A 138,749-nucleotide genomic window follows, 5' to 3' on the forward strand; every position below is an offset into this window, starting at 1 on the left:
TGAGAGTGGCTTCCTCCTAGGTATGGACTTTGTTGCCCAACAGAAAATGAGAACTCAAACAGAGGAGCTACACTACAAATACACTGTGTGTGATAAAAGCTTCCACCAGAGCTCAGCCCTTCTTCAACATCAGACAGTACACACTGGTGAAAAACCATTTATCTGTAATGTGAGTGAAAAAGGTCTTGAGCTTAGCCCTCCCCATGCATCAGAAGCCTCACAGATGTCTTGACCAGGCAAGAAGCTGTAATACCAATCTTAAAAATTATTTACGTATCAGAGAACTCATTAAGATGAAGACAAATCTCAGACTTTGCTCAGAGCTCAGAATTCAGTGGAGACCAGAGAGCCTGCAATTGGAAGTAGGAGAAATTCTTTGCCCAGAGAGCTGCCCTCACAGAACACCTCATCCTCACTCCAATGAGAAAACTTCAGATGCCCAGAGTTTTTGAAAACTTTCTGTCTGAGCTCAAATTTGATCCCTCACAAGAGGATTCATACAAGTGGGAAACCTTACAAATGCACTGAGTGTGAGAGAGCTTTCTAGCAATGCTCAGCCCTTCTCGTTACAAGAGAATTCACACCGGAGAACAACTTTTTAAATGCCTTCAGTGTCAGTCGTGCTGCAGACAGTATGAACATCTCATTGGATCTCAGAAAACCCACCCTGGGGAGAAGCCCCAGCAAGTGTGGAAAAAGCTTCTAACAGAACTCTGACTTACCCATCAGAGAAGCCATACTGGTGAAAAATTGTATATTTGTCTTAAGTATGGCAAAAACATTCATTGGAGAGCCTTACTTGGGTTTGCACTCCCAAAAAAAACCCAGTCTGAGGAAAGACTACAAGTGTCTGAATGAAGAGTGCTTGTTAGTGATCAACTCTTGTGGTACATCAGGGAACTCACATAAGTGAAAAAACCCATACTTACCTTGAGTCTGAAAAAACCTTTGGTAGAAGCTCCTGTCTTATTGGGCCCCCAAAAACCTGTTCTGCAGTGAGAGATTTACTTGTGGGTGAGAATCTATATACATATAATATGTATGAGAAGAACTGTTCTCATAGTTGACTCATGTGATAGAGAGGACTTTACATGAAATCAGTATGAAAATAGTTTTTTAGATACCCAGAATCTTGTTCTGGGAGAAGCTAGGGCGGGTCAGAGTAGACCTGATGGTTAACTCAGGTAAAGATGCTTTTCTTTTATCTGAACCACTTAATGATTGCTTTACTTTTACTTTTTAAAAATTTCAGAAATCCAATAAAGGAAAGGACTGTAACCTTATGATAGAAGGTGTGGCATGTGTTACTGTTGGGGGAAAGGAGTATATTGACTTTGCCTTGGTTGATATTTTTATGCTTGTCTAGGACGGAACTAGAGTGTTGATAGTAACATGGCAGCCTTTTGGTGGCAGTGAAATGAACTAAGCAGCTAGGGAGTAGCTATCCTAGATCAAAACTCTCCCAATAGTTTTCCCTTTGCAGGACCAATCTTATAAAGAGAGACATACTCAGCTTTTTACTTAGTGTCAGTTGAGGCATACTCTCAAAAGTTTTTTCCCCTAAAATATCTTTCAAGTTTTTGCTGGTATTTGAAATTTCAAGTTTAGAAATTCATTTCTTTTTAACTCAAAGTGCAAATTTCATATAATGGTTATGATGGTTTTAGTGTCCATATTTTTGTGACTTCACTTATCATCTCTTTCAGCAATAGATACCCACAGTCAACTCCTAGTAAAATGGCTACAGGAAGACTGAAAGAAAAGTTTAAGCCTCAGTAGGCATAGAGTAAAAAATCACATAATGATGCATTATTAATATAAGAGTAAGGCTTTTTTTTTTATTTTGAGTGTCCTAACTCCAAACCTAGTGTTCTTTTCACTCCACTTTCCTGCTGTTTATAGCAAATCAAGACCCATAATGATACATCTTTCATTTATTTCAGTTCTGCCAAGGAAAGAGAAAATACCTTTTAATCCCAGGGAAAGGATTGCAATCACCACATTATAAGGTATATATTTGGCGTGGAATGCAGAATTCTAAATACTAGAAGGGAAAAGTAGTTGGCGGATTCATCAGAGGCTTAAGGATAAGTACTTGTTTCCAATTTAAAAGTATAATTAGGATTGTCTTTAATGATCTCCAGAAATACTATAATTAATCCAGAGATCTATCAATGGTCACATCTCAGTTTTTTTCTTCCCTCAGATTCAAAGACGTGTAATACCAATACTTCAGATTCCTGTAGTATTTGGGACTTTGTAGACTAGTGAATAGATATTTTGTTACTAGTCCAAATCCTCTGATTTTGGTTTGATTTGTCCTAGCAGATCCCTGAGCTTCAGAGAGTATTGCCATTTGGATTCTTGGAGTTGGCGAACTGCTACACTGCTACCTTGTGTATGACTCTAAGCTTTGATCCTAATGGCTGGTTGATGATCATGATAATATTAGGACCAGTGAATATAGCTTATAGTGATAATAAGGATTCTAGGGTATTTTTCTTTCTTTTAGAAAAAGATCCTGGAAGTTTATTTGATCTGACATGTTTTCGTAATTTTTAGAAATAGCTCTTGTACCATGAAAAATGCCCAGTATGGTAAGACACACAAGATGTATGTTTTTCTCTTTGGTGAAAATCATGCCTATCACTAGTATGTGTTTGACATTTGTAATATACTTAAAATAGTATTGGGTGTGAGGCATGGTGGTGATGAAAAGTAGCCTTATGGCTACTTGTTAGTCATTAGAGAGAACATGGAGAAGGGGTTAAAGTTGGTATCATTAACAGGGCAATGACTTGACCCTCTTTCACTGATCTTACTGGTAGTTGTCTCTAGTTTTTAAGTAAATTAATGATGGACCATCCCTCAAACAGAGAACTTTGGGAGTATGAAACAAGACTGAGGGCTTTTAACCATGGGAGAAAAAAGGTTTTGGTATTATTCATATAGCATAACCTGAGGTTGGAGAGGACCACTTGGGAGCCTGTAACCAAAACTAGATGGTAACTTCTGGGATGGATGGAGGTTCCCTTGAAGCAGTGCCAACCTAAATCTACCTCAGGTAAGTAGTTAGATTAACTTTTTCAAGATTTCAGACCAAACAAGACAACTTGTATTCGGTTGATGTATTCCTATGCTTTAATGTTTTTGTTTGCCCTTAATTCTTAAATAAACATTTGTTCTGAAAAACTCCATTTCTGTCTGCACTGTACTGAGAGAAACAGCATTTCCTCTACACTTGCATTAGAATAAAGTGGTTAATAATGTGATACTTAGACCTGGAGGTAGAGATAACCATTGGACCATCTCGTAATTCCAGCAATTTTGGATGCTGAGGCAGAGAGGAACAGAAGGAATATTGTCTATGCTCTGCTGTGGACATTGGATCCTGTTGGAACCTCTGCACTGTATTCCATAAATGGGGCTAATAGTTTGAACTGACCATGTTTGGGGCCCTACTGAAATTCATTAGCAGCAAAACCATCTATGGTTTTTTTGTATGAGTAACACCCTCAAAATTAGGGAAAATTTTAAATTTATAATTCCCAGTGAGATCCACATTTGGTTCCAATTCTTCCTTCTTTGTCTTATCGCTTGTTGAATTAGAGTGGGATGGAGATGGTATAAAAATAGTTGCTCTGATTTACCCACCATTATAAAGTTTGTCTTAGTTTATGTCTGCTCTACCAACAGAATAGATCCCAGAGTTTTAAGTGGCTTTCATTGTGAGAGGAGGATAAGAAGGAGGTATGATGTGGATGAAACAGGGAAGGGAAAAGGTACAGCTTTAAGTTTGGTTTTTCCTCCTGAGATTCATATAGAGTTGTGTAGGTAGAACAAGACTTGCAGCCTTCATGCTTATTTTTCTAACTTAAAGTGATATTACTCCCAACATTGAAGTGGACTGTTGTGAGAAATATTTCTGGGAAAAATAATAACCGTGACCCCCAGAAGTAACTGAAAGAGAAATGTGTCTCTGGTGAAGTAGAAAGGGAAAAGTACTATCCAGCACACACACCACAAGTGTTTCCTGAAATAGTCTTTACGTTGTTTATTGAGAAAAGAAACTCATAGTGCAATTGAAGCTTCTTTCTCCCTGAAACATCAGCTTGTGTCGTCACTTTACCCAGGCAGGGATTTGGATTTTAAATGAGTGAGAGAGGCTGAAAGCAGTTAACACTTGCAGAGGGAATCTTTCCATCTGGCAAAGGAAACTTAAAAAGTTGGGGTAGGCCAGGTGCGATGGCTCATGCCTGTAATCCCAGCACTTTGGAGGCCTTGGTGGGTGGATCATGAGGTCAAGAGATGGAGACCATCCTGGCCAACACCTTATTATTCTTTGAAAAAGCTACTTAAAAAGATAGTCCCCTAGAGAGGAAAGTTAATAGAAAATAACAAAAAGATAATGCAGAGAATCAATAAAACCAACACCTTACTATTCTTTGAAAAAGCTAATTAAAAAGATAGTCCCCTAGACAGGACAGTTAATAGGAAAAGCAGGAAAAAATAATTAAGATTTTTAAGTGGGTACATTTATGTATCTGAGACACTTGATGCAAACACGTAGATAGACTCAAGCAGAATGAAGCCAAACACGGTGATTCACACCTGTATGTAACCCAGCACTTTGGGAATTGGAGGCAGGCAGATCGCTTGAGCTCAGGAGTTTGAGACCAGGCTGGGTAACGTGGCAAGACCTTGTCTACAAAAATTAGCCAGGCATGATGGTTCCCACCTGTAGTCCCAGCTACTCTGGAGGCTGAGGTGGCAGGATCACTTGTTCCCAGGAGGTAGAGGCTGCAGAAAGCTGAGATTGTGCCGCTGCACCAGCCTGGGTGACAGAGCCAGACCCTGTCTCCAAAAAAAAAACCTCAAGCCAAATGGCATAAAGATTGAGCTGTATGATTGTTTTCCCTTAAGAGTACTGACTGTGGTCCCTTCATTGCTGTAATAGGTTCTGCTTCTGAAACTCAAGAGCTTCAAAACAAAACAAAACAAAACAAAAAACAGTACCCATTTTGCTACTTTCTGCTATCTACTTTCCCAGATGCAAGAACACAGATCAGTCTAAGAGCATGACAAATGGATTTAGGAAATGGAGGTGGGTTGCAAATGCTGTTAAATAATACAAATGCCATTGCAACATACACACTTAGCTCAGTTCCAACTGAACTCAAATGCATGAGACTCCAAAGTGACAAAAACCTAGAAGTTAACCAGCAGAGTCAGTTTGGAAAGTAAGTCACAATATATAGGGTTAAATAAATCCCATCTGATGAGAATTTATGATTTTCAGGGCAAGACTCTCCAAACCCCTTAGATAGGACTTTAGGCAGGATAAAAAATTGGAGTTTAGTCCTCACAGGTAATAACCACTAAACTGCAGAATTTTTAAAAAGCAATTATGCAACTTAAAAAGTGTTGGAATGATTTCAACACATGGCATCCTGGGAATTGTTTTACTTATTTTATTTATTTTATTTATTTTTTTTGAGACAAGGTGTGTCTCTGTTGCCCAGGCTGGAGTACAGTGGTGCAGTACTCCACCTCTGTGCTCTCTCTGCTTACTGCAACTTTTATCTCCCAGGCTGCAGCCATTCTCCCACCTCAGCCTCCTGAGTAGCTGGAACTACAGGGACGAGTCACCATGCCCAGCTAATTTTTGTAGAGACAGGGTTTTTGCTGTGTTGTCCAGCTGGACTTGAACTCCTGAGCCCAAGCTGAAGTGATCCACCCACCTCCGCCTTCCAAAGTGCTGGGATTACAGGACTAAGCCACTGCACCTGGCCGCTTTTCTTTTTTAAGCTAGACTTGATGCCATGGGGAATGCCATTCTCTTTGTGAGCTATGCTCATATTTTCATTGTGAGTCTCAAGCAGAGGCCCATATGTCTACTAATAACCCATTTCTCCTTGGTCCACATGTTAGTGGCTTGTATTATAGGAATCCCTAAGGATTCTTAAGCTGTGGTCCTGAGAACTCTCATAAATTATGTTATTTTTAAGACAAATAGCTACACAGTGTCACGTGACCTTTCCATCTGTTAGACAAGCCACTTAAGCATTCTTTATGCCATCATCATTGGCCTTTGTAACCCCTATTGATCAGTGTTCAAAACCAGAAAACCATTGTGTGACCTTTACTCCTTTTTCTTTGAATTCTTAATTTACTCATATTTTCTAACTTAATTTTATCTCAATTACAGCCCTCAAGAATGAGACTCTATCCAGATACATTGTGAAATCTTGCTCTGTTTTGCTAACGGATAATTTTATTAGGTGGTTCTTTCTCACGTTCATGGCATTTCACATTCATGACATTTCCCCTCCTGGGTTTTATGTGCTGGATGAGTGGGTATATGATGCTTCCCCTCTGCAGACATCACAAGCAAATACAGCACCTTCACAGGTCAGGCCCCTAATTCAAAATGAACCCTGGGGCTGGGCACAGTGGCTCATGCCTGTAATCCCAGCACTTTGGGAGTCTAAGGCAGGCGGATCACCTGAGGTTGGGAGTTCGAGACCAACCTGACCAACATGGAGAAACCCCATCTCTACTGAAAATACAAAATTAGCCGAGTGTGGTGGCGCATGCCTGTATCCCAGCTACTCGGGAGGCTGAGGCAGGATAATCACCTGAACCCGGGAGGCAGAGATTGCAGTGAGCCGAAATCGCACCATTGCACTCCAGCCTGGGCAACAGGAGTGAAACTCCTTCCCCCAGAAAAAAAGCCCTGTGATAAAAGCAACTAAACAGACCATCATTTTGACCCTGTGCTTCATTTTTTCCTGTGGGCTCAATATGATTGTTTCCTTCAGTCTAGGTTATTTTTCAAAAACTGAACCTGTGTTTTTGAATACCAAGAAGTTCATAGGGGTGAACTTTACCTCATTAAGCCCTGTGGTACTTCTTTGCAATGACAACCACCTCCACAGATTTTGGGCATCTGCTTTGAGAAAATGAGAAATCAACAACCAAAAAGAATGCAGCCCAATAATCATAATTAATTCAATTAAAAATACAATTATCTCAACTGATAAAGAATAAAACCTGATCATCCAGGCCAGATGCAGTGGTGCAAACCTGTAATCCCAGCACTTTGAGACCCCGAGGTGGGCGAATCACCTGAGGTCAGGAATTCGAGGCCAGCCTGACCAACATGGAGAAACCCCGTCTCCACTAAGAATATAAAAGTGGGTGGATGTGGTGGCACATGCCTGTAATCCCAGCTACTTGGGCGGCTGAGGCAGGAGAATCGCTTGAACCTGGGAGGCAGAGGTTGTGGTGAGCTGAGATCACTCCGTTGTACTCCAGCCTGGGCAACAAGAGTGAAACTCCATCTCAAACAAAAAAAAACCCTGATCATCCATATTGTCTTGTCCTTAGAAAAATGAATCATAACTCCTCAAGCAGGAAAATAATGTCTACTGGTAAGAAAATTAAAATAATTATTCTGAGTGAAAAAAAATCCAATACTAAAGGTTATATACTGTATGATTCCATTTATAACATTCTTAAAATGATAAATTATAGAAATGGAGAACAGCTTAGTGGTTGTCGTGTATAAGGGTTGGGGAGTGAGGTGGGTGTAATTATCCAAGGGTACATGATGGATCCATGTGATAGAAATGTTCTGTAGCTTGGCTGTGTCATTGTCAATATCCAGGTTGTATGATTGTACTAGTTTTGCAAAATACTAGTTACCACTGGAAGAAACTGGGATTTCTCTGTATGCTTTCTTACAACTGCATGTGAATCCACATTTATCTCAACATATAAAGGTTAAAAATTTTGAAACATTACATTTAAAAACGTCTCTTTTGCCGGGCGCGGTGGCTCAAGCATGTAATCCCAGCACTTTGTAATCCCGAGGTGGGTGGATCACGAGGGCAGGAGATCGAGACCATCCTGGCTAACACGGTGAAAGCCCATCTCTACTAAAAAAAAAAAAAAAAAAAAAAAAAAAAAAATTAACCGGGCGTGGTGGTGGGCGCCTGTAGTCCCAGCTACTCGGGAGGCTGAGGCAGGAGAATGGCATGAACCCGGGAGGCGGAGCTTGCAGTGAGCCGAGATCGTGCCACTGCTCTCCAGCCCTGGCGACACAGCGAGACTCCGTCTCAAAAAAAAAAAGTCTCTTGGCCGGGCGCGGTGGCTCAAGCCTGTAATCCCAGCACTTTGGGAGGCCGAGACGGGCGGATCACGAGGTCAGAAGATCGAGACCATCCTGGTTAACACGGTGAAACCTCGTCTCTACTAAAAAAAATACAAAAAACTAGCCGGGCGAGGTGGCGGGCGCCTGTAGTCCCAGCTACTCGGGAGGCTGAGGCAGGAGAATGGCGTAAACCCGGGAGGCGGAGCTTGCAGTGAGCTGAGATCCGGCCACTGCACTCCAGCCTGGGCGACAGAACGAGACTCCGTCTCAAAAAAAAAAAAAAAAAAAAAGTCTCTTTTGATCATCCTTACTTAAATCTAGTCACTTAATTCCTTTCCAAAGACAGTGTTATCACATTGTCATGTGTCCTTCCACAGACATTTGATATATATGCACATAAAAATATTAAGTAATATTTGGTAAGATGTAAAAATACAGTTGCACAATCTCAGTTTGCACTTATATATATGTTTCCAAGAAAGAAAAATGCTGAAATGATGAGGAGAGATGGTATCACTAGGTAGGTGTATATTAACAAATATACAGTATATGAAACAATAATGGTAAGTGATTTACACAGAGTGAACAGCCTATTGAACAATAATATCACAAAATTTGAGACGAAAGTTATAAAAGTGTTCTAGTGTCATTCTATTGTTGGGAGAATTATAAACGTTGATTAATTTTGATTGTTTAATTATGGATGCTAAAGTTTTATGACAAATGCAAAAAGTAATATATATAGGATATAGAGCTTCTAAACAAATGGGACACAAAAATTGATTTTGAAGAAAAAAAAAAGTACAGCCATCTCTCAGTATGCACAGCAAATTGTTTCCAGGACCCTATGGTATACCGACATCTGGACTTACTCAAGTCCAGCAGTCAGCCCTGCAGAACCACAGAGTCTAAAAGTCAGCCCTCCCTGTTGGCAGGTTTCACATCCCACAAATACTATATTTTCTATTTGCGTTTAGTAGCGAAAAAGTCACGGAACAATGGACCTTGGTAATTCAAACCAGTGTGGTTCAAAGGTCAACTGTATTGCCATAAAAGACAAGAACAAATGAATCAGATAATATTTTACATTAAAAAATATTTTATATTGAAAAGAGAAAACTTGAGTTTTAAGTTTGCAGTGGGGAAAGCTAAAAATCAACCTAAGTTACACCACAGAATTTTCTAAAGATTCAGAAATTTGTGACCATAGGTACTTCTGGATCTGAGGGATAATTGGTGAAGGGCTAAAATAAGGAAGAATGTATTAAAGCTCTCTGTCTTTCCAACCGTGGCAGAAAGAGGATGAAACAGTATCTTGAATGAAGGACGCAAGGCACAGATGATGTGATGGGTAGCATGGAGTGGGAAGATTGAAATAGAATTATCACACAAATTTATTCATGCTAGCTACAAAATCTTGGCAGTCTTATCTAACTCTACTGCCAGATTTCAGGCTAGGCGGTCCTTACCTTCCAGGCATGTCATTGAAAGAGTTCTACTTGGTAAATCTGACCAAGTGAAGAGGAGAGATGTAAAGAAAATGAACATCATCAGTGCTGAAAACATAGCCCTGCCACATTATCTTCTAGTGAAGATCACTGTCAACAAGCCCCCACTACATTTTAAATGTTGCTGGTTTTTGTTTTGTTTTGTTTGAGATGGAGTCTCGCTCTGTCGTCCTGGCTGGAGTACAGTGGCATGATCTCTGCTCACTGCAACCTCCGCCTACTGGGCTCAAGCAGTTCTCCTGCGTCAGCCTCCGAGACTAGCTGGGATTTCAGGGCTGCGCTATCATGCCTGGCTAATTTTTGTATTCTTAGTAGAGACGAGGTTTCCCCATATTGGCCAGGCTGGTCGTGAACTCCCGACCTCAAGTGATCCACCCGCCTCGGCCTCCCAAAGATCTAGAATTACAGGACAGGCATGAGCCACCATGCCTGGCCTGCTGCCAGTTTTTAGCCTATGATTTTTAAACATGGATAGATCAGATAAGAAACACCAGGCAGCTGAAAAAAAAATCTGAAATAAATGAATCGGAGAGAGAACCATAGATGACAGAATATTAAGGAGAAAGTTATCAGTATGCACACAACAATTAATAAAAGTTATGCATAAGTGAAACAAGGAAAAGATGTTGATATTAAAAATGATAGCAAAAATGAAAAATTCAGTAAATGTTTGGAAAATAAAAATGAGGTTTCAGACGAAAAGAATTTTGATAATAAGAGAAAAAAAGAATGTTATTCTTTTTTTCAGTAAAATCTATTTCAGTAAAATATAGATATACACACATATACATATATACATATATATATATATTTTATTTTTCTGACAGAGTTTCTCTCTTGTGGCCCAGACTAGAGTACAATGGCACAATCTGGGCTCACTGCAACCTCTACCTCCCGAGTTCAAGTGAATCCCGTGCCTCAGCCTCCCAAGTAGCTGGGATTAGAGGCATGTGCCACCACGCCCAGCTAATTTTTTGTATTTGTAGTAGAGACGGGGTTTCACCATTTTGGCCAGGCTCGTCTTGAACTCCTGACCTAAGGTGATCCACCCGCCTCGGCCTCCCAATTTGATGGGATTACAGGAGTGAGCCACTGCGCCTGGCCAAGAAAAATATTGAGTGATATGATCCATTGAATTGAGTGAGGAAACCAAACCACAAGAAGATATGAGAGAGGGAAAAGGAGATTTGATACTGCAGAAGTACAAAAGAAATATCCAAAATAATGATAGGAGAGTTACTGGAGGGGAATGAAATCTAGACACAGACCTTACAACTTTCACAAAATTTAAGTCAAAATGGATTATAGGCCTAATCTGTAAAACACAAAACTATAAAACTTCTGCAAGATGATGTAGGAGAAAGTCTAGGGACCCTTGATTTTATGAATTTTTTTTTTTTTTTTTTTTTAGGAGTTTTGCTCTTGTTGCCCAGGCTGGGACCTCGGTTCCACCTGGTGGAATGGTGCCACCTCGACTCACTGCAACCTCTGCCTCCCAGGTTCAAGCAGTTCTCCTGCCTCAGCCTCCTGAGTAGCTGGGATTACAGGCATGTGCCACCATGCACGGCTAATTTTGTATTTTTAGTAGAGATGGGATTTCACCATGTTGGTCAGGCTGGTCTCAAACTCCTGACCTCAGGTGATCCACTTCCCTCAGCCTCCCAAAGTGCTGGGATTAGAGGTGTGAGCCACCACACCCGGGCAATGGTGATTGTTTTAGATACAACACCAAAAGCACAATCCATGAAAGACATAACTGGTAAGTTGAACTCCCTGAAAACTTCTCTGTGAAAGATCATGTTAGAAGAATGAAAAGACAAGTGAGAGAAAATACTGGCAAACCATGTATCAATAAAGAACTTGTATTCAAAATACAAAGAAGGCTTTAGAAACTCACTAAGAGAACAACCCAATTTTTTAAATGGCAAAAGATCTAAACAGACACCTCACCAAAAAGATATACAGATGACAAATTACCATATGAAAAGATACTCAACATTGTATGCCCTTAGGGAACTGAAAATTAAACCAACAATGAAATAGCATTACACACTATTAGAATGTCAAAAATCCAAAACATTGACACCACCAAATGCTGGCCAAGATATGCAACAGTAGAAATTCTCATTCATTGCTGATGGGAAAAAGCCATCTGATACAGCCACTTTGGAAGACATTTTTGCAGTTTCTTCTAAAGCTAAACATAACATATGATGCAGCCATCCTGTTCCTTAATATTTACCCAAATGAGTTAAAAACATGTCCACACAATAACCTACACACAGATGTTTATAGCAGCTTTATTGATAATTGTCAAAACTTGGAAGTAACCAAGAAGTCTTTCACTAGGCAAATGGATAAACTGTGGTACATCTATACAATGGAATATTATTCAGCAATAAAAAGGAATGAGCTATCAATTCACAAAAAAGACATGGAGGAACCTTAAAAGCATTCTTCTAAGTGAATGAAGCCAATCTTAAGGGGCTACATACTATATACTTTCAACCATATGACATTCTGAAAAGGATAAAACTATTAGAAGACAGTAAAAAGATCAATGTTTTCCAGAATGGGGGTGAGCTGGGGGAGGGACCAATAGATAGAGCACTGGGAATTTTTAGGTCAGTGAAACTATTTTTATGATACTGTAATGGTAGATATATTACATTATACATTTGTTAAAACCCCTATAATGTACAACACAAAGACTGAACCCTAATGGGAACTATGGGCTTCAGTTAAATAATGATGTATCAATCTTGGCTCATCAGTTGTAATAAATATATCACACAAATGTAATATATTAATAGAAGAAACTGTGGGGGTGGTGTGGGGGCATATAGAATCTCTCTGTACTTTCTGCACAAGTTTTCTATAAACCTAAAAGTACTTTAAAGAAATTAAGTCTATTGGCAAGGATTACTCCTGTAATCCCAGCACTTTGGGAGGCTGAGGCAGGCAGATCACCTGAGGTTGGGAGTTTGAGACCAACCTGACCAACATGGAGAAACCCCGTCTCTACTGAAAATACAAAATTAGCTGGACGTGGTGGCACATGCCTGTGATCCCAGCTACTGGGGAGGCTGAGGCAGGAGAATCGCTTGAACCCGGGAGGCGGAGGTTGTGGTAAGCCGAGATCACACCATTGCACTCCAGCCTGGTCAAAAAGAGTGAAACACCATCTCAAAAAAAAAAAAAAAAAAAAAAGGAAAAAATAAAGTCTATTAATTAACATTTTTAAATTTTATTTAAAAATGAAGTCAAAATATAATATTTTAATGGTTGCTGAAACAGTTGTATCCTTAAAAATACTGATTTTCAGATATAAAGAATGACACAATAACTGTCAACAAATTGATTGCAAAAAAGATTTTGTCTCTGGCCTTAAATACCTTCATCATTAAGTGGTATTCATATTATACTCTGAGAAAAATTAAAGACTCTGAAGATGTTATGCCTTTCCTATCTGTTTCATCTTTACATGTCCACTATTCATCTTTATAATACCCTTAATCTAGTAACACTTCCCCTTATCTGATTTCCCCTTCCTTCCTTCCTTCTTCCCTTCCCCTTCTTTTCTTTCCTTCCTTCCTTCCTTTCTTCTTTCCTTCTTTTCTTTCCTTCCTTCCTTCCTTCCCTCCCTCCTTCCTTTCTTCCTTCCTTCCTTCCTTCTTTCCTTCTTTCCTTGCCTGCCTTCCTTCCTTCCTTCCTTCCTTCCTTCCTTTCTTTCTTTCCTCGTTTCTTTTTTATTAAACAAAGTCCCTATCTTTTGCCCAGACTGGAGTGCAGTGGTATGAATATGGCTCACCGTAGCCTCTGCCTCCAGGGTTCAAGTGATCCTCAGCCTCCTGAGTAGCTGGACCTACAGGCATGCGCCACCACACCTGGCTCAATTTTTTTTTTGTTTTAATTTTTTGTAGAGATGGGGTTTCGCCATGTTGCCCAGACTGGTCTCGAACTCCTAGGCTCGAGCCATCCACCTGCTTCAGCCTCCCAAAGTGCTGGGATTACAGACATGAGCCACTGCTCCAGGCCCACACAATATTTTAACTTACGTTTGTGAACTACCCATTCCCCTTATAGTTCTCTTGGAAACTCCTTTGGATAACCTTGATTTAATTTTATTTGTTCAAGGTTCATACCTGAAAATAAAAGCTAAAACTATCGAGCAAGCTAAGCCAAAACTGACATATTCATTGGTATTTGAACCTCTTCCAGAAGCTAAATCAGCAAACAGCTAAATCAGTGTTTTCAACTGGAGGTGAAGACAGCAAGTACTGGCCAAACTCTATTTTTCTAAAAAAAATGAACTTCCCATCTCTTCCTTACTGATTTCTGCAGGTTCCTCTGGGGTGCATTCTGGTTTACCACAGGAAGCTAAATAAACCTAATTTTGTTTAATTGTAAGTGTGCTTCCTGCTGGCCTTTCGTTGGTGGGCTTTTGAATTAAGTGTAATACTCTTTAAGTAAAATTATTAAACTTGTGAAAAAAAAAATAACAGAAGAAAAACGTTGAGATCTAGTGCTAAACTAAGAGTTCTTAGACTTGATACCAAAAGTACAATCCATAAAAGTAACAATTAGTAAATTTGCCAGACCTCTTGGTGTAATGATTAGTACTCTGGACTTTGAATCCAGGATCCACTGGGACCTGATCATCTTCATTCCTACAGTTTTGAGGAATGAAGATGATCAGGTCCCAGTGGATCCTGGATTCAGGGCATCAAAACTAAAAATATGTGTATGAGAAACTGGCATAGCCAAGAGGATCCTAAGGAGATATGACAACTAAATGTGGTACCTTGGATTGGATCCTGGAACATAAAAAAGACATTAGGTAAATAAGGAAATATGAATGCTACATATATTAGTTAATAATAATGTGATAACTAATCGATTCATCGATTGTAACAAATGATTATACTAATATAATATGTTAATAATAGAAGAAATTATAAGAAGAAGAAACAAAAGGCATCCAAATTGGAAAGGAAAAGGTAAAAACCATCTCTATTCACAGATAACAGAATCCTCTATGAAGAAAATCTCAAAAAATCCACAAAAGGCTACTCAAGCTACTAAACTAATTTAGCAAAGTTTCAGTTTTCAAGATCAACACACACAAATCAGTTGTGTTAATACAGAACAGCAGTGAATAATCAGAAAGGGGAAATTAACAACCAAGTCCATTTATAATAACATCTAAAAAAATTAACTGCTTAGGAATAAATCTAACCAAGAAGCTGAAGGACAGGTATACTGAAAACTACAAAATGTTGCTGAAAAAAATTAAAAACCTAAATAAATGGAAAGACATCCCACATTCATGGATAGGAATACTTAATATTCCACTACTAATACTACCCAAACTGATCTACAGATTTAATGCAATCTCTACTAAAAATCCAACAGCCCTTTTCACCTAAATGGAAAAGCAAATTCTCAAGTGCATGTGGAATTGCAAGGAGCCATTAATAGCCAAACCAATATTGAAAAATAAGAATAAAATTAGAGGATTCAAACTTCCTGACCTGACTGAAACTATGACACTCCAGTAATTAAAACTGGATAGTACTGACATATGAAGATATAGGTCCATGGAACAGAATAGTGTCCAGAAATAAATCCTCAGATACATGACTCATTTTTGATAGGATGGCAAGACAATTCAATGGGGGAGAGGAGAGCCTTTTCCGAAATGATGCTAGAGACCCACATATTGTGAACAAAAGTTCTCTGAAAAGAAATTTACAGGAAAATGACTTTTGTCCAGTGAAAAGTTTGCAAACGGGGAGAAGCCTTCAAAAACAAAGGTGTGTTCCAGAGGACAAAGAGAGGGTTTTATAGCAGACGTTCCCACTGAGGTTCCCAATTAGTCCCTTTATGCAAATTAAAGATTGAAATTTGCTTTAATTCCCATGGGTTGATGCAGCTGAGTTCTGATTCATCAATACAGCTGAGCCCTGATTGGTTGGTACCGGTGAGCTCTGATTGTTGACTCAGATGAGCTCTGAAAGTTCCTAAGTTAAACAGAGAGAGCGTTTTCAAGGAATCTCAGCGTACTGGTGTGACCTCTAGTCAATAAAATGCCACTTGGCTCTATTTTAAATCTAGGCCCAATTAGCCACTTAAGGTCCATCTTAAAGGTTGGCTCTTTCAGGTTCACATTTGTTCACAATGTGAAAGATTCAGGTTAGACCCTTACTTTGTATCATACACAAAAATTAAACTCAAGAGCTAAAACTATGAAACTTTTAGAAAAAGAATTGGGGGAAATCTTTATGACATTGGATTTGACAATGATTTCATAAATATGACAGACACCAAAAGTACAGGTAACAAAATAAATAAATAAATTGGACTTCATCAAAATTAATAACTTTTGTGTATCACAGTACACTATCATAGAAAGTAAAAGACAACCTACAGAATGGTAGAAGATATTTGCAAATCATATCTCTGATAAGAGATTAATATCCAAAATGTATAAAGAACTCCTACAACTCAGTAGCAAAAACAACTAATTTTAAAATGGGCAATAGACTTGAATAAACATTCCTCCAAAGAAATGTTAGGCCAGTCTTAGTATCTAATATCTAAGAAGTCTTTGCCTAATGTCAGGTCACAAAATTCTTCTCATGCTTTCTTCTAAAAGTTTTAATAGCTAATTTAGATTTTACATTTAGGTCTATGATCCATATTAAGTGAAATTTTGTATACAGCATGAAATTTTGGTGGAGTCTTGTTATTTTTACATACGGATGCTGAATTCTTTCAACAGCACTTGTTAAAAATACTTTATGTGAGGTGCAGTGGTTCATGCCTGTGATCCCAACACTTTGGGAGACGAAGGCAGGAGGGTGCTTGAGCTCAGGAGTTTGAAACTAGCCTGGACAACATAATGAGACCCCATCTTTACAAAAAGTGAAAATTAGCCCGGCATGGTGCTGCACATCTGTAAGTCCTAGCTACTTGGGAGGCTGAGGTGGGAGGATCACTTGAGTCCAGGATATGGAGGCTGCAGTGAGCCATGATCATGCCACTGCACTCCAGGCTGAGTGAGAGAATGTGACCCTGTCTCAATAAAACAAACAACAACAACAAAATACTTTATTTTTTCTCCATTGAATTTCCTTTGCACCTTTATCAAAAATCAATTGCCCACATTGACATAACAGTGTATGTTCAAAAAGACCCTTTCAAGTTTCACTGAAGATGCTGCATTCAGAGTTTCATCCCTGAACTGTTTGTGATCTGTACTGTTTTCCAGTGTCATCTGTTTACCCACTGCTACCTCTTTGACTGTAAACGGCCTGTGATTCAGTTAGTATGTTTAAAAAAAAAAAAGTGATCTTCAATAAAAATGCATATCTGAATCAGGAATTATGGCTGTAGAGTCTGCTAAAAGACAAAGCTGCTAATGAGCAAGTGTCTTCTGAATCTGTGACTTTGTATTTCTTTGCTTGTTGTCTTTTCTATGGCAAAAAGTTATATTTTACTATTTTTTGGTCCATTTTCTTTTTAAAGAATAGAAAAATCCAGATTCCTTGAAAACCAGGAGAAATAAGGCCAGGTACATGCTCTCTGTTGTTCATCTTTGAACTGAGCATTAAACATCTGCACAACGTGTATAATTTTGAAAGCATCCTTTTTTTGTTTTTTTGTTTTTTTGTTTTTTTTTGTTTTGTTTTGTTTTGTTTTTTTGAAACAGAGTCTTGCTCTGTCACCCAGGCTGGAATGCAGTGGCACGATCATGGCTCACTGCAACCTCCACCTCCCAGGTTCAAGCGATCCTTCTGCCTCAGTCTCCCGAGTAGCTGAGACTACAGGCGCACACCACCACGCCCAGCTAATTTTTGCATTTTTAGTAGAGACGGGGTGTCACCATATTGGCCAGGCTGGTTTCGAACTCCTGACCTCCTGATCCGCCCGCTTTGGGATCCAAGGTGCTGGGATCCCAGCACTTTGAGAGGGCAAGACGGGTGGATCACCTAAGGTTGGGAGCTCAAGACCAGCCTGACCAACATGGAGAAACCCCCGTCTCTACTAAAAATACAAAATTAGCTAGACATGGTGGCACATGCCTGTAATCCCAGCTACTCGGGAGGCTGAGGCAGGAGAATCGCTTGAACCCCGGAGGCAGAGGTGGTGGTGAGCCGAGATCACATCATTGCACTCCAGCCTGGGCAACAAGAGTAAAATCTGTCTCAAAAATAACTGAATAAAAAAATAAATAAAATTATAATTATGTTCACTGTTTTGTTACTGGAAAGATATAATACAAGTAGAAAATTTGAAACAATATACCACTATAACATTGCCATTCCTGCCAATCCAGTCCCACACCAGAGTTAATCACTTTATTACAGTTCAGTCTATATCCTTTCAATTGATTTTTATGCCTTTGTAAACACATCTCTCTATATATATCAATAGCTAATTCAAAATATAAATAGAAGTATGATTTACATAATATACTGTGTATCAGGAACAAGATACATGACACTCACACACACAGTCTATCTTGTCTGTTTTCCCATCACATGTCTTTATCTGAATTAATTAGACAGTCCAATTTTTTTGGATATTTCCATTGTTTCCATTTTCCACTCTCCACTCTAATAAAGAAGCCCACTGTGAACACACCCCAGATCTGTGCTGAGGTCTTGGTGCCTCATCCAGACGTCCAGCACTGAGGTGTCTCCTGCCAGACCTCCATCAAGCCTGGTGTTGATGGCCTGCTGCTAGATCCTTCCTCACCCCCTGCTGCTCCCTGGGGCCTGTGAGTTGGGAATATCCCTATTAGCTTTAGTGAGAACTCATTTTGTACCCAAAGGTTGAGGAGCCCTTGAGAAAACAATTTTTTATCCTTGGGCAGTATAAAGGTAGGTTTGATGTCCCGTGTAGGATGAGTTGGAGTTTGGAGAGGCTGGAGATGCAGATCCTATGGGAGGTCATTGCCAGAAGCAAGAGCAAAAGCAGTTCCACACCCGACTCTTGAGAAGCACAGGACCAAGATCCCATGGTTTGTCTTCAGAATCACCACCTCCCCAGTGAATTCTAAATATAATCTTGTCCTTTCCTGATAACTTCCCTCCCATCCTTGGTGCACAATCTGAAGTTGTCGTAGGTGAGAGAGAGAGGAAGAAAGAGGGACCCCGGAAGATTCACCCACTGAAAAGTCTCTAAAGACCTGTGGGGCAAAAACCCTGGAAACTTGAATTTTCCTGCGAGAGAATTTGCCATTTGGCCCTTTCCTCCCGAGATCGCCAGAGATGGGCAGTTGGCAGGAAAAACCAGAGCCCCCAGAGACTTAGAATGAAGGCACCTTCCGCACCATCTGCCTGCTGTGTCCCAGGCTCCCTGCGACCCTCAGTCCCTGAGGTCTCAAGCTCCAGAAGAGGGGCCGCCGCAGGAACTCAGGGAATGAGAGGGACCGAGGGCGTCTCCCCGCCCGTTCCTTCCTCTCCCGAGGGGCAGTTCCCTGGAAGGCCGCTACCACGCCGCTGTCTGGCGCTCACAGTCAGAATTTCTCGGGTAGTCTCGGAAGGGCCGCGCCCAGCGTTTGACCTGAAGAGGGGCGCTCGGAATTCGGGAAAGGGAAGTAGTGCCGCCTGCGAAGTCAGAGAAAGAGGAATGGGAGGCGGTCAGCCCTCCCACGCTTCTTCCCGATCCCTCCCAGCAAATTCTCAGCCCGTGGCCTTCGACCCGCACCAGGGCCCGGAGTGGGTGGAAAGGTAAACAGACTCTCTTCAAACTGACCCTTCAAGCCGGGATCAGACAACGCGAGCCCCCTGGACCCAAACTCTGTCCGCCCCGAGGGACCACTGCCCCACAGTTCCCAGACGGCGCGGCGCTCCTGGGCTGGCGCGCTGCGATTCCCAAAGAGCCAATGTCTGTCACCCGCAGCTGCAGGAAGAGGGACTAGAGCCCTGTCGCCGGGTCCTCAAACTAGAGAGTAAAAACTAAGCACCGATTAAACACACCGCCCGGGGGCACGAAAACACGTCAGGCAGTCTGGATCTTGGCACCACACTGGAAGGGTGAGGTCCCGCGGCCCTGCGCAGGTGAATGAGAAGATTCTTGGACTGGCAACCCGGCTACCCGGAGGCCCGCTGTTCGTTAAGGAACCTTCCCCGGGAACTTGCCTTTAGGGTCCGGACAGGGCGGAGGGAGGGGTCCCGTGTGCCCGGGAACCCAAAGCTGAGATCTCCAGCAGTTAAGCAGTAGCGGGAGATAAGGCTGCCGGGTGGACCTATCAGTCCTGATGCCCAGGCTCATTCCAGGATGTATTTTCCTTTGGTGTCTCCCAAGCCCTCGCTAAGGCAAGTGATAAATGAAGTGGCTGGACGAGAAACTGGAGGGGTCGGCGGTGGCAGAACTGGGGCTGGGGAAGCTCTTTGGGGCTGTCGCTATACTTCGGTGGTCCCTAGTGCCCATGTGCTGGGCGCTGGCTCGCCAGGTTAGGGAATCAGCTGTCTAGAAGGGCTCCAGGGCCCCGGACGACCCGTGCACATCATTCGTCCCTGACGGCCACCTGTCACCAGAACACTGCGCTTTGCGCGGGGTCTCATCGGCAGCCAACTAAACTCCTTGGAGGCAGTACCCAGCTCGAAAGCCCAGGTCCAGCCACATCACTCACTAAAGGTAGTTATACGCGGAAAAGGCTGATCCCTCGCCGCCGCCTTCCTAGGGGGACCAGGAGCTTTTGGAGAAGCCCTCCAGACGCCGGCTCTTTCAGACCTTGCAGTGTTCAATACATTGATGTGTTTCGCCCCATTCCTTTCCACAGATTAGCCAGCAGGTCACCCTGAAAGAGTCTGGTGACCATCAAGATTGCTTCCCCCGACCTCATCCAAGTGAGCCAGTTTCCAGTACCAAAGCCCACTTTGAGCTAAGCACCCTTAAAGCTTCCACACCCTTGTGGCACAGAGATCAAACCGAGGCCCTCGGAGAATGCAAAAAAAAAAGAAAGTGGAAGACCCAATATTCTCTGAGCCAGGACAGGAAAACAAATCTCCAGGAGACCAGATATTTGGTGTTCAACTGTGATGGCCAATGGAGTCTCCGTTTATTTGGTGCCTGAGTCCCTTGAAGACAAACCTCCATTCCCAGAGTTCAGATGACCACTGCAGTAAGAAGTCTCATCATCCGTCCAAGAACCCTTTGACCGGTATATTCACAAGTGGTCCCCTCAGCTCCAACAGAAATGACATTGGCAGCTCCTACAGCTCTACTGGAAACTTCAAAGGCAGGGAAGAGAGGAGGTCCCAGTTTGCAGTTTGCCATCCCTCCTGATCTGCTCCTGATGTCTAAAGTACTCAGTATCTTCTTCCCCTAAAAAAGGCACAGAAGAGCTTGAACACGGGAGGCTGAGGTTGCAGTGAGATGATATCGTGCCACTGTACTCCAGACTGGCGTCAGAGCAAGACTCCCTCTGAAAGAAAAAAAAAGAGCACAGAAAAACAGCTGTCCACATTTTGCTGTATGGGGATTAAACAATGAGGTTCAGGCTGAAGAGACTCCCTCACAGAAGAAAACAAAACAAAACTCAAGGAATACATCAACCACATCTGTTAGTTCTGGGCCCCATGAAGGCAAAACTTTGCTACTGCCTTCTAAGCCATAGGGGGAGCTTATCCTGTCCTCAAAGCCCCAACTTGGTTATGCAGTCACTGCAGAAAACTTGGACAAGAAAGCTGCACTCTGGTAGATCAACAAAGTCATAAAGGAGCAGACTGAGGCCACCAATGACTGTCCCTGAGATTGTGCCTGCCACTCAACCCATCCTTTCTGTCACCCTACTTGCTGCTGGGACTGCTCCATTTCCAACTACCCTTCCATTTGTGAGCACTAATCCAAGCTGGAGAGCTTGAAAGTGATGCAGAATATCCCAGGCCCACTGGCCTTCCTATAATCCACTGGAGGGATAACCTGTGTGGCTGCTTTGCCTTAGGAAACATCCAACTTGCTGACCCCTTTGGTGTCCTGGAACTCAGAGACACTTCCAGGCATCTCTTCAGACTTGAGGCCAACAGTCACTTACTCCTGGTTGACTCCTGCTTCTACCACATTACCCATCACTGACCCCACCAAGCCACCTCTGACCCCTCAGACTGACAGGACTGCCAAGCCCCCAACCATACCTGCTCTAAACCAATTCCTGTAAGCATCCCAACCCTTAGTTCTCTTACACACACAGATCCTTTTGGATCTTCTGATCCACCTATATTTAGACTAGTATAGAAGCCCAGTCTGAAAGAAAGAAGGCCACTTGGGACCTGCCAAACAGTCACCTGACAGTGAGGCCAGTGGCTCAGCATTTGGTAGCACAGTCCCATGAGCCTTCCTTTTGGAGAAATGCCAATCCTAAGGCACTGGTGCTCTAGGATAGGTCTGTCTAGCTCAGTCAGGAATTCCGTTTCTGAAACATTCATCTTTGAAGCAGGCCCTAGTAGGACCACTGGTGCTGTCAGCCCTTTGGGGTATATTTGGTCCTGAACACCCAGGATCCTTTATTCAGGGCACATGATTTCCCTTCAAAGGAGACAGCACCACAGAGTAAGTCTGGGTTTCAAAACCTCTTCACTTCCCCCGAGCGCGGTGGCTCACGCCTGTAATCCCAGCACTTTAGGAGGCTGAGGCAGGCGAATTATGAGATCAGGAGATCGAGACCATCCTGGCTAACACAGTGAAACCCCGTCTCTACTAAAGAATACAAAAAATTAGCCGGGCATAGTGGCGAGCGCCTATAGTCCCAGCTATTCGGGCGGCTGAGGCAGGAGAATGGCCTGAACCCAGGAGGCGGAGGTTGCAGTGAGCCGAGATTGCGCCACTGCACTCCAGCCTGGGTGACAGAGCAAGACTCCGTCTCAAAAAACAAAAACAAAAAAACAAAACAAAACAAAACCTCTTAACTGCTGCCTCAGTCAGAGTGTCCTGCTTAGAGTGGGCCTGTTAAGCAGCAGAAGTGCCCCTAGGGAGTCAATGCTCCCTAACTAGGGTTCAGTGGGAGAAGAACCCGTCAGAGCATCATCACCTTCATTTTCCATCAGTTTGGGATATAAGACAAGAGCTCAGCAACTGCAAGCCCAGAAGCAACAACCTTTGGAAAATTTCCACAACTTTTCTGCCCATGCTATTGACATTTCTCTTTTTATTTTATTTTTTTATCTTTATTTGTCTTTTATTTTTTGAGACAGCATCCCTCTGCCACTCAGGTTGGAGTGCAGTGGTGCAATCTCAGCTCACTGCAGTCTCTGCCTCCCAGGTTCAAGTGATTCTCCTGCCTCAGTCTCCCAAATAGCTGGGACTACAAGCACCCGCCACCACACCCGGCTAATTTTGTATTTTTAGTAGAGAGGAATTTCACTATGTTTGCCAGGCTGGTCTCAAACTCCTGACCTCAAGTGATCTGCCCAGCTCAGCTTCCCAAAGTGCTGGGATTACAGGCGTGAGCCACCGCACCTGGCCAACATTTCTCTTTTCAATATGTGAGCTCAGATAGGAGTCTTACCTTCCTGCTTTTCCCTAGGAATATGCTTGCCTGAAAAATAAGGAAGATAGTCTTTCTTCATTTGCATCTTGGGGATGGGAAACTGCATTTGCCTTTAATATTTCCCTTCCTTGGTCTGGCTGTAAAGTGTGGTTTTCTTCCTCTGGCTTTTTTTGATGGGGTTTTGCCAGATTGGCCAGGCTGGTCTCAAACTCCTGGCCTCAAGTGATCCGCCCACCTTGGCCTCCCAAAGTGCAGGGATTACAAGTGTGAGCCACCAGGCATGGCCCTCTCTTGCTTCATAGGGAGCCTGTTTGTTCACTTTTCATCAGTTGTTCATACACAGTCCTTGGAGGAGCTCTTTCTAAGAAAATCTTGAATCTAGTTTATCCTTGGGAAATACTGATCATCCCCTGAGAGACACCGTGGATGCTGCTTCTGCTGAATCACTTCCTCCCACCAAGTCTGCACTGTCCCTTAGAAAGATGATGCTCAGGCTGAGCGCGGTGGTTCACCCTGTAATCCCAACACTTTGGGGGGCTGAGGTGGGTGGATCACCTGAGGTCGGGAGTTTGAGACCAGCCTCACCAACATGGAGAAACCCTGTCTCCACTAAAAATGCAAAATTAGGTGGACGTGGTGGCACATGCCTGTAATCCCAGCTACCCAGGAGGCCAAGGCAGGAGAATCGCTTGAACCCGGGATGCAGAGAGTGAGCCGAGATCGCGCCATTGCACTCCAGCCTGGGCAACAAGAGAGAAACTCCATCTCAAAAAATAAAAAAAAAAAAAGAAAAGAAAAATGATGTTCCATCCCCATCCTCTCTCTGCCCATTTAGCCCTAAACACCTAGAGGTTTAAGACTGTTAGCCTGGAAAACATCAGTCAGATTCCTTGCTCCTTGAGAAAGAACCTCTTAGGCAGTTTTCCTACAATGTTGGAGTGGGCTGAATGCCCATTGCTACTTACAGCTGTCATCTCCCCTTCCTTCCCCATTTGTTTTACTAGACTAATCTCTGTCTCCCCTGGTTTGCTTATGAAAAGCCTTTCTCTTGTGCCTTTGTCTGACATTTGTGTATATTTGCTCTTTGAGTTGGAGGAGGAATTGATTTGCATGAAAGATGATAAATTAGTTTTACTCTGCCTCCATAATAAATCACCTCAAGCTCGGCAGCTTAAAACACCACCCATTTCTTATTTCACAGTACTTTGAGCCAGGAGTCTGGGCACAGAGTGTTCCAACTGCTCAGGACCTCATGAGGCCAAAGTCAAGGTGTTGGCTGGGCTGGACTCTTATTTGGAGGCTTGTAAAAAAATTTTGCTTCCAAGATCATTCAGATTGCTTGCATTTTTCAGTTTCTAGTGTTCTTAGAACTAAGATCCTTGACTCATGGACTCCTTTATCTTAAAGCCAGCAATGGCTTGTCAAGTCTTTTTCTTGTTTCAAATATCTGGTTTCTCTTCCTTCTGCATCTTTCTGAATTCAGAGAAAGTTCTCCGCTTATAAGGGTTCATGTGATTAGGCCCACCCAGAAATCCAAGATGATCTTCCTATTATAAGATTCACAATGTTAGTTACATTTGCAATGTCTATTTTGCCACGAAATGCAGCATATTCACAAGTTACAGGGATTAAGATTTAGATATCTTTGAGGGGGTCATTCTGTCTACCAAAGATGGTATGTTGGTAAGAACTGAACTTTACTGCTTAACATATTCTGGGGCCAAGTTTTCAGGATAAAGAAAGCAGCACCATTTTATGTCTTCAAATACTAATTTCTGAACTGTCAAACCACGCATTCATTTTCATCAGTGAGGACTTAGGAAACAGAGGAAACAGGGAAGGAATAGGGGCATGGCTGACCCTTGCTTCTTTCTTCTCTTGGTTCTTGTCCATCTTTTTGACCTCAGTACAGTCTATGTCACCCCTAGTGTGTGTTAAGAATTCTGAATTAATGAACATACTTTGGAATAATTGTCTTTTGTTTTGTTTTGTTTTGAGATAGAGTCTTGATCTGTTGCCCAGGCTGGAGTGCAGTGGCGCAATCTCGGCTCATTCTGCCTCCCAGGTTCAAGTGATTCTCCTGCCTCAGTCTCCTGAGTAGCTGGGATTACAGGCATGTGCCACCATGCCTTGCTATTTTTTATTGTTTGTTTTTTGTATTTTTAGTAGAGATGGGGTTTCACCATGTTGGCCAGGCTGGTTTTGAACTCCTGACCTCAAGCGATCTGCCCGCCTTGGCCTCACAAAGTGCTGGGATTACAGGTGTTTGCCACCATGATCAGCCTAATTGTCTTTTTAACGCTTAAAGACCTTTCTCCTAATGTAGAATTATCCCCCATGCCCATACTCTCCCAAATAGGACAGGCTTGTTAGCTAGGTGGCAGCTTCCTGGATCATCTCAGCTCTGTAACCAATGAAAATTCTAAGTTTGGATGGGGCATATTTATTTTCACTTTTACCATTTTGATTTTCAAAAAAAACACGAAAAACATCCCAAGAACATTGAGGTTTGTTCTCTGTCCCTGAAGAGCATATATGCTAGTTAATAACAAAATACCATGTCTTCAATATGACTATAAAAACCTAGAAGTCTGTAATAAAGCATAAATACTAAAATAACTACCCAGAGGTCTATAACTGAGGTGTGCATGATATAATGTAGTCATTTGGAGGACCTGGAGATTCATCCAGTCTGCAAAGAGAAAAACCGTGGGGAAAGACTTGGGCCTGAAAGGGTGGGCGGGCAAGATTCGGATAGACATCAAGGAGAAATAAATTAGTCAGCAATTCAAAAACCACGTGAGGCATTTCACCATGAAGTTCATACAGGAAATTGTTTGCTCAGGTTTTAGAAATCTAAAACACGAAAAGGTAACACAGAGTTGAAAACTGCAGCAAACAGCTCCCACCCACTATGGTGGGGAATAAAGGAAAGGAGTTGGTATCAGAAACTGGAAAGTGAGAAGAGAGATCCCGGCATGGGGGCTTAGAGCTCTGAAGAGAAAGTGCATCCTAGCTGCTGTCAGTACCTCAGGAGCTCCTAGGACTGGGGTCTTGTGGAGCTGAGACTCAGTATCTGAGAAGGAGGCACTTCCTAGATGACGCTGGCACCGCTGAAGGTGCAATGAGCCTAGGTCTGCAGGCACTTTTCAAAATCTGGAAAGTGGAACAAACTGTTCTATCACTGCCAGGGTGAAGGGCTGTTGCCCTGTAATAAAGTAACAGAGAACCAACAGGCTCCTGGGGCCCTCTAGTGTCAGAATCTAACAGGGAACCGCAAGCAAAAGAGAAAATGTTTTGCAGAGCCCAAGCCCCGCATCTCAAAGCCTGGAGTACTTGAGGGTGAATTCAGGGCTGGGACACAATCGTTTGATAACTGGCACATACGATAACTGGCATCATTTTTATATTGAATTTGTGTGTTTATGTGAGTTTCTGTACTACAAGTTACCCCACTGCAAGAAGTTTTAAGTGTTATTATTTCCAGACCTATTGCAGAGGTAAAATTATACCTTTACATGTTTGTTGCAAAGTAAATTGAATAGAAATTAGGAAATGATTTAAAATTTCTTATAAAATTCCTTTTTCCCTGTGCTTAAGATCCAAATCTGAACGTCAGAAAACCTGGACTCTAGATCTGCCTCAGTTACTGGAATATGTAGTGCTCATGTAAATATATATCTTATTCCCTCACACAGCCCTAAAACCAGCAACACACTTAACCCCATGGTCCTCAATGTTTCTTCCCGTATCCCAAATTATCATGCTAATTTTGACAATATACAGATAATTTTTTTTAAAAAATTAAATTGTATTAGTAAACAAGTTATTTTAACATTTGTCTAAGAATTACAATAAACACAATTTATGACATAGAAAAATGGCCTTTGCACTTCCAAATTTCTCCAAATGCTAAACTGCTCATGTCAGACTTCCACTCAAGTTTTTGTTATAGAAGACTAGGTAATAACAATTACTATACTTATACTATCTTTTCTAGGATATAGTGGAAGCACTAAGATTTAAAATTCTATCAGGCTTCCATTTGATCCAATTTTGTAACTACTTAACTAAGATTATTTGCATTAAATAACAGATAATTCAGAATTAGTTGACACAAGGGACTGAAGAATTCCTTACTATGGTTTCAGATCTTTGGATTGAGTTTTATATGAAAGCTCAACTAACCCTACGTGCGGGTCACATCTACCTTCAGGGTTTTCAAATGGGAGTGGAGGGGAGGAATACAGCAATTAGGAGAGAATAACTTGACATTGTAAATGGAGAGTGTGTTAGGTCCTGGAAATCACTTAAGAGAACAAGCACTTGGGGAACATCCGTATATACTCTCCAAAGAAGGGCGAGCAAATGGAAGTCTTTGGAATGTGAAATGCCCCTGGAGTTCATAAGAATGTTTGGGACTCTGACTGTGAGATGGCAGAACTATGCTTGAGCCAGCTGTTCCACTTTCAGGTGGTGGAGACAAGTCACTTGTTCTCATCAGGTACATCTTTGTAGTATTTCTATTGGACTTCATTTCCATTTAAGGTGTACTGAAACTTCTGAAGTCTTCAGATTCAGCAAGTCTATCAAAGTCAAAAGGCTTTTTGGAGCAAGATCTGGATCAGAATGGAATTGTTCTAGGGAAATAATTTGTCTTTTATCCTAAGTTTCTTCAGGTCCTCACAGGATAACTATGGATCCTAGATTTCTGAGCCCACCTAGCTTAACCTTCCTTGGTGATCTGATATTCCAGGGAAACCTATTGTCCTGGGCCTTTCCGAAGTGGCCCTGTTAGAACAGGAGCATATGGATCCTCTTCCCAAAAGCCGCATATGATCTTGGCTTCCATATACTTTGTTTGCTGTATGCATTTTATTTTCCTTTATATATAAGATATAAAACAAATATAAAATGCATACAACAAATTTTTCATTTTTTAAAAAATAGAGATGAGGTCTCACTATGTTGGCCAGGATGGTTCTGAACTCCTGCTTCAAGCAATCCTCCCACCTTAGCCTCCCCAAGTGCTGGGATTACAGGCATGAGCAACCGTGCCTGGCTCATTTTATTTTCTTATGTAGCTAAGTTTTTCTCAGCAAGCAGAGTCGATGACCTCCAGTTATCATAATTTTTCCTCATGGGAACTCATCTGGCTTTGTGAAGAACAAACAGCACTTTCAGGATTTTCTGTAAGATATTTGGCCCATTTTCTGTAGAAATGCAACTTTCATGTGCATGGCTCAGATCATCATCTATGTTGGGAAGTTTTTCTTCTCCATATTAAGTGGAGCCAACGTTGTCCAGACTTTCATTTCATTCTGTTGTCATGCCTCTAACTCGGCTGAAGACTAAAAGTCACTTCAAATTGGGTGTTTTCTGTGTGCATAGATTATTTCCAGTTTGTATATATTAATGTGATCTGAAAGTGCTTCTTCTATATTTTTTCAGCCAATTCAGCATATTTAATTTCTTTTTCCTTCAACAGGTTTTCAAGAAACACTTGAGGTAGCATGATAAATCAGTTTCTTCAATGATTCTTTTGATGAATCATGAAAGAATGTCCATTTCCAAAAAAAAAAAAAAAAGGAAAAAAAAACTGTCCATATTCTAACTTATTACTTATATACAATTCTAATTTACACCATCCATATTATCCTCTCCAAGTATAGTGGCGAGATTGCTCAGCTTTAGCCACTCTTGAGAAACTTGATCTAATATTACTTATCAGTAGCATTTCTTGCACATGCACCATTGAATCCTTAGCCAAGAGACCCATTGGCATGGAATATAGTGATCCATAGAAAAGGGCATCCAGAGATCCCTCTACCCAAATCTCTGAAAATGGCCAACACATAATTCATGGTTGTAAAATAGATTAGGAGGTTTGTCTATTCCTAAATAATAGGCATTTACATCCTTCCTAACTGGTATCTTTATCCAATCCCAGGGAGCACCTCCTCTCAAAACTCCTCATAATTGCTATTGAAAGATCTATCCAGTCTCTTTTGTCTGTTTCAGCCTAGATTCTCAGAGAGACATCTTTTAAAGACAAAGATGGATATATCAAAACTCCAACAAGCCATTCCAAAACATCATAAACAAAGAGGCCACCCTAACTTGCCTGTTTAATATTGCAAACCACATACCTCCCACTCCCTGGTCCCCTTACCCTGCTTGACTCTTTCTTTGCTCCATAGAACTTATTATCTTCAAATATATACAATTTACTTTTTTGTGTTTATTGTGTGTTTCTCCCCAGCTTGAAAAGTCCACCCTAGTCTCTGCTGCATACTGTTGATGTATTCAAATGCCTAGAACTGTGCCTAGCTTTTAGCAGACACTCAATAACTGTTAGTTGGGAGACTAAATGAATAGAGGACATCCAAGAATCAACAGTTCCAAGTTGAGGAAATCATCCTAATGTAATCTGACTCCTGGGCTTAAATGTCACTGAAAGGACTAGAAAGACAAATAGGGTAGTGAATATCACCACATTCACCCATCTCCTACCCATCATCGTACTTCCAAGGTCAACCCACATATGCTTAAGAAAATGAGAAAAACAGGCACAAATTTAGAAAATCATAATATTCAGAATAAAACCCAGAAGAAAATTATTAGAAGGTATACATACTGGAGAATTAGACGAAGGCAGAAAGAAAAAGAGGAAGCAGGAAGACAGGCAGAAAAGAAATGAAATAAAATCTGTCACCAACTTACTCTTTAAAAAACAAATACAAGGTATGATTGCAATTTCAGGCTCGCAGTTTGGTGGCCAAGCACAAATGTACAGCAGTTTCTGGTTTCGTGCCCTGGGGTTTGGCCCCTTAAATTACTGTACTATCCCTTAATATTTGTATCAGATTTCGCATTAAATGATTTTCCCCTCTGCTCTTGCTGGTGTCTTTCTCATTTAATATATTTTCTTCCATGCAACAGCCTTCCAGTGGCTTCTCTCTCAACTGAACTATCAGTGAAAACTTCCTTATTGAACTGAAAATAAATTGAGTCTGATGTCTCTCCTTTGATTCTACTCATACTTATTTTGAAAAACGCAGCTATCCGGCGTCCTGCTCTCCACCCAATTAACCCTTTGATGTTCCTCTCTAAAAATAATATCTGTATTATTACAAACCTCTGTGTTTTGTTGTTGTTGTTGTTGTTGTTTGAGATGGAGTCTTGCTCTGTCACCCAGGCTAGAGTACAGTGGTGTGATCTCAGCTCACTGCAACCTCTGCTTCCCGGGTTCAAGCAATTCTCCTGCCTCAGCCTCCCAAGTAGCTGGGGTTACAGGTGCCCGCCACCATGCCCAGCTAATTTTTGTATTTTTAGTAGAGACAGATTTCACCATGTTGGCCAGGCTGGTCTGGAACTCCTGACCTCGTGATCCACCCGCCTCAGACTTCCACAGTGCTGGGATTACAGCGTGAGCCACCGTGCCAAGCCTATAAACCTCTGTTTTTAAAATACATTAACATAGGAACAATGAAAATCAAAAAATGGGAAAACATTTTTCCAATGCACAGAGAAGAAGCCTCCTTTCTAACGTATTGTTTAGACTGAAAAAAAGTAAAATAACCTTGTTGGAATGGAGATCTTCCACCATATTCATTTCTGTGGCACAATTGGTTAGTGCGTTCAGCTGTTAACCGTAGGGTTGGTGGTTTGAACCTCTGGTGCCGGAATTTCGTGAGAAATGGTATTTTCTTACTTCAGGGATTGTGTCTGGCAAATTAAATGAAAATCCAACCATTATTCTTCCCCTGATGTTCCTTGGGTATCTTCATTTCCTTGTTTCTTGATTAAATTTACCAAGCTCCTTCTAAATGCCAGTAGATCTGAAAGAAATCCCATTGTTCTGAACCACTTATTTTGTTTCCAAACTCCATCTCTCTCAATGTGCTAGTCTATCCAGTAGAGTCCCCACAGCAAAAAGCAGCAGAAGTCACTCGGCCAAGGTCTTGCAGAGCTGGCCCTCTACACTGAGCTGGTGTTGCCTCTACCTGAATCAGTTCCTTGGGTCAGGCTTTGGACGTCACAATAGACCACGAATGAAAGGGGTGGAGACCTCTAGCTAGGATATCTACAGGCTTCCTGTGACTGGTATTTTCCTAAATTACCAGACTCTCTATTTTTTTCTTGCTAACAAAATGAATACCAAAGATGGTCTCTCTTAGACTCTGCAATTTCGCTTCTGACAATTTTTATACAATAGGTATATTTGTACAACTAAAATTGACTCATGTCAGCATTATTCTTTTAAACACTTAAAAGAAAAAAAGATTAGAAGAAGCTGCACATCCATCCATAAAGTCCTGATTAAATAATCAATGATAATTGACACATTGGAATTGGAGGCAAAGGTGAAAAACAAAAAGAAGTTCTCTGAATTCATTTACAGCCACCGTGCTGGGGGACCTCATTGGAGTGTGCTAACCCTGATAGCCCAGGTCAGCCACAGACTGGCCACTACAATAATTGCTGAAGGTGGCTGGACACACACCACGCAGCTACAAAAGACATTGCCAGGTTTCTGATGGTCTCTCCCCTCAGCCCGCCTTCGTGTCTCCAGTTAACAAGGGGTGCGAAAAAAGTGTGGTTTCAATGGCCCTGGTGACAGAAGATTGATTTTTAATCTCGACTCACTGAAACTTCTGCCTCCTGGGTTCAAGCAGCGATTCTCCTGCCTTAGGCTCCCGCGCAGCTGCGATTACAGGCACCCACCATTACACTCGGCTAATTTTTGTATTTTTAGTAGAAACAGCATTTCACCATGTTGCCCACGCTGGTCTTGAACTCCTGACCTCAAGTGATCCACCCGGCTCGGCCTCCCAAAGTGTTGGGATTACAGGCGTGAGCCACCACACCCAGCCAATTTTCATTTTCTTTAATATTCTGTCAGGTAGTGATTTCAAGATGGGCGCTGAGCGCTGTAGCTGTAATCTCAGCACTTTGGGAGGCCAAGGTGGGTGGATCGCTTGAGAACAGGAGTTCGAGAGTAGCCTGGGCAACACAGTGAGACCTCATCTCTAGAAAAAATATTTTAAAAATTAGCTGGGCATGATGGTGCATGCCTGTGGTCCCAACTACTCAGGAAACTGAGGTGGGAGGATCGCTTGAGGCCAGAAGATGGAGGCTGCAGTTAGCCAGGATCGTGCCACTACACTCCAACCTGGGTGACAAAGTGAGACCCTGTCTCAAAAAATAAAAGGGGGGTGGGTGGGGAACAGCAGATCTAATATTGGATCTTAAGCAATTCGCTAAAATTCATATAAAGCCTCCTGGGGAGCTGAGCGTGTCCCTAGACTTCCACCAAAGGATTTTCCCCTCATAATTCTACTGTGATGTAACAAGACAAATTTCAGGGAGAAAGGTTTTATAAGGAATCACAAGAAAAGTAATTTGAGAGTAGCTCTACGTATGACTTTTGAACGTTTTTAGGGCAGGGCATGGTGGCTCATGCCTGTAATCCCAGCACTTTGGGAGGCCGAGGAGGGAGGATCGCTTGAGCCCAGGAGCTCAAGACCAGCCTGAGCAACATAGAGAGACCCTGCTTCTGGAAAAAAAAAAAAAAAAAAAGGCAGTTTTTAGGCACCCAGACATACCCTATTAAAGCCCTCTTATTCTACCAGGAGTCCCACCTCAACTTATTTGGAAAGAAATCAGCCCACTCCATTGCCATCAAATGCAGAGTCCCAGCTTCTCAGACAGGAATGAAACTAAGTTGAATCAGAGTATACACTGCAACCACAGAATCATGACTGAGAATTATTACTCCGTTTGCTACTCTTGGTCTTAGATAAAATAAGTCCACTCATATTTGCAGGTACACTTCATTCTCTAGTTTATGACGTGCATTTCTCATGAGTTTCATGTAATAAGCATTCACTATATGCACACTGGGAAAAGCTGGGGAAAAGGTGGGGAACAAAGGATAAAATATTAAGAGGCAAATTGAGTCATATCTCTGAGCTCAGTTTTAATGGGGGGGATAACTATTATATAGTTGTGGATTAAATGAGTTACTTCATATAAAAAAAACAAAGTGCTGTTTAAAAAGAAAGAAAATTGTGGATGTAAAAAAATTATTTTCCTACCCTCAATAGGCTTAAAGTCAAGGTGAAAGACCCTAGGATATTTTATTCCACCCACTTATTCTCAGTCCTCACTCCACCTGTGACTTAATCAGCTTGCCTGGCCGCAGGTGTGAGCTCTTTGTACCGAACTGTTTTGGAGATGAAGCCTGAAATACCAACCCTTGAACATACTGTTATCTAATGCTGTCTGTCCACCCTGGGAATGCAATTTCTTTCTTCATTCAAGAAAGTCTTAAATAAAACCCCAGTATGTCTACTGTACTTTCTAAGCTGTTAGCAACTGGAAGGAAAGTTTCTTCTTCACATTGGTATCTCTTTATCTAGCAGAAGTAGCAATGGGCACTTGGAATTCTGAATAAATATGCCAGCCTGTCAAATTCAGATTCTGGATTTTTCTGTTTCACTTGAAGACATTAATGACCTGAGGAAACAATTCACATGAAACAAACCCATAAGAAATAAAAAGAGAAACAAGATGAAAGTTTCTAAGTGGAAATGTAGTTTTTGTGCCAAGTATAAGAGGTATGTGGGTTGTGAGAAATGTTATACCAAGCTTTACTGTGTGGTCCTTTTTACTCTACCCAGTAAAGTGCACCTATCAAGATCATAACGTGGTTAGGATATTTTACAGCCAAAGGTAGACAAATCCACTCTACCCCATAAAACACCGATCATCACATTGACAGACAAAAAACAAAAACAAACAGCACAAGCAAAATACTAATCATAATCATCTACCACTTCCTGAAACAGTCTGGAAAATGATCAGAATTTTTGTCTACATGAAACTGTGTAGACTGTTTATTGTGACACCTAGGTTTTCAGTTCCTCTTAGTAGCTTACACTGATTCTTTGAAGCCTACAGGGCTCCTTTGCCTCAGCCCCACTATATACAAGTGCACCTGAGGCACACTGGTTCTCTACTAGGCTTTGCCCACCTTTACAATGGTTCCAACTCAACACTCCACCCAGGAAGCATTGTTTGCAATTGTGGGAGCACTCCAGACTCTTTCAAACTTCTTATTATTCTTACAGTTATTTTGTAGGAATGACCTGGAAAACTTGGTGAGGACTGACTCACCACTGAAGACTGTGATCATCAATCACGTCCCCCTTGAGAGGGGCTCTATGACATGCTGTGGCCCCCATTCCACCCGGTATATGCATCTACCACGATGCCTATCTTATACTAGTGGCCTGTAAAACTCTTAATACTAAGATGTGTTATTACCTATTGTCATTGTTTCCTCAAACAATGGCTTAGAAAATGCTGACTTAAGATAACTAATTGATAAACTGGGCTAAGATAATAGACAGAAATTAAATAAAAAAAAAAATCCAGGTTAAACAGTAAGGTGGGTGGCGGGGGGGCTCTAAGATCAGGAGATGAAGGTGAACACAAGGAGATGAAAGCTGGAACTTGTCCAATGACCCTCCCCAACAAAAATAAAAAGGCATAAAAAATATTTTTATTTTCTATAAATACATTAGGAAATGTATTTCTTCCCAACTCAGTCCACGCCATTAACTGTCAATTTTTTCTACATAAAAAAGATGCTAATACCACCCTCACCTGTGACTGCTAAACAGAGAAAGATTGCCGGGATTATTGCAGGCATTATCCCCCTAGTTGGAAATAAAGGCCCATTCCTGGGGGCAGAACGTGGGATTTTTAGGGGACCCTATAGACGTAGGCAGCCAAGAGTCAAACAAAACAAGCATATGCAATAGTCATAATCATGCTAGTATGACAGTATGAACTAGGTGACTCAGCCAGGCATATACAGGAGTTCGGAGTGAGGATAGTGGAAGCCCTCAAAACTTGCACGTTTGGGCCCTTAGCAGAGACACTTGGTCTGAGAAACACAGTAAAATGTTTGCCTGGATAGTCACGATCATTCTAGTATGAGGTAGACAGGAAGCAGAGCAGGGCTAGGAGCTGGAAGGGGCCACCCTGGCCCTCAGGAGTCCCTGACAAGGGAAGGTCCCTCCATGCTCTCTGAGGGTGGTGGGGCTCCAAAGATCCTGGCCAGGAGCCCTTTGTTGGAGCGGGCCTTGTCCTGGGCAGTCGCCAGGCGAGCCCGTTCACGACCCCCTGGCCGTGCTGCTTTCCGGGCCCTCAGTTCCTGCTCAGTAGGACGTTGCGCAAATGTCCAGGAGCCATCTGGGCGAGCAGGGTCCCCATCGGCCGCAAGAAAGCGTTGTCCCCGTTCCACACTTTGAAGATAGAAGTCGGTCTCACGCTTGGCCTGAGCAACCTCCGCTCTCAGGCGCTGCCTGCGCACCTGGCGCTCAAAGGCAAGGTGCTCACTGAGGTGGGACCAGGTGAAACGGTGCAAGTACTGTGGGCAGAAAATAAGAAAAGATCAGGATAGTGCAGATTAGGGAGAAAGATGAGACAGGGGACAAGACCAATGAGAAGCCATGGGTATACCTGGGCCAGAGCTGGGGAGAAGGGAGGGTGAGAGGTGTGGCAGAAAGATCTATCTCCTCACCTTGAGGTTCCAAAGATCATAACGGAAGGGGCTGCGCCTGCGGGCACCCATAGGCGTGTTGTGTAGACTGGCCGCCACGCGCTTGGCTATGCGCTTGTCACGGAACTCCACCCATCCCTCGGTGTAGTCCTTGCTGTAGGACCGCTTTTTTCCTCCCGCAGCTGCTGCTGCTTTCTTCTTGCGTCTCACGAACCGATCTGAGCGCCAAAGACAAAAAGACCCGTCAGGGACTATGCAGCACTCACTCAAAACCACTTCCCACTGCCCGCATCGTTCTTCACATCTGCCAGCGGGAGTTCCACCTGAGAGTTTTTGCCCAGGAGGGAGGGAACTGTAAATTGCACCCTTTCCTCTAGCTAACTCAATTATTTCCTTAATTGTCCACTCCTTAATCTGGCCGGCTTTGAACGCTATTTAACACCCGCGCAAGTCCCCAACCTCAATGTAAAATTGAGGGTGGAAAGAGGAAGGGCGGTTGATCAGTTTCTTGACCTAGGCCGCGATGCTAAAGGGGTATGTTCAGTTTTGTAGAAAAGCTAACGAGGCTTTTACTCTGTTGTACTCATGTAACAAACCAGTAAACAGATCCGGAAAGAGAGGTGAGCAGGGCCGGGATAAGAACACGAATAGTAACAATCCGAGAACTAAAGAACCACCAGACGCACTGCGCTACCCACTCTCCCCATATCCCCTCCGCCCACCCACCCCAGCATCCTCACAGACTGATTCACCAGCCAGGAGCCGAGCACCGCACTCCCCACCCCCAAAATCCAACAACTCGTGCCTCAGTCTTGCGCAGCGAAGCAACAGGACATCCATGCTTGCACCCCGCCAGCGAGCGACAACCTCCTCCTTTCACCGTCAGGGTCTGCATACTTACCCTCAGCCTGAAAGAAGACGCGTCCGACCTCGCCATAGGCGCTGAGAAGGTTACGGACGTGCAGAGGACGGAAGCGCGGCGGGATATGGCCCAGGTACACAATACCTGGCACTACCCGCTTATTGCGGCCACAGGCCGCTGCTTCGGATTCCTCCTGCTCCTCCTCCGCGTCTAGTGTCTGTTCTGTCCCTTTCAGCGGCTCGTGCTCCGTTGCGGCCTTCTCCGATTCCTCTGCCTCCATGTTGACTGACATGAGCGGCACGACGGCCGTAAAGTGCCTTGCCTACTGACGCAAAACGTGTGCGACGGCCTGAGACGAGGGGGCGGGGCCAAGGCGGTGATGACAAATGAAAGGATATGATTGGCGATGCAGTCGGGTCAAGGGGAAGGCCGAGGGGAGAGGGCGGAAGTGGGGTGTCAGGTGGAAAGCCAGATTTAGAGCGTGGAAGCGGGATAGGAAGCTTGTTTTAGGTTCACAGATTCCCTGTTACATCTCCAACTCAGGACAGGCAGAACCAGAAAAGGCAGATCCCCAGATACAACCTACCCTATAGAACGCCGCTAAAGGCGGGTTGATGCCGGGTTTTTAGGGAATTTTGTAGAGCAGTTTTAGGGAAGTTTCTGTGTGTTCTAGCGATCAAAATAGCATTTTATTCGAGGGCCCTGGTTGCGATTCCAGCTGAGGAATGACTCACCTTTTAAAGTTTATACATTTCATTTAAAAGATTTGAGTTTTGAAGTTTTAATTATTTCTGGAAATTTACCTTGGAATTTTGAATATTTTAAAATTTAATTTTGAAAACGGTTAATTTTGGAAATTAGATTTAATTTTTGAAAATTTAAATTGCGAACTTTCAGTTTAATATTTTACATTTGATTTTGTGAATGTCTGAAAATTTAAATGTGTGACAATTATTTGAATAATTTGTTTGGCATCTATTACACATGTGTATTGATACATTATCCATATGCATACTTACGTTGCAAATACTTGTCAGAGGCGCACACGCCTCCAATTCTGGCGACCCCCCCGGCGGTGCGCTTAGTTCTGCCCTCCCTGGGTCTGTCCTCACAGATTCCCCATCAGATCACAAACCAATTTTCCTTCTATGACCTACGTAACCACAGAACGGACAAGGCCCCGGCGGTCCTGCTCCTACCAGGCTTAGGCGAACCATCCCTAAGCCAAGCCCATAGCCGTTTTCCCCGCGCGGGCTCGAGTCCTCAATCTCTTACCGTCGCCCGAGGGCGCGACCAGCAGGGGGCGCCGTCCCCACCCTTAAGGCGTTTCAGTTCTTGCGATCCGCGCCAGCGACAAGCTGACTGCAAAGGATATTGCTGGGAACCGAGTACAAATAATCCGATTAGCTTTCTGGAAGCAGCCCGGGGCAAGTTTGAGGACCATCAGTATAAATCCGCCCTTGCTGCGGCCTGACAAAATTTCCCATCTCGCTCCAAGAGCGCAGAGTAGCCCAGAGAATGGAAGCAGGGAGTAAATGTGTCCACTATTAAAATCAGGGATGACAGTTTTTGCCAGTCCCCAAGTATATTTCTAAAGTAACAGGGCCCACACTCTTTCATGGAGTGTCTAAAAGTCTAATAATAGATTCTTCGAATTCAAATACTCCTGTTTCATTAACTTTATTGAAGAGAACTTTCTGTCAGGTGTACACTGCTCCTTTTTTGAAGAGGGGAGGGATATAAAAATCCCGTTCCCCACATTCCTCATGATCCCTCCTCAACTTGGTGAAAATTGAGTCTCACTCGACTGTCCGTGAAGCAACCCTTGTTAGCAATTTTAAAGGTGGATTATTTTCCTTCTCTGAGCGTCTTACAAATTCATGTATAGCAAGCTGCACACTGCGTTCTTCAAGTTTCTTTATTTCAGGCCCAGGAGAGACCCTTTTAAAAGGGAACTCCTCCGAGCCGGACTCGAACCAGCGACCTAAGGATGACTATATTCAAACCCCTACAGTCCTCTGCTCTACCAGCTGAGCTATCGAAGGATGTTGTTGCATGTTATTTGGATACTTCAGAATTTACCTATTGCTTTTGACTATCCTGTATTCTTGTTCATTTTGAAAATATAGGGAAACGTGAGGAAAGTTTCGAGGATATTAGAAATGTTCCAAAATGTTCTAAAATGTTCTCATCTGAGTAGGGATAGTGACTATACAATTGTATGAACAATTCCCTTGAACATTTAAAATTTCACATAGGTCCAAAAAAAAACCAGAAAAAAAAAAAAAAACCCACGAGTATTCCGTGTACTGCTCCCTTAGATAGAGTAGATAGGACCATTGCCCTTATTGCACGTGTTGTCCAGCTGTCCTGTCCGCTTAGCACCTCCTTTCTCTTTAGGAAGTGAATAATAAAGACAAGTTTATCTTACACAACTGGGTTGAAAAGGGGGGACCTACCACCTTGAAGCGGAGTTACTGCCCAGTTCATTTTGGAAGCATTGAGATTCTCCTTTCTGAAGGGCAAGGAAAATTGCACAATTTGTATAATTTGTAATTTGTGTTCGAGACACAAAACATGAGACAAGAAGTGCGTTGTGTGTGTACTTATGTTTAGGAATTGAGTGGCTCATATGATATTGCACAATTGTAATGGGACAAATAAATGAAACACAACACTTCTCCCTCCCCCCACAATTTAAAAAAGAAATATAACATTCTATTTACAGGTGTCAACCTAAATAACACAGAGAAGCTCTCTGAAAGAAAATGATGTTTATTTGGGAATAGAGCATTGCAAAGAAAAAACGAGTGCCATAGGAAACTATGTATATTCAGGGAGGTAAAAGAAGAAAAAGGTGTTTTTGAGTTGGAGTCTGGCTCTGTCGCCCAGGCTGTAGTGCAACGATCTTGGCTCACTACAACCTCCGCCTTCCGGGTTCAAGCAATTCTCCTGCCTCAATCTCCCGAGTACCTAGAATTACAGATGCCCGCCACCACACCCGGCTAATTTTTGTATTTTTAGTAGAGACGGGGTTTCACCATGTTGGCCAGGCTGGTCTCAAACTCCTGACCTCATGATCCACCCGCCTCGGCCTCCTAAAGTGCTGGGATTACAGGCGTGAGCCACCGAGCCCAGCGACAAAGATTTTTAAGGGAAAAAATGAGAAGGATTATATAACTGTGTTGAAGTAATTATCATGTGCTACAAAGATGGATCGTAGAGAGGAAGCTAGTCCGAGGTTGGACAGGCAGTTGTGGGGCAGATGTCCTTATAGAAGTATTTTTTGTTTAGGATTGTGATGGCCTGTGCAAGGTTATGGTTTTTGTAGTCTTTTGTGATAGTTTTTGTTATCAAGCATGGCCTTTTCCAGCTCTATTAATCAGCGTTTTTAGTTAGTTTGTGTGTTTGTGTGTTTTAACAATAGTGACTCCATTTTGATTCTGACAGTTTTCACACAGGTATGCTGTCATGCTTAGCTAATAAATGCCTATGATGGTATTCAGCTTCCCGGTGCCTAAGACAGAAATGAACACCAATGGGAAAAATGGGAAGGTGTCTGGAGAGACTTTTTAATAAAATTATTAAAAGTATATGGAAATTATAAATTGTGAAATTTATGGAAAGGAGTTCTGGTGAATTTATCTATGAAAGATCATCACTTATTAAAGTTCTCCATAATTGTAATCTTGACAAAAATATGGTTTTTTTCCCAAAAGATCCTCTCCAGCGTTTCCCATGGGAAATATCTGCAGCAACATAACTAATATGTAATTCAGTTATTCAATTCATTGTCATGAGAAACTAAGAATATACGGTCTGGTAAATTCCTTTTCAATAATGTAGCCTAGCAGGGGAAAATGCGAGAAGCCAGAGAAGATAAATGAGCAGACTCTGTATGAGATGGTCTCTGCCCATATGAAGTGTACTTACCTGAGCCTTGGACACCAGATGTAAAAGCAGTTGACCAACCCTGCCATTTCACCACCAAACCCCAGGATCTCAGTTCGCATGGTTTCTCGAATAAAAGCTTCACTAATTTTCACAGAGGGCAGCAAACATACTGAAAAAAATGCTCAGTATGTTTCTCATCAGTTACTGCTATGCTCACAAGCTCCCAGAGCCTCATACCTCCCAGTGACATGGTACTATAGAGTTGATTTTGATCGGGAAGAACTCCAATTGCTAATCTCATCAATTATTTTCTTTACCTATAAACTAATCCTAGCATGAGAATCTCATCTCAGGGCTGTTGAAGTTGGAATTTCATTTGCCTGAAATGCTCTTTCCCCTGATAATCCCCAAGATTTGCCTCCTGGGAATACAAGAACAAGTAATTAGGACCTTTCCGCACTAGATATCTGTATCACTTTGTGGGAAGACTTCCTTCTTCCTCTTCTTACAGAATCTGGTGTCAGAATGACCATTCTATTCCCTCTTGCAGACACAAGTTCAAAATGGGTTTATGGATAAATCTAACTCTCTGAAATAATTCTTGGAGATGTATCATCATCACTTGATTACAATCTCACCCTGTACCTTCTCTATTGCTTTAGTACCTTTTCAACTTGTGAATTGAGTCCTACCTAGATGGTTTTAACTTCTCTTGAAGCTTACAGACCACTATAATATTCCTATGGAATAAAAAGGAACAAACTATTGGTAAATGTAACAACAGGGATGAAACTCATCTGCATTATGCTGAATTTAAAAGGCCAGATACAAAAGGCTACATACTATGGTATTCCTATGAAATTCTTGCAAGTGCAAAACTATAGGGACAGAAAATATCCATAGTTGCTGCTGGGGTAGAAGATAGGGGAAGAAATTAAGTATAAATGAAACATGGTGATTCAGTAAGGCCAAAATAGAAAAAGAAGAAGAGGAAGAAGGAGAAGGAGGAGGAGCGGAGAGGAGGAGAAGGAGGAGGAGGAGGAGAGGAGAAGGAGGAAAAGAGAAGGAGGAGGAAGAGGAGGAGGAGGAGAAGAAGAAAGAAGGAAGGAAGAAAGAAGAAGAAACAACATGGGAGGCTAGGCCTGGTGTCATGCCTGTAATGGCTTGAACCCAGGAGTTCCAACCTGCAGTAAGCTATGATGGAAGAACTGCACTCCAGCCTAGGCAACAGAGCATGACCCTGTCTAGAGATAAACTTACATGATTATGATTAATTGATTTTTGACAGAAGTGCCAAGGTAATTCTATAAGAAAAAGATAACTTTGCAAAATGATTCTGCAAAAACTAAATATCCATATGCAAATAAATGAACTTAGACCCTTATATCACACAATGTACAAACATTAATTCAAAATGAATCAAAGACTTAAATGCAGGGACTAGAACACAAAACCTCTAGAAGAAAATGTAGAAGAAACTCTTTGTGACTTTAGGTTAAGCAAAAAGATTTTAAATGGGACATAAAAGCATAAACCATAAAGGAAAATATAAGTTGAATTTCATCACAGTTTAACAAAAAATCTGTTCCTTAAACTATACTGTTAAGAAAAGACAGTCAGGCCAGGCATGGTAGCTCACGCCTGTAATCCCAGCCCTTGGGAAGGCTGAGGCCGGCAGATCGCTTGAGTCCAGGAGTTCAAGATCAGCCTGGGCAACACAGCGAAATCCCGTCTCTACCAAAAGAGAAAAAAAAAAAAAAAAGTCAAGTCACAGATTAGAAAAAGATACTTGGAAAACACTTCCCTAATGAAGGACTTGTAACCAGAACATATAACATACTCTTGCAACTCAATAATAAGACCAGACAATACATTTTTTTAAATGGACAAATGATTTGGACAGATATTTTACAAAAGAAGCTGTACTGATGGCCAATAAGCATAAAAAGATATTCAACATCACTATTCATTAGGGAGATGCAAATTAAAGCCACAATGAGATACTTTACACACCTAAGAGAATGGCTAAAGTTAAAAAAAAAAAAAAAGGTGAGAAATTAACAGTGCCAAGTGCTGATGATGATGTGAAATAACTGAAATTCTCATATAATGCTGGTGGGAATAAAAACTGTTCCACCTTGAAAAACACTGTCAGTTTTTAAAAATGAAATTATAAATATATTTGCCATAACACTATGTGAATATTTATAGTAGCTTTACGCATAACTGCCAAAACTGTCTGGGCTGGAGATATAATAATCTGAGTTATCTGCACAGAAACAGGCTTAAGTTCATGACCCTGGAGGAGACTCTCAAAGAATTGGGTGTAAACAGATAACAGAAGAGGACTAAGAACTAAAGCCTGGGGAGAAAAACAATATTAAGGAGTCAGCGAGAAGAGGAAGAACCAGTCAAGAAGACTAGGAAGAAGCTATCAATGAGGAAGGAGTAACTCAACGAGAGTGTGATACCCCAGAAGCCAAATGAAGAAAATATACCAAGAAGAATTGAGCGTCCCAATCTAATGCTGCTACTGATGAACCATGTAAGAGAAGGCAGAGAATTGATCATTAGATTAGCAACAGTGAGGTCCATGGGAACTTTGAAGAGCCATTTATGTAGAGATGAGAGACAAATTGGAGTAAGTTTAACACAGAGGACAGGCTGGATGCAGTGGCTCAAACCTGTAATCCCAGCACTTTGGGAGGCCAAGTCGGGAGGTTTGCTTGAGACCAGGAGTTGGAGACCAGCCTGGGCAACATGGAGAGACCCCATCTCTACAAAAATTAGCCACAGGTGTGGTGGCACGCACCTGTAGTCCTGGCTACTTGGGAGGTTGAAGTGGGAGAACAGCTTAAGCTGAGGAGGCTGAGGCTGCAGTGAGCTGGTATTATGCCATTGCAGTGCAGCCTGAGTAACAGAGCCAGACCCTGTCTCAAAAAAAAAAAAAAAAAAAAAAAAGAGAAAAGAAAAGACTGAGTGCAAAGACAAGAAAGACCGAGGACCATTCTTTCAAGATGTGTGAAGCAGTAGCTGCCAGAGGATAAACAATAAAGAAAGGTTTGTTTCCAGATCAGGGAGGCCGGGCGCGGTGGCTCACACCTGTAATCCCAGCACTTGGGGAGGCCAAGTCGGGTAGCTCACAATATCAGAAGATCGAGACCATCCTGGCTAACACGGTGAAACCCCGTCTCTATCCAAAAATACAAAAATATAGCCGGGCGTGGAGGTGGGCGCCTGTACTGTAGTCCCAGCTCCTCGGGAGGCTGAGGCAGGAGAATGGCGTGAACCCGGGAGATGGGGCTTGCAGTGAGCGGATATCGCGCCACTGCACTCCAGCCTGGGCGACAAGCGAGACTCCGTCTCAAAAAAAAAAAAAAAAAAAAGAAAAAAGAGAAGATCAGGGAGAAGTTTATTTCACTATCAACGGATAGAGTCAAGAAACGTTAATTTCAAGATCAGTTAATTTCGGCCAGTTGCAGTGTAATTCCAACACTTTGCGACGCTGAGGCAGGCAGATCACCAGAGGTCAGGAGTTCAAGACCAGCCTGTCCAACATGGTGAAACCCAGTGTCCACTAAAAATACAAAATAAATTTAGCCAGGTGTGGCTAAAGAGTCAAGAAAAGTTAATTTCAACATCAGTTAATTTCGGCCAGTCGCAGTGTAATTCCAACACTTTGGGACGCTGAGGCAGGCAGATCACCAGAGGTCAGGAGTTCAAGACCAGCCTGTCCAATATGATGAAACCCAGTATCTACTAAAAATACAAAAAAAAAAAAAAAAAAAAAATAGCCAGGTGTGGTGGCAGGTGCCTGTAATCCCAGCTCCTCTGGAGGCTGAGGCAGGAGAATCGCCTGAACCCAGGAGGCAGAGGTTGCAGTGAGCCAAGATGGCACCACTACACTTCATCCTGGGTGAGACAGCGAGACTCTGTCTAAAAAAAAAAAAAAAAAAAAACTCTGGAAAATGTCAGACACTGTGGTGTGTGCCTGTAGTCCCAGCTACTCAAGAGGCTAAGGCAGGATCGCTGGAGCCCAGGAGTTCAAGTCCAGCCTGAGCAACATATTGAGACCTCCTTGCCCCCACATCCCTCCCTCTCAAAACAAAACAAAACAAAACAAAACATCAGGAAGAGAGTCTCATTAAATATACTAAAATAAAAACATTTTCCTTTTTTCCACAGTCTCTCTCTTGATTTATCATGGTGCTTTTATTTGCTATTTAATATCATTCTAACTAAGTAAAAGCTTAACTTTTACATTATTAATTTTACTGTTAATCTTTGTTGTTCAATGCCAATTTTAAATGTAAATACAAGGATATTTAATTCATATTTGGAATCACTGACATTCTACAATTTATATTTAATAGCTCAACACAAGCCTATGTATTTTGTTCTTACCCCAACAGTGGAAACACTGCCTAAAACTAACTCATTAATTAATTCACACATATTCTACAAATACTGTCTTTGGTTTACTGATAAGGAAAGATTAAAAGGAAAAAGAACTATGGGTTGCCCTGTCTTTCCATTTCCTCCTATGTCAATATTTTCAGTGTAAGTGATTAGCTTATGCAGGGACATAACATGAATAAACAAGGATATGATGGGCTGTTCCTTAGACCCTGCCATTGCCTTCTTTCTGCACCCTTAAGCAAGTTTTGGTTTGAACATAAACTGTGGCCTCTGGGGGCTGTCAGCACCTCCACTTCTTTTAGTCACAGAGGTAACATGTTTATATGTGCTTTGAGTCTTAGCATCATGGTTCCCCCAAATTTTGTGCTCATGGGGCACTGCCAATGCTGTATATGAAAAGGGTGGCAAGGAATTGAGGCTGCCACCTGACCTGTCTCCTCGGTTCATGTGAATGCTCCGTTGTCCTATTGGACATCACATTCAAAACACAAATTCAATGATTATATTATCATGAATCTCAAGATGGCAACAACGGAGTATTAAACCAAGAGCTGGTCTTTCTGAACACAAAGTCATGTGCAGCTGCACAGGTTGTATATGCATAAAGCCAGCCGTGAACATAAAATATCAGGAAGTGAGGGGTAGGGGAGATGATGTAGGAATGAGAATCAGGACAACAGCTGGAGTGTCATCCTTGAGAATGGAATGGGATCTAGTGCCCAGGAGGACAAATACGATTATGTAAGAGTATCTGTAAAATCAGTACCTCTACTAACTTGTTTAATCAAAGTAAATTGTCCATTAGCTTGGCATACAAATAGAGATCCACTATTCACACTTGATCCTGAACCTCCCTTTTTGACAGACCTTTGCTTCCTTGACAGCCTCTATTCGGGAGGTTACAATAGTCTCTGGACTCAGACAAGCATCTTCCACTATGCAAGAGAGTGGTAACAATCACTTTTTAGAAACCCAGAATGTTTATAAATGAATGTTTCCATTTCTGCTGCCAGCATAGTACATCAGTATCACCCTTCACTATCTCTCATGTAACCTTTTAGATAACCTCTCTCCCTTTCCCCCAAACTCCTTTTCCTTCCTCTTTCCAACAGTATTCCCCACTCTCATGGTGCTACTAGATGCTTTATAAAAAACAAATCTAAGAGGGTAACTATATTTGATAAACAGCTGTAAAGCCTATCTATTGCCCTCAGAATAAAGAAAAAAGTTCTCGAAGTCCTAGCCAGAGCAATAAGGCGAGAGAAAGAAATAAAAAGCATCCAAGCCAGGCATGGTGGCTCACGCCTGTAATTCCAGCACTTTGGGAGGCCAAGGTGGGCGAATCATCTGAGGTCAGGAGTTTGAGACCAGCCTGACCAACATGGAGAAACCCTATCTCTACTAAAAACACAAAAAACAGCTGGGTGTGGTGGTTCATGCCTGTAATCCCAGCTACTAGGGAGACTGAGGAAATAGATTCTAAGAATAAAAATGTAATTTTAAAAATCTTTTAAAATTTGTAATACAGGGCCAGGTGTGGTGGCCCACGCCTATAATCCCAGCCCTGTGGGAGGCTGAGGCGAGTGATCACTAGAGGTTAGGAGTTCAAGACCAGCCTGGCCAACAGGGTGAAACCCCGTATCTACTAAAAATATTCCAGGTGTGGTGGCTCACAGCTGTAATCCCAGCTACTCCTGAGGCTGAGGCACAAGAATCGTTTGAACCCGGGAAGCGGAGGTTTCAGTGAGCCAAGATCATGCCACTGCACTCCAGCCTGGGTGACAGAGTGAGACTCCATCTCCAAATAAATAAAATAAAATCATATGAAATAAAAAAGAGTCCAAATAGCCAAAGCAAACTAAGCAAAAAGAACAAAGCCAGAGGAATCACACTACTCATCTTCAAACTATACTGCAAAGCTACAGGTAACCAAAACAGCATCGTACTGGTACAAAAACAGACACATAAACCTATGGAACAGGATAGAGAACCCAGACATAAAGTCCCACAACTATAACCATCTGATCTTTGACAAAGCTGACAAAATAACAAGCAATGGAGAATGGACTGTGTTCAATAAATGGTGCTGGAATAACTGGCTAACCATGTGCAGAAGATTGAAACTGGACCCATACCTTCCACCATATACAAAAATTAACTCAAGATTTAAATGTAAGACCTCAAACTATAAAAATTCTAGAAGAAAACCTATGAAATACCATTCTGGACATCAGCCTTGGCAAGTAATTTATGACTAAGTCTCCAAAAGCATTTGCAACAAAAACCAAAATTGTTAAGGGGAATGTAATTGAACTTCTGCCCAGCAAAAGAAACTATCAAGGGGCCTGGTTCACTCACTCATATCTGTAATCCTAACACTTTGGGAAGTGGAAGCGTGTGGATTACTTGAGGCTAGGAGTTGGAAACCAGCCTGGCCAATATGGTGAAATCCCATCTCTACTAAAAATACAAAAATCAGCCAGGCATGGTGGCACACACCTGTAGTCCCAGCTACTCAGGAGGCAGAGGCATGAGAATCACTTGAATATGGAAGGCCAAAATTGTGATGTGCTGAGATCACACCACTGCACTCCAGCCTGGGCTACAGAGTGAGACTCTTGTGTCAAAACAAACAAAACAAAACAAGCAAACAAAAAAACTGTCAACAGAGTAAATAGACATTCTACAGAATGAAGAAAATATTCACAAATTATGCATCCGACATAGCTCTAATGCTAAGGATTCATAAGGAGCTTAAATAATTCCATGAGCAAAAAACAAATAACTCCAATAAAAAATGGGCAAGACACATCAACAGACACTTTTCAAAAGAAGACATACATGCAGCCAACAAATATATGAAAAATGTTCAACATCACTAATTAGAGAAACACAAATCAAACCTCAATGAGATACCATTTCACATCAGTCAGAATGGCTGTTATTAAAACATCAAAAATAATGGATGTATGGCAAGGTGGCAGAGAAAAGGGAATGCTTACATTCCCACTGTTAGTGGGAATGTAAATTAATTCAGCTACTGGGCAAAGCAGTATGGAAATTTCCCGAATAACTTAGAACTACCATTTGACTCATCAGTCCCACTACTGAGTATATACACAAAGGAAAATAAATCATTCTACCAAAAAGACACATGCATAAGTATGTTTGTTGCAGCACTATTCACAATAGCCAAGACATGGAATCAACCTACATACCCACTAAGGGTGGAATAAAGAAAACGTGATACATATACACCATGGAATACTACACAGCCATGAAAAAGTACAAAATCACGTCCTTTGCAGCAACATGGGTGCAGCTGGAGGCCACTATTGTTTAAGTGGATTAACTCAGGAACATAAAACCAAATACCTCATGTTCTCTCACTTATAAGTAGGGAGCTAAACACTGAGTACACATGGACACAAAAGTGAGAACAATAGACCCTGGGAACTACTAGAGGCAGGAGGATGGAAGGAGGATGAGGGTTGAAAAACTATCGGGTACTATGATTACTACCTTGGTGATGGGGACGTTCGTACACCAAAACCTAGCGACACACAATTTAGTCACGTAACAAGTCTGCCTATGTAGCCCCTGAACCAAAAATTTAAAAATAAAAAGTTCTCAAATTTTATTCTTCATTTTCTGTGCCGGAAGAATAAAAAAGTATTGGCCAGGCGCGGTGGCTCATTCATGTAATCCCAGCACTGTGGGAGGCCGAGGCGGACGGATCGCTTGAATCCAGCAGTTCGAGACTAGTTTGGCCAACAAAGCGAAACTCTCCGACCACACCCCTCCTCTCTCCAAAAATAGCTAGGGGTGGTGACTCGAGCCTGTAGTCCCAGCTACTCGGGAGTCTGAGGTGGGAGGATCATTTGAGCCCAGGAAGTCCAGTGAGTCCTTCAGCCTGGGCGACAGAGCGAGATTGTCTAAAATAACAACAACAACAACAACAACAACAACAAAAACCCCCACACACAGAGAAACAGAAGGAGAGAAGAAGAAAAGTAACAAGATAGAGGACCCCAAAAGTCTTCGTATATTCTAACCTCCAATAAAAACTGAAATGAAAACCTTGGGGCCAGGGTGCTCCTGGCATTCCCCACACCTCCCACGCGCCTTCTTAACTGAACTCCATTGCGGGCGTTGGCTGTGGTTTGCTGGTGGAACGTCAACTCGGGTCGGGGCTGGGGAGGGGAAGTGGGAATAAAAACTGCATTTCATGATCAGTAGCGGGAAATAAGAATGGCATCAAGAAACCAAGAGCCAGGAGGAGACTCAGGGAGGGAGTGGAGGTGAAGTGTTGCGAGGTACAAATTTCACAAGGAAAAAGTGAAGCCTCAGACTTCCTGGAAACACTGCTTTTCATCTACGCAGGCGCCCTTTGGTGAAGCTACCACGTTTCTGGTTTATTCCTAAAATACTTTACGCATGTAACCAAAAATTGTCTACTCGCGCAAGGTTGAGCCTAAGGAGCCGTCTGATACATATTTTTGTCTAGATCTTTATTTTCGTAAAGATCATATATGTCTGGAATCATTCACCCGTAGGTCAAAACTACCGTCCTTCGAGCCGGATTCGAACCAGCGACCTAAGGATACCTTAATTTAAAGAACCTACAGTCCTCCGCTCTACCAACTGAGCTATCGAAGGACACGAAGTTTTTCATTCTCTAGACACGTAGTTCTGTGCTCTCTAGAAGCCCCAAAATAATGTGCGTCCTGGAAGTTCTTAGGTTTTCAAGTCTTGTTCCATTTAGGAGACTAGGTTTTAATTATATTAATATTAATTTTTTAAACTACCATCGGCTTTAAAGCAGTATTCTCAGACACCGGAATTATTCTGTGTAATGATCTAGGTAATTGGCTTCATGGTTATAAATATGTAAAAGGCATTGAGTTTTATATTGAAAACATTAGGATATTTAGATATAGCTCAAACCAAAAACCTTACTGGAATCCCCCGTCCTGCTCCCCTAGATATACACAATCTCCCAGATTACGCCCTCTGTCCTGCTGTTTTGTGTGATTAACTCCTCCTTTCTCTCTTAAAAGTGTCTGGATTTGCTTGATAAATGCTATGGTTGCCCTAAATACAGACAACTGGGTTGATGAGGATCCCAGGGTTGTGAACAAAGCATTCCGGTATCCTTGCAGTTCTCCTTTCTGAAAGTCGAATGATAAATTGTGTACATTCATAACTGTAGTGTTGAAACGTGGAAGTGTCGTCTGTGCGTGTTTGTGTAAATTTGAGTGTATATTACATAACCATGGTGGAGCAGTTAAAATGAAGCAAAAACTCTTGAAAACTTTACGTGGAAATATAAATATTCCTTTTTCAAAGCAAATTGTCCAACATAGAGAGAGGTTCTGTGTAGATTGTTGTCTGCTCAGCTTCCTTATATCTAAGGCAGAAATCTATCTCGCAAGAAAAGGCTTTAAAAGGAAAAATCCCAAGTTTTTCTTCAAATGGCAACTGCCAGTGCCTCTTGTCAGAAATATTAATAGCATACAGTTGATACTGAACTCCGTAATTAAGTCCCTTGCATGAGTAACTAAGAAAATAGTAGATGATAACTTTCAATGTTTCTAACCTAATAGAGAGCTAGCAGCTAGAGAGGAGTGATCCTAGGATGTGGACAGCCTCTCTTGACATTATTGTGTATCCTATCTGTACCTTGGACACCACGCGGAAAAGCTACAGAGATGCCAATAAGAAGTGAAATTTTGAGACGGGGCTGCTACAAAGTTGTTGTCTCTGTTAGGGTTACTGGGATGACACCTAGAGAAACAGGAAGGCCCCAGAAAGAAAACAAGTTCACTTTCTCACCTCCAGCCTTGGAGTCTGTAGCCTCCCTTTTGGCAAAGCTTACCCATAGGGTCAAGTGGTAAAACTGCAATGTGATTAAGAGTCTTACTTCCTGTATCACAAAGGGGATTAAAGAAGGGATTAAAGAGCAGCTTAATACGTTTTCCCGTCTAGAGCCTTATTTTCGTAAAGTTCGTTAATTAGCCTGTAGTTCAAAAACTGACATCCTCTGAGCCGGATTCGAACCAGGGGCCTAAGGATGCCTTAAGTTTAAAGGAACCTACAGTCCTCCGCTCCACCAACCGAGCTATCTAAGGACACACAGTTCTTTGTTCTCTAGAATTCCTAAATATGTGTCCTGAAAGTTTCTGGGTCTTCAAGTCTTGTTGCATTAAGGAGACTCAGTTTTAATTATATTGATACTCATTTTTTAAACTACAATCGGTTTTAACTCAGTTTTAACCTACAGTCCTCCGCTCTACCAACTGAGCTATCGAAGGACACACAGCTTTTCATTCTCTAGAATTCCTAAATATGTGTCCTGAAAGTTTCTGGGTCTTCAAGTCTTGTTGCATTAAGGAGACTCAGTTTTAATTATATTGATACTCATTTTTTAAACTACAATCGGTTTTAACACAGTTTTTTCAGAACACTGGAAGTATTCGGTATGATGAATCCATTTGTTCTGCGTGTCAAAATACCTGAGACTGGGTAATTTATAAAGAGTGGAGGCCAGGTGCTCTGGTTCACAACTGTAATCCTAGCACTTTAGGAGGCCATGGTGGGTGGATCACTTGAGGTTAGAAGTTCAAAACCAGCCTGGCCAATGTGGTGAAAACCCATCTCTACTAAAAATACAAAAATTAGCTGGGTATGGTGGCTCACACCTATAGTCCCAGCTACTGGGCAGGCTAAGGCAGGAGACACTGGGAGGCAGAGGCTGCAGTGAGCCGAGGTTGCACCACTGCACTCCAGCCTGGGTGACAGAGCGAGACTCCATCTCAAAAAAAAAAAAAAAAAAAATGTAGAAATGTATTGCTCACCGTTCTGGAGGCTGGGAAATCCAAGATCAAGGTACCAGCAGATTCAGTGTCTGGTGAGACCTGCTTTCTGCTTCCAAGATAGCACCTATGTTTGTGTCCTCACATGGCAGAAGAAATGGAGGGCAAAAGGAAGAAACATTGTGTTCTCATATGGCAGAAGAAAGACCCCCCCACAAAAAAGAAATGGCATAGCTCTGATGGCCAAATGGCTTCCTAAAGTCCCCACATCTTAACACTATCATATTGGGTCTTAGATTTCAGTATAATGAATTTTGGAAGGACACAGACATTCAAACTCTAGCAGGCTGCTATGACAAAAATACCACAGACTAGGTGGCTTAAAACAACAGAAATTTATTTTCTCACAGTTCTGGAGACTGGGAAGTCCAAGATTAAGTTGCTAACTGATTTGGTTCTTGGTAAGGGCTCACTTCCTGGCTTGCAGATGGACATCTTATTGCTGTGTCTTCACATGGTTTGAGTACTCTGTCTCCTCTTATAAGGAAACTAAGCTTAGGGATCAAGGCCCATCCCTATGACCTTATTTAACCTAAACTACTTCCGTACTCCAACTAAGTCACTTTAAAGGTTCAGGATTCAACACAGAATTTTAAGGAAACACAATTCAGTCCATAGCAGTGGGTGTGGAGTTGAGAGTCAATAGTTTAACTACTGCTAACAACTGTTAAAACTTCCATGTGAACTTTAAGATATTCTTTTTTTTTTTTTTTTTTTTTTTTTTTGAGAAAGCGTCTCAGTCTGTCACTCTGTCGCATAGGCTGGAGTGCAGAGGCATGATCACAGTTCTGCAACTTCACCCTCCTCAAGTGATCCTCCCACCTCAGCTTCCCTAGTAGCTGGGACTACTACAGGCACATGCTACCAAGCCCAGCTAATTTTTGTACTTTTTGTAGAGATGGGGTTTCTTGACCTTAATTTACTTCTGTGGAAGCTAAGAAGTTGTAAAATTTGATACCTAATCCAATGTTGCTGGAAACCAGAACTCCCAATTCAAAAGCCCTAGGCAAACCAATTGCTCCCAGTTTGCAGTCCTGCCAACACACAACCCATGGATCTGAACTATGGGATTGGGCTAATTTTCTTTCACCTCATTTCCACACCTGCACTGCTAACAGAGTCATAGAAAATAAACAGAAAAGAGTAAGGGGAGGCCAAACTGACTGGATAAATTCTGTCCAGGGTGGAAGGAGAAAGCACCTAGGTGGTGTGAACCTCAAAGCAAGGCTGACTTTGAGCCAAGTTCTGAGATGAATGGTGGGTTTCTACACACACTTAGAATATCTGGTTTTTTGTTTGTTTATTGAGAGAGTCTCGCTCTGTCGCCCAGGCTGGAGGGCAGTGGTGCAATCTCTGCTCACTGCAACCTCTGCCTCTCAGGTTCAAGCGATTCTCCTGCATCAGCCTCCCAAGTAGCTGAGATTACAGGCACCCACCACGGCCCACAGCTGATTTTTGTATTTTTAGTAGAGACAGAGTTTCGCCATGTTGGTCTCAGGCTGGTCTCGAACTCCTGACCTCAAATGATCCAGCTGCCTCCCAAAGAGCTAGGATTACAGGAGTGAGCCACTGCGCCTGTCTAATATCTGAGTTTTTAACTCTCTTGTCTAAAATGGTGGGGACAGGAAATTGGGAGGTCTTCTTCCCGCAGAGTTATCCACTTTTTGTCAGCCATGATTGCAATGAAAAAGCAAAAGAGAAGAGCAAGTACTAAAGGTTGTCTTAAGGTCTTTAAAAGACCTATTATGTCCTGAGCAGCATAGTCACTTTCTTAAATAAGATATTTTGTCTTCTCCATTTTCAATTTTTAGCATCTTGCCCCAATTCCATTGAGACTAGAAAATAAAAAAGGAAGTTTCTAATGATGGAATTTCTGGAAAAGAAGCAGTTGAAGGTGCAGATATTGGGTGACAGCTTTCGTATGGCTTTTCTGAGAGTGATGGGCCTCTAGCAATGCCCAGCGGATCCTCCTTTTCTCAACTAGCTTCTGCTGAACAGTACCTAGCACCTAGCACCTGGCACAGTACCTGGTACTCAGTAGGCCCAGAAGAAAAAGTGGCAACTAAAGCATTTGTCTTTGTGCAAACACTCTGCCTCTAAGTCTGCAGCCATAAGTATATTCGCTTCTCTTGCTAATATTTACCTCAGAAAAATAATTTGTACACCCCTTGATCGAAATCAGGACTACAGAAACCAGAATAGAGAAATCAAATGGGACGCACGCCCCCTCGTGGCCACAGGTCCTCCGGCGGTGACAAAGCCAGACAAAAAGTGGATTTTTTTTTCTTTTTCTTTTTGAGAGGGAATCTTACTACTCTGTCGCCCAGGCTGGAATGCAGTGGTGCGAACTCAGCTTATTGCAAGCTCTGCCTCCTGGGTTCAAGCGATTCTCCTGCTTCAGCCTCCCGAGCAGCTGGGATTACAGGCGTGCGCCACCACGCCCGGCTAATTTTTTGTGTTTTTAGTGGAGACGGGGGTTTCACCATATTGGCAGGCTGGTCTCGAACTCCTAATCTCAAGTGATCCACCCGCCTCGGCCTCCCAAAGTGCTCGGATTACAGGCGTGAACAACCGCTCCCGACTTTAAGGGACATTCGTAGATCTATAAAGACGCTGGATAATCTGTTTCTGGAACCAGATGAATAGATGAAAATTTTAGGGGTGCGGAGAGTGGTAGAAACTATTGGTTAGGCCAAGGCCGAACCTCATTGCTTGAAAAACTTGATTTTCCCTTCTGGCTGCATCCTCAATTTGCTTCCAGTTCCCGGTTTCCGTAGATGTGATTCCAGTGTTAACCTCTTCCCGGATCCCCAAGACAGCTGTTTCTAAGGACCCTGACTCCCTGACTCCCTGGTTCACCTGCACTCCGTGGTCTCCTCCCGACGGGATCCGACATGGCAAAACAGATTATAGATGGCGCTGAGGGGCGGAAGTCATGCTGAGGCTCTTTAGTCACCATTGATACACAGTTCTTCATTTTTTTCCTATTGGCTAATGACAAAAGTCAATTGAAATAGCAGTGAGTCCTGAATTACTTCCAGATATCAAACAGGGTAAAGGATGTAAAAGGCGCTTTTCCACGAGGGGAATTAGCTCAAATGGTAGAGCGCTCGCTTAGCATGCGAGAGGTAGCGGGATCGATGCCCGTATTCTCCAGTTTTATGTAGTTTCCTCTCACACCTTACCCTTTGGCCTTTACTCCTATCTTTCCGTGAATATCTTGCTGACTCATAAACAGCTAACAACACACTCCCATATCATAATGGGGGTGGCCTTTCCTTCAAGCTCAAGATTCCCTCGCCATCTAGTCCTCGGACTGTTCTATCCTAGACAGAGTTGGGTTCTTTGGAATTTCTCTCACGGTTTTCAGTTCTGAACGTTGATCTCTGCCAGGTGCATTGGCAAATCTATTATGCACTTCGATCATTTATGTATTACATTTATGTATTACATTTTTATCAGAGCAGACTGAGGACATATTACAATTTTTTTCTTTTCCTTTTCTTTTCCTTTTTTTTTTTTTTTTTTTTTTTTTTTTTTTTTTTTGAGACACTTACTCTGTCGCCCAGTCTGGAGTGCAGTGGCACGATCTCGGGTCACTGCAACCTCCGCTTCCCGGGTTCAAGCGATTCTTGTGCCTCAGCCTCCGGAGTAGCTGGGATTACAGCTGTGAGCCACCACACCCGGAATATTTTTATAGTAGATACGGGGTTTCACCCTGTTGGCCAGGCTGGTCTTGAACTCCTAACCTCTAGTGATCCACCCGCCTCAGCCTCCCACAGGGCTGGGATTACAGGCGTGGGCCACCGCGCCTGGCCCCGTATTACAAATTTTAAAAGATTTTTAAAATTACATTTTTATTCTTAGAATCTATTTCCTACATGTCCGACCTATTGAGGACCACCTCAAGTTGTTACAACTGTAACAAATGCACTCCCATTATCTCAATAAAATGGATGGGCGGGGCATGGTGGCTCACATCTGTAATCCCAGCACTTTGGGAGGCCGAGACAGGATGATCCAGAGGTCAGGAGTTCGAGACCAGGCTGGCAACATTGTGAAACCCCGTCTTTACTAAAAATACAAAAATTAGCCGGGCTTGGTGGTGCATGAATCCCAGCAAAAATTAGCCGGGCGTGGTGGCGCATGCCTGTAATCCCAGCTACTCGGGAGGCTGAGCCAGGAGAATGGCTTGAAACCGGAAGGCAGAGGTTGCCGTGAGCTGAGATCGCGCCACTGCACTCCAGCCTGGGCGACAGAGCGAGACTCCGTCTCAAAAAAAATAAACAAATAAAATAAAATGAGGGAGGGCCAAAGCATATGTAGGTATGTTTGAGGGTTTTTGTTTTGTTTTGTTTTGTTTTGTTTTGACATTCACTCTTCCTCTTCTGAAGTCATCTTGCTATAACTTGCCGGAGGGTGGTGGGGGGTCTTCTGCTGTTCCTGGTGCTGGCATATGGGAGGAGAATTGTGACAGAGAATCTCTCTGGACCAAAATCTATTGTGCCTTGGCAAGAAGCTTAGTTCAGGACTATTTAATAAATGTCGCATTCAAGGCTCAAACATTACCTTTCAAAATACCTATTTTTTGTTTTGTTTTGTTTTCTGGCTGGGTGCGGTGGCTCGCGCCTGTAATTCTAGCACTTTGGGAGGACGAGGCGGGTGGATCACCTCAGGTCAGGAGTTCCAGACCAGCCTGGCCAACATGGTTAAACCCCGTTTCTACTAAAAACACAAAAATTAGCCCGGCGTGGTGGCGGACGCCTGTAATCCTAGCTACTCGAGAGACTGAGGCGGGACAATCTCTTGAACCCGGAAGGCGGAGCTTGCAGTGAACTGAGATGGAGCCACTGCATTCCAGGCTGGGCGACAGAGCGAGACTCCCTCTCAAAAAACAAACAAAAGGCCATTTTTCTTTTGCCTCCAACCAGCTTTCAAAAAGCAAGTTCATGGGGAGCTATCAGTTTAGATCCATCTCCAGCCCTTAATAGGAGTGGCTTCCAATGCGTTTTGGGCAGGACTCTCCAACCACCACCCTAATTCAATAAGCCTGGGCTTCTGTGTTTTTTTATTAGTTTTCCACGTGGTTCTGATACATATCCAAGTTTGAGAATTATTTTCATAAAAAATAAAAGTTTGGAAACATGGGAAGGCACATACAAGAAATTGCCAGGCACAAATTCCTCAGAAAACGCTTCCTTACTTTGATCTAGACAAAGATATTTGTCATTAAGAACTCTACCATAGGTACCTGGGAATCACATTTTCAGACACAAAGGGGTACAATGGGATTAATATATTGTAATAAGATTGGCACAAAATTACCAAATATGTACCACTGTTATGCCAGATCTCTACTTCGTGAGCTAATTCCCTATGTGGGTAGGAAATCCTGTCCATTTTTTCCCGTATGTATTATTTTCTTTTAAAATAATTCGCTTCTACCAGTGTTTTTCAAAACTTGCAGTACATGAAAGTCACCTGGTGAGCTTTTGAAACTACAATACCTGAATCTTACCTCCAAAGAAACCCAAGCATAGATGCTTTGTAAAATCTCCCCAGGTGATTCTAATATCTACCACATATTCTCAGCTAGGGTCGAAAGCCACCACCTTGACAATTAAAAGGAGAAGGGCGAATAGACTCCTTGAATGTCATCCCGGCTTCAGATGTGTAGGGTTCAGACGCTAGTGGTTCGGCATGTAACTCTCAACGATTCAGAACTTTGAACACCAGGGGACGCGCGTGCCCCACCAATTACCAGTTGTTCCGAGTAATTCCCACCAGCCGCCCCTTTCCCCAGGCTGTGGATCCGGGGTTAAGGGGTGGAGAGGCCTCTGTGGATCTCTAGCCCAGTGGACCAGTGTCTGATTCACTTCCTCAGTGCCCAGGACTTCTAAGAGAGTTGGATTATATGAATTATAGGGATGAAGCCTTGATGGCGCGTGTTAAAAATTATTACGGAGAATAATAAAAAAAGAGATTCATTGCACATCCAAAATAGTTTTATAATAGATTCTCATCGAGGATATGTATAAGTGAAATACTCATTTCTGAGAATGAATCTTAAAACTTATACGCAAAAAAACATGAACTCCTTCGAGCCGGATTCGAACCAGCGACCTAAGGATAACTAGGGAAATATCCAACTACAGTCCTCCGCTCTACCAACTGAGCTATCGAAGGATTCACATAACTGTCTCTCTCTGCTGGGGATGCCATCTCTGCGCGAGGTTGGGCAATCGTGGCCGTTTGCCGTCCTATTTACCTATTTGACATCCAGTTGATATTCTTTTGACATCCAGTACCCCTTCGGAATTGATTGATATTCAGAGGCTCTTTTCTCTGAAACAGGGAGAAAACAGAAGCACCACTCTCACTAGTTTACAAAAAGAAACATAAAATGTTAAGGAGGCACAAAGAACTGATAAGAATTTAGCAATGACCATCTTCTGTTGTGATGAATGCATTATATAACCAATTTTAATCTCTACCTAAAAATAGAATTTGAAACATTTTAACACTGCAATTTTAATGAGATTTTATTGAGATAATTGACAGGAGGAGGAGAAGGAAGAGCAGGCTAAATAACGCAATTTCGAAAGCATACTATTTTTTTTTTTTTTTTTTGAGACACAGTCTCGCTCTGTCGCCCGGACCGGAGTGCGGTGGCGCGATATCGGCTCACTGCAACCTCCACTTCCCAGGTTCAAGCGATTCTCCCGTTCTCCCGCCTCAGTCTCCGAACAGCTGGGATTACAAGCGCAAGCCACCACGCCTGGCTAATTTTTGTATTTTTAGTAGAGATGTGATTTTGCCATGTTGGCCAATCTGGTCTCGAACTCTTGGCCTCAAGTGATTCGTCCGCTTTGGCCTCCCAAAATCCTAGCATCATAGGCGTGAGCCCACAGCAGCTGGCCATCACATTAATTCTTAACTCAGCAGAAACCTATCCATGGGGGTGCTAAAATGATACGTTTTTAGATGATCAACTTTAACACAGGGTAATATCATTTCAAATATTAGTTTTGCAAAGTGTAAGGTTCTTGTCTAGTTTTCTATGACTCTGAAGCTCAGAATAGCTATTATCCTCCCTCATTAACGAAGAAATCCACTTGTGGAATCTGGCATCGGAAATCTGTTTCATTATGGCCTGGCATGTTGACTCACCTCTGTAATCCCAGGACTTTGGCAGGCCGAGATGGGGAGATCACTTGAGGTCAGGAGTTCGAGACCAACCTGGCCAAAATGGAGAAACTCCCGTCTCTGTTAAAACTACAAAAATCAGCCGGGCATGGTGGTGGGCGCCTGTAATCCCAGCTACTCGGGAGGCTGAGGCAGGGGAATCGCTGGAACCCAGGAGGCAGAGGTTGCAGTGAGCAGAAATGTTGCCATTGCACTCCAGCTGCTGGACAGAGCAAGACTCCCTCTCAAAAAAACAAACAAAAAAACAAAAAAACAAAAAAGAAAGAAAGAAAAAGGAAAAGAAATCTGTTTCATTCTTCTTCATGTTCCATTAAAGATAATTACCTTGTCATGTAATACAACATGCACAGGGCAAATGATCCTTCTTGTACAAGTAGTCCATTGAGCCCAATGTTCACTCCTTTATGGCACACAGATTTTTTTTTTTCTTTTCTGAACAAGAATTGAAAGCACATTTAACTTGGCCATTAATCTCCTCAAGTCCATGAAACATTTATTTGAGTGGGGCGAGTCTGGATGAATTAAATGTAATGTTTTATCTCCTCTCCAACCTCAATGGACTGAATAAGTTATCCTGTTTCAAAGATGTATTTACTATTATTCATTTGGTCAAAATACACTTTTCAAACGGTTAAATGCATGATTATTATATGAATATGAAATAAACATTTGCCAAAGGTTTAATTCACTAATGAGGGAATCATCAAGATGGTAAAACCGATTCAAAGAATTTGATAGTCACTGAAAGAAGCGATGCTGTAAATTAACTTTGCTAAGTGAAATAGAGAACTAGAAACTGCCCCATAGGGCAATATAACTGTTACTGTTTCTACAGGACAGAAAATAACTAAATATCAGACGAAGTTCATTTGCATCATCACAGTTGTCTACAAGTTAACGACGGTCCCTTACAAAGTTGAAAAAATACCCTAATCAATAAATAGTAAACTAGGCCGGGCTTGGTGGCTCAGGCCTGTAATACCAGTAGTTTGGGAGCCTGAGGCAGGTAAAGTCGCTTGAGATCAGCAGTTTGAGATCAGCCATGGCCAACGTGGTGAAATCCTGTTTCTACAAAAAATACAAAAATTAGCCGGGAGTAGTGGTCGGGTGCCTGTAGGCCCAGCTACTGGGACTGGCTGAAGAGGGAGGATCCCATGAGCCCAGGAGTTTGAGGCCACAGTGAGCTATGATTGTTTCACTGCACACTGCAGCCTGAGAGACAGAGCCAGACCCTGTCTCAAAAATAAATAGTAAGCCAAAACAATGCTACATACTCGTGGAGCAGTAATTTATCTAATGGAGCAATTTTGCCCTCACAAGGGTCATCTGACAATGTAAGAAGACATTTTTAATTGTTATGACTGAGGAACATAGTAGGTAAATAGCTGTGACTGAGGAATATAGTAGGTAAAGAACAGGAATGCTAGTAAACATCCTGTAATGCATAGAACAGCCCCTACAACAAAGAATTATAATATCTAGTCCAAAATGTCAATAGCGCTCTATTGCAACTCTGCTCTAGAGAATGAAAATAAAATAATCCTGGGCCTGCAGTTTTCCAATTGGCTCCCCTTGTCCAGATTGGTCCTCTCGGTTCTGTTCTCCACACAAAATGCCAGCAAGTTCTCACTGAGAGGTGTCTGAGGTTCATAAGATTGGCACCATTGAAAGAAGTTCAGGCCGAGCGTGGTGGCTCACGTCTGTAATCCCCAGCACTTTGGAAGGCCGAGGCGGGTGGATTACCCGAGGTTAGGAGTTCAAGACCAGCCTGGCTAACATGGCGAGACCCTGTCTCTACTAAAAATACAAAAATTAGCTGGGCATGTTGGCGGGCGCCTGTAATCCCATCTACTCGGGAGGCTGAGGCAGGAGAATCGCTTAAACCAGGGAGACGGGGGTTGCGGTGAGCCGAGATCGGGCCATTGCACTCCAGCCTGGGCAACAAGAGTGAAATTCCATCTCAAAAAAAAAAAAAAAAAGTTCCTCTTTTCTGCCACTCTCCCAACAAACCCTTTATTGTGAAAGAAAATAATTAGGTTTCCCCTAAAATAGATTCACAAGAAGGAGCGTGAACATTCATATTAAAAGTCTGACCTACTAACAGAACCATCCAGTGTAAGATAAATGTGATTTATGAAGTCTTCCAAGCACAAGTCCTTCCTGCCTTTGCTTGTGGACTGGGGCCCCTACTTGTGTGTAATCCTACACCCGCCCTGAGGCAGGATCCACTCCTTCATTTCTCCAGCGCCAAATTACAGACAATTCAGACAGAGAAGACAGGCCTGAAGGAAACTTGAGGGACAGCGGAAAGTGATGGGAACAAACGTTAGATCTGAGGGATTATGAGACGGGCATGACAAATTGTATTCTTGTAGGTTAGGAATTATGATTATCCTATATATGGCTAAAATTATCTTCTATGTGTTCAGTTTCAAAACAAAATATAACCCAATGTGAAAACGGGAAGCTGGAAAGGTTTTGCTTTCCTTTGTTCTCCTTCATAAATAGTATTCTTAGATGCAGGTGGGAGATGAGTCTCCAGTCCCACCTGCCTCTCCCAGCCCCCCACCTCACTCCCGCGGTAGTGCAAGAGAAGAGAGTATCAGTAGCGCCAGAAGCCAGGACCCAGGGTGGGTGCCCTGGCGTCCGGTTTCATTGACTTGCTAATTGGAAGACTACAAAGCCTTTCGCACAGGGAAAGGTGAAGAGGCGGTGGCGAGGGGGGCACCTGCGTTGACGAATAGACACACAAAGAAAAAGAAAGCTTCGCAAAGGGTATCTCTGCTCCCGGGTGGTCATTTTGAGCTAAGGGGCTGGGGGTCCGTCGCCCTCTTCCACTTTCTCAGCTTTTTCACCCGCTTACGCTTTCTTTCCACTTGTGTTTGGTAGCGGAGCTGATTTTCCGAATGGTAGCCATCTGGAGCTAGCGGCAAGCAAGAGGACAGCAAGCGGACGGCGAGTGCGTTTCGTTGGAGGTTCGGAAAACCAGCGAAATAAAGGTAACCGGGAACTTGCGGTCCTGGGCCAGCGTGGGGAGCAACGGGTCCCGTGATGGGGAGGAGGTCACATGGTGGCGAGGGTGTGGCCTATTTGTGTTGCCAGGTGCGCAGGTGCAGTTGCCTTCACGGCTGCAAAACTCCGCGGGTGACATGAAAGGTGGTATAGTGGCGCTCTGTGCATCTGCGTATTTATAGATGAAATAAGTGTCATTAAAAAAAAATGCGGGCCAGGCGCGGGGGCTCACGCCTGTAATCCCAGCACTTTGGGAGGCCCAGGCGGGCGGATCACGAGGTCAGGAGATCGAGACCATCCTGGCAAACACGGTGAAACCCCCCGCTCTACTAAAAATACAAAAAATTAGCCGGGCTTGGTGGCGGGCGCCTGTAGTCCCAGCTACTCGGGAGGCTGAGACAGGAGAATGGCGTGAACCCAGGAGGCGGGGCTTGCAGTGAGCCGAGATCGCGCCGCTGCATTCAGCCTGGGCGACAGAGAGAGACTCCGTCTCAAAAAATATATAAATACACACATACATACATACATACATACAGCCCATGTTGCAAAGTAACATGCAGTTAATTCGCAGTTTTCCATTCATTCATTCGGTAAAGGTTTACTGCGTACCGGCTGCGGGCTGGTGGAAGAGGCCCTGGGTTCTTTGCGAGCGCGTGGTCCGTTGAGGGTGAGGAAATCGGACCACCAACCCCCACGTGTAGGGGAGGACGTGGTGCAGCAGCGCCACATAAAGCCGGAGGAACCCCAAGTGGAGGCCGCTTGGGTCCTTCCGGAGTGAGTAAAGAACCAATTTCTGTGGCATGTGTTTCTACAGTAACTGTATTGTAATACTTCCTAAAACGAGTAAATACGTATTGTACTAATTGTGTACATAGACCCTTTTGAACACAATTTAAAAGTAAATATGAATTTTGGTAGTAGAAGGTACAGCAACATGACGGGCTATTTACTCGTGTGTGACATGTAATGGAAAGAACACAGACAGGTGTTTTAGCCACTTAGTCCATTTTTGAATCTATGTCCCACAAGCAGTATGACTTCCCTAACTTCCTCATGCCTTATGCAAAATGGGGATGATGATAATGAAGATAATACAGATCCTAAGGGGATAGTTGTGAATATCAAATGAAACAGAATTTGTAGCGCACATTTCTCAGAGTGTGCTGTCTACTGCCTTACTCCCACAGGCTCAAACAGGGGAACCCACAGAGGGTACTTGGAAAGCCTTTTAGCTGGGCCTTATTTTTGGTTAAATTAGAGTATAAAGAATTCAAGAATAACACCATAGGAAGCATACGAGTAATAACGTAATCATTAAAACAAGTCCCAAACAGTACCACAAAAAACCTAAGTACACAAGAATTTAGACTATGTAAGAGATCAGATTTGGTTGAGATTAATTAAGGAAAGCCTCGTAGATGGAGTTATAGACCTTACAGAGGATTTTTTTTTTTTTTTTTTTGAGACAGGGTCTCACTGTGTTGTTAATGCTGGAGTGCAGTGGTCCAGGCTGGTGTGCAGTGGTGGGATCAGAGCTCACTGAAGTATTGATCTCCAAGTCTCAAGGGATCCTCTCCCCTCAGCCTCCTGAGCAGCTGGGATTAAGGCACATATCATCATGCCCAACTGATGGGCTGTTTTATTTTGTTTTTGTATTTTTGTAGAGACTCAGTATGTTGAGTCGTAGGTCTCACTATGTTGCCCTTGCTTAGATAGGAATTTTGATCAGAATCACTTTTTTTTTCCCGCAAGACGGAGTCTTGCTCAGTCACCCAGGCTGGAGTGGTGCAGTGGCCCAGTCTTGGCTCACTGCAAACTCCGCCTCCCAAGTTCAAACAATTCTTCTGCCTCAGCCTCCCTAGTAGCTGGGATTACAAGCGCCCGCCACCGTGCCCAGCTAATTTTTGTATTTTTGGTAGAGACAGGGTTTCACCATGCTGGCCAGGCTGGTCTCGAAATTCTGACCTCGTGATCAACCCACCTCAGCCTCCCAAAGTGCTGGGATTATAGGCGTGAGCCACTGTGTCTGGCCAGAATCACTTTAAAAAAAAAAAAAAAAATAGAGATGGGGTCTCACTATGTGGCCCAAGCTGGTCTTGAACTCCTGGGCTCAAGCAATCTTCCTAGCTTAGCCTCCCAAAGTGTTGGGATTACTGGCGTGAGTCACCGCACCCTGCCCAGAATCACTTTTGACAAAAGTTAGTAGTGACATTTTGAATAGATTCCTGACAAAAGTTAAGTAGAGACATTTTGAATCCATCCTAGTATTATGTATGTGTGAGCAAGAGCTAAAAGTTACTTGATTTTTTTATTTGTGTATTTTACATTGATCTTGGTAGTCAAATGAGTGAACATTTCAGCTGTTGTAATTTTGAGAATAAAAGTACTAAAAGGAAGCAATATGTACACAGCAGTGACCTGTATATTCACAGACATGTATTGATCACTGACTATTCCAGGTCCTATGCTAAGTTCTGGGAACACACAGAAACAAGACAGCCTCTGTCCTCAAAAGCTGTCAAAATTTAAAAGCTCAAAGAGTAGGTCATGAGTCAGTTATGGAAATAAAGGTTTTTGGCTTTAAAGGTCTGATTCAGAATGCTTGGAATTTAAGTTTGTAGAACCTTTCTGGTTGGTGATTTACACTATACTATAATAAAAGTGTATTTTGCTTATGTAAACATATGTCTTTTGGAAGAAGTCCTGGAACTCTCTGAACTCTAGACGCAAGCAATTATGAAAATTAGGAAATATGTGCTGGGACACAGACAGATACTAAAAATGATTACACAAGGCAAAGCTAAATTAATCATACTTGCCAACAACTTCCCTGCTTTAAGATAAATTTCTCCCCTGGTATGCTATATAGATTGATTGCAAATATCTAACATGAAGAATGCCATAAGATGGTTAAAACATGCTTTCTACATACCAGCAGACATCAGTATTTTTAGAAGCTTTTCAGAGTAAAATTTTATCATTTTTTCCCTTGAGTTTTTTTTTTTTTAATTGATTCATAACTTCTCCTTCCCCCATGACTTTTGGTTAAAGGTATTCTATACTAGAAGTGTAAGATTTTTAAAAAGTAAAAATCAAAAGAGCTAGGAAAGTAGAAAAAGTGAATGGTAAAATCCGTAAACTTTTACTAGACTTTAGATAACTGTGAGGAAAACATCTAACATTTCAAAGTACCTGATATGTTTAGGCATTACTTATGTAGCCTTCACTAACTGAGGTCTGTCTTGTGTTCAGTTAGCCTTCGAGCACATAGTATAGGGCCTTGATTGACTGTGGCAGGGTTTTAATAAATGATAACAGTTATTAATGCTTAATAAAGAAATTTTTGGCTGGGTGCAGTGGCTCATGCCTGTAATCCCAACACTTTGGAAAGCCGAAGCCAGCGGATCACCTGAGGTCAGGAGTTCGAGACCAGCTTGGCCAACATAGTGAAACGTTGTCTCTGCTAAAAAATACAAAAATTAGCTGGGCATGGTGTTGTGTGCCCATAATTCCAGCTGCTCAGGAGTCTGAGGCAGGAGAATCGCTTTAACCCGGGAGGTGAAGGTTGCAGTTGAGCCGATCGCATCACTGCCCCCCAGCCTGGGCAACAGAGGGAGACTCCATCTCAAAAAAAATAAATAAATAAAACTAAAAAAATTTAACCCTGGGGAATATGGCAGAACCTCGTCTCTCCAAAAAATACAAAAATTAGCTGGGCGTGGTGGCACGTGCCTACAGTTTCAGCTACTCAGGAGGCTGAGATGGGAGGATCACTAGAGCCTGGTGTTAATGGTGGAGGGTGTCCAGGTTCTTGGTGTCTTGAACAAAGAATTGGACAAAACGCACAAACAGAGCAAGGAAAGAATGAAAGGTTTTATTGAAAATGAAAGTACACTCCACGGTGTGGGAGTGGGGCTGAGCATAGGGGCTCAAAGGCCCCGTTACAGAGTTTTTGTGAGTTTAAATACCGTCTACTTGGGGTACACCCTATGTAAATGAAGAGGATGAAGTAAAGTTACAAAGTCATTTACTCCGTGTATGCCCTAGGGAGAGGATATTTCCTGTTATAGCTGAAGTGTGAGTTGGCCTTGTGTTCCCTGCTTCCAGATCCTATTTTCCTGCCTCACTGGGAAGTCGAGGCTGCGGTGAGCCGAGATCGTGCCACTGTACTCCAGCCTGGGCAACAGAGGGAGACTCTGTGGCATAGACAAATGGGAAGAAAGCTGAGTGAGATAGCCTATTTTCTGATTATCCCCAATTCTCTCTGCTACCTTACCTTTCATACTGTCCTCCAAAATAATGTAGTGACGTTTTCTTAGAAAGACTTATTACAACATGGCTGTTTCAGACCTATCCCCACTCCTGGTCTTGCCTCACAGAGTAACCCTAATGAGATACGGCAGGATATCCCTCCACTCCCTGTCAAGATCTTGTCCTGTATTTGTCTAACAGATGTCAATGAGAGGTATACCTTTTCTGACCACTTTTTCTTTTCTTTTTTTTCTTTTTTTTTTTTTTTTTTTTTTTTGAGACGGAGTCTCGCTCTGTCGCCCAGGCTGGAATGCAGTGGCGCCATCTCGGCTCACTGCAAGCTCTGCCTCCCGGGTTCACGCCATCCTCCTGCCTCAGCCTCCTGAGCAGCCGGGACTACAGGCACCTGCTACCACACCCAGCTATTTTTTTTTTTTTTGTACTTTTAGTAAAGATGGGGTTTCACCGTGTTAGCCAGGATGATCTCAATCTCCTGACCTCGTGATCCACCCGCCTCGGCCTCCCAAGGTGCTGGGATTACAGGCGTGAGCCACCACGCCCGGCTCTGACCTCTTTTATATTACTGTTTTTCCTTTCTGAAGTCTCCTTAGAGTCTATTGTTTCTGCATTTAACATTGGTATACTTTCACGTGATAATGCATGCCCCTAGAAGGGTGCCTACTTTTCACAGGGCGGCAGGAGAGAGACTGGGAACCAAGTGAAGGGGGAAACTCCTTATAAAACCACTGGATCTCATGAGCAATTACCATGAAGAGAATAGCACAGGGGCAACCACCCCCATGATTTCATTACCTCCCACTGGGTTCCTCCCATGACACATGGAGATTTTGGGAACTACAATTCAAAATGAGATTTGGGTGGTGAAACAGCCACACCATATCACTAGCTTTATAAAGGGTTAATAAGGACCTGAGGGTTACAGTGGCTTATCAGATGAAGGGCTAGTATTCTCACTGCCTGATTATTACAGCAATCACAATATTGTAAACACACACAAAAATGGGCATCGTACTCTCAGAACGTTGTTTTTTTTCCTACCTCAAGATGATTTTATAAAAGTCTTCATAATCCAGTTCTTGGTTCATAAACACAGTAATTCAGAAGCCACTTTAGTCTTCCTGGTCTCTAAAATGTATATAACTTTTCTTAGATTAAGTATAAATTAATTAATTGATTGTCATTCCCACATCTTAGGTGATTCTGATGTCACTCAAAGCATTTTAGAATTACCAATGTGAATTTTAAAAGTACAAGATTGTTAATAAACTATTATTTATATTTAAGTAGTCTTGTGAACTTTTATGGCATTAGATGGGTCTTTAACCAGTTCTTCCAGTCTTTTATTTCCTGGTTGTTTGTCTCTTGCAGTAATTTACATTTGAAAAGAACCATATTTTCTAAAATGTATTTTTGCTAAATGTTAGTTCCTTGAGTATCAAGAGTTCTTTGAGATGTTAATAGACGTTATTTGGTTTAAAAAAAAAAGAGCTTTGACTCCATTCTCTTTGCTAGGCCTACTTTAAGCAACGAGCTGTAAATTTCAGAACATTAGAAGATAGATCAGTTGAGATTTTTCTTCATTTTATTTTCCTTCTATGAATAATTAAATATTAGCTGTGTTTTCAGCTCTCAGCTGGTAAGAACGTTGCCTTTTTTAGATGTTGGTGTCCTCTTTCAATTAACACATACCCATTACCCTGCCAAATCTCACCAGTATTAAGTAATTATTTATTAACATATAGTGCATACAATGTGCTGCCACTGTACATGCTTTAACACCTAGTTTCTCAAATTTTGCAACAATCCCAATTCAATTACTGAGCCATTTTCTTTTCTTCATTTGTTTTTTCTTTTTCTTTTTTTTCTTGAGACAGGGTCTGGCTCTGTTCCCAGATTGGAGAGAGGAGACCACTCCTCATATTGTCTTATACTTAATTTCTTGTTTACTGAAAAGGTAGAAGTTAAAAGAATAGACAGAAGTGAAATTCATAGTCAGACAGCCCAGTGCCACATTTCAGACCTGGTAGTTAAAATTCAACCCCTGACCTCACCGCTTGTGGTATCTCTAGATTCTAGACATTGTATGAAGAAGCATCGTGAAACTCCCTGTTCTGTTCTGTTTTATTCTGATTACTGGTGCATTGCAGCCCCCAGTCATGTACCCATTGCTTGCTCAATTGATCACGACCCCCACTTCACGCAGCCCCTTTAGAGTTGTGAGCCCTTAAAAAGGACAGGAATTACTTATTCAGAGAGCTCAGTTTCTAGGACGTAAGTCTGCCAATGCTCCCAGCTGAATAAAGCTCTTTCCTTCCACAATCCAGTGTCTGAGGGATTTTTGTCTATGACTCCTCCTGCTACAGGAGTGCTGTGGCATGGACATGGCTCACTGCAAGTTCTGCCTCATGGGGCTTAAACCATCCTCCTACTCAGCCTCCCGACTGCCTGGGAGTACAGGCACCTGACACCATGCCTGGCTAGTTATTGTATTTTTTGTAGAGACTGGGTTTCACCATGTTGGCCAGGCTGGTCTCGACTTCCCAAAGTGTTATGATTACAGGAATGAGTCACAGTGCCCAGCCTGAGCCATTTTCAAACCCAGTGTGTTCAGCCTCTTAATGTGAATCATTAGCCAGGAACTTGCCTTGCTCTAATCTCATCCATACACAAATTTTACATGACTTTTGACATCTAAAGAAGCTCTTTGGATTAAAACAGAAATAATAAAGAGAATATGTTCTTAGGCTTGTCCCTAAAATAAACTCTTGCCTAAACTTTCTTCCTTTACAAAAGAATAGAAGAAAATATTTGGAGATTTCTCAGAAATTACAAAAGGGACACAATTATTACAGTTTTTAGTTGTGTCGTGTTTTTTATATGTTACTCTTGAAGGAGGTTATTTTCTCTCTATAGTTTTTTATTATGAAAAGTTTTTTTTTTTTTTTTGAGATGGAGTCTCGCTCTGTTGCCCAGGTTGGAGTGCAGTGGCCCGATCTCAGCTCACTGCAAGCTCCGCCTCCCCGGTTTAGGACATTCTCCTGCCTCAGTCTCCGGAGTAGCTGGGACTACAGGCGCCCGCCACTTCGCCCGGCTAGTTTTTTGTATTTTTTTAGTAGGACGGGGTTTCACCGTGTTAGCCAGGCTGATATCGATCTCCTGACCTCGTGATCCGCCCGTCTCGGCCTCCCAAAGTGCTGGGATTACAGGCCTGAGCCACCGCGCCCGGCCGAAAAGTTTTAAATTTACAAAAAGGAATTGAAATAATATTGCAGTGAACAATATATACACTCCACAATCAACAATTGCTAGTATTTGCCATACTCGCTTTAAATCAATCTCTCTTTCTTGTGTGTGCACACATATAGCATGTACATTTCTTTTGCTGAACTGTTTGAAAATAAGTGACAGATGTGATGACTTTACCATTTAAACACTTCAGCAAGCACTCCTACATGTAAGAGCATTCTACACATCATAAACTTGTTATCACTCCTGGGAAAAGTATCAGTAATTTCATTGTATCTAATAACTGGCTTATGATCCAATTTCTCTAGTTATCCCAAGAATATATTTATGTATTTATTTTTTCGAACTATAATTCAGTATAGAGTCACTCATTCCATGTGGTTGTAATGTCTTTAGTCTCTCAATATTTTTATAACGTTGACTTTTTAAAGACCATTGATTCATAGTTTTGTTGCATTTGATCTTCTATGTTCTATACATTAGAAGGTATGTCTAGAAACTTGATTCAATTCAACTTAAAATATTTTTGGCTAAAGTATTTCATAGATGATGCTAGTATTTCATATTTTAATACATTAGATGGCCCAAATATTTTCAATTTTCATTTTAGATTGCTTTTAAGATTATATTTAAAATCATATATCCATACAAGGCTAACTTTTTTTTTTTGAGACAGAGTCTCACTCTGTCACTCAGGCTGGAGTGCAGTGATGCAATTTTGGCTCACTGCAACCTCTGCCTCCTGGATTCAAGCAATTCTTGTGCCTCAGCCTCCCAAGTAGCTGGGATTAGAGGCGTGAGCCACCACACCCAACTAATTTTTGTATTTTTGGTAGAGACAGGGTTTTGCCATATTGGCCAGGCTGGTCTCGAACTCCTGACCTCAGGTGATGCACCTGCCTTGTCCTCTCAAAGTGCTGGGATTACAGGCGTGAGCCATCATGCCCAGCAGGCTAATTTTTTTTATTTTTTTTATTTTTTAATTTTTATTTATTTATTTTTTTTGAGACAGAGTTTTGCTCTTGTTGTCCAGGTTAAAGTGCAGTGGCGTGATCTCGGCTTACTGCAATCTCTACCTCCTGGGTTCAAATTATTCTCCTGCCTTAGCTTCCCGAGTAGCTGGGATTACAGGCACCCACCATCTCGCCCTGCTAATTTTTGTATTTTTAGTAGAGATGGGGTTTCACTATGTTGGCCAGGCTAGTCTCGAACTCCTGACCTCAGGTGATCCACCTGCCTCGGCATCCTAGAGTGCTGGGATTACAGGCATGAGCCACCACGCCTGGCCCCACTAACTTTTTTTGATGCTATTTCTAGCACTCAAATCCTAGAATTATTTACAGAAACATAAAGCAATGCACATGCTTTATCCTTTTTTATTTTATTTAATTTTTTTGAGACAGGGTCTTGCTCTGTCACCAAGGCTGGAGTGCAGTGGCTCAATCACAGCTCACTGCAGCCTCAACCTCCTGAGCTCAAGCGATCCTCCCACCTCAGCCTCCCAAGTAGCTGGGACTACAGGTGTGCACCACCACACCCAGCTAATTTTTGTATTTTTTGAAAAAGAATTTTTTTTAAAAAAAATATATAGAGACAGGGTCTCTCTATGTTGCCCAGGCTGGTCTTGAACTCCTAGCCTCAAGCAATCCTCCTGCCTTGACCTCCCAAAGTGCTGGAATTACAGGCATGAGCCATCACACCTGACTGCACCTTCATTTCCTATTGCCAGACAATTAAAATATAGCTGTGGATGTAATTTTTGTTAAATCAGTCACGTTCACCCAGTAGATATATGGCAATTTTCATTTTTCTTTTTTCTTACAGTGCTTTATACATTCAGAGAAACTTCTCTGGTAACAAATTATGGAAACGACCACTGAAAGTAGTCTTGATGGCAGCTTTCTTGAAGGCAGGGACTATATCATGTTCATATTTTTATTAAATGTCCAGCAATGAAAAGGTGCTTAATAAAAATGTGTTTGTCAATTGTTTTGAAAGACACTGTATCTTTTTTAAAGTAGACTTAGAGAACAGTCAAGTCTCACTGTACTGAAGAAAAGTTACTGTGGTCAATTTCATCCATTTTATGTTAACTCATAATTCTCAGTTTCATGGTGTATACACCAACAATACACCCAAATCCTAGGGAGTCCATCTAGTTAGTTACTTAGTTTATTTATTTATTTAGTGACAGGGTCTCACTCTGTCACCCAGGCTGGAGTGTAGTGGTGCAATCATGGCTCACTGTTACCTCCGCCACCTGTGTTCAAGCGATCCTCCCACCTCAGCCTCCCCAGTAGCTGGAACTTGACATGAGCACCACTACCTCCAACTAATTTTTGTATTTTTTGTAGAGATGGAGTTTTGCCATGTTGGCCAGGCTGGTCTTGAACTCCTGAGCTCAAGTGATCTGCTCACCTTGGCCTCCCAAAGTGCTGAGATTACAGACGTAAAACACTGCGACAGTCCCCTTCTAGTTTAATACTTGTAATTTCCTGTGCCCAACTCTATGTGCTATTTATCTAAGTAAATAAAATATGGAATCGTTTTAAAACTGGATATAACATCACATGGAGCAGGTGATGAATTACTGTTAATATTCAGGTTACTGAGTAAAGAAAAAAGGGCCTGTGATGCCTTATGCCTGTAATCCTAGCATTTTGGGAGGACGAGGCAGGAGGATTCCTTGAGCCAGGGATTTGAGACCAGGCTGGGCAACATAGGGAGATCTACAAAAAAAAAAAAAAAAAAAGAAAGAAGAAGAAGAAGAAGAGGAAGAGGAAGAAGAAGAAAAGAAGAAGAAGAGAAAAGAAGAAGAAGAAGAAGAAGAAGAAGAAGAAGAAGAAGAAGAAGAAGAAGAAGAAGAAGAAGAAAGAAAGAAGAAGAAGAAGAAGAAAAAGAAGAAGAAGAAGAAGAAGAAGAAGAAGAAGAAGAAGAAGAAGAAGAAGAAGAAGAAGAAGAAGAAGAAGAAGAAGAAGAAGAAGAAGAAGAAGAAGAAGAAGAAGAGGAAGAAGAAAGGAAGGGTTGGATGGCAGAGGACAGACAGTGGTAATTTGTCATCTTGTCTCCAGATGGCAGAGGACAGACAGTGGTAATTTGTCATCGTGTCTCCAGTGTGCTCAGAGGTGAGCATTCTCTCCATGCAATATCCATGTTCTGGGGCTCCTTACAGACGCAGTGGGCTGCAGACCTGATATATCAAGTCTTCACAGTGATATAACTCTTGTTATCATTGAACCCCTTTTGCTCTGATTAAATAGTAGAGAACATTTTATGTGAATTCAGTCTTTCCAAGTTTGAGGGCAATTTTTAAAAAAATACACTGGGCCACTTAACACTTTTATTCGTTGGTATGGATGTATAAGGTTGGTGTTCTGCCCTTAAAGTTATCCTTGACTATTCTTCTCATTCCCATTCAAATCTACCAGGAAATCTTACTGATTCAGCCTTCCAGATAGACCCACTTCTCTTTCCCTGCTAGTACTCTGATCTTTCTTAATACTTTTTGTCATCAGGAGTCTCTTAATTGGTTTCCTTGTTTCTATCATTGTCCCCCTAAGGTCTTTTCTCAACACAACAGTTAAAATTATCTTTTTAAAAGGTAAGTTAGATTCTGTTACATCGGGAGAACCCGCTCCCGAAGTTTAACGTGGGTTCTTTTCTATTTCCTAAGTGTCTCGGCTGGGCTGAGCAATAAAGGGAAAGAGCACAAGACAGAGAGAAATTTAAAGCTGGGTGTCCGGGGGAGACATCACGTGTCGGCAGTTTCCGTGATGTTCCCCGAGCTGTAAAACCAGCACATTTTTATTAGCGATTTTCAAAAGGGGAGGGAGTGCACGAATAGGTTGTGGGTCACAGAGATCACATACTTCACAAGGTAATAAAATATTACAAGGCAAATGGAGGCAGGGCGAGATCACAGGACCACCGGATGAGGCGAAATTAAAATTGCTAATGAAGTTTCGGGCACGCATTGTCGTTGATAACATCTTATCCGGAAACCGGGTTTGAGAGCAGACAACCTGTCTGACCAAAATTTATTAGGTGGGAATTTTCCTGCTCCTAATAAGCCTGGGAACGCTACAGGAGACCCGGGCTTATTTCATCCCTTCGGCTTCGACCATAAAAGACGGCATGCTTCTAAAGGGGCCGTTTATAGACCTACCCTCAGGGCGCTTTCTCTTTCTCAGGGATGTTCCTTGCTGAGAAAAATAATTCAGCGATATTTCTCCTATTTGCTTATGAAAGAGGAGAAATATAGCTCTGTTCCGTTCTACTCACCGGCGGCCAGTTCAAAGTTACCTCTCTTGTTCCCTGAACATCGCTGTTATCCTGTTCTTTTTTTAAAGATGCCCAGATTTCATATTGTTCAAACACACATGCTCTACAAACAATTTGTGCAGTTGACACAATCACAGGGTCCTGAGGCGACATTCATCCTCCTCAGTTTCTGAAGAAGATGATGGGATTAAGAGATTAAAGTAAAGACAGGCACAGGAAAACACAAGGGTATTGATTGGGGAAGTGATAAGTGTCCATGAAATCGTCACAATTTATGTTCAGAGATTACAGTAAAGACAGGCGTAAGAAATTATAAAAGTATTAATCTGGGGAACTAATAAATGTCCATGAAATCTTCACAATTTATGTTCTTCAGCCACGGCTTCAGCCAGTCTCTCCGTTCGGGGTCCCGGACTTCCCGCAACACTGTTACTCTTCTGTTCAGAACCTTCACAGACTTCCCATCTCTCAGTTAAATCTAAAGTCCTTAAAGCCCGGAAGGCTCCATATCTTTTTGACTTCCTTCCCACTATTCTTCTCTCATACTGCTGCAGCCACACTGTCCCCCTGCTGTTTCTATAGTATACCAGACTGTGCTTTTGCCTTAGGCTCTACTTGATTTCTCTACTTAGAAACTTTCTTTTTTGAGTCTCACTCTGTCTCCCAGGCTGGACTGCAGTGGTGAGATCTCCGCCCACTGCAACCTCCGCCTCCCGGGCTCATGCGTTTCTCCTGCCTCAGCCTCCTGAGTAACTGGGATTACAGGCACACACCACCACACCCGGCTAATTTTTGTATTTTTAGTAGATACGGGGTTTCACCGTGTTGGCCAGGCTGGTTTCTAACTCCTGATCTAAAGTGATTCGCCCACCTCGACCTCCCAAAGTGCTGGGATTACAGGCCTGAGCTACGCGCCCAGCTAGGAACTCTTTTATTTTTATTTATTTTGTTTTATTTTTGAGACGGAGTTTCGCTCCTGTTGCCCAGGCTGGAGTGCAATGGCGCAATCTCGGCTCATCGCAACCTCCGCCTCCCAGGTTCAAGCGATTCTCCTGACTCAGCCTCCCAAGTAGCTGGGATTACAGGCATGCGCCACTACACCCGGCAAATTTTTTTTTTTTGTATTTTTAGTAGAGACGGAGTTTCGCCATGTTCGTCGGGCTGGTCTCCAACACCCGACCTCAGGTGATCTGCCTGCCTCAGCCTCCCAAAGTGCTGGGAATTATAGGCGTGAGCCACCGCGCCTGGCCTATTTAATGTTTTTATTTTTATTTTTGAGACGGAGTTTCGCTCTTGTGGCCCAGGCTGGAGTGGAGTGCCGCCATCTCGGCTCACCGCAACCTCCGCCTCCCGGGTTCAAGCCATTCTCCTGCCTCAGCGTCCAGAGTAGCTGGGATTACAGGCGTGCACCACCAGGCCCGGCTAATTTTTGTACTTTTAGTAGAGACGGGTTTCACCATGTTGGCCAGGCTGGTCTGGAGTGATCCACCTCAAGTGATCCACCCGCCTCGGCCTCCCAAAGTGCTGAGATCACAGGCGTGAGCCACCACGCCTGGTCCAGGAACTCTTTTTGATAATATTTTTTGACCGTCTTTGCTCAAATGTCACCTCCATGAGGCCCAGCTCTACTACCCTAGCCAATACTGCAACATGCACCACAGCATTCCTAGCGCTTCCAATTACGTTCTAACATCCTACGTAGCTGACTTTTTTTTCTTCTTACCTTTTTATTTGTTACTTTTATACTTAATACTTACCGTTTGCCTCCCTCCATAGAATGTGAGGGGCAGAAATCTTAGTTTTGTTCACTCATGGATCTCAAACACCCAAAACAATGCCTAACACCTATGGTTCTCAATAAACGTGTGTAATGAATGAATGGATAAGTATCTTTCATTTATGTAGGAAACATGTATTAATCAGAAGCTCATCCTTCTGGAGTTTCCCTGAACTGGGAATGGCAGGAAAACATGTAACATCAAGTTTCTCAACCCAAAAAGCGAATACCTTACATCTATTATAGAAACATGGTGGTGTTTTCCATAAGGCGTTGATTGCCTGTGGAATTCTAGACTGAATAGGCAGCCAACTTGCTATATGTATCATAAAATAAAAAAAGGACCTTATAAAACAATGGTTTCTAAAGCATTGGAGATTCAGATCCTGTGAATCTGAGTTAGGGCCCAGGAATCTAAAATTTTAGAAGTGCCTCAGGTGATTCACATGTACAACCAGTCTTGGATACCTGAGCTGGAACATTTTCTTTATATTGCCCTGACACCTGAAGAGATAAGAACTATGTTAGTGAAGTGAGAGGAAAGTATGTGGCTAACTGGGCTTTTGAAATCAACGAAGAGGTGTATGGTATGCTTTTTTAACTCATAGTCATGGATCCTTCTTCCTGCCTCATAAACCTTTTTTGCTGGGATTTGTGCTTCAGAAGTAGCCCAGGAACTTATTAAATATACAAGAGCTCGTGCCCTACCACCAACCTACATAACCTATGTTTAAGTATCTCTGGTTTTACAAAACCTCTAGGCTAGAGAAAAGTGTATCCACACCAGGGAGCGCTGAGACTAAGTTCAGCTAGAATTTCAGAGAAGGCTGGAATATGTCAGTCAAGTCAGTAAGGCTAAAATGGTCACCACGATCACATTCCTTCAGAGTAGATGAGCTTTAATAACGCCCTTTTTTTTTGGACAGCAATGAGGAAACTGAAAACATTTGAGGATGAATTAAGACAAAGCGCCCAACGTGGGGCTCGAACCCACGACCCTGAGATTAAGAGTCTCATGCTCTACCGACTGAGCTAGCCGGGCTCGTGAAAGGCTAGGTTTTCCCCAATAGGCTAAGAGTATACATAACTTCTTTTGTACAGTTGGGATTGTGGATTTTATGTTTATGTTGATTTTATAGGCAAGATGAAATGAAACTCAAAGGACGTAAACATTATCTGAATCATTAATATGCATTCCACTCACTTTCTCTACATCTTCCCTCTTTTCCCCATTCTCACCAATTTGTGTTGATAGACCACAGAATGTTTCCATAACCTAAAAGTCAGTGTCATTGGATGCTTACCAGAGTGACTCCCGCACTGGCACTCCCAAAACTCCAGACCCGGTTACCAATGTGGCTCCAAGCATAGTCTCAAGGACCTTAGGTCCTCGAGCCCAAACAATATCTTGGACCCTCTCCGTGGTCCAGTGAGGCGTTCCTCTCTTGTTCTCATAACCCATCAATTCTTGCCCCTCCTGCCAAGCTATGTGGATATGGCCCTCAGGAAAATGTCTGCGGTGTTCTCTCACCTTTGCTGGACTCGTATGTTTTCTCATTTGTTGCCCTTCATAATCAAGGCACACACAGAAAATGGGGCAGGGTTGCAATTATATTTTAATATAAAGAATATGACAACCACTACAATATAGGATTCAGTGATTTTTGTATGTTGTGTTTACCGCCAACCGCAAAAGTAGATTCAGCACAATAGATTAAAAAAAAAATCTACTTAATGAGTGTCCCGTCCCACGGGATCGTCAACGTAGACCCTAGAAGAGGGAGTGGGAACTCGGGGGGACAAGAGACACGAGAAATGGAGACAAGACAGTATCCTGATCAAGTCTCGTTTATTGGTGGCAGCCTAATGCCTTATATAGACCAGCAGGGGAGGAGGTTGGGCCAGGGCGATGACGGTGGCCCTGCGGCGGGCGTGGCCAGGTAGGTTTCGGAGGTCATGTTGCGACTGCGCCCTTAGTTGGTAATTTTGCCAGGTGCGGAATGGCGCCTGCGCTGTAAGTTGATCATCTTCCCGGGTGCGGGAAGATGGGTGATGAAGAACCCGGAAGAGCGGCATTTTGTACTGGCCTATGAGATAGCAGTACAGGGAAGAAAGTAAATCTAGGGAGGAGGCATAGAGTGGAAACTCATAGAGCTCAGGCATCAGTTGTCAATTATTATCGCTATGGCCGGGCCACACGGCTCCGGACAAATGAGTATACCAACGGTACGCTCCAGGAGGAGAGAAAAAATGCTCCTTCTCAGAAGAAAGCAGAACCCTGATATATATGACAAGGTAGTACCTGACGCTGTAGCAATGAGGAAAGTCGAAATAACTCCAAGGTTCCTGACACGTTGACTCTTAATCTTCCCATTTAAATCCATCCTTTGATGTAATGAATCAATAATAAGCAGCATTGAATTAAGATGTGGCCATTTTATTTCTAACATATTTCACAGGAACACAATCGTGGAGTCGGAAGTTCTAGAAGATCCGGAAACGTTTGCCCTTGCAAAAGTCTCTGTAGAGCGGATGGAAAACTAAAGAGAAGCCAAAAAAAAAAAAAAAAGTCCTTAACTAGAGATCGCAACTCACTTGTTGGGTTTGAATGCATATCGATGCCACGATTACCGGCACTTCTAACTGGAAAGTTTTAACTTAGAAACTAAGGTTAGGTGAAGGCAGCTAGATTAAAAAGCAAGAAACAAAACGTGGGCTCGTCCGGGATTTGAACCCGGGACCTCTCGCACCCTAAGCGAGAATCATACCCCTAGACCAACGAGCCGCCTGATCATGACATATTTTAAATATGTTTAATATTTACTAATTTTTTAAAAAAATGTACATGTAGCTATATGCAACTATAATTTATAATACCTTTAATTAACTTTATTAAAAAATTATCAGGTCGAGACTCTCAGAATTTCCCCTCAATCCAATCCTAAGGACTGTTATCTCAAAGGGCTCTTGACCCATCCTTTCTAAAAGAAACAACTGTGGCGTTTGTTTAAAACGCAGAAATCTGGGTTCCTTCTCAAATCTGCGTCAAAGTATCTGGAGACGAGGACCAGTAAGTTTCGTTTTTGACAAGCGCTCGAGCTCACCCACAGGTATGGGGCTAACAAAGCCCACGTGGAGCTCGCGACTTGAGATCAGCATTTTCCATAGAAAATAGTAAAACACGTGAAAATTCACTCGACAGGATATACAGCTTTGAGGTCGTAAATAAACAGAGGACATTCGTTGTACAAGGAACGGGGGATATTTAACATCAAGAAGTGGACTGAACTGTTATTCCTGGAGTTGGCCAACCTGGACCAAAGGGTCCAGGTTGCTGATGTGGAAAAGGTAGATTTTTGGAAAGGGGCTTAGTCCTTTCTTGGGAAATCAAAGTAACAAGAAAATGTTTCTCTCGGAATGGAATTTCTGTCTTGATGTGTGAGTGTTGAGCTTCCCAAGTAGGGATCCTTAACTGGGCAATCAGAGATAATGAACACTGCCCTTCTCACACTTGCCCCGCATTTCAGTATCTGAAGATTTATCTGTTTTCAGACTATTTCAAGGACGGTGTTGGAGCACTAAACAAATTGGTGTCATTGTTTTGCCCTATATTGAATTTAAATCTCGTAAAATATCCTGCTGCTTTTCTGCTTCTCATGAGCAAACATTTTCAGCACCATGACTTAAGAAAACAGGACCTCTGAACTTACTACAAATGTTTGGACTTCTGGCAAAGTGTTAGTTGTAGAGGTTAGCACAGTCTTTCTTGTAGTAACAGTCCTCAAACAATTGGTTTCTCCTTATCTTTGTGTAAGTTACGTGATGGAGGAAAAGAAACGTGGCCCGTACGGGGATCGAACCCGCGACCTTGGCGTTATTAGCACCACGCTCTAACCAACTGAGCTAACCGGCCACCTACATCTACAAAGTTTTAAAAACTGCATTAAGAATTTTATCAGTGTTTCGGAATGTTTTCGTTTTCGTTATTCCCCTACGGGAGAACGGTGCACTAGAGCAGTCAAATTCGCCCGTGCTGAGCTAGCTGAGATTCATCCTTCTCCCGATATTTGTCCTATTTTTATCATCCTATGACGCACAGGACTAACAATAGCCCGTCCTTCCTCCCCTTCCCGTGTTCTCAAGCCAAGATTATTTTTGCCCTAAAGGCAAACTATATACCACAAATAGGGCTCATTAATGGGTTCCGGGCAACTTTCCAGGTTGCTCCTCTTCTGTCATCTCTCCATTGGGCATGTTTTCCTGTGTTCTCAATTCGATTTGTTTCACATAGTTCAAAATAGCTCAAAGCAACCTTGTTCCCCGTACTCCATATACAATTCTACAAACAGTGGCTAAAAGAACGCCATAAAAAGTTAAAGAAGTGGAGGATACAAAATATAGTCATTTGACATTTTGAAATACACTTTCTAATAGTATTGGGCGGTTAGGATAAAAAGGACTTGGAGATGCCGGGGATCGAACCCGGGGCCTCATACATGCGAAGCATGCGCTCTACCACTGAGCTACATCCCCATCCTTGCAAGCCCGTTCTTTGTAGTTCTCCCTAGTTGTTTGTAAGAGATTTCTGTTCCCTACCCCCGCGCCTTCTTTCTCCCATATCTGCCCCCGTCCCCGTCTCGGTCCCCAAATTCTAAGGTTTGCTGACTGCTGAAGTTAAATTCTCTTTTATTTGTCGAACAAAATCCTGAAATGGTTAATGGGGCAGCATCCATCAGTTTTCAAAGTGTGTAAAACCTTCCAGGCATCAGACACACTCGTCAAATACTTAACCTACTGACCCAGGGATAGAACTATTGATAACTACCTGGAAATCTGAGAAGAAAAAGGAGAGTGAGGACGCTTCTTTACAAACTTCTTTAATTTCTTTTTCCTTTTTTCAAAGAAACTGAACACTGAAAACCAAGGCAGGTGAAACCAAGCACTGCTAAATCAAACAGTTTTCTCTATCCTTCGTCTCACATCAGCTTCCCTAAGTATGTCGCCGAAAAGGTGATTCAATTACTCCCCTTTACGTGCACCAGCGTCAGATCAGGCTACTTTTGAAAATGTTTTGTTTGGGCCCAAGTTTGGAGAGAGGATTTGAGATATTTATCTGGGAAGCCTAGGAACTGAAGGCGAGCATTCTGTTAGTCTTTGACTGGACTGAATTACATGAATACATATATATGCGTGTAGAAAGATAGGTAGATAGGTAGGTAGGTAGGTAGGTAGGTAGATAGATAGATAGATAGATAGATAGATAGATAGATAGATAGATAGATAGAATTTTGGGGGGATGTTAGTATTAATTTGTAATATGGGTAGACCTCGGTCTTAAAACGGACCCTCGTTGTGGCTGAGTTTCTGTGCTGTCATTAGCAAGAATTTCTAAATTACCAGCACCTTATTAAAATCACAGCTGAACCTTCTACAATCACGTGCTAGGTCAGATATATAGATTAATATACCAGGGTTGATGTGGTTTGGACATTTTGTACGAACCTTGGTAGCTCAGTCAGTATGGCCACGAACTTTTAATCTGAGGGCCCAGGTTTCAAATCCCTGTTCAGGTGTCGCTGTGTTTCTCCTTTTTTCTTTCCATTTCTTCATTTTTAACCCAATATGTACAGTATTCTTTCTTTATCAACGGGAGATATGTTCCAAGACACCCAGTGAATGCCTGAAACCTCGGATAGTACCATAGTATACTATGTTTTTTCGATCTGATAACCAGGATGAGTACTAAGTGATTAACGTGTGGGGAGCGCATACCCCGTGGATACTCTGAACAAAGTGATGATCCTCGGGCGGATGGGAGATTTCATGACGCTACTGAGAAAGGGGAGTTATTTGAAACTTACGCATTTTTTATTTCTGGAAGTTTCATTTAATATTTTGGACCACGGTTGAAGGGGGTAACTGAGATAGCGGAAGGGAAACTACGGACAAGGCGAGAGAGGTTACTGCGGTTAGAGGGAGGAAGGTAAGGTCAAGTCACAGGCTGATATCCCCGAATAAATGAAGGACTCTTGAGCTGACCATAGATTTCATAACCTAGGAGCTGTTTAGAAAATAGATGGGCCTTTTGGAAAGGGAGCCTCAGTGCACAAAGTTTTTCATCTGGAATAGGAATAAAGTTGCAATAACAGTGGTTACAAGTTGTTAAAGGTTAAACTCTTTCTTGAAAAGCAACAAAAATGCAAAGGCTCCCTGTTTTCTCCATTAGTGTGCTCCTTTCTGATCCCCTGTTTTGCTGAGCCCTGGGGCTGCCTAGGTAAACAGACGTGGTTCCTCACTCAGAACTTGGGCCTAGTGGCAGTAGCTTTCATGTTTTTGGTAGTGACCTACAATTTGAAGTTTAGTGTACATCGTCAGTCATACATAAGTAACAGAAACAAAGTTGCACGAACTGTTCCTTTTACCACAGACACTGCGTTCTGATTATTTCTGATTCTAGTCTATTCTAACTGAAATTTAACGTATCTTTCACTTGCTAATACAATTGAAAGAGAAGTAACTGTGACTCTGTCACCAAGAAAAATCACATATTTCTGTATACAATATAAATACAGTTGTTACAAATACCCAAGACAACTGTTTCAAAATTACAGCAGTCATAAGACGGGTCTTGAAGTTTAATATTTAATGCCTTAATGAGAAGCACACATTACTCTGAAATTATTTTAATCGTTTGATAACTGTTTTGTAGTATAATTGGCTTTCTTTGAAATCCTGTGTATTTTTTTAATTTTTCAAAACTACAATTTTTGAAAAGGGCTCCATGGGCTTCCTGTTGGGGTCAGAGGGCTCCCTGGGAGCTAAAAGATAAATCCCCGCAGAAATTCGCCATTTTTGAGGAGACCACTGTCGGGTGCCTGCCATCCCCTTCCGCCGCAACTCCACTAATGAGGACTAGAGATTAGCGCTGGCTCCTGAGGCCGGAACAAGGTCTTTAAAGGTCTAAGGTGAAATTCCGGGTGGGAGCTCAGTCAAGCCTCCCCTACCCAAGTGGGAATCAGTGAGCCAACCAGAGCCGGCCCCGCAGGGCGACACCAAGAGGCGCTGACCTCCCAGGCCTCGAGGGCGTCGGAAGTGCGTCCCAGAGCAGAGCGGCCAGAGGGGCGGGGCGTTGCGGCGCTTGGGCCGCGCTCTTGAGTACCCCAAGTAGGGCTCTTCCAGGCCATGTTGATGACCCAGGCTGAAAGCCATTGGAGAGTTTTGAGAGAAGCAGGAGGTAATTTTTTTTTCTTTTTCTTTTTTGTTTTTTGAAACGGAGTCTCACTCTATCTCCCAGACCGGATGGAGTTCAGGGGAGCTATCACGGCTCACTGCAACCGAGGGAGGTACATTTTACCAGTATCTCTGTCAGAGGCATTCGAACCAGAGCGACTCCATTTTGAGTGAGGACTAGGAAAACGAGGCTGGAACTTTTGCTGGGCTGCATTACCAGAAAGTCAGGCATTCCTAGCCTCTAGATATTTATGGTTAAGGAAACAAATTAATAATGTTTAGTAAACAGACCCAGACTTGGGAGTGTCCAGATGTCCCCACATCTGGAGAACAAAGGCATTCGAAATTTTGCTTTAAATATAATATTATCGGTTCTTACAAAATATAATAAGAAAATTAATCCTTTATCACAAACCCTTGTAGCAGAGCACATCTCCCCATATATATAAGTATTGTACCTAGGGTGGATGCGTTCCTCAGTGTTTCAGGAACACCCTACTCTTGTCTATGGAGTAGCTGTACTTTCACTACTTAACTTTCTTATTAAACTTGCTCTTACTTTGCACTGTACACTCGCCCTGAATTCTTTCTTTCGTGAAAGCCAAGAACCCTCCCTTGGGGTCTGGATCGGGGCCCCTTTCCTGTAACACAACTACTACTGAGAAAAGAAGGTAGTGGTGCAAGGACGGATACAGAAAAATGAGTTTCCCTTCCTCTTCTTTCCAACTCTTCCATGCTCAGTTCCTCAGATGTGAGGGTCAGAAATTTGGTTATTAAAAGTTCTAGGCCGGGCGTGGTGGCTCACGCCTGTAATCCCAGCACTTTGGGAGGCCAAGGCGGGCGGATCACGAGGTCAGGAATTCGAGACCAGCCTGGCAAACACGGTGAAACTCTGTCTCTACTAAAACAAACACAAAAAAGTAGCCGGGCACGGTGGCAGGCGCCTGTAATTCCAGCTACTCGGGAGGCTGAGGCAAGAGAATCGCTTGAACCCGGGAGGCGGAGGTTGTAGTGAGCTGAGATCGCGCCATTGCACTCCAGCCTGGGCGACAAGAGTGGAACTCCGTCTCAAAAAAACAAAACAAAACAAACAAAATACTCTAGATCACTCAGGCTGATATATGTCTAAATTTATGTTTGTCTAAATGTAAAGTTTAATGAGAACAAGTCTACTCAGCTCATAGAGTTTTCGAAATAAAATTATTCATATAAATCACTGGGCAGCTGGGCAAACAACACTTAATAATTCTCTTTTATTATAGTCGGAAACCTGATATAATTTGGTTATTCATCTTAATTATTTTTTGATCCAACAATAATTTATTGAACATCTGTGCACCTAAGATGACAGCAAGAGGGGGAAAAAAGAATAAAAGTAAACATCTATGCACCATTCTCTTAACATCTTTGTAAACGTTATTGTTCTTACTAAAAGGCTTTTTCTCACTCCTTGCTTGACTAGCTCCTTTCTGTTTTCATTTTGTTGGTCATGTGTCAACATACTACAGGAAGTCTTCCCTAAGGCCTCTTCATGCCCTGGCATCGGGGTTTGGGTCTCTTGCTGTGTTATAACAGAGAGCACACTACTGTATGGTGACCTATCTCTCTATCCCATTCAACGTATTGTTTTGTTTTGTTTTGTTTTTTTGAGATGGAGTTTCACTCTGTCACCCAGGCTGGAGTGCAGTGGCGCCATATCGGCTCACTGCAACCTCCACCTCCCCTGTTCAAGCGATTCTCCTGTCTCAGCCTCCTGAGTAGCTGGGACTGCAGGGATGCGCCACCATGCCTGGCTAATATTTTGGTATTTGTAGTAGGAGACAGGGTTTCACTATGTTGGTCAGGCTGGTCTCGAACTCTTGACCTCAAATGATCTGCCTGCCTTGGCCTCCCAAAGTGCTGAGATTACAGGGGTGAGCCACTGCACCCGGCTCTCATTCAACTTTGAGCTGAGAACAGGGAATATTTCTTTTATCCTTGATCCTAATCTGTTGTCAGGCATAAAGTGCAGATAAGTGTTTGTTGTTTAACAAATAAAATGGAGTGGGAATAGTTGAGCAGATGAAGGATGGTAATACAGCATAACAAAGTAGAAATGCCAGCAATTCACTATTACAAAGGAAAAAAATGCTATTATGTAATTCCAATTTTACTATATATGCTACTTATTGGTTTTAGTAAGGGCTCCATATGGAATGTCCTGGGCCTCAGTTTTGTGGAGTAATCGAATCGTCTTTTTTCCTTCTGTTTTTCAGTGGCGATGAAAGATTCTGGGAAATATTAATTTTTTTTCAAATCTCCAACAGAGCTTTATGCATCAATATGCTAATTAGGTAAACTGCAATATTAGTCATTTCCATAAAGTGTCTCTAATTCTTTTCAAAACCTTGCAAAATAGGTATTAGTTCTTGCTTTGCTACAGAGGAAACTGTGGCTTAGAAAGGCTAAGCAATCATCCAAACTTGGCATTATTTACTGCCAACTCTCTCAGACCTCTTCACGGTTCCATACTAGGTACAAATCATCAACATGTTTTGCCTAGATTGCTGTGACAGCTTACAGTCTATTGCTCATGCAGCAGCCATACACATACACGCATATATGAAACACCTTAGACTGTGCCATTTCTTTGCTCAAAACTCTAATGGCACTGGGCATGGTGGCTCATGCCTGTCATCGCAGCACTTTGGGAGGCCAAGGCGGGCTGTTCACTTGAGGCCAGGAGGTTGAGACCAGCCTGACCAATATGGCAAAAACCCGTCTCTTCTAAAAATACAAATAATAACAATAAAAATTAAAAAATTAGCCAGGCCTGGTGGTAGGTATCTGTAATACCAGCTACTCGGGAGGCTGAGGCAGGAGAATCGGGGGCGGAGGTTGCAGTGAGCAGAGATCGCGTCACTGCACTCCAGCCTGGGTGACAGAGTGAGGCTCCATTTCAAAAAACAAAAAAAAAAGAAACAAAAAAGGAGAGACGCGGCCGGCCATGGTCGCGCACGTCTGTAATCCCAGCACTTTGGGAAGCTGAGGCGGGTGGATCACCTGAGGTCAGGAGTTCGAAACCAGCATGGCCAACATGGTGAAACTCCGTCTCTACTAACTAAAAATACAAACATTAGTCGGGTGTGGTGGTGCACGCCTGCAGTCCCACGTATTTGGAAGGTGAGGCAGAAGAATCGCTTGAACCCGGGAGGCGGAGGTTGCGGCGAGCTGAGATCGCATCACTGCACCCCAGCCTGGGAGACAGAGTGAGGCTCTGGCTGGGGAAAAAAAAAAAAAAAAAAAGCAGACACCAACACCTAGACTACACTGAGCATTAGAAAAAGAAATTATAGGTATAAGGACTAAAAAGAAACAAAACAGTTTATATACACAGAATATATGGTTGTCTATGGAAAAAACAAAAACCCCACAAGAATATGCAGATACAAGAATGAAAGGTAGCAAGGTTGCTGGATACAAAAATTGAAATCAACGTTAGCTAAAACCAGAAAATGTAATAACTAAAAATATGCCATAGAAAGTAGTGTTAAAAAGCATAAAGTTCCCAGGAAATATTAACAAGAAGACCTTTATGGAGAAAATTATAAACTTTACTGAAAGATATTTCAAAGGCCTAAGTAAATGGAGAGCTGAACCATATTCATGTATTGGAAGACAACATTGTAAAGATGACTTGGCTTACCAGATTAATCTATAAATTCAATACAAATCCAATCAAAATTTCAATGTTCTTGGGTTTGTTTGATTTACAAATTGTTGATCTAATTCTAGAAGTAATATGGAGGAACAGTTGGCTAAGAATAGCCAAGACACTCCAAGGAAGAAAAATTTTGTGGTGATATTGGAGACAGAGGTGAAATTGGCTAAAATTATGACAAAATGTGGAGGCATCTTGGTTTTTATCAGACCTTTTCCTAAAGTTGCAATAATCAGGACTGTATTGTACTGCTATAAGATTAGACAAATTGATGTCAGTCAGAATAGAAACCATCAAAAGACCCACACACGTACACAAAAATTTAATTTATGAAAGAGGCAGTGTTACAAATCACTGGGGAAAGGATGAACTTTTCAGTAAATAGTGCAGAGACAACCACTTTGAAATATGAAAAATGTTAAATTGAATTTCTAACTCATAATTTTCACAAAAATCAGTTCAGGACAGACTAAAGACAAATGTGAAAGGCAAAAGTATAAAATTTCTACAAGGCAGTAAAGAATATATTTACGACTTTGGGTAGGAAAGGATCTCCCCCCAAACTAACTTGTATTCAGCTTTATATGATACTTTTTAAAAACATTTACTTTCAGCAGGAAATAGGCAACAATCTATAACATTTTACAATTTCCAAACTCCCCTCCTCTAAAAGTCACTGTAAAAGTTAACAACATAGGTTGTTGCTGTTTTGAACAAGAAAGATTTTCAGAAAGGGTGGACACTTCACATGAGGCCTGTATGAGCTTTTCACAGGCCCGCTTCGACATGGAGGGAATACAGTAAAACCAGCAGGATGGATCCACAAACTGAAAACAGGAATCTTGGCTCTTTTGAGTGACACCATCTCGATGTTATCAACAGAAAGCCTGAGTTTTGTTACCTAACACAGTTGATTTTAGGATTGCCAAGGCCACATCAAGACTCTTGGTTTAAGGAAGTCAAGTCTATGCTGATGGCATCAGGGAAAGAGGAGACACGAAGTTTTGGTTCCCCACACTGTAAGGCTTCTGTGCCAAAGTGGCTGACATGTGAATGTCAGAGAATCTCTCCTGGGAATCAAGGGAATCAAGAATAATCTTCAAACAGGACAGAAAATCCTATTTTCCCCTATTTCAATTCAGTTTCTGAGATACACCCTATTAGTGGTATTTGCCCTTTCCACAAAAGACAACAAGGAAGTGTCCTATGTGCTAACAACATAACTTAAAAAAGAGAGCCAAAATTCTACGGTTTTATAAAACTTGATTTAAAAAAATAGTATTTCAAACAGTAGAATCACTATAAGACAGAGCTATCAAAAATGTACATTTCACTTGGCATCCCCAGTGCCTTCTGCTTTCTGGGACTGGAGTGTAGAGGCATCTCGGTTTTTTGCAGGGTTGTTCCCATCCTTGCCAGCATCTGCTTTCCCCTTTCTCCCTTTGGGAAGCTTCTCTCCCTTCTTTGCAGAGGCCTTTTTAGGCCTGGGCTCTGGTTTTGGAGGAGCTGGTTTAGCAGATAACCGCGCTGATCTCCTCTGTGGCTCATCCTTCACCTTTGCTTTATCACCTTTAGCATCTCCTTTTGCCTTTCTCTTTGGCATGGTGGCAGCAGTGTTGGCAGGCGACTTGAGCAGTCCTGGTGGGTGTTTCTGTCCTCCTCACACTGCTCCTGGAAAGATGTCTTTAACAAGACACAAAAAGTGTAAACCACAAAGGGAAAGACTGACCAATGTAAACATTAAAAATCAAATTTGACTATATTGTTAATAATTTGTGTATATCAAAAAAGATAGCACAGTAATAGTAAAACAATAAGTTACCAGCTCGGCAAAGATATGTGTAACACATATAATGGACAAAATGTTAGAATCCTGAATACATAAAGCATTCCTACAGATCCATGAGAAAAGGACAAAATGAAAATTTTAAAACTATGGCAAAAAATGTTAACAAGTACTTCTTGGAAGCATGAGTGAGGAATAAGCACCTAAAAATAGATAAGAAGTACATATTAAAAGCATAGGATATAACATTTCATATCTATCAAATTGAAGAAAACCAAGTTGTCTGACAATATCAAGGACTCAACTGATAGGGAGCAATCAAAACCCTTATGTACTGCTGTGTGTGTGTGTGCAAATTAGTGTATTTGCTTCAGGAAACAGTGGTTATTTGTAAAGCACGCTGGAAACAGTGGTATTATGTAAAGCAATTTTATGTCTAGGTGTTTACTTAGAGGGATTCTTGGAGGTGTGGACAGGAGATCTCCACAAGAATGTTTCCAGCAACACTGTAATTTCAAAAACCTGTAAATCACCCAAATGTCCTTCAATAGTAGAAGGGATATATATATTTTGGTAGTATCTATAAAAGGGAATACTATTCAGCAGCAGAAACAAATACATTACAGCTAGGTTCAAAAACGAGGATCAATCTCAAGAATATAATGACGAACAAAAATAGCAAGTTGCAGAAGAATAGGTACACTATAGATCCATTTACACATGTAAAACTATGACATGTTGAGGCCACAAACATATAGCAAAATTTGAAAAAAAAAAAGGGGGATAAATAAAAATTGGCCAGTGGTTATCTCTTGGGAGTTGGGAAAGGGATGTGGTTGCAGAAGGCATGTAGGTTAGTCCAGAGATAGGGGACGTTGAGTTCTCTTCTTTAAGCTGTAGGGGAAGCACATGGGTGGAGTATTATCTGTCTTACACAGAAAAATTGTATGTGCCTACTCAAGAATTAATAAAAATACTAAAAAATGTGGGTAGCCCAGAGCACAGATTGAGAGCCACACAGGTAGGAAATAGAGAAGAGTCTAAGTTTGGGTAATTAGGACTTAGGCCTAGGGCTGGCACTCACAGGCACTGTGTAACTTTTTTAAAGCTTTTGTCTATCATACCTTCTGCCCCACCCTTGAAAACATTTTCTGGGAAATTCTGTAACCTTGTGAGTGGCCCCATTCTACAATGTTATTATTATTTTTTTAATCTTGTCTCCAAATTGCTCCAGTTTTGAATTTTTTTGTTTTGTTTTGTTTTTTTAGACGGAGTCTCAGAGTCTCCCTCTGTCACCCAGGCTGGAGTACAGTGGTGTGATCGCATCTCACTGCAACCTCTGCCTCCCAGGTTCAAGCAATTCTCCTGCCTCAGCCTCCCAGGTAGCTGGGATTACAGATGCCCACCATCACACTCAGCTAATTTTTGTATTTTTATTAGAGATGGGGTTTCACCATGTTGGCCAGGCTGGTCTCAAACTACTGACCTCAGGTGATCTACCTGAGAATTGCTTGAAACCGGGAGGCAGAGGTTGCAGTGAGCCCAGATTGTGCCACTGCACTCCAGCCTGGGGGACAGAGTGAGAGCCTGCCTCAAAAAAAAAAAAATAAATAAAAAAGTAATGGTGCCACTGAGACATACAGTTCTACTGATCTAACTACACCTGACCTGCTCTCTTCTGAAGAAATCCTTGCCATTACATAAATTTATTGCTAATTTTTGTCCTTTTCCCTTTCTTTCAAATGCAACATTAAGGAATCATTTTAACAATTTTTAGGAAACAAAAGGAGCTACTCTTACAATGAAGGAACCAGTGAAAATCACTTGGTCTAATAGTAGGGTGACTTGATTTATACCTGTTGCCCTAGTATAATTATTCATAATGTTACCTTTTACTTTGAAAAGTGACCCAACTTGGGCAATGAATAATAAAGAAGGTTATCCCAAATATTCTGCATATATTTTTAGAGACCTTTATGTTACCAGAGAATGAGAGTGTTTAACCAAAGAGTGAGCTTTTGGCCTAGCACACATTTCCCTAAGAATGGATACCCCATACCATTCCCCTTCCATCTCACTTCAAAATTGTTTCTCAGCCCATTTCCTGGTGTGGGAATGCTCACACAACCTCTTTTCCTGCGTTCAGTTTTCTTCAAGTTAGATCCATTGCAGTCCATCCCAAGTAGGGGGGCCATTATCTCCACATGTCAAAGGCCAAAATACAGCAGGTGACAAAATAAAATCAGGAAAAATAGGCTGCTGCCTGGATGCTGTATCTGAGTATATAAATAACGATTTAATTCTTGAAACTCACCTTTAGGAAGCTGATTAGGAGACCAGGTCACCGACTCTATAGAGAACTTACAAATGTAGGAGATAGATACACATATAATGAAAAGGGGCCAGAGAGATGGGTAAAAGCTCTTACCATTTCCATAAAGGACAAGGAGGTTCGAAAAGGAAGGAGCTCTCACCACACAGTGGTTTTAACTTAGAAGAAATTATCTGAGGTGGCACGGAAGGGATTTTTAGGTAAATGAAACTCTTTTGTATGCTACTGTAATGGCATATGTTATATAATGGTAGATGTTATGAATTTGACAAAACCCACAGAACTTCATACAGTGAATGAACCCTGATGTAAACTATATATTTTAGTTAATAATAAGCTGTCAATATTAGTTAATCATTTGTAACAAATGTACCACACCAGTGCAAGTTGTTAATAACTTAGGAGAAACTGAGGTGGGGGAAAGGAAGTATGTGGGAACTCTCTGTTTAATTTTCTGTAAACCAAAAATTGCTCTAAAAAAAGGAAGCCTATTAATGTAAAAACAATACACATTTTAAGAGTTCAAAAAAATAATGTTAATGATAAAATATAAAAGTCATTACAAATACTCCTTTATGCATGTGGAAGAAAAGAATATTAACTGGCAGATAAATCTTACTAGTAACTGTGTAACTTTTGGAAATAGAGAGAAATGACTTTCAGTGGTATCATCAGGGCAAGAAATTATCAAGACACATACTGAAGTTATTTTCCCAAGACATGGCAACAATTTAAAAAGTTTTAGAAATATAACAATTCCCCTTTGTTAAAATAACTCTTCCAATAACATTATATTAACAAACAACAGAGCAAGTTAGTGAAAGTTTTGAATCACTCCTCTTCATTGCACAGAACTGGACTGAAATTCTCATGAACGTTCTCAATTTAACTCCTCATTTAATGAGATTGCTGTAGGAGAGAAGGAACATCTGCTTCATCCTTCTTCCAATCCTTTTGTTAGCATGAAGACTTGCATTTTTATCATCAGAAAAAGATCATGATGTTTAAATTAACTGGCAGAAATAGCTTAAAAAAAAAAAACTAATAGTGAAATAAAAAGCAAAATAGGGTCTTATGGGTGGGCCCTAATTCAAATGACTGGTGTACTTATAGGAAGAGGAGATTAGGATACAGACAACATAGAGGAACACATCTAAGGACGTAGTGGGAGGCAGCCATCTGCAAGTCAAAGAGAGGCCTCAGAAGAAACCAAACCTGCCGACATCTTGATCTTGGACTTCTACCCTCCAGAAGTCAAAGAAAATTAATTTTTGTTGTTTAAGCCACCCAGCCTGTGGTACCTTGTTTTGGTAGCCCTAACGGACTAACATAAGAGGGAACAGTGTAAGAATTTAGTGACTTCAGTAGAGCGTGGTGGCTCACGCCTGTAATCCCAGAACTTTGGGAGGCCAAGGTGGGAAGATCACGAGGTCAGGAGTTCAACACCAGCCTGGCCAACATGGTGAAACCCTGGCTCTACTAAAAAATACAAAAATTAGCCAGGGGTGGTGGTACGTGCCTGTAATCCCAGCTCCTCAGGATGCTGAGGCAGGAGAACTGCTTGAACCTGGGAGGCAGAGGTTGCAGTGAGCCGAGACTGTGCCATTGCACTCCAGCCTGGGCAATAGAGTGAGACTCTATTAAAAAATAAATAAATAAATAAATAATTTAGTGACTAGGGAAACATCTTGGATTAGATTAATTTGGGGGTCTCACCCAGCTCTCAAAATATATTTTTCCATGTTTTTTCTCTTTCATAGCAAGCAAATCCATGGACCAAAATGCCACCTCATTCAATACTCATTTTCACCTCATCCCTAGCAAACACAAGGCACATTTTAGCAGCATCTTTTTGCTCTTTCAATGGATACAGAACTGTGTTTCTGGGAGGTAGTTCTAATTTGGGTTTTAGCCTCAATCCCACCCCAAAATCAGAAGGCTCCCCTCTTCTTCCCTGCCTCTTACTTAAGGAAAGATCGTGTTTGGGGGTTGGAAGGAAGACGTGGAAGAAAGTTATGAACACCAAGCTTAGGAAGGAGAGAATAAAGGATATAATTAATATACAATAAAAAAATCACAGGCAATGCGGGCTCAGTGGCTCATGCCTGTAATCCCAGCACTTTGGGAGGTGGAGGCAGGTGGATCACTTGAGGTCAGGAGTTCAAGACCAGCCTGGCCAACATGGTGAAACCCATCTCTACTAAAAATGCAAAAATTAGCTGGGTGTGGTGGCACATGCCTATAGTCCCAGCTACTTGGGAGGTTGAGGCAGGAGAATCACTTGAGCCCGGGAGGCGGAGGTTGCAGTGAGCCAAGATTGCGCCACTGCACTCCAGCCTGGGTGACAGAGCGAGACTCTGTCTCAATAAAAAATAAAAAATAAAAAGATTAACAGGCAAGATGCTGTGTGCTACAGAAGCAAGAGGTCACATGGTGTCAGTCACTCTCCAGGGCCTGTTTGTTCTTCATCTTCCAAAGTATTAGAGACGCAGCATGAGTTTCCATGGGAGTTAAGTGAGAGAGACTGGGAGATGCAGGGGTAGAAAGGAAAGATGAGAAAAGGCAGGGTGTCTAAAACGGTAGGTTTGCTGTTGCAGCTTGCCAGAATGCATTTGGTTTAAAGAGAAGGAGTGAGCCATAAGCTCCCAAACAGTCACCCATCTGTAAAGGATGGTTAGAGGCACACTCAGCTTCCAGGCTAAAGTATTCCTGCTAACTGGCATCAGAGAGAGATGAAGAGGATAAATTCTTGTCATCTCCCAGGACCCTGGAACCTCTGCCCCCTTTCAGGGCACCACAATAACTTGCTTATATTTCTGGGTAGTAGAGAGGGGATTTTAAATGAAAATGTATTAGACAGATTGCTGTTGAGCACATGGCCAAGTTTATTGTCTTGCTAACCAAGATATTATCTTGCTAGCCAAGATGTTGTCTTGTTAAGGGAAACAGCAAGATAACAAAGAATGGACCTTTCAAGTCAACATCCAGCCAAGCAGCCTGTTTAGGAAAATGGTAAAAAGAAAACAGCTCATTAAACATTGTCCTTTTCTTTCTTTCTTTCTTTCTTTCTTTTTTTTTTTTAATTTTGCAGACCCACCAAAGAATGCAGCCCTTCTTTTGTCGTGGTCATAAAAATATCACATTCGGTCGGGCGCAGTGGCTCACGCCTGTTATCTCACTTTGGGAGGCCGAAGCAGGCGGATCACTTGAGGTCAGGAGTCTGAGACCAGCCTGGCCAATATGGTGAAACCCCGTCTCTAACTAAAATACAAAAATTATCCGGACGTGGTATTGCACGCCTGTAGTCCCAGCTGCTCAGGAGTCTGAGGCACAAAAATCGCTTGAACTCGGGAGGTAGAGGGAGGTGCAGGTTGCAGTGAGAGAGATAGCACCATTACACTCCAGCCTGGGAGATACAGTGAGACTCCGTCTCAAAAACAAACAAAAACAAACACATCGCATTCTTATCAGTCATTTGAGGGAACCTGGAGCAATGTGATCTGAGAGGCTAGGCTTGGCTAATCCCTAGAAAAAGTAGTAATACATCTAAGAAAGAAATCTCTCTGAGGGTACACCCCAGGCTGCCAGGTGGCACAACAAAACTTTCTCATAAAAGCGTTTGATTAATCCAATTAACTTGTAAGCAAGCCATGTGGCAGGCAGAGGTAAGAGGCCAAACACCAAGGCACAAGTCCTGATTCTAAACAAGTGCTGGTCCATTTCTTAAGCTTGGGATCCATTTTTTCTTTGTGATGGGACAGCGAAAGGTCAAAGTGGAGGAAGACTCAGCCCTTGGGTGTCTCCTCAACGAGGGTTTCTCGAAGGTAAATTGGGGAGGAAAGGAGAGCCCACGGCAGGTCAGTCCAACCTGCCAGTCACCACCTCTTCAAGGCCACAGCCCTGCGGGAGCAATCCTTTCAAATCCCCTTCTTTCCTTCTTTTATTGGCCCTAGAGCGCCGATTAGGACTTCTCATCCCTGTCGGGCCTGCGGCTCTCTGTGACCCCACCTCTGGATTCAGCTTTTCCCAGGGATTCACACTCGGAGCTCAGGAGAGATGCTGCGATTACTCTGGAGACGGGAAGACAGGCGCGGCTCACGGGGCCCAAGGCCCTTAATCATGACCGGGGCCAGCTGGCAGGAGGGTCCTAAGTATATGGACGGCGGCGGGACCCCCCACTGCGCCCCTCATTTTCCCGGGTAGCGTACTAAAGTCTGTGAGGCACTTACCCGAGTTTCGTGGCCGTTCGAGGGGCGCGGGAATCCCAGCTGAGGCCCTTGACGCGCCGGAGCCCTAGGCGTGGGCAGGGCCAGCACCAGCCCCAAGATAGAGAAGACTAGGGGAGCCCGGCACTGCCAGGAACAGGAAGGCGAAGGAAGGTGAGGATGCGCTTCCGGGGCTGCAGGCGGGGAGCCGCCCCGAGTTCAAGCCGGAGAGAGCCGGTTCTCCCCGTGGCGATACGTGTGTGAGCCTCTGAGGCCCGCCCTAAGCACCGCTGCCCCGACCTCGTAAGACAGGAAGACAGGAAATTTATGATGGCCTGAAAAATCGTTAAAAGATACACACTGTAAGAATTTCGTAGTATGAAGGGGGAAAAAAAAAAAAAAAAAAGCTGTTTCCGCCCGGTTTCGAACCGGGGACCTTTCGCGTGTGAGGCGAACGTGATAACCACTACACTACGGAAACTCACGGTGGGCTATCATCTCAGAGCAAGCAGTTCTATCTGCATAGTAAATACACTTGGTGTTTCTTCGTTCAAGTGCGAGTTTTGCTGATGTGCGCATGCGTCTCTGTACTGAACTCTCAAACCAGAAAAACCAATGATCAGCTCAGACCTAGCCTCTCCAGTGTTAAAACTGAAGCCACATGCAGTCATTTCAAACGACTGAATAGGGAAGAACACGATAGAGACTTTAATATGTCTGAACGGTCCTTCGTTCTTCTGCCAAAATGGTCAGGCGAGGCTGGGCACGACTTGGGTAGGGCGAGCGTTTCTATGACGTAGTTGGCGTTACCACGTGGTCAGTGGCAGAATTTGCTCCCCAGAGAAATGATAACCCCATCTCTTGTCGAAAGCGGCCCCTCTTGCTTCTGAGACTTCCAGGCAAATTTACCTTGCACGAATTCGCTTACTCCGGCGGAGTAGGAAAGTTGTAAAATAAACCTGCACATATACCGAGCCAGCCAGGAGTCGAACCTGGAATCTTCTGATCCGTAGTCAGACGCGTTATCCATTGCGCCACTGGCCCCACATATTGGTTGGTAGCAAGGTATTTCATAAGAAACTAGGTTGTACCCGTAATGTCTGGGCGAGGGCCTGTAAGCCGCGTTTGCCCGCTGGTCCAGGCTCGCAGCGCACGGACTCCCTGGTGGCTACTTCTGCACACACCCCGTAGCCTTCATTCCTTTCTCGGTCTGTCTCTGCCGGCTGAAAGATGGCGGTGAAAAGCATGCCCTGCATCCTCTCTGCCCCAGTATCACCGCTCCATTAATACGTTCGTTCATTCAACCCAGTATTAGTGTTCACGGCACTGTAGATAACGGTGAAGAAAACATGAGAGACCCTTGTCCTTAAGATTACATGGCAGTGGCGGAAGCGGATAATAAAGCACTAAATAAACGAAATAATAGTGATAAGCGATTGGAGAAAAAAAATAATAAAACAGGGAAAGAGGATAGGAAAGGCCAGCTGTGAAAGCGATGAACGAGAGATAAATGCTGATATCAGGGGAAAAGAGTGATCTGGAACAGGGAAAAAATCGCTAGGAAAAAGGCCTGGAGGTGGGAGCAGGCTTGGGAGTTATGTTGAGGAGGCCGGTGCTCAGTGGAGAGGAATAGGAGATTCTGGGAGACCACCTCCGGCTTTATAGGCCCTTGTAAGGACTCTGGCCAACTTTACAGGCCCTTGTAAGGACTCTGGCTGGTATTCTGTAGGAAACTGGAAGCCGTTGTACAGTGACATGGTCTGAGTTTTTATTTGTCTCTCTGTGGTTCTTTTTTTTTTTTCTTCAAATACTTTACTAAGCAAAACTGTGCTAGGCCTCCTCACTGCATGCTGCTTCTTCTACTGCAGGGCCTTGATCTCAGAATTTGACAGCTTTATAAGGAGCATCAACCCGGACACACATATGAATGTTCACTTGTTCACTTTGGAAGCAAACAAACGTCTCATATGTGTGTATTTTGGTTTGTCCATATTTCTGAGAATAAATCATCCCCATGCCTGGTGAGCATTTTAAGTAAGTTGAGGTCTACTACACAGGAGTAAAACTGCCTGATATTGAGAATATACACATTGAGATTAGAAAAGATTTGTTTTCAGTTCATAAGGTTTCAACAGCCCTTACAAAAAATATTCTGCTCTTTCTGCATAAGCGTTAAGGTAGGCCTAGGTTATGGATTCCTCCCTAGGCAGTAGCATAGGGATCTTCTCGTTAGGTTTTGTACGACGGACCCCAAGGGCAGCTTGGCGATTCCGGACTCTATCTCAGAATAATACTTCTGAATATACGAAAGAAAAAATAAATATGTAAGATTTCAAAAGAAAACTAATTATGTTAAAATAGGTTACCAAAACTTTTTTTTTTTTTTTTTTTTTTTGAGACAGAATTTTGCTCTTATTGCCCAGGCCGCAGTGCAATGGCGCGATCTCGGCTCACCGCAACCTCTACCTCCCGGGTTCAAGTGATTCTCATGCCTCAGCCTCTCAAGTAGCTGAAATTACAGGCATGTGCCACCACGTTCGGCTAATTTTGTGTTTTTAGTAGAGACGGGGTTTCTCCATGTTGGTGGGGCTAGAGCATCCCTGGAAGTCACAGGTCCCACCTAGCACTTTAAAAATGGACTTTAACCCAGCTGGTTGTAGGCTCTGTCCACATTCACTCTCCTCAGTGTTTGTCTATAAAAATTTATCTGTGGCCGGGCGCGGTGGCTCAAGCCTGTAATCCCAGCACTTTGGGAGGCCGAGACGGGCGGATCACAAGGTCAGCAGATCGAGACCATCCTGGCTAACATGGTGAAACCCCGTCTCTACTAAAAATATAAAAAAACTAGCCGGGCGAGGTGGCGGGCGCCTGTAGTCCCAGCTACTCGGGAGGCTGAGGCAGGAGAATGGCGCAAACCCGGGAGGCGGAGCTTGCAGTGAGCTGAGATCCGGCCACTGCACTCCAGCCTGGGCGACACAGCGAGACTCCGTCTCAAAAAAAAAAAAAAAAAAAAAAAAAAAAAAAAAAAAAAAAAAAATTTATCTGTGTTTTGCAGGCTTTGAAGACCTCCCTTGTGTACCTCAAATTTCTTAGCTATATTCACTACAAGAAATGCTTTCGGCTGGGCGCGGCGGCTCATGCCTGTAATCCCAGCAGTTTGGGAGGCCGAGGTGGGCGGATCACGAGGTCAGCAGATCGAGACCAGCCTGGCCAACATCGTGAACCCTCGTCTCTACTAAAAACACAAAAAATTAGCCTGGCGTGGGTCCCAGCTACTCGGGAGGCAGGATAATTGCTTGTATCCGGGAGGCGGAGGTTGCAGTGAGCCGAGATCGCGCCACTTACTGCAGTCCAGCCTAGGCGACAGAGCGAGACTCTGTCTCAAAAAAAAAAAAGAAAAAAAAATGCTTTCGCTTTGTTTTTGAAAATCTTTCTACGTCTTTTCTGACAGTTCCAGTTTCAACTTCCAGTCTTTTCTTCAGCATATATCGGAGAAACAGAGTGCAGATATATAAATCTAGGTATATATTTATATATATCTAGGGTGAGGACTGGCAAGTCTGAAACCTGTAGGGTTGTAGGGCAGGCTGGAAACTCAGGCAGAAGCTGACGCTGAAGTCTTGAAACAGAATTTCTTCTTCCTTAGGGAAGTCTTAGTTTTGCTCTCAAAGCCTTTTAACTGATTGGATAAGGCCCATCTACATAAAGGAAAATCTTTATTTAAGGTTAACTGATTGTTGACCACATTTACAAAATAACTTCACAGAAACATGTAGATTAGCGTTTAATTGAATAACTGGGTACTATATAGCCTAGCTAAGTTGACACATACAACTATCACAGTGGTGGACTCTTCTCCTCTGTGTTTCAGTGCACAGTTTTTTTTTCAGTTTCACTGCCAGGCATATGGAAAACTGCACCATCTGCCACTCTCACATTGTTTTACATGACTGTCAGCAGGCTGTGACACAGCCACCTGCATCCTCTCCAATTTCAGATGTGTGGAGCGGAGCCAACGTGAGAGTTCCACGGTTCATCCTAATCACAGTGGGAACTGAAAAGAAGATACGGTTCACACCAAGAGTTCTGTAAATGATTGCTCAAAGTCTCAATTTGCTTCCAAGGCTTATCTCTGGCTAAACAACTCCTTTGACATCCTAGAAATTCTGTGCAAACTTCGTCAGCTGCCAGTCAAAGGAAAAACCAAAATAAAATACTATTGGCTCTGCTGTCTAGTGCCTGCCACAGTTGGATTAAAGCCATTTTAGGTGTGACTGTGCTATTTATGATGATTATATTGGCTCCAAGCACACTCATAATATGATGGCTAATCGTATAATAATAAAGTAATAAGTGCTTATTCCATGAGTCTCAATCAAAGTGAGTGCTGAGTTCATAGACTTGCATCTTTTTATAAAAATGAAAACTCTAGTCGGCGTGGCCTTTTACTGTTCCCCCCATCACATATATAGGCAAAGGTACATGCCAGTGTCTGCCTTAGATTGTGACAGAGAAATCCTCCAAATATTGATACAGCTAAGAAATACTGAAATGTCTGTTTCAGCATAATCACCAGGACAACAGATTTCAAGTAAAAAAGCCAAATATAATTACAGGTTTCATTTGGGAAGTTACTTTCACAGCTGTGCCAACAATTTGGATACTCTTCAGAATTTCCTTAAACCCCTTTGTTCAAATTATACTCCCAAGATCAGATTTATTTTTAATAGAGAACAGAATAAGTTGGGAACACATAAGCCCCCATGACGATATAGAATTTTTTTTCTCTCTCTATGTACACACACACACACACACACACACACACACACACACACACACACATATATAATGATAATTTGACACATCAAATCAGATCCTTTGGTCAAGTATCAGGACAAGAAAGCTTCTCTTTCTGTGTAGCTATACCGGGAAGGGAACTTCTTTATCTCTTTCCAAGATTAAGTTGTTAATTCTTAAATCTTGCCGGGTTTTTTGGGTTTTTTTTTGTTTTTTTTTTTTTGTTTTTTTTTTTGTTTTTTTTGTTTTTTTTTTTTTTGAGGCGGAGTCTCGCTTTGTCGCCTAGGCTGTAGTGCAGTGGCGTGATCTCGGCTCACTGCAAGCTCCGCCTCCGGGGTTCACGCCATTCTCCTGCCTCAGTCTCCCGAGTAGCTGGGACTACAGGCGCCCACCACCACGCCCGGCTAATTTTTTGTATTTTTAGTAGAGACGGGGTTTCACCGTGTTAGCCAGGATGGCCTCGATCTGCTGACCTCGTGATCCACCCGCCTCGGCCTCCCAAAGTGCTGGGATTACAGGCGTGAGCCACCGCGCCCGGCCAAATCTTGCGTTTTGAAGAAGCAACTCTGGAACTCCATTAGTTATCTTTAAGCAGGTAGGGGGAGCCCAGTTTTAACGGAAAGAAATGGGGTAAGGAATGACTGGAATTTTAATCTAATTCTAGTTTAATTTAAAAGCCATGAAATAAGAAACAAATAGCTTGCTTCCTGCTAGGATCAGTTCTTGGTGCCGTAAGTGCTCTGGTGTAAATGTATTACACGACTTGGAGGAGTGTTCTGTAAAGGTGGCTGGCTACCCGCTTTCCTACCCTCTTCTCACTGAAGCCCGAGGTCATACTTTACCCACCCACGTTAGGATGAGCTGCTTGCTGTTTCGCCCCGGGGCGGGGGTCAGGCTATCGCCAGTGTTTTCCTCACCTCTCACCTCCCCCGAGCGAAAAACTTCGTTATCCTGCAACTGAGCGGTTTCTTAGGTCTTTTGGGGCGAAGCCAAGGTTAATCTTCAGTGTCTGAAGAAGTGTCTGGGTACTTTGAAACCTCAGTAACAAGAAAGTAAATCAATGCACAAAACAAAGGCAAAGATCATCTCTTTTCTATGCTCATTTGCAGAGAAGCAAGCATAGTGGCTCCGTGGCTTAGCTGGTTAAAGCGCCTGTCTAGTAAACAGGAGATCCTGGGTTCGAATCCCAGCGGGGCCTGTCGTAGTTTTCCTGCCTTCGAAGTACTCATGGAACCTTTGAAATGTATGGAACCTTTGAAATGTAACGTGAAAGGTTATTTTCCGCTGTGGGGCTCCTTCGAAGTGTTTTATATGCGTCCGGTGTGAAACCAACTTGCTTATGAAAAAAGCAAACATCAATTTGGCTTTCTTTTAGAATAATGAAATTGTGAATTTCTTGTTTTTCTTACATTTTTCTTCCACATGTTGTATTCTTAAAACATGTACGAGAAGAACGAGGGAAAGCCGAAGGTAAACACCAAATTTAAACTACAAGCAACATCACAATCTTTGGTCATTCTTTTTTCTTTCCTGGGGACATCCTAAACAGATTCATTGTTAGAATCTGCAGGTAATGTTTTTGGAAGGTCAATCTTTGGAATGATTGATAATCTGTTGTTGAGAAGGCTGTAGCATCTCTGAAAATTCACAGCAGACAGTAAGATCTGGCCACATAAAACAAGTTGTGATTCGCTATTTTAAAAGATTGCATTGTACTCAGAGTTTTTTGGAAAGGAACAAATCAAAGCAAAAACAAATATTTGTCACCGAGACTTGAGAAAAGAAGCTGTCAGAGAGAAGCCTCCATTTGCTTATGGAGCCCACTAGAGCAGGCTGACCTGAAGAAGTCCAGGAAGGGTTGAGATGCCTTCTCCCAAATTCTCCAAGAGGAAGAAAGAGAAATTGAGAAGTAGGAAAGAAGTCAGTTTTACTCTTAGAAGAAGTTCTCCACATAGGAACACAAGAAAATGGAAGTTCACTGTAACTATTACCAACCCTCTTACCCATCTCCCAAAACCCAGCCCCCAGCTCACCTGGCACAGAAAGTTCCACTTCTTTGGCTTTTGCCTTCAGAGCATATTATTTTGTGTAGATTGTCAAAGCTTGAAATATGATTTCCTGTGCTAGCTCTGGAGACAAAATCCCAACACTTGGAGGAACAGCTCAGAAGCAACTCTACTTTTATGGAGACTTTCTACTCCCATTCTGCAGCTTAATTCCCCACTTTTCTTTTTTGTGGTTTTTTTTTTGAGACCGAGCCTCGCTCTGTCACCCAGGCTGGAATGCAATGGTGTGATCTCGGCTCACTGCAAACTCTGCCTCTAGGGTTCAAGTGATTCTCCTGCCTCAGCCACCTGAGTAGTTGGGATTACAGGCGCCCACCATCATGCCCAGATAATTTTTGTATTTTTGGTAGAGATGGGGTTTCACCATGTTGGTCAGGCTGGTCTTGAACTCCTGACCTCAAGTGATCTGCCCTCCTTGGCCTCCCAAGTGCTGGGATTACAGGCCTGAGCCACCGCACCCGGCCAATTCCCCACTTTTCTTTACAAACATCAAGCAGCAATGGACAGGCAGACTCTTTTTTTTTTCACTAGAGCCTTCCATCTTCTGTTCTTTTTCCCTAGGCCCAGATACAAACTTCCCTCAAATGATAAGACAGGCTGGATCACTGGTGCAGATGTCAACACTAAATCACTAATTCATTCCCTTACCAACCCTGCCTCATTTCCACTCTCCTGCTCTGTCAGCTCCAGAAATACCTTTATAGGAGGCTTGTAGCCAAGTGGCCCTCAACAGATTGCATGGTCTCTACTACTGAGTTGGCAGTAGTGGTACTGGCTACTGAAGCTATTGAATATTCCAGGTGATGAGTCTCACCATCTTTCCCAAAAGCCTATGTCTTCCTAGCTCTCCATAAATGGATAAATCATGGAAACAATTTATATGTAAAAGTGGAAACGGTTTGCAATCAGATGCTTGTTTGTCTAGTGAGTGGCTATTTGTCAATGACCAATTATGTGGCAGTTACCATGCTGATCACACATGGGTGAAGAGGCTAATGGGAGGGGAAAACAATTTAATGGCAGTTATAGTATAGTGGGATGTAATACCATTGGGAGTACAGGGTGCTTTGAGCCACATTTGCTTATTTATTTGTTTATATATTTAGAGATGGAGTCTCTCTCTGTTGCCCAGGCTGGAGTGCAATGGCGTGATCTCGACTCACTGCAACCTCTGTCTCCCAGGTTCAAGCGATTCTCCTGCCTCAGCCTGCCGAGTAGCTGGTACTACAGGCACCCACCACCACGCCCGGCTACTTTTTGTATTTTTAGTAGAGACGGGCTTCACCATGTTGGCCAGGCTGGTCTCGAACTCCTGACCTCAAGTGATCCACCTGCCTCGGCCTCCCAAAGTGCTGGGATTACAGGCATGAGCCACTACACTCAGCCCCACATTTGCTTATTTATTTATTTTTTTTTTAGGGACAGGGTTTGGGTCAGTTGCCCAGGCTCGGGTGCAATAGCACAATCCTAACTCACTGCAGTCTTGAACTCCTGGTCTCAAGAAATCCTCCTGCTTCAGTCTCCTGAATAGCTAGGCCTACCAGTGTGTGCCACTACGTGTTTGCCACCACGTCCAGGTGATTTTTGTGTTTTGTTTATAGAGATAAGGTTTCATAATATTGTCCAGGCTCTTCTCCAACTCCTGGGCTCCAGCCATACTCTGGCCTAGGTCTTCCAGAGTGTTGGAATTACAGGCTTGGGCCACTGCTTAGGCCTGCAGTTACATTTGGAAACAAACCTGTGTTGGGGCTGGGTGCAGTGGGGATCACCTCTGTAGTCTCAGCACTTTGGGATGCTAAGGTAGGAGGATCACTTGAAGCCAGGAGCTCATGACCAGCTTGGGCAACATAGTCCATAGCAAGACACCATCTCTACATAAAATAAAATAAATTAGCCTGGCATAATGGTGTGTACCTGTAGCCCTAGCTACTCGGAAGGCTGAAGCGGAAGGATCTCTTGAGCTCAGGAGGTTGAGGCTGAAAAATTCAAAACAAAACAGAAAAACAAACAAAAACCCTGATTGGGCGAAGGTGGAAGGAAGACTTTATGGAAGAAGTGATACCCGCACTGAGCCACAAGGGAGACATAGAACTTATCAAGGCAAGAGGGTAGATGTGGGAGAAGGAGTGGAATAGACGCTCTGGGCAAAGGAAATACTGTGTAACTAAAGGTGAGGAAGAGAATGCGCAGTTCAGAGAAGTGGAAGGTAGTTAGGTGAGGGTATGTGCAAGTCTTAAAACTGTTTTTTGTCTGGAGATAGCTAGAGAACATTGGACTTGGCAGTTGATAAGTGTCAGGTGTTTCATGCTTTCTTTTAAAAAGACAATGCCTTACCGAAGCAGTTTGGATAGCATTTGAATTTACAAGTTGTGGATTAAGTAGGGCCTCTAGCTCGGCTGCTGAGGTTCTCCTATGGGCAGGTGGAACTAGAAGGGACTGTGTTTCCCATTGCATTCTAAGCAGCAATGCTCATCTACTTGCTTCATATCTATCTGAGCTAGCCTGTTTACTTCTCAACGCAGGGGCTGTGCCTGTCTTCTTCACTGCTGTATCTCCAGAGACCAGCACAGGGCCTGGCCAACAGCAGTGTGTTGATTAATATTATGTGTCAGTTAGACTGGTCCATTAGATACTCAGATTACACATTGTTTCTGGCTGGGCTTGGTGGCTCATGCCCGTACTCCCAGCACTTTGGGAGGAGGCCAAGATAGGAGGATCGCTTGAGCCCAGGAGTTTGAGACCAGCCTGGTCAACATAGTGAGACCCTCATGTCGCTACAAAAAAAAAAAAAAAATAAAAAATTAGTTAGGTGTGGTGGTATACACCTGTAGTCCCAGCTACTCATGAGACTGAGGTGGGAGGAATGCTTAAGCCCAGAAGATCGAGGCTGCAGTGAGCCCTGGTTGCGCCACTGCACTCTAGCCTAGGTGACAGCGCGAGAACTTATCTCAGGGTGTTTCTGGATGAGATTATCATTTGAATCAGGGACTCAGTAAAGTAGATTGCCCTCCCCAGTATGATCTCTCCCATTCGCTGAGGGCCTTAATAGAACAAAGGTTGAGGAAGGAGGAATTCGCCTCTTCTCCCCCTATCCCACTGCTTGACATCTCATTTTTTTCCTCCTGCTCTTGGATTGGGATTGGGATTGGGATTTACATCATTGACTCCTGGGGCTTTCGGGCCTTCAGATCCAGACTGAATTATATGACCTGCTTTTCTGGGACTCCAGCTAGCAAATGGCAGATTGTGGGACTTCTCAGCCTCCTCCATAATTGTGTGAACCAATTCTTTATCATAAATTACTGTCTCTCTCTCGATAGACAGGCATAGATAGATAGATACATACATACATACATACATACATACATACATACATAGTTAATAGATAGATAGACTATTAGTTCGGTATTTCTGAAGGACCCTAATACAAGCAGGTACTCAATTATGAAAAAAAAAATATAATGTACCAGGCATTTGTTATTTGCCAGACACTCTTCTAATCTTTTTACATATTCCAAGTCATGTAATCCTTACTGCATAGTTATAAGGAAAGGTGCAATTATTTCCTCTGTTTTAAAGAGAAGGGCACTGAGGCACAAGGATGCAAAGTCACTTTCCTGGAAGGTAAGTAGGCGACAAGCGGCAGCATCCAGAGATGGGCCTAGGCAGCCTGAATTGAATTCGACTAATCTGCTGGCCTTCCAAGCACCTTTAAGTGTTTTTTCTGCTACCCTAGGTGGTACACCTATTTGCCATTTCTTCCTTTGTCTTATGTTGCCACCTCTGAAGGAGGGATTCAAAGCCATGTTTGATCAGAATGTCAGGGTAGGCAGAAATGGAGTGAATATGTGGAGTGAATACTTGGGCAATAAGAGGGAACTTTATTCTTTTCTAGCCTTGTTGATGATGATCTTTCTAACACATATCAATTCATTTTTCTTTTAGTGCATGCTTGAATGTTTTTGTGAATTTTGAGAGTTTTAGGAGAGAAATTTTAGCAGAAAAATTTTGAATATCAATGATCATAAAACAGATTGACTCTGTATTCTGCTTTGGTAACTTGGTAATCAGATTGAATTTCTTTTTTAAAAAGGAATGATGAAGAGAAAATTCCAGTCATCTGAGGTTTTTGATTGAAGCTTTGCAGTAAATTATGAGCTCAAAATAGAAACATTGCCTATTCATGTTTCTAATGGTAGCTATTAATGCTCAAGATAATCAGGCTGAACATCAGGAAACTTGAATTTGAGGAATATTTCTGGAGATGTCATTAACCATGAACTTCTGTGTGTCTACATCATGCTCCCTGGGTCCCAGGTCCTGTTCTGAACTGCAAAATTAGTAGATTGTCAGATCTCATGACCTGCAATGTGTTCCTGCTGTATCTCAAGGAAAATCTTACACAGCCTCATAATTGAAATGTACGAAGATGTTCATTGATGGAACCCTTATTTGTAGTGGTAAAGTGGGAGAGTAGGTGACTTCACATTGCAGACCTCTATGCAGCAATTAAAATAATTGGTTTAGATGTACACACAGCAACATAACTCAAAACTGCAGTACTAATGGAATAAGAAAGAGATCTATGACACAGTACCACTTATGTAAATTAAAAACACATTCACCCAAACCAATCATAACTGTTCTACAAAAGCATATACAAAGAAAAGGATGCCTTTTCCAGTGATTTCTTTTTTCTTTTAAACAGGCTTTTAAAACAACCTGTATTTTTAAAAGTTAATATGTTAATATGTGCATTATAGGAAACTGAAAACCACAAGAAGCAAAGAACAAAGTCATTCACAATCACAAGCAGTTTATTGTTTGACATGTTCTTCTAGGTCCTTTGCGTGTGTAGGCACAACATCCAATCTTAGGGGACTGATATCGTACAGTATGTATCATGATTTTTCACACATCATGAATATTTTTCAAAATCCCAAAGCTATGCGAGTATTTTGATAACCAAGAATACACTACACCAACTCAATCTGTTAAAAAAAAAAATGTAATCCTGCCTGTCTTGGGACAAAAATTTCATAGAAGACAAAAATGCCTCTAGATAAAAACATGCCTCTAGATAAAAGCATTGGCAGAGTTCTGATTTAAATGCTGCATTCCCTTAATGCTCAATTTAAAATGAAACATACAGCAACAGAATACACTAAATATAATGTTTCTAAGAGAATTCATTAGCAGAGCTATACCATTATAATATAAGCAAGGTATATTTCCATTAACTTACTTAATGTATTCCTATAGTACAGCCAAAAGAGATGCATACATCAATGGCTATCATCAAAATGTAAATAAGGACACATATGGACACATCTGCATACATCTCTCTCTCCCTGTATACTTCCTTCTGCCCCTCTGCTGCCAACCTAATGAACAAGTCCTGAAATATACTGCTCAGAGGTGGTTTAACAATTCCATGTCCAAGATGCATCTTTTCTATCAATTATAACAAAGGTGTTTACAAATTGGCTAATTCACTAGCTCTAGTTTTTGGTTTTTTTTTTTTTTTTGAGATGGAGTCTCACTCTGTTGCCCAGGCTGGAGTGCAGTGGCGCGATCTCGGCTCATTGCAACATCCGCCTCCCAGGTTCAAGCGATTCTCCTGCCTCAGCCTTCTGAGTAGCGGGGACCACAGGTGCGCGCCACCACGCCCAGCTAATTTTTGTATTTTTAGTAGAGACGGGGTTTCGGTACGTTGGCCAGGATGTTCTCGATCTCTTAGCCTTGTGATCCACCTGCCTCGGCCTCCCAAAGTGTTGGGATTACAGGCGTGAGCCACCGTACCCGGCCCACTAGCTCTAGTTTTTATCATATGTTGTCACCTCAGACATTCATAAAGGTTAGATGTTGCAAAATAATAAACTTTGTCCACAATAAACACAGGCACTTTACTAAAAATACTCATGTAGACCTGTGGTTATCATCTAAAACCATCTTCTAGATATGGAGATACTAGCAAAGAGCCCTTCCCTTCACCCTTCCTCTTCTCCCTCTTCCACCATCCCCAGTAACTAAGTTTAGGACGTCTAGCTCCAAGAGGTGGACTAATAAAGGTCACTCCCAGAAGACAGGCTTTCCTAAAAACTAACAGAAGGACATTCCCAAAGGGACGGATTCACTACACCTATTTTTAACATACTTTGAGCATTAAGAGTTGTTTATCCTTTAATACACAATATTAACTAAAATGCACATATAGAACAATGGTTAGACTATCTGAACTAATCTAACTCAGGGGCACAGAACCCTTCTCCCTGCATACCTCCTCCCCTCCTCTACTTCACTACCCAATGAATAGTCAGCATACACTCCTAAGCATCAAGTTTTAACAGTTCCATTCCCAAATGCAACCACTCCTAGAAGTACTGAAAACAAATGCTTAGAGGCGTGTTACTTTAACCCTCTACTTTTAACCCATGTTGTGCACCGTTTTTTTTTGTTTTGTTTTGTTTTTTTTTGAGACAGAGTCTTGCTCTGTTGCCAGGCTGGATAATACAGTGGCATGATCTCCGCCCACTGCAACCTCTGCCTCCCGGGTTCAAGCGATTCTCCTGCCTCAGCCTCCCAGGTAGCTGGGACTACAGGCACGCGCTACCATGACCAGCTAATTTTTGTAGAGATGGGGTTTCACCGTGTTGGCCAGGATGGTCTCAATCCCTTGACTTTGTGATCCGCCTGCCTAGGCCTCCCAAAGTGCCAGGATTACAGGTGTGAGCCACTGCACCTGGCTGTTGTGCACTTTTAAACACCTAGAAAGGCTAGGTGTTTCAAACTGCACTGAAGTTTTCCATTATATATACAGTAGCATTGAATAAATGGTATATATACATAACATAGACTATAATTTGAGTATCTTCTAAATAGGAATATTCTGGCCTAGAACCCTTCCCTTTCTGACCTCTACCAACCCTGTTGACAGCTATAAGCCATCTGTAATGCTTAGGGGGGATTTTAACAATTTCACTTCTGTTTTTAAGAAATGTTCCCTATGAATTTTAACACAAAGTGTACTCAATGTATTCGTTTACTAACTTTACTTTTGTCATACACTGGCAACATCTTTAACATCGACTAAATGTAAATTAGGACTCCTACGTCTGCTTATATACACTATATACACAGCACAGTAAATAAAAATGCAGACCTAAGGGACAATGGTCAATATGCCTCATCATAAACACACTGGACACCAGTAGAAAGCCCTTTGTACTTTGTGCTCCTCCTTTACCCTGAACCAGCACAAATATCATCATGTGTACTTCTCAGAGAATTGTTCAATTTCCAAGACAATATTTCATATCAAAAGGATAACTACAAAACGTGTTATTTACTACATCTACTTTTAACATACTTTGTGCACTTCTAAACATCTAGCAAGACGAGATGTTTCAAATAAGGACTTAAGTTTGTCCACTATATACATAGCACTACGGAATAAACTACACACATGTAACAATGGTTATATGTGAAAGTGTTTCCTAAATAGGAACATTCTGGTCTAGAACCCTTCATTCCTTCCAACTCCTCTCCACCACCAAACTGGTGGATATAGGCACATGTGTCACTTCAAGCTGACGTTATTTCACTTCCAAAAGTCCTTTTTAGAAGACAGCCTCTCTATGAATTTTAACAAAATGTACAAAATGCGTTTACTAACTCTACTTTTGTCATACATTGGCAACCTATTTAATAGCTACAGACCAGATATTATAAAATCAGGACTCATTTGTCCAGTATATACACAATATATACAGTATAGCAAAGTTAAATGAAATGCATGTAACATATAGGCAATGGATTAAGCTGAAATGTTCTAATAAACAATGGCAAAACCTTTTGCAATTTCTTCCCTCCCACCTCCCACGTGGTTCAACAATTCCACTTCCAAACAGCATTTCCCATCAGTTTTTAAAAGCTATTTACAAAAAGTGTTATTCTAATACTACTTTAAAATACATCAAGCACTTCCAAATATCTAAAGACTAGACATTTCTTTTTTTTTTTTTTTTTTTGAGACGGAGTCTCGCTGTGTCGCCCAGGCTGGAGTGCAGTGGCCGGATCTCAGCTCACTGCAAGCTCTGCCTCCCGGGTTTTTACGCCATTCTCCTGCCTCAGCCTCCTGAGTAGCCGGGACTACAGGCGCCCGCCACCTCGCCCGGCTAGTTTTTTGTATTTTTTAGTAGAGACGGGGTTTCACCGTGTTAGCCAGGATGGTCTCGAACTCCTGACCTCGTGATCCGCCCGTCTCGGCCTCCCAAAGTGCTGGGATTACAGGCTTGAGCCACCGCGCCCGGCTAGACATTTCATAACTTGTCTACCACGTACACAGCACTGTTAAATAAAACTGCACACACATAACAATGGTTATCATCTGAGCTATCTTCTAAATGTGACCATTTCGGCCTTGAATCCTTCCCTCTACTCTTCCTTCTCTGCCTTCAATCCAGTGGACAAGTACAGGCACGTGTAATGCTTAAAGATTGTTGAACAAATTCCTATGCAAAAGTCAATTACAGAAGACAAGTTTCCCTATGAATTTCAACACAAAGTATACAAAATATGCTAATTTTACTACTTTGTCATACACTGGCAACCTCTTTAACACCAAGAGACTAGATGTTGAAACATTAGGACTATTTGTCCATTATATACACTATATACACAGCAAAACAAAATACACAAAACATACAGAAAAATGGTGTCTGAAAATGTCCAAGTATGAACACACCAGCATATTATCTTTTGCAATTTCTTCCCTCCCACCTCCTCTAAACCATTGAACAAGTATAGACAGTACTATACTGCTTACAAAGGTGGCTTCGCAATTCAATTTCCAAAAGCATTTCCTGTGAATTTTAGCAAAAAGATATTTACAAAGTGGTATTTTACTGCCTCTACATTTAACATACACCAGGCACTTCTAAACATCTAGATAGACTAGATGTTTCAAGTAAGGAGTTAATTTGTCCACTATGTACACAGCAGTCTTGAATAAACTGCAAACATGTAACAACAGTTATAATATGAAAGAGTCTTCCAAATGTGAACATTCTGGCCAATAACCCTTCCTATCTCCATCAACCCAGTGGGCAAGAATGCTCAAATTTTCATAAGACAATCTTTCCTAGGACTTGTAAAACAAAATGTACAAAATATATTAGTTTACAAACTCTACTTTTGTCATACACTGGCAACCTCTTTAACATCCAGAAAGACTAGATGTTGTAAATTAGGACTCATTTGTCCTTTATGTATACTATACACACAGATAAGTAAAACAAAATGCACAGACATAGTGATTCATCCTGCCTCACTGTAAGTAGGATGGCATACAGCTCTCTGCACCTCCCCTCCTCTCTGTTCCCCTGAACCACTGCACAAACACAATGAGTATTACTCAAGAGGTGATTTGGCCATTCCCCCAAAAAACAACATTTCTATGAATTGTAACAAAAAGATATTTACAAAATGTGATTTTACTACCTCTAATTCTAACATATATCAGACACTTCAGAATATCTAAAAAGAATAGACATTTCAAAAAGCTTAGCATTGTCAACTATATACACAGTAGTGAGGAATAAAATGCACACAAAATACTGGATAGAATACGAAAATATCTTCTAAATATGACCAGTCTAGCATAGAACCTTCTTTTCTTCCTTTTCGGGTCTTCCAGCTCCATGTCATCTAACCCACTGAACAAACGTGGACGTATCGCTTCCAGAGGCCGTCTAACAACTCCATTTCCAAAAGTCATTTCCAGAAGACATGTATTTTCTACGATTTCTTTTAAATAAATGAGAATTTACAAGATGTGTGACTTTCTAACTCTATCATACGTCCGCAACCTCTTTCCATCTAGAAGGGCTAGATGTGACAAATGTTTTCTATTAAAAGGTTAGGGTGGAGTTGAGAGCAGCTTTTTCATATTATATACACAGGCCTTCCATAACGGCCAGTAAATCTTCCCAGAGGGTGGTGGGCATTTCCAATGGGCCAAACGTGGCCTGTCATTCTACCATTTCTCTCTTCCGACAGCGAGGTCTGGTAGTACGAAGACCAACCGCCCGATATCCGCTAACCGTTCCACCCGTTGTCGTTCGGGACTTAGCTCACCTCGCAGGCCCGTTAAGGCCTTTGTCCGTTGTCGTCAGGACTAGGTAGGTCTCGCCCAACGGCGACAGAGAGGTCACCCGGGACCCAGATCTGGCGGTTCCGTGGCCTAAAGAGGCGGCCGAGCCTGCCTGCGTCCCTAGGCCGCCTTCCCGGGCCCTCCACGCCTTAACGGCCTCCGCCGCGCAGCGTTCGAGCGGCCGGCATGCTTCCCGGCCCGGCACTCCCGCCGCCACGCCCGGCACGCTTGGGCCGGGAGACCCGACGGCCGGCGGGGTACGGGCTGGGAGAGGCCAACGCCGCCATCAGTCACCGAGGTAGGGTGGAGAAGAGAGGTTCAACGCCGCTTCAAGGCCTGGGCCCAGTCACAGCAGAGGCCTCCCGTATCTGCAGGGCAGAGGGCGCGGCCTGTCTCGGGGTCCCCTAGCTCACCCGCCGACCCGGGGCCGGAGGGCCTGGGATGCCCAGGAGGAGCGGGGCCGCGCTCAGCGTCTCTCCGCGCTCTCTGCCGGACCGGAACTCTTGCAGTGATTTCTTATGGGGAGTCAGGATGAGGTGGGGAATGAGACTGAGGAAAGGGAATTAAAAAGAAATCTATAACTAAATAAAGAAGAGCCCTACAGTAATGATAATGAGCCATGAACTGAAGAGTAACATTCATTCAACTCTGCATGTGAAGGAGGGAGAGGGAAAGACAACTAGAGACAGAGGAGAAACAGGGAAAGGACGTGAGATTTCAAAACAACAGTAGGTTCTGAAATTATTTTGTGAGTACAGAGTACTTTTTGCTATCCTTGCAGTGGCTAATAAAAACAGAGCGCTTTTATTCCGGAACTCGGAAAATTTATATTTTAAAAGAGCAGGTAGGAAAACTTACCGTACACTTATACTCGAAAAACTAAAACTAGCACCTGTCAGGAGTGGGATTCGAACCCACGCCTCCAGGGGAGACTGCGACCTGAACGCAGCGCCTTAGACCGCTCGGCCATCCTGACTGCCGTGTTGTATTGTCTGCTCAGCACTCATTTCTGTGTCTATCTAAACCCTATTCGTTCCTCCTCCACCTGCCCCCTCAGTCCCCACCCCTGCCCACCCCCTTGTTTCTCTTTTTCTCAAGATATGGGCATTACTGGGTTAAAAGGTAAGCCGCCACTCCACGAACTGCCTCGGACGGCGATCCGGAGTTGAAGCACTGCATAGGACTGGTTGTCTGGGCCACAGAGCGGCGCCTCCCGAGGGAACGCCGAGTCGCTCGCAGGCTGCGCGGGGAGGGCGGCGGCGGGCGGGGCGGGGAGCAGCGGGGCGGGGCGGAGCGAGGGGCGGGCGTGAGCAAGCTCAGGGCCGAGTGACTACAGCGGAAGACGGCGATCGCCCGATCGCGCCCTACTCTCAACTGAATTCTAGTTAAAATAATGGCAATCCTGTTGAACTCGACATTGCTAGACTACCTGGCTTAAATTTACACTGAACTCCCAGGAAGTTTTAGGCTTACTCCAGTTTTTTGCTGGAACAAGGTGCTCGCTGGTCCCTACTCTTTGCGTTCTGCTGCAAATCTCCTAGCACGTGGTTACTGTTGGCGGGGCGGGTGGAGGGGGCGGGGAGCGTGGGTAGGCTGGCTTGTCTTGCCTCTCGGTCGGAGTTTATGGAGGATTTGTGTACTTTTCGGTGTGGATGTTATACTGTAATAAAAACTTTAAAACGCCGAAGCAAAAACAACAGCAACAAAAATGGGGAGTAGCTTATGTATTTTACTAAACCCGGTGCAGCGCGTACTTGATAGAAGGCCTCTACCACAACTTTTCTAAACATAAACAAAGGTCAGAGGTGACCTACTTCAAATGTTCTTAGCAAGGGTTAGCAGTCAGGATGCCATGGGTCGGAATATCACTGACTAGAAGTCAGGGGACCTGAATACGAATTTCAGACAGCACTAGAACTGGTCACTAACTACCTGGAGAATCTTAGATAAGTCATTTTGCTTCTGTGGACATTAGAAACAGCTTTCTTAGACATCTATAATAGTTTCATCGTGAGTTCAATTGATCGAATACAATGCTTAATCCCTTAAATTAAGCATTAAATTCCCATCTCCAGGGAATCAATTAGAGGCAAATTCTGTTCTTCCCAGGCCTACCAATTCAGAAGTTGTGCTATGTCCAACATGGTGACTACAGTTAATAACAACGTTATTGAATACTTGAAAATTGCTAAGAGAGTGGATTTTAAATGTTCTCGCCACAAAAAGAAAAAGATAAGTATGTGATGTAATGGATATGTTAATTAGCTTGATTTAGCCTTCCCACAATGTACACATAGAACAAAACATCATTTCGTACATCATAAATATATATATCTTTATTTGTTGATTTTAAAAATATAAATAAGCAAATTAAGAAGTTATGGGGATAGAATCCCACAGTAAGTGTTTAATAAGTCCTCTGCAAGGCCTCTAAAATGCAGTCACCTCTGCTGTTTTCACAGGGTGGTATACTGGTGGATACCAACTTTGGAGACAAGAAAGGAGAGAGGCAATTCATTCATCCAACATACCGGAAATATTTATTGGGTACCCACTATGTGCCAGGCAGAGTTCTAGGTGCTGGTGATCCAACAGTAAACAGACAGAAGAAGCTCCACCATCGAAGGGCTTACACCATAATGGGGCAGTGAGCCCAAGAAACATGAAATAAAATGGACAGAGCTGTGCTCCCTTCGGCAAGCACTTACACTAAAACTGGAACAATGCAGAGAAGATTAGCACGGCCTTTGCACAAGGATGACAGGCAAATTTGTGAAGCATTCTTTTTTTTTTTTTTTTTTTTTTTTGAGACAAAGTCTCGCTCTTGTCGCCCAGGCTGGAGTGCAGTGGCGCAATCTTGGCTCACTGCAACCTCCGCCTCCTGGGTTCAAGCAACTCTCCTGCCTCAGCCTCCCGAGGAGCTGAGATTAAAGGCGCCCGCCGCCATACCCGGCTAATTTTTGTATTTTTAGTAGAGACGGGGTTTCACCATGTTGGCGAGGCTGGTCTTGAACTCCTGACCTCAGGCGATCCATTCGCCTCAAGTCTCCCAAAGGGCTGGGATGACAGGTGTGACCCACCGTGCCCGACCAAAGCATTCCATTTTTTACAAAAAGAATAAAAAATTTTAAAAATAATAAAATAGAGAAGCTGAGGCCTCTAATAAAGTAGTTATTTTAACTGCAGTCTGTAGGCCTCATGACAAATCCCAGCTTAGTTCCTCAATGAAAATTAGAATTGCCCTCTAAAGAAAGAGAAGTGGGAGAGGAAAAGTCCAATTTAGAAACAATATATGTATTTTTTGAGATGGGATCTGGCTCTGTTGCCCACGCTAGAGAGCAGCGGCATGATGCTGGCTCACTGTAGCCTCGAACTCCCCAAGGAGGAGTACAGGAGCAAGGATTACAGTAGCTAGAACTACAGGCACACGTCAGCTGGCCTGGCTGTTTTTTATTTTTTTGTTATTATGTTGCCCTGGCTAGATAGTTTTATAAAAGGTTGAAAATGTCCGGGCACAGTGGCTCACACCTGTAATCCCACCATTTTGGGAGGCCGAGGCGGGTGGATCACCTGAAGTCAGGACTTCCAGACAAGCGTAGCCAGCATGGTGAAAACCCATCTCAACTAAAAATACAGGAACAACAACAACAAAAAATTAGCCAGGCATGGTGGCACATGCTTGTAATCCCAGCTACTTGGGAGGCTGAGGTAGGAGAATCGCTCGAACCCAGGAGGCAGAGATTGCAGTGAGCCGAGATCGTGCCATTGCACTCCAGCCTGGGCAACAAGAGCAAAATTCCGTCTCAAATAAATAAATGGTTAAAAATATGGAAAGCAAAACTAAGGCCGGACGTGGTGGCTTCACGCCTGTAATCCCAGCACTTTGGGAGGCCAAGGCGGGCGGATCACCTGAGGTCAGGAGTTCAAGACTAACCTGGCCAGCAAGTGGGGGTTTCAACCCCGTCTCTACTAAAAATACAAAAATAGCCAGGCGAGGTGACACATACCTGTAATCCCAGCTGCTTGGGAGGCCGAGGCAGGAGAATCGCTTCAACCTGGAAGGCAGAGGTTGCAGTGAGCCAAGACTGCCCTTGCACCTCAGCCTTGACAACAAGAACGAAACTTCCCCCCACCCCCACCCCCCATCCCCCACCCCCACCCCCCCACCCCCCATCTCTGGCTGGCTTTGCCTAGGCTCATTTATGCCTGCCATTCAGTCAAGATGCCAAGCCTCTCTTTTCATAAAGTCTTTCATTCCCAAGGAGGCTAGACGTGATGGGAAAGCAGTTCCCAGAGGCCATCCCCCAGTGTGCACATTCTTATCGAACTTCTGCTTGCCTCACATTACCCAAAGCAAGTCACAGGGCCCAAACCAAAGACAGTGTAGGCAGAGGGTACTACAAGGGTGGGGCCCAGGTGTATTTGTACAACCATCTACTATAGTAATCTTAAAGAATATTGAGAAGAAACAAAATTTAGAATTGAAAAACTAAATTGTAAGACACAAAATTGAAAATTAGGTGAAAGATAAGAAGAGGATAGAGAGTGAGTATTCATACAAATTTCTTGAGGTAAGCTGTTTTCTGGTGAAGCATGGGGTTTACTCAGCCAAAGGGTATAAGGGCTCAGGGCTCTCAAATAAGATTACTAAATGAAATACAGGATACATAGTTAAATTAGAATTTCAGATAAACCATGAATGACTTTTTAGTTTAAGTATGTCCAACATTAAAATACATTATTTGCTAAATCCCAAAGAGGCTGAGTCAATAAAAGCCTACTTGGTAGGCAGGGTTTGGTCTGTCCCCACGGGAGGCCGAGACGGGCGGATCACGAGGTCAGGAGATCGAGACCATCCTGGCTAACACGGTGAAACCCCGTCTCTACTAAAAAATACAAAAAAGTAGCCGGGTGAGGTGGCGGGCGCCTGTAGTCCCAGCTACTCGGGAGGCTGAGGCAGGAGAATGGCGTAAACCTGGGAGGCGGAGCTTGCAGTGAGCTGAGATCCGGCCACTGCACCCCAGCCTGGGCGGCAGAGCAAGACTCCGTCTCAAAAAAAAAAAAAAAAAAAAAGAAAACATCCAGCAGCCATCTCTTTCATGTAGTTTAACCATACTATCCCTGACCTCCAGGTCAGTTTCTTTTTTTTTTTTTTTGAGACGGAGTCTCGCTCTGCCGCCCAGGCTGGAGTGCAGTGGCCGAATCTCAGCTCACTGCAAGCTCCGCCTCCCGGGTTCACGCCATTCTCCTGCCTCAGCCTCCTGAGTAGCTGGGACTACAGGCGCCCGCCACGGCGCCCGCCACCGCGCCCGGCTAGTTTTTTGTATTTTTTAGTAGAGACGGGGTTTCACCGTGTTAGCCAGGATGGTCTCGATCTCCTGACCTCGTGATCCGCCCATCTCGGCCTCCCAAAGTGCTGGGATTACAGGCTTGAGCCACCGCGCCCGGCTCAGGTCAGTTTCAAACTTCCTTGAACTTTGAGCATAATCATGACTTAATCTGTCGGCTGATATTTATTGAGCAACTAATATGTGCCAGGTACTTTATTTACAAACAAAACAAAATCCCTGCTTTTGTGGATTCTTGCCTCTGTGATGAAGAAAGACTATTAAAAAAATGCATATAGTTTCAAGTATTAATAAATACTTTTAAGAAAATTAGTAATTGTGCAAGAGTTTTCCCAAAAGAAAAGTAGTGCAGGGTGACAGGTCAGAAAGTAGAAAAGTGGCAGGCGGGTGCTATTTTACAGAGGGTGGTTAGAGACATCATTTGAACAGAAACCTGAATGAAATGGGGGGCAAGACAAACACATATCACACATATCCAGAGGACACACAGAGGGCACAGCAAGGGCAAAGAACATGGGGAGAGAATGAAGGAGCAACAAAAGGCTTCTGTGTCTGGAGAAGAGGAATAAGGAAATGAAAGAGATGAAACTGCAGATAGAGCCAAGGACCAGATGGTGTTAGTAGGGCCTGAATTTAATCCTGAGGCTGCATTGGGAAGCCATTGGAGAATTTTAATAACAATCTGATTTGTCTTTGAAAACAATACTCTGGGCGTGGCACAGTGGCTCATGCCTGTAATCCCAGCACTTTGGAAGGCCCAGGAGGGCAGATGGCTTGAGCTCAGGAGTTCAAGACCATCCTGGGCAACACAGGGAGATCCTGTCTCTAAAACAAACAAAGAAACAAAAAATAGCCAGTCTGGGCGACAGAGTGAGACTCTATTTCTTTTTCTTTTCTTTTCCTTTTTTTTTTTTTTTTTTTTTTTGAGATGGAGTCTTGCTCTGTCATCAGGCTGGAGTGCAGTGGCACGATCTAGGCTCACTCCAACCTCTGCCTCCTTGGTTCAAGCAATTCTCTTGCCTCAGCCTTCAGAGTAGCTGGGACTACAGGTGCATGCCACCACACCCAGCTAATTTTTGTATTTTTTGTAGAGATGGGGTTTCACCATACTGGGAAAGATGGTCTCGATCTCTTGACTTCATGATCTGCCTGCCTTGGCCTCCCAGAGTGCTGGGATTTCAGGTGTGAGCCACCACACCTGGCTGTGAGTCTCTATTTCAAAACCAAACCAAACCAAACCAAACCAAACAATACTCTGGTCTTTGTGGGTAACTGACCATAGAGGCAAGGGTTGAAGCAGGTGCTACATAAAAAATCCAGGTAAGAAGTGATGATGGCTTAGGGAGCTAGTGGTAAAGAAGGAAAGAAGTGCTCATGTCCGGGATATGTTTTGAAGGCAGAGCTGACAGGACTTACTAGGTGTTTGGAGGTGGAAAATGAGATAAAAAGAGGAATTAGTGCTTATGCCTATATTTTTGGATCGAGGAAATGGATGACAATTAGAGTCATTAATGGAGTGGAAAAGATTAAGTAAGGTGTAAATTAGTCAGAGGGAATCTAGAGTTGTACTTTGGTTCCCTTAAATTTGAGGTACCTATTATTTATCACAGAGAAGATGTTCAAGAGGCAGTAGAATAAGTAAGGCCATCTGGAAACCACGTTGGGGCCAGAGTCATCAATTCAGGAGTAGTGAGCCGATAGGTGAGAGTTAATGCTGCAGACCTAGAGAAAAATTCAGTCTTCAGCGGCTCTTGAAAGGATTAAAAGGCTTTAAACAACAATAAACTCGTCAGAACTGCAATTCAACAACTACAACAATGTAACAGTGTCTCACTGTGGTTATTACAATCCAAAGCCACTGTCCTGACACTTGATTATCTTCCACTGCTGTTTTGCTGTTTGAATGGAACTGGTGGCTGCCTTCACCTCTCTCTCTTAGAAGAACATGAGGCCAAATTCTTGTATAGTCCAGCACAAGGTCTTTCTGTGGCAGTGGCTTGATGTTATGTTAACTTTCTTACCTCCTACTGGTTCTAAGTTGTATACTGCTTTGTAAACTAACACAAGATTTGCTCAGCTTATAAGATTGTTTGAAAGTCATTTTCTGGACAGTGTACTTTGTACCTAACCAACAGCATGGACCCTGGAGTCAGACAGCCTGGAGTCAAATCTCATCTCTGCTTACTCTCCAGCAGGTAATAGAAGCCATTTTATCTCTCTGCTCCTCAGACTCTTTATTTGTAAAATGGAAACTGCACTGATACCTACCTACCTCCTAGGGGTCTGAAAAATGGCAGGAATTACAGCATGCAAAATACAGGACCTGATGCATAATAAGTACTTTGTTACTGCTAATACTATGAGTATGCATATTCAGTCGCTACATAAATGCATTTTGCACAGTTATCAAAATTTGGAGATATTTCTCTTTCTTTCTTTCTTTTTTTTTTTCTTGAGACAGAGTCTCGCTGTGTCACCCAAGCTGGAGTGCAATGGTGCAATCTTGGCTCACTGCTACTGCTGCCTCCTAGGTTCAAGCGATTCTCCTGCCTTAGCCTCCCGAATAGCTGGCACCACATGTGTGGGCCACCACGCTGGGTTAATTTTTGTAATTTTAGTAGAGACGGGATTTCGCCATGTTGGTCAGGCTGGTCTCAAACTCCTGACCTCAGGTGATCCACTGTCTCAAACTCCCAAAGTGCTGGGATTACAGGCATGAGCCACCGCACCCAGCGAGATATTCCTCTAGAAAGACTCTTATTACTTCAACTAAGATCTTCAATCCCGAGTAGATATTTTGAAGCACACATGCAGCCTGTTCTTAAACAGTAAAGTGCACATGAATCACCATGTTGTTAAATGTAGTTTCTGATTCAGGAGGTCTCAGTGGGACCTAAGGTTTTTGGTTCTAACAAGCCAGTCCAGAATCAGCATGAGTAGCAATGCTTTAAAGTATGCAGGGAATCCCTATGCAGCGTTCTCCTCCATGGTTAGCCAGTCTTCTATGATGGATGATTGTTGCTCATCTGACCTTTCCTTGGAAGCTCTTGGCACCACATATATATATAAAATATATATAAAATATATATTAGATTATAATATATAATATATATTATATATAATATGTAATATATGTGTGTATATATTTTATATATGTGTGTGTATGTGTGTGTGTGTATATATATGTTTTAAATGAAAGGATAAACCCAAATATTGGCATTGGTCATATTTGAGTGATGAGATTTCGGACCGTTTTTACTTTGTAAAATACATTTTCATATATTTTCAGGAAAATAAGTTATTTCCATTTTAAAATAATACAATGAGAGCAAGAGTAAATGTATATGTAGTTGGGAGTAGACTGTCAAAGACTATTGCAAGAGGGGTATTTGAGGAAATATGAGTGCTGTCTGGAGGCAGAAGAGACATGACTCAAGATGTGTGGAGGAATGGCATGGAAGAGCTGCTATTGATTAGGGAATAGGGAAGTAGTTCAGTTATTTTTCTCACAATCTGAATGTCTGGGTTTAGTTACCTCATAGTCTCTGTTAAATAGAGGCAGGCTCCCAGAAACATGTGACTACCAGAGCTGGCATTTGGCAGTGTGAAATAAAGTCAGCTGTTATCATTTTAGGGGTATGTGCATTTTTAGTATGATTTTTAGTTGTAGGGTGGAAAGGTGTTTGTTTCTAGATTTAAAAAAAATCAGACATTAGCAAATACTTCAGTTAGTTTCAGTGCTTTTGAAATCACAGTGTCACCTACTTTGCCTGGGTGACTAACACAGGCTTTGGTAAAGCATTGGCGATGCAACATTTCTTGTCTTTTAGAAGATTTGGAAATAAGGCCAGACATACTGAGACTGATAATTTCCTTATCTCTGGGGCACAGTTCTTATAGCTGGTGCCACCAGGACAGGGAGCCAAAGGCAGGTTCTTAGCTCTAGCACATAAATTATTTTATTTATTTATTTATTTATTTATTTATTTATTTATTTATTTTTGAGGCAGTGTCTGGCTCTGTCCCCCAGGCTGGAGTGCAGTGGAATGATGTTGGCTCACTGTGACCTCTGCCTCCCAGGCTCAAGCCATCCCCCAACCTCAGCCTCCCGAATAGATGGGACTATAGGCGTGTGTAACCATGCCTGGCTAATTTTTATATTTTTAGTATAGACAGGGTTTTGCCATGTTGACCAGGCTGGCCTCAGAACTCCTGGCCTCAAGCGATCCGCCCGCCTTGGCCTCCCCAATGTGCTGGGATTACAGTTGTGAGCCACTGCGCCTGGCCCACATAAATTCTTTCTAAGGGGTGTGTCTGGCTGGAGCTGGAGGGAAAAAGGAAGGAGGACATGGTATCTCCTAAGAATCTACCACAAGCTCAGTACTGTGCCCAGTGACCATTTTCCTGGAAGGTCATGAGGAAAAAGGAAAGAGGAGTCATAGAGCTGATTATAATCTGTGACTGTTCTTTTTCCCTACTCTCAGAGGGGGATTTCTGTGGCAGTCCATCTATTCTGGGTGAGGTTTAGAGATACATTTTAGGATATACATTACACATTAAATCAGTAAACTACTGCCTGTGGTTCTTAAATATTTACTATTTTTAATAGAATGATTATGAATTAGTTTTGTTTTTACTTTGGCGTGAAATCTATTCAGAATGGGGGTAAGGAAGGTGTTGAGGTAAAGGCTTGTATCTAAATACACACTTGAATGTAATGCATAACCCCAAGTGAATTCCCATTTGACCCCCTTTTCTCTCCCCTCAGCTCTAGAAACAAGCCCATTTTCCTCTTTCTGGCTGATACCATCCATTCTTCAACTTGAGAGTCCTCTTCTCTGTGGCCCACACTAGAATGCAATGCAGGCTCACAGCTTCTCCACTGCCTACTTGCCCCTAAAACAAATAGAATGCTTTGGAGGATTTTAATATTGCAGACATAGGTGTTGGATTTAAGCAAGTAAGTGCAGGGAGGATTATAATATATCCTGAAAGTATTAGAGTGGTATTTAGTTTCATGATGCATCATAATGTATTATAAATAGATCAAGCAATTTCTTTTAGTTCCTTTTTTAGTCTTGTCTTTCATCTTCTTGGAATCCCAGTTTCATTCAAACATCCCTTTTAAATCCAGGGACTGATGCTACTAAGCCTCCTCCTTCCTTCAGTAGAGTTTACTCTTGATTTTATCCAACCTATCCTGCAAATACATGTTTACTGATTTATTATAAAGGATATTACAAAGTATACAGATGAATAGCTAGATGGAAAATATGTATAGGGCAAGGTGTGTGGGAAGGGGCATGCAGCTCCCAATCCTTCTCTGTGCACACACCGCCCTCCAGGAACCTCCAGGTGTTCAGCCATCCAAAGGGCCACAATGCCAGTGGCTACCTACCCTCTGCCCCTGTTTGGGTGGTGACTCCATTTCTACTACTGTAAAGGTAACCTGATTGATGGTATAGGTAAGTGAAGCCAGCTCTTTAAATTAACAGTACTTTTCCAAGAGGAGGAAATGTTTGGGAAATCTTTAATGGTAAGGCCTTGTAATTAAAGGAAGAAAAATGGGGTGGGTGATCTTTGGAAATTATTTGATATAGTTTGGATCTGTGTCCCCACCCAAATCCCATGTTCAACTGTAATCCCTAATGTTGGAGGTGTGGCCCGTTGGGAGGTAATTAGATAATTGGGGCAGTTTCTCGTGAGTGGTTTAGCACCATCCCCTCAGTGCTATATTTTTTTCTTTTTCTTTTTTTCTTTTTGGAGATGGAGTCTCTCTCTGTCGCCCAGGCTGGAGTAAAGTGAGTGGCATGATCTCGGCTCACTGCAATCTCTGCCTCCCAGGTTAACCGATTCTCCTGCCTCAGTCTCCCGAGTAGCTGGGACTACAGACATGTGCCACCAAGCCTGCCTAATTTTTTTGGTATTTTTAGTAGAGACGGGGTTTCACCATGTTAGCCAGGCTGGTCTTGAACTCCTGACCTCAGGTGATCTGCCCACCTCGGCCTCCTAAAGTGCTGGAATTACAGGCGTGAGCCACTGTGCCTGGCCAGTGCTATTTTTTTTGATAGTGAATGAGTGACTAATTATGAGATCTGATTGTTAAAAAGTGTGTAACACATCCCCTGCGTCCCCCCGCCTCCTCCCCTATCCCTGCTGCTGTCTTCCTTCTGCCACGGCCATTAAGACTTGCCTGCTTCCCCTTCGCCTTCTGCCATGATTGTAAATTTCCTGAGGCCACCCCAGAAGCTGAACAGAAGCTGTCATGCCTACAGAACTATGAACCAATTAGACTTCTTATCTTTTTTTTTCTTTTTCTGAGACAGAGTCTTGCTGTGTCACCCAGGCTGGAGTGCAATGGTATGATCTCAGCTCATTGCAACCTCTGCCTCCCGGGTTCAAGTGATTCTCCTGCCTCAGCCTTCTGAGTAGCTGGGATTACGGGTGCCTGCCACCACACCCGGCTAATTTTTGTATTTTTAGTAGAGGCGGGGTTTCACCAGGTTTGTCAGGCTGGTCTCAAACTCCTGACCTCGTTATCCACCCATCTCGGCCTCCCAAAGTGCTGGGATTACAGGCGTGAGCTACCGTGCCCGGCCTAAATTTCTTATCTTTATAAATTACCTAGTCTCAGGTATTTCTTTACAGAAATATGAGAATGGACTAACACAAAATTGTTCCTGAGTTGAGATTCTGTATTCCTGCTTGAAGACCGTTGGTAAGTAGTTGTTCCCTCATGAGGCATCAGCCCCTATGTGCTCCTGCCCTGGTGAACCCACTGCCATCAGGCCTAGAGATGAATCTTACACCACATACAATGACAAAGCTTTGGGCAGCTGCATTCCCATGCAAGTTTCTTTCCCTATGTTTTATTTTGTTTCAGTTCACATAAAGAAAGGTTAAGAGGCTGCTCTCAGCAATCAGACAAATTTATTTATTAGGTAAAGACAATGAGCAACATCTATCCTGGAAAATGGAGAATACGATGGAAATGGAAGGTGTAAGCCTGGAGTTCATTGACAAGACAAGCCACATGTATACAGGAAAGTGCTCAGGGGCAAATACACAGGTGCAGTCAGTCCAGCTGTACTGAACACAATAATGCAGCATTCAGGGGACCCCGAGTAGAGGCAGCATGTAGGAAAGCTGGGTAGGGAAACAGTGAAAGGTGCACAGTGTGGAAATGCAGGCAGTTAAAGCTAACCGAAGGTGTGCGTAAGGGGTTTGGGCATTGAGATGAGGGCTGAGGTGACATAAGGTTGAGATGGTGGCTGATCAAGTAATGATATCACTGAAGGATGATTTCTAGGAATGTCTTTGAAATGGAGAGATGCTATAACAAAAAGAAGAGGACAACTGGAAACTTGTGGAGTCAACAAACTGAGGGTGGAATGACCTCCAGGCAAGGGAGAAACAGGAGGGCGCAGAGAAAGGAATAGGGCACAAAGGACAGCGGTGCAAACAACTTTCGAGTTTTGTCAAAAATTCTCTCCTCTATCACACTTTCTGCCTGACCCTTCATCCCTGCTCATCTCAGTTCTTCTCTGCTCCCCCTTTTCCAGAGCTCAGCACCCATAGAAGTGGGGCCAGTCTCCTCTATCCTATAGGACATGGCTTAGAAAATTTGAGATACAGGCTGTGAAAACTCTATGGGTGAGCCAGGTGTTCATCATGTGCCTGGGTTCACCTCACTTCCCTCCATCATAATGTTCCCTCCAAGTTCCTTTATGGGATTTCAGCCTGAGATTGTCCTTTCGCAGCACATTTTGAATTTTCCACTTGCCTAAAGCCTGTTTTTCCACATACCCTTATCCTGGATACCAAGACATTTCAACCACAACCCCATGCTAACCTGACCCGATCTCGATCCCTAATCTGTCCTTTGAGTTTGCTCCAAGTAGTTTCCTATAGGTTCTAGTCTTAAGGGATTAGGAGAACACAAGAAGCAGTTTGAGTCACCCCTCCATCCCCCAAATATTGGTACAGAAACAGATTCGGAAGGTGCAGTCCCCACCTTTTCTAGCAGCAGTAATGCAACCTTCACAGGATTAATTAATCACCACCCAACAGGAAGAAACAGGCTGGGTGAAGCTGGCTGGTGAAGCTTCAGAAGGCTATGGAGGAGAGGGGTTAGAGGAAAGGAAAACAGATGAGCTGGAATATTCCTTAAGGTGCCCCTTGGCTGGGTTGGGTAGGGATTAGCTTAGAATGGAGTGTGTCTGCATCTGCAGAGGCACAGTCCTCCCCTATGGGGGACAATGGGATCTCCTTAGAAAGGTCCTGGGCATTAGCAATGACTGTGACCCCCTCAGGCCCATCAGCAATTGGGCAGATGGTCAGGGGCTTTTTACCACAGGACCATAGGCAAAAGAAGGGCCGGAGGGGGCCAGAGAAAGAGATGTTGGAGAAAGTATAGATATGAGATCCATCATTCATGTTGTAGAAGGAGATGTCTCCTGATTCATAGTCTAGGAAAATCCCAACCTGGCGTGGGGGCCCTGCCAATGGGAGAGGGGTCCGGAGAGGAGTGAGGGCCCAGTACCCATTTCCATACAACTCTACAGCCCAGAACCCATTCTCAGGAGTCATGGGGTCGAATCCTTTCTTCATCACATTCTCCTTACACACGCCGATTGCCCAGTCAGTCCTGTCTCCCACCTCCACCTCCCAGTAATGCCTTCCTGAGGTGAAGGTCTCACGGCCCAACACACAGGGCCAGGAGTCAAATCTCTCTGGTTTCTCAGGCAGTTTCTGACGTGAATCTTCCAGTCGAACAGATTTTGAATCCTCATAAAGAAAGAGGTGGGGATGAGCTGTGTCTGGGTCCAGAGTCACATCAACTGGAGAGAAACAGCAGATCTGACATCAGTGAATATTACAGGTTGCAGGACTGTCTTTCCTTCTCCTAAGAAACAGAGCACTGTTGTAGGAGTTGACAGGTCTCCTGGAGGTGGGGAGATGTTTGGCCTGCTCATGGGCCTCCATTTACCACAGAATCCCCCCTTACCAGCAGCCAGAGGGTGATGTAAGAGCTGACTGTGCCTAGGGACTAATGGGACTCTACTGGAAGGGGCTTGTCTCCTGGCCATCTTCCGAGGGTTCTCTGTGTGCCTCACAGAAACTGTTGAGGCCATTTGTCATCACTGGTTCCCTTCCTGTCCTCATCACTTAAGTGTGTTAGTGTTTTCATTTCCAAGTATCATAGCACTTTGAATTCCTAGGGGATAGAGCCTCAGAGCCCTAGAGAAGTTCAGAGCCACTGACCTGCATGCAATGTAGCCTTTTTCCATTCTGCAACAAAAGAGAAAGATAGTCATTGACAGGTTATATAATAGAGAGAGAAAACTCTGTGGGTGAAATAACAAGAAGACAGAACTTACTGAGTTCTTCCAGAAGTCTCTCTGGAAAACAAACAAAAATACCTCAATGTATAGTGGATGTAAAGGAGGGGACAAAACTCGTGTGGGAAACACACAAAGGAGGAACTGTTTAATTCATGACTACTTGAATATTGAAGCATTGCCAATAAATCAAGAACAAGGATTTTGTTTTGCTTTGTTTTTGAAGAAAGATGCCGGAAGTTCCTACATATTGGAACTGGCTTGGGATCAGAATTTTTTTTTTTCTTTTTAGATAGAATCTCTTTCTGTCACCCAGTCTGGAGTGCAGTGGTGCAATCTCAGCTCACTGTAACCTCCACCTCCCAGGGTCAAGCAATTCTGCCGCCTCAGCCTCCTGAGTAGATGGGATTACAGGTGTGTGCCACCATCCTGGGTAAATGTTGTATTTTTAGTAGAGACGGGGTTTCACCATGTTGTCCAGTCTGGTCTTGAACTCCTGACCTCATGTGATCCACCCACTCAGCCTCCCGAAGTGCTAAGATTACAGGCATGAGCCACTGCACCCGGCCTCAGATCTTTAATAATAAGATTGGTACTGGGTAATTGAGTTAAAAATGGGAGTAGGGTCTGAGGATGGGTAGTGAGTAAACATCAGGCCTGATATCTTGATTAGACTCTGCCTATTCCCCAAACCTCTGTGCTTCTTCATATTGGCATCTGTGACTTCAGGAGCCTTATGATTCCTTCCAATTTTCAGAATTCTAGAATCAAGTATCTTCTTCTTTTTTGAGATGGAGTCTTACTCTGTTGCTCAGGCTAGAGTGCAATGGCACGATCTTGGCTTACTGCAACCTCTGCCTCCCAGGTTCAAGCAATTCTCCTGCCTCAGCCTCCCAAGTAGCTGGGATTACAGGCACCCACCACCAAGCCTGGCTAGTTTTTGTATTTTTAGTCGAGATGGAGTTTTGCCATGTTGGCCAGGCTGATCTCGAACTCCTGACCTCAGGTGATCCACCTGCCTGGGCCTACAAAACTACTGGGATTATAGGTGTGAGCCACCATGCCCGGCCTCAGATATCTTCCTGTCATCCTAAAGGAAGTCATTCTAAAGGACTTGGATCCAGCCTGCCTCTGAAGCACTCCTGACATGTAGCCCTTGTGGATTCTATGATGTACCTTTAGAGCTGAATTCATTCCTCCTCTCTCTGGATCTTTCGTTGTATAGTCTCCAAGTGAAAAATATGGACCCAATGGTGAGAAGTCCTAGAACCATCAGGATGACAGCCACAGCCACTATCCAAGGAGTCAGCCTTGGGAGGGAGGAAGCTAAAACAAAATCCCCAAGAAGAACATTAGTTGAGAAACACTGAGCAAGTCTGGCTTTTCTCCAGTTTCCAAAGAAGGGTGGAACAGGTGATGGCCTGGACCACTCTCCTCCCTCATATAGCAAAAAAATAGTCACTCCAATGCCACTCTAAAATTTTCAGAAAAAAATTGACTTCAAGCAGGAGTCAGCAGAGAAAGAGAGAAATGAAGAGTAATTTGAGGACAGGATCTGTGAAATAATAAATATAATGGACAAATTCATGTCATTATGGAAATTCCTCCTTAAGTATCAGTGCACAATGGGAGCCAAGAGGATGAAGGAGGTAAATAAGGAAAGGGAAATGTGCCTCTGTATGTAACAGAATGGGACTCATTGACCAACGAATAAGGAAAGTTCCTGCCTGAACCAGAGACAGTATCTGGGGAATAATGAGAGGATTTGCTTTCCTGAGGACCCTGGAAACCTAGACAGAACTCTAGCACGGGATGGGAGGGAGAAGTGGGTATGGTGGAAATGGCAAAAGTAGAAAAATAGCTTAGTCTTTTTTTTTGAGACAGAGTCTCGTTCTATCACCCAGGCTGGAGTGCAGTGGCGCGATCTCAGCTCACTGCAAGCTCTGCCTCCCAGGTTCATGCCATTCTCCTGCCTCAGCCTCCCGAGTAGCTGGGACTACAGGTACCCACCACCATGCCTGGCTAATTTTTTTGTATTTTTAGTAGAAGTGGGGTTTCACCGTGTTAGCCAGGATGGTCTCGATCTCTTGACCTCGTGGTCCGCCCATATCGGCCTCCCAAAGTGCTGGGATTACAGGCATAAGCCACCGCGCCCGGCCAACTTAGTCTTTTTGTTTACTTGAGGCGAGAAGGCTCTGGATCAGGAAGGTCTCCAGGGACAAAGCTTCTCTATCTCACTTAGATCTCCTAAAATGGAAAATCTGGAATTTCGCTGGGTGCAATGACTCACACCTATAATCCCAGCACTTTGGGAGGCCAAGGCAGGTGGATTGCTTGAGGCCAGAAGTTCAAGACCAACCTGGGGAACATGGGGAAACCCTGCCTTTGCTAAAAATACAAAAAATTAGTTGGGCATGGTGGTGTGCACTTGTCATCCCAGCTGTTCTGGAGCTGAGGCAGGAGAATCGCTTGAACCTAGGAAGCGGAACTTGCAGTGAGCTGAGATCATTCTGCTGCTGCCCTTCAGTCTGGGCAACAGAGTGAGACACTGTCTCAAAAATTAAATAGATAAATAATCTGAAATTTATATGAGATCAAGGTAGATTTATGTCTTCAGTATCTTAACTCTTCTAATAAAGTTGATGGGGTTCCTTTAAGTCAGTGGACAAGAGCTTAGGTGGGGAAAGTAGACAACTCTGCCATGACGTCACATGTGGGCAGGTGTCCCAGGTGGTATGGCTCTGAAGCTGTGTCAACATAGGAATCCAGCAGCATTGGTTCCACTAACCTGGTATGAATATTTCTACTTCCTTCTCCTGGCCAAGAAGGAGATTCTGGATGTAGCAGGACACATTTTTCACGGAAGTGTCTCTGATGATCACTGAAGCAGCCACAGTGAACAAACCTTCTTCATCAGGATTCCTGGACTCTGATGTAGATGGAAACTTCTCTCCCTTGGAAGTTCTCCACTGCACTTGGGGCTCTGGGTACCATCCCACTGAGGTGCACTCGAGCCAGATTTCTCCATTTTCTTGAACTTGCATACTGATGTGAGGGTCAGAGCCCAGAGCTATGGAGAGAGAATTAATGTTTTAGTGGACCCCTTTTGAGAGCCTTATAACCATAGAGGTACGTAGTTTGAGAGAGAGAGAGAGAGAGAAAGGCACAAGTGGACTAGTACTGGGAAGAACTCATCTCCATATTTCAATACACAAGGAAACTGAGGGCCAGGCACAGTGGTTTCTGTCTGTAATATCAGCACTTTGGGAGGCTGAGGCAAGATTGCTTGAATCCAGGAGATCAAGACAGCCTTGGCAACATAATGAGACCCCATCTCTTTGGGCATGGTGGTTCTTGCCTGTATTCCTAGCTACTTGGGAGGCTGAGGTTGGAGGATTTCTTCAGTTCAGGAGTTCAAGGCTGCAGTGAGCTGTGATGGCACCACTGCACTCCAGCCCAGGTGACAGAGTGAAATGCGGTTTCTAAAAAAGTTTTTTTTTTTTTTTTTTTTAAAGGAAATTGAAGTACCAATAAAATGAATTTCATATACCTTATCAGAGAGGGATGCTTTGTTGGGATCAAGCCTTTGAAATGTTTGCAGCAGTTTGGTGGACAGACTTGGGGGTGCTTGTCCAGCCAGCAGGAACACTAAGACCAATAACTCAGAGGTGGGTTAGTGGTCTAGGTTGAGAGCCTCAGAGCTGGCTGATAGCTCTATGGTTGAGAGCATTATGAGAAGGCTTTGGTGGGGAGGAGGAGAACTAGGACTGGGATGAACAGAGGAATATCCTTGAGTAGAGGATTGGAGATTCTTTGACCTGAGATTATAGTTGACAATTTAAGCTTTCTTTATCTATGATGTTGATTTAGAAATTTTCTTAAATGGTCTCAACTTCATCTTCCCTCACATAATTGTGGCCTGCTATATATAAACATAAAGCTGCTTTTCTTGTGTGTTCAGCCTATTTTTTTCTCTAATTCCACATGGCACAGAAAAACTGAGTTGCGTAAAAGAGCTCTTCAACACATTTCCACAACCACTGGTTAAAATCCATGTTCCAAGAATGTGTGTATATACAAGAATGTATATTCTTTTCATGGAAGGAGCTGCCACTTTCAGCAGATTCTCAATAGTGTCTGCCACTCATAAAAGGTAACACGTTTTATGCCATGAAATCTCTAGGTTTTTATAATTAACCTTTAAGATACTTCTTCCCTAAAAGCAAAATGTCAATATTTAAATTATACATGATGCTGCAACTGGGGGACCCTGTTGTGAAGCAGGGACCCACATTTCACCCAAGTATTTTTCAAACTTTATGTTTACTTGAATATATATCTATGTATATGGATATATAATATGCATATAGATATAGATAATACATGCATATATGATATATATGTGAAAGGTAATGTTTGTATATTATATGTTTTAGATCAGTTTAAGGCACAGTGTAGTATCTAATACATCTATAATCTTTTTAGAATTGGCAAGGTCATGTCTCATATATTGTCTAATTTTATTTTATTTTGTTTTTTTTTTTTTTGAGATGAGTCTCACTCTGTTACCCAGGCTGGAGTGCAGTGGCGCAATCTCAGCTTACTGCAACCTCTGCCTCCCAGGTTCAAGTGATTTTCCTTGAGTAGCTGGGATTACAGGTATGTCCCAGCTAATTTTTTTTTTTTCGTAGAGATGGGGTTTCGCCAAGTTGGCCAGGCTGGTCTTGAATATCCTGATCAAAAGTGATCCACCTGCCTTGGCCTCCCAAAATGCTGGGATTACAGGTGTGAGACACTACACCCCACCTTTTTTTTTCTTTTTTTTTTTGGACAGCGTTTCACTCTATTGTCCAGGCTGGAATGCAGTGGCAACCATCAGCTCACTGTAACCTTGAACTTCTTGGCTCACGAGATCCTTCTGCCTCTCCTTCCTAAAGAACTGGGATTATAGGAGTTGGCCACTGCTCCCAGACTATTTTATTCTTGAAAAATAATCTTAGATAAAAACATCCTCAGTTTTACAGTAAAAATCAGAAAGAGATTTGCTTGATGTCATTCACTAGGAATTGAAAAAGTTAGACCTCAATGCGTACTTTCCTCCTCAAAGCTTATTATTTTCTTTATTGTTTCCCTTTGAGTTCTGGCTTGAAACAAAAAAGGGAACAAGAAGAGAATCTTTTCTGTATGAATCAGGAATGTGACAAATGGCCATGCTCTCTAAGCTTAGGATGTCAGTCTTTAGAAACTAATCCATAAGCCAGCCTTAAAGTGTGTGGTATGCTCACCACAGCCATAAGGTGTGTAATGGTGAAAAATACAATTTAAATGTACAATTCAGGGACTCGAAGTAAATTATGGTATACTTGTATAAAAGACTGTTACATAACTCTTACACGTATTTAATTATTTCATGAAGAAATGCTTACCCTGTTATTGAAAAAGGGCTGGAGATAATTGAAATAAAGTTCTACAATAAAGACATTGCACTGCCCTCTCCGTGTTCAACTCAAAACCCTTTCTCACTGATCTACTGTAGGACCTTCAGTACCTTCTAGCTGTGGCGTCCTAATCAGGGGAAAGCAAAGAGATAAGGCAGATAAGCTACAAGTCTGCCTTTCTTCATGGTCCAGTACACAGCCCTCCTGTGCAAATAACTCACAGTCATCCTTCCTGTGTCCAACTATCACCAAACACCTGTAAGTTAGCTCACTGCAACCTTTGCCTTACAGATACTGCACGAAGCTCTCTTCAACAGACAGCATAAAAACTATTCTACAAATTCTCCAGCAAGCCTTTGTTTCCTGGCAATCAGTTTCTCTTTTGCTGATCCTGCCCTTTGCCTCCTCGCAAAGTGTTTTTATACTTTTAAAAGTAAATCTGCCTTTACAACTGTCTCGGTAAATTCTTTTACCTGCCCCCCACCACCTCCCCCACCCCCGTCCCCACCGCGCCTCCGGCCCAGATAGTCGTCCCTCCCCGGCGACATCAACCTAAAGGAGATTTTGAGAATGAATCTGATGGTTTACAAAGTAGCTGATCCATACGAAAGTATATACAGCAGGGGAGTCGTCGGAGAAAGTCAAAGCCCGTCTACTCACCAGCCACCTTCAGATGCACCAGGGCTTCTTCGTAACTTCCATCCTCCCTGAAAAAGCACGTGTACTCCCCGTCGTCAGAGACTCTGACGCCGCAGATTCTCAAGGCCACGCGCCCCTCGGCGATGCCGTCCTGGACCAGCGTCGCCCGCCCGCGGTACTCGGGCATCTGCTCGGCTTCCTGCTCTCGCCCGTCCCTGTGCACCAGCACCGCCGGCGAAACCTTCTTTCGGAACCAGCGCAGCTCCAGGTGCTCGGCGCTCGCGTTCGGGGACAGGCGACAGGGCAGCTCGGCGTCCTCACCCACAACGGCCAGGATGGGCTCCGGGGGTCCAATGACATCAAAGGGAGCTGCGGAAAAACGAGTGAGATGAGACGGGATGTGGATATGGGAACTGCGGACAGATGCGGACCAGATTCCCGCCAAAGCGTAGTGCCCCGTGCTCTCTTCTCCTTTGACAGCTGAGTTTGGATCCGGTGGAGGTCTCCAGGGAGAGCCAAGTGGGATTGTTTATTTCACATTTATTGAGATATTTCAACTATGCAAGCCAGAGAGAGAGAAATAGACCTACCTGAATCCAGTTTGGGCAGCTGGAGGAGAATGAGGGTGAGCAGACATCTGGGGAGGCCAGAGTTTGGGAAAACTGCCATCTCCCACCTTTCTGGAGCAGCAAGATAACTGATGTGAGTCCCTCAGGAGCTTCAGCCTAGGAGATGAATGGACAGGAAACAGCTACCGGCTCTGTCAACCCTCCGTCTTCCAAAATCCTCTCTACACTTCTTTCCAGCAGGAAGTGTTCTGGTCATTTGCCCCTGAAACCTCCTCTCAGCCTCCATCCCCAGTATGGATTTTTAGTTTACACTGTGATCATCACCTTCCCACCCACCACCCTAACTCTAAAACTTAGGAGAAGGGAACTGTGAGGCATAACACTCATTAGTTGGTTGCACATTGATGAACAACTCTTGGAATCACTGCACTAAAAAAAAAAAAAAGTCTCCTTTTTTGTTTTTTTTTTTCAGACGGAGTCTTGCTCTGTCCCCCAGGTTGGAGTGCAGTGGCACGATCTTGGCTCAATGCAACCTCCACCTCCTGGGTTCAAGCAATTCTTCTACCTCAGCCTCCCAAGTAGCTGGGACTACAGGCGCACACCACCATGCCCGGCTATTTTTTGTATTTTTAGTAGAGACGGAGTTTCACCATCTTAGCCAGGCTGGCCTCGAACTCCTGACCTCGTGATCTGCCCGCGTTGGCCTTCCAAAGTGCTGGGATTGCAGGTGTGAGCCACAGCACCCAGCCAGTCTTTTTTCAAATACAAGAATTTGGTATTTGCTTTTGGAAATGATAATAAAGATAAGGGTATAAAGGCAGAAATGGAGTTCAAGGAAATGAATTGGAGGAGAAGAGAGAAAAGATGGGAAGAGATGGCACAGGAAGCAGGAGCTGAAGCAAGCAAAAGGGCTTGAAGAGTAGAGGGCTAGGACCAAGGAGAAAAGAGCTGGAGAGAGAGAACTATGCTATGCCCTCCTGGCTTCTCACTCCTTCAGGGAACTGAGAGTAATGGCACATACTGACCTGGGTGATCTTGGAGAAAAAGGCACAAGAGGCCACCGCTACCAAGTGAGAAAGTGGCCCCCCGGGCAAAAGTTAAAAGCCAACAGGAAAAGGAAGGGGGAGGTGCTCTCAGGAAAGCCTGCCTCCAGGTGGCCTGGTATATTCACTTTGAGAAAAAAAAAAAGGATATGAAAAGTTTTTCAGAGAGATGGAAAACTGGATTTGTGGTCTTCAGCTCAGTAATCAAGATATGCATTGATGAGCTGGACCAAATGAAAGGGGGAAAAGAGAAAAAAACAAGAGAGGCAAGGAAACACACAAATGAGATGTGAGGGTGTCAGCCAGTTATTTCCTCTTTCCAAGCCTCAGTTCTTTGATCTCTAAAATGGTAATAATGTTGAACATACCTTTCTTGAAGAGGTGTTGGGAGGATTAAATGAGATTAAACAGGTAAACTGCTTAGCACATAGTAGGAACTCAGCAGAGGATAAATTGTTATTCTATTATTATTTATGTGGGTTGAACAATGAAAGTCCAGAGGCCAAGGTAGCAGTAGCCTCTGGCTATAGCCATCTTCGTTACTGGAGTGTCCACTGAAGGTGCTGTGTCTGTTGGCACAACTCCATTAAGGGCCGGTCTTAAGGGTAGGCTGTGAATGTGCCAGCTCATGAAGTGTAATTCTGTTTATAGGGCCCCAAAGTTGCCTCCCTGACAATTATTTCTCTTGAAGCAACTGATCATGAGACCCACAATTCCTGAATTTATACTAAACCTACCTCTCATTGTTATGAAAAAAATTAAAAATACAGAAAAATATTTTTATGAAATGGAAGTCACACTTAATCTACCAACTAATGATAGCCTCAATTCACATTTTGGCATATTTCCTTCCAAGATTTATTTTATGCTTATGTATATCATAAAAACAATCAATTAGACTTTTTGTGTAACTCAAAATATTGTTAATAGTTGTAAAATTGCCATGGTTGTGGGACATTTGGGATTTTTGTCCTATTATAAATAATACACTTTATATATAAGTCTTTATTTACAAATTGGATAATGTCCTGATAAGCTGTTTGATAAATTTCCAGAAATAGAGTCATCAGATCAAATGGTATAAGAATATTTCTTTTCTCTTTTTTTTTTGAGACGGAATCTCTCTCTGTCGCCTAGGCTGGAGTGCAGTGGTGTAATCTTGGCTCACTGCAACCTCCGCCTCCGGGGTTCAAGGGATTCTCCTCTTGCCTCAGCCTCCCAAGTAACTGAGATTACAGGCCGTGCCACCATGCCCAGCTAATTTTTGTATTTTAGTGGAGACGGGCTTTCACCATGTTGGCCAGGCTGGTCTCGAACTCCTGACCTCCAGTGATCCACTTGCCTTGGCCTCCCAAAGTGCTGAGATTACAGGCATGAGCCACCATGCCTGACATGGTATCAGCATATTTCTACAGTCCCTTCCTGAAATGTTGAACCCATCACACCCTCAATGTAAGTGCCGTCACCTAATCCCTGCTAGCACTGAGAAGTTATTATTTCACATCCTTACTATTGGGATGGGTCAAGTTAATTATTGTTATTTATTGTGCCTTTATATGATAGCGAGGCTGGAGTTTTTATGTGTTAATTAGACATTTAATACATTCTAGAAATGAGCTTTACAGGCCAGTTGCCCATTGTTTTCAAGACTAGTGCTGGTGCTAGTTCTTAGCAATCTGTGTGAACTTTTAATAACTTAAAAATATCAATCCTGAATTATAGTAACAAACATTCTTCCCAGTTTTGTTATTTATCTTTGAGTTGGAATTGTGATTAAGACGAAAGACAGTTACTCCATTTCACCCACCAGACTGCCAGGAGAATGATCTTTCTGAAATGCTAATCTGATCATATTGCTTTTTGCCTAAAAATCCTTCCACTTCTCCCTAGTGACTTCAGCATCAAGTTTATGCACCCTAATCTGGTTAGGAAAATGCTGTAGGTCTAGCTTGATCTGGTCAAGAAAATACTCTGGCAGTCTCCCTGCTTCTTTCCTGAGGGCCTTTCATTGTTATGAAAAAAATTAAAAATACAGAAAAATATTTTTATGAAATGGAAGTCACACTTAATCTACCAACTAATGATAGCCTCAATTCACATTTTGGCATATTTCCTTCTCCTTCCCTGCCTATCCACCCACAGGCTGAATTTGAAGTGGGTGTGGTTACCTCAACCCACAATGCCTCTCAGGCCTCCAGATAGCAGTGCTTGCCTTCCTTCTTCCTGAATATTCTGTCCCCTCTTAACTTTTTTTTGTTTGTTTGTTTGTTTGAGATGAAGTCTCATTTTGTTACCCAGGCTGGAGGGCAGTGGCACAATTTCGGCTCACTGCAACTTCTGACTCCCAGGTTCAAGCGTTTCTCCTGCCTCAGCCTCCCGAGTAGCTGGAACTACAGGCGTGCCCCACCACACCTGGCTTTGTTTGTATTTTTTGTAGAGGTGGGGTTTCCCAATTTTGGCCAGGCTGGTTTTGAACTCCTGACCTCAAGTGATACACCCGCCTTGGTCTCCCAAAGTGCTGGGATTACAGGTGTGAGCCACCGCGACTGGCCTGTTCCCTCTTATCTTTATGATGAACTTCTATTCTTCCCTCAAAAGCTCATGTAAGGGCTGCACCTTCTGCAATGTCTTTCAGACATTGCATCAAGCAGATGCAACCTCACTTCTAGGGCTTCTCCTGATTAGCCTTTGTCCCCTCCAAGAGAAGTAGACTTTCCTGGAAGATGGGCCAGGTGTATCCTGTGACACTTGGTCCCTTTCTCATGGCAGACACCTGATCTGAGCCCTAGTTTCAGAAGCAGATGTGTTTATTGTCATCTCTTGTTTCCAAGCTTATCTTCCCCTCTTAAACTGAGCTTTTCTAGTTCTTACTCCCTGTCTTCTCATCAGCATATAGACTGAAATATAATTTGTGGCTTTATTCAAACCCATCATTCCTTAGTCTTCCTAGTTTGAGAGGCTCCTGTCCCATTTTCCTCTTCATGCTTAACTTGCTGATCATATCATCTATAATCTATTTCCCCTTCCTCATCTCACTTCTCTTATCAGCCCCTTTCAATGAGATTTTTGTCTCATGCTTTATATTCTCATAAGAGATTGTTTTCAGGGGGACAAAAGAGCTTTTACTTGCAACTTAGGGAGCCACACTGAAAAGAAAGGGTCTGGGGGAAAGAAGAAAGTACTTAGAGCTCAAGCTATTGCGTAACAGACACTATTTTGATTGGATAACATCTGGGTCATTTTGACAGAAACCAAGTCATCATCTTACACAATGAAAGACAGGATCTCTGAATTTCCCAAGGTTTAGAGAACAGAACCTCTAGGATGCCCCTAGAATGCCCCTGCCTGTCATGGTTCCTGACTGGGAGAGGCCTTGTGAGGTGGGGCTGCTCTTAGGAAGTTCCTGCTCTTCCCAGGCCCACTGGGAGATGGAAACAAAAACTTCTTCCTTTTAGACATGAAATCATTTGGGCTGAGGAATATAATATGCTTCATATGGAACCTAATGATAAAACGTCAGCATTTATTTCCCCTCCCTGCTTTTCACTATAATCTGTTGAAATTTCTCAGTGTTATCCTCTTGTCAAATTCAATGGTTACTCTCATTCTCATCTTACTTGACTTTCATCACTGAGGCAACCATTTGTGTTTATTGATTGATTGATTGATTTAGAGACAGAGTCTTACTCTGTCACCCAGGCTGAAGTACAGTGGCACAATCTTGGCTTACTGCAACCCCCTGGGTTCAAGCGATTCTCGTGCCTCAGCCTCCCAAGTAGCTGGGATTATAGACATGTGCCACCATGCCCGGCTCATTTTTGTACTTTTAGTAGAGGTGGGGTTTCACCTTGTTGGCCAGGCTGGTCTTGAATTCCTGAACTCATGTGATCTGCCCGCCTTGGCCTCCCAAACTGCTGGGAATACAGGTGTGAGCCACCACGCCTGGTCAATGTCTTTTCTTTTTAAATGTGGTTTTTAAACAGTTTACTGTAGATCAGTTGTGTTATGTGGTACTTACCTACATATTTCTCAAGACAGTATCATATTCTGTCAAAGTAATACATACAAACGGGGTTTTTTTTTTTTAAAGGACAAAGAGCTTTTAAGAAATGTCAATCCCACTTCCCACTTCCAACCTATTACTCCTGAATCCCCAGAAACAGCTTCTTTAAGTGCTCAGTTGTTTTATCTGGTACTCATCTGCATGTTTCTAGAGACAATACCATATCTATGCTGCTATTTCTCTATATATACATTTCTAGATATTACTTTTCTATATCCTATTATGATCAATTATGATTTAGCTCTGTTATACCACCAGTAGTATACATCACAACTTCTGTTCCATATTTCCAATACTGTGGCTATGTAACTATAGTTTTACGGGACCAAGTATCATATATGATTACATTTATTTTCATGTACAACGTCTTGTTTTTTTAGGAGTAGGGAGGGGGTGAAATGAATCACTTTTGTTCCTTTGTTTAGTATTCTTTATTCCCCTCACAGGTTTTTCCCAC

The 138,749-nt window shown here is 42.9% G+C and overlaps 4 protein-coding genes, 2 long non-coding RNA genes and 13 other non-coding genes across 26 annotated transcripts in view; 4 read left to right on the forward strand and 15 right to left on the reverse strand.

The window, feature by feature from the left end:
• Positions 1–3,197, forward strand: part of ZNF322 (zinc finger protein 322) — a 25,359-nt gene extending 22,162 nt beyond the window's left edge. For all 3 annotated transcript variants that reach the window (XM_074038676.1, XM_005553802.4, XM_005553803.4), the window contains one exon: positions 1–3,197. This exon is cut by the window's left edge and continues 1,149 nt beyond it. In XM_074038676.1, the coding sequence (XP_073894777.1) occupies positions 1–232 (232 nt within the window). In that variant the 3' untranslated portion in view covers positions 233–3,197.
• Positions 3,198–34,713: 31,516 nt separating this feature from the next.
• On the reverse strand, positions 34,714–36,887 carry ABT1 (activator of basal transcription 1). The gene is made up of 3 exons (XM_005553801.4): positions 36,640–36,887; positions 35,760–35,956; positions 34,714–35,606 (listed from the first exon to the last, which is right to left on the reverse strand). The coding sequence occupies exons 1-3, from the start codon at positions 36,878–36,880 to the stop codon at positions 35,226–35,228; spliced, it is 819 nt and encodes a 272-aa protein (XP_005553858.3). The 5' UTR covers positions 36,881–36,887; the 3' UTR covers positions 34,714–35,225.
• Positions 36,888–38,556: 1,669 nt separating this feature from the next.
• On the reverse strand, positions 38,557–38,645 carry TRNAY-GUA (transfer RNA tyrosine (anticodon GUA)). The gene is given in 2 exon segments: positions 38,557–38,592; positions 38,609–38,645. It is a non-coding gene; the product is annotated as a tRNA-Tyr (tRNA).
• Positions 38,646–49,482: 10,837 nt separating this feature from the next.
• TRNAY-GUA (transfer RNA tyrosine (anticodon GUA)) lies at positions 49,483–49,572 on the reverse strand. The gene is given in 2 exon segments: positions 49,483–49,518; positions 49,536–49,572. It is a non-coding gene; the product is annotated as a tRNA-Tyr (tRNA).
• Positions 49,573–50,952: 1,380 nt separating this feature from the next.
• On the reverse strand, positions 50,953–51,227 carry TRNAY-GUA (transfer RNA tyrosine (anticodon GUA)). Its single transcript has 2 exons — positions 51,191–51,227; positions 50,953–50,988 (listed from the first exon to the last, which is right to left on the reverse strand). It is a non-coding gene; the product is annotated as a tRNA-Tyr (tRNA).
• A 6,656-nt stretch (positions 51,228–57,883) lies between these two features.
• On the reverse strand, positions 57,884–57,974 carry TRNAY-GUA (transfer RNA tyrosine (anticodon GUA)). Its single transcript is given in 2 exon segments — positions 57,884–57,919; positions 57,938–57,974. It is a non-coding gene; the product is annotated as a tRNA-Tyr (tRNA).
• Positions 57,975–61,566: 3,592 nt separating this feature from the next.
• On the forward strand, positions 61,567–72,781 carry LOC107129599 (uncharacterized). Of its 5 annotated transcripts, XR_010586482.2 has the most exons (4): positions 61,567–61,769; positions 61,884–61,993; positions 62,603–62,780; positions 66,114–67,554. It is a non-coding gene; the product is annotated as an uncharacterized lncRNA (long non-coding RNA). The 5 variants fall into 5 exon arrangements; XR_012434121.1 differs by lacking the exons at positions 62,603–62,780; positions 66,114–67,554 and adding an exon at positions 71,879–72,781; XR_001490369.2 differs by lacking the exons at positions 62,603–62,780; positions 66,114–67,554 and adding an exon at positions 71,349–71,521.
• A 3,770-nt stretch (positions 72,782–76,551) lies between these two features.
• Positions 76,552–76,624, reverse strand: TRNAK-CUU (transfer RNA lysine (anticodon CUU)). Its single transcript has one exon. It is a non-coding gene; the product is annotated as a tRNA-Lys (tRNA).
• Positions 76,625–77,179: 555 nt separating this feature from the next.
• On the reverse strand, positions 77,180–78,045 carry LOC135970683 (uncharacterized). Its single transcript, XR_010586483.1, has 2 exons — positions 77,885–78,045; positions 77,180–77,669 (listed from the first exon to the last, which is right to left on the reverse strand). It is a non-coding gene; the product is annotated as an uncharacterized lncRNA (long non-coding RNA).
• Positions 78,046–78,295: 250 nt separating this feature from the next.
• On the reverse strand, positions 78,296–78,367 carry TRNAP-AGG (transfer RNA proline (anticodon AGG)). The gene has a single exon. It is a non-coding gene; the product is annotated as a tRNA-Pro (tRNA).
• Positions 78,368–79,421: 1,054 nt separating this feature from the next.
• On the reverse strand, positions 79,422–79,495 carry TRNAI-AAU (transfer RNA isoleucine (anticodon AAU)). Its single transcript has one exon. It is a non-coding gene; the product is annotated as a tRNA-Ile (tRNA).
• A 548-nt stretch (positions 79,496–80,043) lies between these two features.
• On the reverse strand, positions 80,044–80,115 carry TRNAA-CGC (transfer RNA alanine (anticodon CGC)). The gene has a single exon. It is a non-coding gene; the product is annotated as a tRNA-Ala (tRNA).
• Positions 80,116–86,819: 6,704 nt separating this feature from the next.
• On the reverse strand, positions 86,820–95,393 carry HMGN4 (high mobility group nucleosomal binding domain 4). 2 transcript variants are annotated; one of them, XR_276655.4, is made up of 3 exons: positions 95,321–95,393; positions 94,860–95,170; positions 86,820–88,195 (listed from the first exon to the last, which is right to left on the reverse strand). XR_276655.4 is itself a non-coding variant. In XM_005553800.4 (2 exons), exon 2 carries the CDS (start codon positions 88,113–88,115, stop codon positions 87,843–87,845), a length of 273 nt encoding a protein of 90 aa, XP_005553857.1. In that variant the 5' UTR covers positions 88,116–88,195; positions 94,860–95,001; the 3' UTR covers positions 86,820–87,842. The 2 variants fall into 2 exon arrangements, 1 of the variants encoding a protein (XP_005553857.1); XM_005553800.4 differs by lacking the exon at positions 95,321–95,393 and having other exon boundaries at positions 94,860–95,001.
• On the reverse strand, positions 95,244–95,316 carry TRNAV-CAC (transfer RNA valine (anticodon CAC)). Its single transcript has one exon. It is a non-coding gene; the product is annotated as a tRNA-Val (tRNA).
• A 413-nt stretch (positions 95,394–95,806) lies between the features above and the next one.
• On the reverse strand, positions 95,807–95,879 carry TRNAR-ACG (transfer RNA arginine (anticodon ACG)). The gene has a single exon. It is a non-coding gene; the product is annotated as a tRNA-Arg (tRNA).
• Positions 95,880–100,756: 4,877 nt separating this feature from the next.
• Positions 100,757–100,830, forward strand: TRNAT-AGU (transfer RNA threonine (anticodon AGU)). The gene has a single exon. It is a non-coding gene; the product is annotated as a tRNA-Thr (tRNA).
• Positions 100,831–112,744: 11,914 nt separating this feature from the next.
• Positions 112,745–112,827, reverse strand: TRNAL-CAG (transfer RNA leucine (anticodon CAG)). Its single transcript has one exon. It is a non-coding gene; the product is annotated as a tRNA-Leu (tRNA).
• Positions 112,828–114,535: 1,708 nt separating this feature from the next.
• On the forward strand, positions 114,536–114,643 carry LOC123573139 (U6 spliceosomal RNA). Its single transcript, XR_006697888.1, has one exon. It is a non-coding gene; the product is annotated as a U6 spliceosomal RNA (small nuclear RNA).
• Positions 114,644–125,233: 10,590 nt separating this feature from the next.
• On the reverse strand, positions 125,234–133,326 carry BTN1A1 (butyrophilin subfamily 1 member A1). The gene is made up of 7 exons (XM_074038698.1): positions 133,208–133,326; positions 132,639–132,986; positions 129,329–129,610; positions 127,717–127,866; positions 126,580–126,600; positions 126,464–126,490; positions 125,234–126,039 (listed from the first exon to the last, which is right to left on the reverse strand). The coding sequence occupies exons 1-7, from the start codon at positions 133,284–133,286 to the stop codon at positions 125,366–125,368; spliced, it is 1,581 nt and encodes a 526-aa protein (XP_073894799.1). The 5' UTR covers positions 133,287–133,326; the 3' UTR covers positions 125,234–125,365.
• Positions 133,327–138,749: the final 5,423 nt, after the last annotated feature.

Source organism: Macaca fascicularis, chromosome 4, assembly GCF_037993035.2.
Source record: "Macaca fascicularis isolate 582-1 chromosome 4, T2T-MFA8v1.1".
NCBI classification, from domain to species: Eukaryota; Metazoa; Chordata; class Mammalia; order Primates; family Cercopithecidae; genus Macaca; species Macaca fascicularis.

Bases quoted from the DNA above. Each gene is read 5' to 3' on its own strand.
- ABT1 (XM_005553801.4), bottom strand. From the start codon at position 36,880: ATGGAGGCAGAGGAATCGGAGAAGGCCGCAACGGAGCACGAGCCGCTG. The intron at 35,957-36,639 runs GTAAGTATGCAG...TTTGGCGCTCAG, and splicing joins CGTCTTCTTTCAGGCTGAGG to ATCGGTTCGTGAGACGCAAG. The intron at 35,607-35,759 runs GTGAGGAGATAG...TTCTGCCCACAG, and splicing joins ATGATCTTTGGAACCTCAAG to TACTTGCACCGTTTCACCTG.
- HMGN4 (XM_005553800.4), bottom strand. From the start codon at position 88,115: ATGCCAAAGAGAAAGGCAAAAGGAGATGCTAAAGGTGATAAAGCAAAG.
- BTN1A1 (XM_074038698.1), bottom strand. From the start codon at position 133,286: ATGGCAGTTTTCCCAAACTCTGGCCTCCCCAGATGTCTGCTCACCCTC. The intron at 132,987-133,207 runs GTAGGTCTATTT...GTTTTTCCGCAG, and splicing joins GCTGCCCAAACTGGATTCAG to CTCCCTTTGATGTCATTGGA. The intron at 127,867-129,328 runs GTTAGTGGAACC...ATTTTGTTTTAG, and splicing joins AGTAGAAATATTCATACCAG to CTTCCTCCCTCCCAAGGCTG.